Raw genomic sequence first — 144,179 nt, forward strand, 5'->3', positions numbered from 1 at the left:
CAGCGGTGTGACACCCCCAGCATGAGAGGCTCCTGCTCAGGGTGTGAGCCTGTCACAGTGCCCATAGTGACCATCACCCCACTGCCCCACTGGGAAACATCCCCCTGGGAAAGCCCGGGCAAGAGGGAAAGGGAGGGGAAAGCCAGAGCTGGTGTGAATCAGCACAGAGGGGCTCAGCAGGGATGGGCAGGGAGGGGACTGGGGGTGTGTGTGGGAGGGGTGGGGTGGGTGTCAGGGAAGGGATAGGGTGGGTGTCTGGGAGGGGATGGTGTGGGTGACAGGGAGGGGATGGTGTAGGTGTCTGGGAAGGGGTAGGGTGGGTGTCTGGGAGGGGATGGGGTGAATATCTGGAAAGTGATGGTGTGGGTGTCAGGGAGGGGATGGTGTGGGTGTCAGGGAGGGGATGGAGTGGGCATCTGGAAAGTGATGGTGTGGGTATCAGGGAAGGGTGGTGTGGGTGTCAGGAAGGGGGTGGGGTGGGTGGCTGGGAGGCTCCAGCACTGCAGGTGTGTAGGCACAAAGCTGCAGTACAGGCAGGCACAGGGCCAAAGCTGGCACACAAAGCCAGGCAGGGCAAAAGCTGGGACTTGAGCAACAGAAGTCAGTGGAGACCAAGGCTGTGGTGGCAGAGGTGGGGGGACAGGCAGGGGAACTGCAACTCAGGAAACCTAATGGTCCCAGGCTGGTTTAGAGCTTCAAGGCCCTTCTTGCATCACACCAGTTCCCCAGGGGAGATACTGGGACCGTTTAGGGATAGGACAGGTGTAACTGGGATCAAACAGTTCTTACCTGCTCCTAGAGAGATGGAGTGTCAATCCAAGTCCAAGTGAGTCCAGAGGCAATAATAATTCTGTCCTTGACAACTTTGCACCTTTGCTTCAGCTGCCCCTTTGTTAACCTAGAGGTGGAGGGAAGAAGGCAATGAGAGGGGTCTCTGTATCAGTGATGCCATTTTTCCCTGCATAAAGGCAGGAAGATGGTGAGGGTGAGGAAGGTGGGGGCATCACCCCACAGCCTGCTCCTCACCCCACCCCCTGCTCCTCAGCCCCTCTGGCTCCTGGGGGGTGAGCAGAGCAGGGCTGGAGGGGGTGCAGAAGGGAGCAGCCAGCCAGGCTGGCTCACAACCCCCAGGTGCTCTTCCCTCTTCTTCCACCCACTCCTCCCACCTTCTTCCAGCTGCTGGTGCTGCTCTTTCCTCCCACACAGCAGCTCTGAGAGGCAGGAGGAGACTCTGAGGAACAGGGGAAGAAGCACTTAGAGGCTGACAGCTGCCACTGCCTGGTTTCTTTCCAGAACCCCCTCTTCCCTCCACCTTCCTTGTCTCCCCCATTTGCTCAGAGCTGGCAGAAGTGTTCCCAGAGGTGGCCAGGCTGGGTGACCTGGAGGGACGTGGGTACCTGGGAGATAAAGCTGGATGTCACAGCCTAGAGAAGCCACTTTGCTGGATGTGAAGGCCTTTGGAGGATTAAAAGATTATTATATTATATATTATATATAAAAATAGATATAAATAAAATAAATAAAAATTTAAAAATTAAAAAATAAAAATGTGTATATAATATATAATAATATTGTTATAATATAATAACAATAATAGTAATAATAACAAAACAACAACAAAACCAATAAAATAATAATAATAATAATAATAATAATAATAATAATAATAATAATAATAATAGTGTAAAAAAAAAAGTGACCCTCACTGCCAGTCCCCCCACCACTCAGATGTGCCAGATGGGATCTGTTTTGCTGGAGACCTTGGGAGTGGTGTGCAAGTGAAGTGAAGTGAAGTGAAGTGAAGTGAAGTGAACTTCGAAGTGGGGTTGTAGGGATGAATTAATTTTTGCCTGGTCCACGGTACCCTTGCTGTACAATCTACTAACCAGCAACTTTTAAACTAATATTATGGACTCATCCACACTTCTCGTTCCCCTCTCCAACTTCCAGGTGCCACGCTGACAATGTTAGGAAGTCTTGCTCTGCCTTTTTGCTGCCTTGATGGGCTGCTTGCTGAACAGAGAAATCACAGCAACCTGAGATGCTGGGATGTGCTATCCAGACTGAAAGAACTCCAGCTGCCACTCAGGGGAAGGAAAAAAAAACAAAAAAAAGAGGAAAAAAGAAAGCAACAAACATAGAAGGCTAAGCAAGTAAATAAATAATAATAAAAAAGATGGAAAGAAAATAAAGATGGAAAGAAAATTAAAGGCCTGTCCCTGAATTTACCTACCTAAGGGACAGGTTCTACTCCTCTGCTTAGTACTAAGGTTTAAATTACAGTCTGGGTTTGTCCTGGCTTCTCTTATGAAGAGTTTCCTTAGAAACCCTCACTCAGGTTTTGTTTTGTTGTTTTTCCCTGAACTGCACTTCCCCTCCCCATTTTTTTTTATTTATTCTATTGAGTTTTTTTTTATATTGTGGGTCCTCCAGCTGCAGAAACAAAGCCTACACTAAAATATACTCCATGTTTTGTTCCACTGGTCAGTTACCTTTGACACATTTGGGTTAATAAGAAACATCCTGGGCTTCTAAAAGCACAAAACACCATTTTTGTCAGCATCAGTGCTACCCTGAAGGAATGTTGTCCTTCCCACCTCATCTCTAGAGGACTTCAGTCAGGTTGCAGCCACCTGAAGAGCTTTTAGTGATGCTCCTGCTTGCTAAGGATGAGTTCTGTGGGTGGCTGCAAGGGAGGTGTCACCACAGAAATTTAAAGGAAGGGTCATGCAAACCCTGCAGTGCTGGGGATAAGAACCCTTGCAGAGCTCTTGCAACCTGGTGTGCTGACCAAGCTGCTCCAAATAATTCAGACTGCCCTAGGATGACAGTCAGGGATTTATTATTTAGGGTTTGGGAGCTCAGTCAGTTTATCTCAGTTCACTGAGACCAGGATGCATGGGAGTCATCAACAGCTGACACTCAGTTTACAAAGGTTTTTGTTCCAGTTTTTGTTATGGCAGGCTAATAGTTAATAGAACCAATTATTTTATATTTTTTTAACATCACAATAAGTCACAGGGTTGTTTCTTGTAGTGGCACACCCGTGCATTCCTATGCTGATATAAAGATGCTGGTAGGGGAGACAATGTCACCCGGCATCAGGTCTTCCAAAAAGCACTTGTGACCCCCCTGAGCTTGCCTGGCCAGAGCTATCATCACCAGCTGAGCAGCAAAAAGGTGCCCTAGTTCTGTGATGTGGTCAGCTAGAGCAATTTTCTTATTTTTCTTATGCAAATGAGGGAGTTTCCCCCTGCAGAGTGACCTCCACACATGTTATTTGCTGGGAAAGGTGGAGCAGGTATTCAGGAGAGGAGGTTAACAAGCAGAAAGCAGGTGCTGTACAGACTCATTATAAAAATAAAAATTCAAAAAATCACTTTTCTACCTTCCCAAACAAGTCAGGCTAAAAGCTAAACCAAGCTGAGTCCTTGGTCTGGTGAAAAAAGAAGGTCCCAGATAAGGATGGAAAATGGAAAAGGTGAGGGAAGGACAATTCTTGGTGTTCTCTTCTAATTGAAGCAGTAGGAAGCATCACACAAAACTGCCAAGCTCACACCAAACTGAGACTTCCTCATCAAGTACTTCATGGCCTCAAGTTGTGCCAGGATAGATTTAGGTTGAGTATTAGGGAGAATTTCTGCACTGAAAGGGCTATCAGGCAGGGTTAAGAGGCTGCCCAGGCAGTGGTGGATTCACCATCCCTGGAGGGATTTAAGAGTCCCTTAGAGACAGAGTGCCCAGGGACATGGCTTAGTTAAGGTTTTGCCAGTGCTAGGTTATGGTTGGACTCTGGTATCTTGAAGGTCTCTTCCAATCAAGGTAATTCTGTGGGTTTGTAACTCATCTGAAATTAAACTTTGCACCAGAACTCTCAGCCACAGGTGATGATGGACACTAAAACACCTACAATGGATTTACAAAGGGATTGGGGAAAAGATGGATTACATGACCAGATTCCAAGGGAGGGATGGCTGGAGGAAGGGGTTGGTGTGGAAGGGCAGAGCAGGCTGACAATTACATAGAGAAGAAAAGGGTGGATTTAGATCAAAAAGCAGAACAGTCAAAAATTCATCTTGAAAAGTTTGCCATTGAATTGTACCAGAATGATGGCTGCTTGATTTGTCAGAGTGCTGTCTGCTCAGAGAACTGAATGGATTTTAAAATAATTTTTAAGTGGGTTTTAAAACCTTCAGTGCTGTTACTGGGGAAGGACAGGACCCAGAAGGTTTGCCTGAACAGCTCAACCTGGCCATGGGATGAGCTTCACAGACCCAGTCTGTAACCACTGAAATTCTACTGTGGGCTGATGTCTGGAGCTGGACAGACTTCAGAGGAGAGAATGGAACCTAGCACATCATGGGCACAAAAAAATGCAAACAGCAGAACTCTGCTTCACTGGTTATAACCTGGTTCTGAAGGAGTGGATGTGGAAGGAGAAGCCTGAAACTGGAGTCAAGAAAAAAAACAAACCTAAGAAAAAATCTTCAACAACAAAAAACTTTAAAAAGGAAGAAATTCTTCGGTGTGAGGGTGCTGAGCCCCTGTGCCAGGTTTCCCAGGGAAGCTGTGGCTGCCCCATCCCTGGCAGTGTCTCAGGTCAGGTTGGATGGGGCTTGGAGCAACCAGGGCTGGTGGGAGGTGTCCCTGCCCATGCAGGGGGCTGGAATTGGATGAGCTTTGAGGTCCCTTCCAACACAAACCATTCCCTGATTCTAAATCTAAACATCTGCCCTAAAACAACTCCCCTAGCTCATAAACACCACAAACTCCTGCTCACCTCTATTGGAAACTGTTCCTTTGTGGCACTGTCACTGCACCTCCTCTGGGTCTACTGAACTCAGATATTACAATTTCTGCTTTAGAACCCAGAAGCAGATCATTTGGTTTAAAAGACTAAAAACAAAAAACAAAAAAACACACCCCCAAATCAACTACTTGCAGTAGTTTGAGGGGCTGCTTTTTTTTCAAGCCTTACCAAAACACTGCTTTTCAATACTTAAAAAGGAGAAAAGCTCAGTGTGGGAACCCTTTTACTTAATTCAGACTTTCACTTACTAAATGTGATACTGATGGAATAAGGGCTTGCATCACTTTTGTGCAGATTTCCTAAAAATAATACTAGGGAAAAATTGCCTCTAAGCTCCCTTGCCTGCCATTTCCTGGGAGTCACTTGCAGGATGAACTTCTCCCTCTTCTCACAGATGACCAAACCACCAGGCTTCAGCAAGAAGACTGCAAATTGGTAGGAAAACTTCCAAAGCCTAAGTGTTTCCAGGTGCATTTGAACTGGTAAAATCCCCACTGGCAAACTTGAGTACATCCAGCAAATTAATAGAGAAAAAACCAAAAAATCAGTAAAAGCAGCCCCACAAGTGACAAATATTACTCTTTTGGGGCATTTCTCTCAAGAGAGTCTTGTTGACCCGAATGTGGCCAACTGGTCCTCAAAGAAATCAAGGCAACCTCCAGCACTCCAGAAGGATATCCCTAAGTGATGCTTGAGAGGAGAGGACCACCCTGAACCTGCCACACAACACCCAGGAGCTCTAAGAGAAGAGGAGCTGCAATTTTTCTGACTGCCAAGGGAAGTTTTAAAGCATTTGCACTCTTTCAGTGCTGATACAGAGACTGTTAAACCCTTCCTATTCCTTGCTTCACAGGTCTCCACACAATAATTCTGAAAATGAGTGTAAAATACATAAAGTCTGGCACTGTGTTCCTCATACAAAGACAGAAACAAAATTCCTGTAAGAGGGAAGTAAGGAGAGCCAGAGAGGAGGGGGAAGGATTTAAGCTCCATCAGAAAACTTTTCTAATGAGTCTTTTCCACCTGTCAAAAGAAAAAAAACAAAACAAAAAACCCCAAAAAGCAAAAATAAAAAAAAACAAACCAAAAAGACCCCCCCAAACCAAACAAAAAAACCCCAACAACAACACCCCAAACCCCAGCCACCACAGGTGATGCAAGGTGTCCCCAGGTGATGGAAATTAAAACCCCAGCTTCCACTGCACTGTCAGAGCTGTTGTCTGAAGGTGACACCGGGAGCCCAAGTGGTATTTTTGGGTTTTCTCTTTCATATGGCACCAGTGCAGCCCCGAGCAGCACAACTCTGCCACCAGCAGTGAATCAAACCCATCCCTCCATATGCAGAAATATCTGAGTCTCTTTCTGTAGCTCTTGGTCTCCAAAGCTCCTGGATGTCAGGAAGATGATGCTGTTGGGTTAACAAATGGAGACTTTTTTTGCCCCATACTTCATTCCTGGGCATACTCTGAAAACAACCGAGGGGGAAAAAAACCCAACAACTTTTTAAGACAGAATTTTGCCACTTACCTGTGATTATGGATCCTTCAATTAGTCTGATTTAGTGAAACATTTAACAGAGCCAGAGAGTAAGGACTGAGTTCCCAAGCCCCACAGTGAAATCAGATGAGTTGGGCACAGGGATCTCCAGTCAGTAGCAAGGAAGAGGCAGCTCAAGCAGGTGATTTGTCAGGTGCTACAACAGGGAGGGCAGAGCACCCTCCCAAGATAACAACTTTTCCATTTACTGAGGATGGAGTCTAGACAACTAGTTTAGCTTATTTTAAAAGAGCTTCAGTGGAAGGAAGGGCAATGCCACCCTTAAATAGCCAACTCCTCCTGCTCCTCTTCTCCATAAAATTCACTGACTCCACTGCCCAAGCTCCCTTCTGTTCCCAGGATCACCATGATTTTCCTGACACCTGGACACAGCCCAAGGAGTCACAACCATCACTCCTTGCACTGGTACAGGAGGGGTGAAGGCAAAGGAGGTGAGAGTTTTCCTTTTGCTTTCTCCAGGATTCTCTATCTATAACCAAATGGGGGATTAAGATCCGTGCTCTGGTGCTGGCCTCAGGTCAAGTTTATGGTTTGGAGCAGAGATTTTTATTGCCCTGATTCAGTTTCTTGTACTGTTTATGCAGTACAACTTGAGAAATTACCTGAGATTTCTGAAAACATGAGGGAAACATGGACTATTTTCAAATTAGTGGTTTGGCAGGTTCAGCATACAGCAGCAAATTAACAGCTGTGCATACAAATATGATGAGATTAAGGCAGTAAACATTCCCTTAAAGTAACCAGCATTCAGAAAAAGCAGACATGGTTTCAAAATCCATGTAGGAAGTCCAAGGTGCCTGGAAATGGAAGCAGAGCAAGAAGAGAAACACCAATTTCCTTGGTCTTAATACCAATTTATAGCATGGCCATGCATGCAGGACTTCAGTGCTCCTGCCTTTTGCATGTTGGTTTTGCTGCATTTCTAAATAAATATAAACCAGTGCAGCAAGGCAGGTGTAAACTGACAGGAGAAGTAATGGCAATTTTAAGTGCCTGACAGTGCTATGAACCCTTGGTGAGCCAGAAAAGACCTATTTTAATCCCATCTTTTGTCAAAACCATCTGTCCTCCACATCTTGCTGCTGCTTTAGGTTCCTGGGGACCTGCCTTACCCTTCACTTCAGCCCCAGCATCCCTCATCAGCAGTGAGACAGGAGAGATGAGCTGAGGATGTGACAAACCCTGGATGTGGCCATGAGACATTAAGAGACCAAGCAGTAAGGTGGATGGGAAGATTTTGTATATTGCATTTTAAACCCAGCACGTTAAATGGAAGATTTACTGGATGTATTTTAATGACTCCCCAGTGTTTTTCAACCCCTACCAAAGCAAAACAGACCAGTTAACAAAACTGACTAAAAGAAGCCTCTCTGTGCATTGCTTTAGTTCAAGGAAAACTCTTTTTTTCTACCTCAAAAGGAACTCCTTTCCATTTATTTCTACCTTCCTTACTGGTTTCCCAGCCCACACCTCTTTGAGAAATCTCTGGAATTCATTATCCCAGTCCATGATCCTCATGGTGACGTTCCTTCCAGACCTTCCAGAAAGGGATCTTCCTCTTGGGAGTTTATCTAGCTAGAGCTATGCCCACTTCCAGTTCATAACAGCCAGCATTCAAGTAGCCTTGGGTGACATCCTGTTGGTTCTGTTGACAAAAATTTAATACTTTCACCCATTTTTAATAAAAATCTACCCAAGAGTAGCACTTGCTCATACCTCTTTCAGGCTTCTTAGATGAATGAAAATCCCTTGGGGTAAAACAGAGGTAAAATTTGCATTAGAACTGCTCCTTTTCCATTACATATACAAATATGCAGGGATGCTGCTATGAAGTTAAAAGTTATAGTATTAAAATTAAAAAAAATCCGACTGACATCACATTTACTACCACTGCCATACTTGCTCTTTATCTGCATCACTGGAAGTAGAAAAAGAAAAAAGTACAAAAAAAAGGAAAAAAAAGGAAAAAAGAAAAAAAGAAAAAAGAGTAAGTTCATAAATGATGTTTTCTTTAAAGAGAATCACTAAGCACTCTGTTTAACACTGAAAGCTGGAGGGTAGGTTACACAGAAGACAGCTGATGTAGTTAACTTTCCCTTTTTTCCTTTCTGCCATGGAAGAGGAGTCTGGCAGAAAGCTGCAGGAAGTTTCCCATGGATAAGCAGTAAATCATTGCCTGATCAGAAGCACTGAAGACTTTCCTGCCCCTCAGCTCTTGAGGAAAAGCTGCAGCTCCCCAGGCCTGGGCTCCTGCAAATGGCGCATGACAAAGATTAGAGGAGAAGCTGTGTTTTGTTCATAAACAATTCATTTTATTTCAAATATGTGCCCTTGTTGATTCAACAATGATGTCTGGAGAATCATGTCCTCCACCAACCAAAGAGAGAACTGATTTGGGAATCTTCCACCTGGCTTATTTGCTGATGATTCCTTGGAACTGCCTCCCACCTCCTCCGCAGCTGAAAGCGTGGCTCAGAGTTGAGCATAAACTTGCACCTTATTCTGAAATGGTTAAAAATACAGTGAACAAAGAATTAGTAAATCAACCATTCAGGGAGGCAGGGGGCTAGGAATATATAGACAAGTATAGAACATCTTATTGGGATTCTCAGTGAATTTTTTTTTTCTGCAAATAAGATCAAAACCCACTTTGGCTTCAGTGTCCTGCTGTTCCCTTCTCTTTTTCTCCTCATCTGTCAACAGAAATAGACAATTCCAAAAAATGCTTGATGTTCCTAACATTTTTTTTTTTTAATAAACCTTCTAAAACCTGTCCCTCTCCTTCCAAAAAAGCAAGTAATGTGGTAAGGAGTGAACAAGAGTGGGCAAAGCATGAGTTTCACATGGATGAACTGCTGATTATCTCCCCTTACTATTTGGTACAGGTGTGTGCTTTGCATTTCCACTGACTTAGATCATAAGGCATGAAGCAAGTTAGTTTGGATGCTGATGCCAATCTCAGAAAAAGTAACAGTGCCTGGGTCATGGACTCATGGAAGTTTCTCAGTTTAATATTTACATGGCTGCTTGAAAATTATGGTCTCTGAAACGGATTTGGCAAAGACGCTCCCGTATTAGAGAAAAAAAAAACAACCAAAAAAAAACCTTGATCCAAATCCCATCTCTTTTTTTAAGTCTCGTTAAAAATGTTGATTCCTCAATTTATCTTAGCACATGTAAAAGCAAAAAAGAGAGAATAATGAATGTTTTTGTTAGGAAAGGAGGAAGATGCTGCTCCCTAAGGAGCCCGCCGCTCTTTTTTCAGCAGTAAATGACACTGAATGGTGCGGATCCGGTTCTTGGCTGGGGCAAACTCCGGCTGAAGTTTTAGTGTTGACTCATACCATTTCATTGCCTTTTCAAACTCCTCCTGTAAAAAGAAAAAAAAAATTGAGAAGAGTCAGATTCTAAAAAAAAATAATGCAGTAAACACAATTTTTGTGCCTTGCCTCTCCTAAGTAGCTGAGCAGCACGGTACACGCACGAGTAACTGAACCAATCCTTGTGGTTTAGGAGGTTTTATTTTGCCCCTTCTTTCCAAAATAACTCTGATATTCCTGGGCTAATGACCCAGTTCTGCATACTCCATGGAAAGGAGTCAACTCACTGCTAAGCATTACTGAGCAATGTTCTTGGCTTTCCCTTTTAATAGCAGGTATTGCAATCTTGTGGTAAAAGCAACATCTAAAACCAGATTTCAGTCAGAATTGACATAGATTAAAACTTTTAAATATTGGGCAATGCAAAAACATCAACTTTGCTATAAAGTCAACATTTTTAGAAACAAACTGAAATTACTTTTAAAAGATTGCCCACAGTAAAAGAAAAAAAAAAAATCAAACAGATGAAACTTTAAGAGCATAGAGTAGCTGGGTAATTTCAAGCTGGACTCCAGAATAGTAGCAAGAAGCACTCATGTAGAATTTACATCTATTTTTACACAGTTGAAAACTCATTACCTGTGCCACTCAGCTCCTTCATCAATGAGGAAAGCAAGACAACATCTGAGAATGTATCAGAAGAAATCCAAGAGGGGAAAAGATCCAAAACCATTCTGGGTTTTTCAGTCACTTTCAACAGTTTTTTTTCTCTCAAGTTCCTTTTCTCAGTAACTTTATTTGTCCATTCTAGCCATATTATAACCACTAACCAGCTCAGTGTTATAATTGTAAAGCCTTGCTTTTTAAAAAATGATTGTATTTTAATAGAGGTTTAACAAGAATTACATAGAAAATCCTGTATTATTTTGTAGGAGCACTGACACACAGCAAGGAAAACAATAACCACATTTTTGCTTTTTTTGGATGTAATAAATTACATTTGCAGTGATATGCAGTTTCCATTCTGCCTCTGATGTGGGTTTCAGCTCTTCTCAACCCTGAGAGCCATAAACCTGCTCAGCTTGCCTTGTTACCTCCATGATCTCCTCAAGGAGGAGTAAAACACTAAGGACAAATCTATGACAAGTGTTGAAAACTGCCAGGGATACCTAAGAAGGTGGAACTGAAAATACTTCAGACACAGACACGTAGATCAACTGTGTCTCATTTTAATGGTGCCTTTTTTAGTATACTGGCCCTGTTAACACACCAACCAATATAGAACTTGTCAGATAAAAGGAATTAACATTTTGTATTCAGAATAAGCACTGAAAGCTAAATTGTGAATTAAAATATAGACAGGATCAAGATGATGAAGAATGAAGGATGAAGAAATTTGAGTTCACTCTGTGAATTATTTTGGGTGTTGATAATCCCCATACTGAAATTAAAGTAGCCTTGTGTTTGTCCACCACAAACTGGGTTTTACTTACTGGCCTAACGTCAGCTCTTCAGAAGATTACATCTTCTGAAATCTATCACTTCCCAAACCACTTCCCAAATTTATCACTGATGTGTCAGTATTACAAAACAATCCTCTGCTCAGACAGCCAATCAAAATTACCAACTGTTTGCTGCTGTTTTAGCAGAGCTCTGCAGACAGCATCCTGAAGTCAGAATAAAAATGTTGGCTGTCAAATACTTCATGACTAAAATGAGCCCACCCAAGACAAGGCACAACTGGGTGACAGCAACACTCACCATTGCTACATAGACATTTGCCAGGGTGAAATGATTGACCACAAAGTGGGGGGCTATTTCCACTGCCATAGTGGCCACAATGATGGCATCATTCCAGAGTTTGGCATTGTGGAAGATGTTTGCCAGGCTTATTAGTGGTACATCCTGGAAGAGAAGAGAAAATGGTCAGAAAATGGAGGTTCCTTCCATTGAAATTGGCTCCAGATCAGCAATACAAACAGCAGACTCTCCCTTGGTTGCTGCCCACTTGGTGATCTTGAAAGTGATGAGCAGACCTACTTTACTAGAAAAGGGCTTTTGGATAGGAATGGTGAACAAAAAAACCCCCCTCACATACACACATCTGCTCCCAATAGTGTTGCACAAACAACTAAAAAAACCAACTCACTTCAGGTGTCTTAATATGCAACTTCATTTTTCAGATGCTCTTACACCAGTTTTCCTCCCAAAGATAAAGAGGCATTCTCAGAGACAAGACAAGCAGTTGGTTTGCCCACCCTCCTTCAGCTCTTGTGTAAAAGGGGGAGGAATATAAAATATAAATATAAAGAGGGAAATGATAAAAAAAAAAAAAAAAAGGGTCTAACCATTAGTGCAACTGAAGCACAGCTTTTTATCCTGCCTCCACAACAGAATTCCCTTATGACACTGGATAACAGCTATAAATAACATTTTCTCAGCCAGTCCCTAATGGTATGGTTTTTATTTCCTGGATTTCCAGACTTTGACCTTGTCTGACTGACAAAACTATTGAGCTCTGACAGCCATAACAGACTCAGGGAGCTGGGCTTCGTGCCTTCAAAGGACAAAATGCTGCTTAATGGCAAGGCTCAGGTGCCCTCCACAGGACAATAAAAATTTTGGGAGGTATTTGATCCCTGCCTCCTTGACCTCCACAAGGCAAGGAGTAGCTTTGGTGGATCTCTCTTTCAGGTTTGCAAAGCAGGTATTATGGGAAGTGGGAATCACAAAAGAAGCCCCCAGGAAAAGAAATTACTTTTTGTTTACATGAGAAAAGGCAAGAGCAAGTAGAGGGAATTCCTCAAACCAAAGAGGAGAATAAATTCAAATAGGAAATAGGTTCTGAGGAACCATTCTCAGTTACATAAAGACAGGAAAATAAGCAAGGCCTTGTTGTGTTAGAGCTTGGTGCCAACCTTGTTTTAAAAGGACAAGTGCAAAGCCCCAGAATTACAGGGGACACAGAGACATAAGATGGGATTTCTGAGTCAAGGCATTTCTACTGCTAATGGCTAAATCCCCCTAATGACACAGCCTGAAGGTGTAAACCATTTTGCCTCTGATTTTCAGAAAAGGATTTAAGATGGAAAAGACCAAGACTGAAAAAGTAGTCTACATTTTGCAATGCTGCAGAATTTGCTGCTCAGGTCCCCAAGTGAAATGTGCAGTGTTAAGGGAGCAGCCTATATTGTATTTATCAGTTTGCAAGGGGGACCTTGGGTGTAGAGGAACAGGCATTAGAATGCTCAGCAAACCAAGTGCCAAGGTGAAGGGTAGGAAGCACCTTAGTCAGCTGAAACACTGAGCAGAAGATTGTGTTTGAAGCATTGCCTCATTTCAGGTAAAGCACAGAACTGCTGCCCAAAGTCAGGCACTAGTGCCTGGCTGAGATTCACAGCCCAGACACTTTAAATTTATACATTTAAGTTCTTCATTTAGGTATCACTCCCTCCTACCCTCTTTTAAAAGCACAACCAGAAAAGAGATTTCCCAAATCTTAATATCACAAGATTTGTCCAAGGGCTGATAAAGATTCAAAGTCCTTGAACAAGATATGCAGAACAAAATCATAGAATCACAGAATTGGCTGGGTTGGAAGGGACCTCAGAGATCATCGAGTCCAACCCTTGAACCACCGTTGCGGTTGCTAGACCATGGCACTGAGTGCCACATCCAGTCTCTTTTTAAATATCTCCAGGGATGGAGAATCCACTACTTCCCTGGGCAGCCCATTCCAATGCCTGATCACCCTCCCCATAAAAAAATTCTTTCTAATGTCCAACCTAAACCTCCCCTGGCACAACTTGAGACCGTGCCCTCTTGTCTTGCTGAGAGTTGCCTGGGAAAAGAGACCAACCCCCCCCTGGCTCCAACCTCCTTTCAGGGAGTTGTAGAGAGTGATGAGGTCTCCCCTGAGCCTCCTCTTCTCCAGCCTGAACATCCCCAGCTCCCTCAGCCTCTCCTCACAGGACTTGTGCTGGATCCCTTCACAGCCTCCTTGCTCTTCTCTGGACCCGCTCCAGGACCTCAGTCTTCTTCCTAAACTGAGGGGCCCAGAACTGGACACAGGACTCAAGCTGTGGCCTCACCAGGGCTGAGTACAGGGGCAGAATCCCTTCCCTGGACCTGCTGGCCACGCTGTTCCTGATCCAGGCCAGGATGCCATTGGCCTTCTTGGCCACCTGGGCACACTGCTGGCTCATGTTCAGCTTCCTGGCAATCCAGACTCCCAGGTCCCTCTCTGTCTGGCTGCTCTCAGCCACTCTGTGCCCAGCCTGGAGCTCCCCATGGGGTTGTTGTGGCCAAAGCGCAGGACCCGGCACTTGGCCGTGTTGAACCTCATCCCGTTGGAATCAGCCCAACTCTCCAGTCTGTCCAGGTCCCTCTGCAGAGCCCTCCTGCCTTCCAGCTGATCCACACTTCCCCCCAGCTTAGTGTCGTCTGCGAATTTGCTGATGATGGACTCAATCCCCTCATCTAAATCATCAATGAAGATATTAAACAGCACTGGGCCCAACACTGATCCCTGGGGGACACCACTAGTGACCGGCCGCCATTTTGATGCAGCCCCGTTCAGCACCACTCTCTGGGCCCAGCCCTCCAGCCAGTTCCTAACCCAGCACAGGGTGCTCCTGTCCAAGCTGTGGGCTGACAGCTTTTTCAGGAGAATCCTGTGGGAGACGGTGTCAAACCTGCATTGCCCAGAGAGGAGTTAAGCCTACTGAACTGCAGGAAAAAGTCCCTGAACCTCTTTCACAGTTGTCTTTTTAATTATTTCTAAAAAAGAGACAGTCCACACCAAACACTTAGTGAATGTCTTGAGGTTTCACCACAAGTACCTAATATCTAAAACATCAGACACTTGGCACACACCATGCTGGCCTTAACTATAGCTGAGCTCCCTGGCTCCTTTGTGGCACAGTGACAAAGCTCCAAAGTGACAAACTAAGCATTGTTTGAGCAGTGTCACATCTGTACCCACCTTCATGTGATGGGGGGCATAGTGCAGTGCTTGCCTTAAGCAGTCGATGGCCTTCTTGCCTTGGCCTTTCACTCTCCAGTAAAGAGCTGCCATGCTGGAAAGGACCCAGGAAGTCTGATTCTGGGGAAAAAACCAACAAAACAAGTCATGTCAGCACCTCCTGTGAACAGTCTTCCTGTCTGTTACTCTTCCAATTGATTTGGTAAATTCAATTAGAGGGAGGTTGGCTTAAAAAATAGTATTAAACAATTTCAAAGCAGCAAGAGGTTTCCTATCTAAGAACATGCATGCAACAGACAGGTATATGAGATTGCCAAACGTAACACAAGTTCCAAATGTAGCATTGCTTTCTTGAGAAAGGAACAGCAAGTGAATAGCTTAAAAAGCAACTGCCATTTCAGCAGCCAAAACAGCTCCTAACCACTTGTCTGATGCTGAAACCCAGCACATATTACAGCCCAGGTACGTATTACCCAACAGGAAGCAAAATACTTAGCTACGTTATCAGACTGGACTGGTAGGCTCTCTGTAGCCACCAGAAAGAGAAAGGATACTCTGGGATGCAGCTCAGAGCAATAGCCTGACAAGCCCAGCTGATTAAGTTTGGTTCCTCCAGCTCGCTGTGACTCCCATGTCATGTGTTAGAAAGGAAAATTCTATGTGTTTGAATTCTGTGGACTCAGATACAAGAAGTGGCTCTTCCTGTTCCTTCCCTCATCATTTCCTACAACTGGAGGGACAGAAGAAAACACAGCTTATGCTCCTCATTCCTTAACCAGCTGTTCCAAGCCTGTAAAGTCTCTTGATTTCCCTCAGACTTGGTGTAGCAACTTCACCAAAATAGTTGAATATGTATCAATATCCTGCAATAGTGCTCACTTACAGGGCTGGGAACACTGGGAAATTTGAGAAGCTGAGGCTTTATTAGAGGGATATGCAAGACACTTGACAGAGTATGTACAGGGTACAGTTCAACAAAATACCTCTGAGGGCATTACAGATGCTGAGACAACCCCCTACTACACACACATTCCTCCTTGGCTGGGATTGCAGACAAATGGCTCAACATTGGATCAGCCACCGAGGGAGTCATGAGCAGTAAGCCAGAATTCCCACTGCTCCTATTTCCACATTACCTTCTCCAAAGCTTTGGCTATTCTAGTACCAACTTGTTCCAGTGACTGTGGTGAGTACTGGTCTTTGCCAAGGTTCTGTAACACCTGTGGGAGAGGAAGGATAAGATGCTTACATGCTAGAACCTGGTAAGAGATGTCCTTCACATGCTTGATTTTTTTTTCCCCCCCCAGCCTTTTCCAAATGCTGTAACCTGTTCCAACCTGAACACCACTCTTTGCCTTGAGTTAATACCAGTTGTATCATCACACAGGGTTATAACCCCATGGCACTGAATGCTAGGAATGACAGAAGTTGATGCGTGGAAGTCAGACAAGAGCTATAAACACAAAGATACTGACAGTGCTCTATGATTTTCCTGAGGCCAGATCATAGGTGGCTGGGAAAACATGCTGGTAAAATACAGCTTTCAGCTTGCATTGCTCTTACACTTTTACCCAGGCATTCACTACTGAAGGTGACAGAGCACTGAGCTAAAATGCACCTTGAATTGCCACGTTCTTGGCATTTTTGTGTGCCAGCTTTCAGGCCTGCCATACCTCTTTCAGCTGACTTTCTCCAGTGTAATGCAAGCTGGCCCGACCAGAGACACCCTGCAGGTGATCCAAAGTGTGCATGCTGGCTGGCAGGCTGGGGTTACAGAGGGGCTCCATGGCTGGTTCCTGCAGCTGTGTGGCAAAATCAATGTGTTCTGTAATGCTGCAAAGGTCAGAAAAGAAGCTTAATCAGGAGAAGGAAACACAAGAGAGATTATTCAGTTCTCTAGTCAGTGTGAACTGCCCAGAAGACAGCAGAACTTCACGTGAGTATCTTAAGAAGCAAAAGGAACAGCATCTTGGTGGGCACACTCATTTGTGGGCACATTTACTTGCAAGTCTGTTGATGAACACCACAGAATATTCCCAAACTTCTTTGAAATCCTGGTAGTTCTTCCCTTTCTTTAAAAGAATACTAAAATCTTTAACGTCTGCTCTCTGAAGGCCATGTAGCTGACTTGCTTTGTATGTTTAGCTAATTTCAAGTTAACACAGCAGATACTTACTCAATGTTTTTAGCAGACACAGCAAGCCATGTGCTGGCCACAGTTGTGAGCTCCACCCTGCGGAGTTTCAGGCACTCATCAGGACTTGGCCAGCCCAGGCTACGATAATCACGTTTTTTGCCTTGAGGAAAAAAAGAAAAACATTAAAAAAAAAAATTAGCAGAAACTGTCTGGAAGCAGAAAGAGATTGTATTTCAGTGCAATTATTTCCAAATTTTTTTCTACCAGTGGATTCATTCCCAACGTTATCAAAGTCATGGTTCTCCAGCCAGATTTATTTAAGAACATTTCTGAATGGGCTAGATGGAAGTTGTGGGATCCAAAGAGAACAGAACTGGATTCTAAGCAAGAGAAGTTAGGAGGTGGAGTTTCCAACCCTGCTTCATTAGACTTTTTCAGTAGCCAGACATTAAGAACTTGTTTACAGGTAATGTCTCTACTTAAATGTCCCTAAAAAAAGTTCATAAATGAGTCATCATCTGTGCTCTACAGCTACAGTAAAAACTAATAAAAGTTTATTGCTCCATTTTCTGACAATCCCAGGTGAAAACTACTGCTGTTTCTTTTCAATGAATATTGTTTAAGACAGATAGTGATTTTTACTGCTCTCTTACACTCAAGATAGCAACATTTCTGAAACTATTAAGCAATTACACTTCAGCCCTCCCATTTTGCAGAGAAGTTAACTAAGGCAGAGAAAATTGACATAACTTGCTTCACATTAACAGATCAGGGAAACAAGAACCAGGTCTTCACCTTTGAACCAAAGCCTACTGAAATATTTCCCTTACATTTATTTGCTTGATACTGAAACAAGTCCTAGGAATCCAGTTTGTGTTAACTGTCAGGAAACATTTTCCTCTTCTATCAGAAACATCCAAACTGTTTGGAGCATAAGAAAAATTATTGTAGCTGTAAATCTGCACAGAGGGATGCCAAGTTTAACAATGTGCCAGGCTATCACACCAGCTATGTAGGCAGTATTTCAGTGTTTATTTCTAGTTACCTGAAATCCTGCCCATTTGGATGCAAATCATAATTCCCATCCAAAGGCTAGTAAAATGCTTCCCAAAATTTCAAGACACATCAAGGAAAAGACAAGTGTGTGCTCATGATAGTCTGTTTTCATGTAATCCCTCCTTCCTATTTAAATATTTAATTCAGTAACCACCATTTTTCAGTTGCTAAAAAAGAAGCTGAATAGAGATTTAATGTAAATACCTTGAAAATGTGAAATCACTTTCTAGGTCACCAAATTGTCAAGGATTCAAATGTTTTGGAGAACTCATCTTTGCTTTCCTATCAGCCCTATGACATAAAAACTTTACCTCCTTTGAAATAATGGTAAGGCAAGAAGCCTGGGGGTGAATTACTCTGGTTCTCTTTGGCATCATAAGGTTCCAGGAGGTTCAAACTTCATCCCAAGCAATCACCTGGTGATGATTTCTGTCCACCTGAACACACCAGTAGAAGCAGCCTGCATCATCATCATCATCATCATCAACTGCTCTCTAATTCCTGTCCCTCAAATCCCCACCTCTCTTGGTGCTAAACCCTACTCTTTTGTAGCTTGGGTCTTCTAGAGGGCAGTTTTCTCTTATAGTATCACCAAAAGAATTACAGCCCAACAGTCATGTTTCGTTTTTAAATTTGATTTTAAAACCAAGTTTTCTGCCTTCTGTCAGTAATCAATTCCAGCTCTCATCCTGCATTTCTCCCTGAAGGGATGCCTCTCAGCTGATTAAAACTGAATGCAAAAAATAAGTTAGATCAGGAAAAAGGTAATGAAAACCTCCCTTCTCTTTTAATACTTCTCTACTTTACCTCTTTCATTCTCCAATCTTGCCACTTCATCCTCTGAAGTTCCAGGAATTATCTACGAAGTTTCTATTCAGCAGATAAACTTACGGTGCACTTCAAGAAGAAGGTGCAGATGGAAGAGCTTTCTGATTTTTTCCCAGACTGATCTAGAAGGTGTATTTCACTACCTAGTGATGCAAGCTTGTGGTGATAAATCAGTGGAATACCAAAGCTGCAAAAGAACTAAACCAGGGTAATGCAAAAGCTGCAAGAGACTTGCTTTGTCTAGAAGCAGGAGGTTACCTATTGGTCCAGGAGAAGGTATCTTTGGTCCACTGATCTCCAGGGCAGTTTGGTAAAAGTTTTCATTTTCTCCATTAGTCCCTTCTTCCCCATTTCTCCCAACTGGTTCCTGGAGATCCAAGTTTTCAGCTTTTGGTTTCTTTAAACGTTTGACCTGAAAAGTGATCTACCAAAAGAACCAAAGTTAGCAGTAAGAAAACACCACCAATGTTATCAATTTGAATACACTACTTGTTTTAGCCCTAAGATTCAATTACAAAGATGCTACAGGTGAGATCTTTCTCCCTCCCTTCCCATCTCAATCCACCACACCACACAACCAACCCACAGAACTTCAACCTCCAACAGGAGGAAACAACTGAAGTGCTAGAGAACTGAAAGGTATTTTTCATCACCTGTTTTGTTCATAAGATGATAACAGATACTTCATTCTTTTCATGCTAACCACAACTTTTCTTAGAAATCCTTCTCCTTTTTAACTGTGAGCAAAATGTTTGAAGGCACCTGGCATCATCCAGCATCTCAGCTCTTGCTGCTCATAAGCAAGATTTATGATCATGAAATTGTTTTAGGTTGGAGAAGACCTTTAAGGTCAAGTCCAAGCCTACACCTAACATTGACCATGTCCCCAAGCACCAGATCTACACATCTTAAATAACTCCAGAGATGGTGACTCTACCACTTCCTTGGACAGGGAAATTTTTTTACTGATATCCAATCTAATTCTCCCTGATACAACTTGAGGCTGTATCCCATCCAACCACTTGTTAGATGGGGAAAAGACAGGCACCCATATTACTACAACCTCCTTCCACATAGTTGTAGAGACTGCTAAGGTCTCCCCTCAGCCTCCTTTTCTCCAGACTAACTGATGTAATTTTTAGGGATGGGGAGGCCTTTAGAAGATGGATTGAGACTGTGCCCATTTCACACAAGGCATGAAGCACCTTTTAGCCCCCCAGTCAGGTTCCTACATATATATTCCAGTGTTAAATGCCCTGAACTGTCCTCATCTTTCCCTCCTCCCTAACAGTAAGTTGGTAAATGCCTGAATTAAACTGCTCCAGACTTACCCACTCAGCTTCATCATCATCATCAGCGCAGTCCCCAAAACAGGAGGTGGCCAGTCCATCCTGGGAGCCCTTCTTCAGGACCCGGATTCCCTGCAGGTCCATCCGACGTCCTTTTACCTCCAGCGCCCCTTCAAAAGCTTCCTGAGGCCAAGAGTTTTCAAACTCATCCACCAAAGCCAGCATCTCCTCAGACATCTGATCCTCTTCCACCCCCTCCACTCTTTCTGAGCCGTTGCTCTCCGCTGTGACCGCGTCTAAGAGGGAACAAACCCCATTAAAACTTCAACCATTCTCTTCTTCCACCTTCCACAAATTGGAAAAAACAAAAGGAGCTTTTTTTCTATCCTCCCCACTTGTACAAACCAACTCTCACTGACTGCACACAGGAAATGGGGAGGGGGACTGAAGAAGGAAGGTTTTTCCACTGGGAAAAAAGTGTCAAATGCTGGTTCAAAAAAATCCACACCTCTAAGCCACTTGACACAGTTTTGCCCCAAAACAGAATTCTGCCTGTTTGAGGGAGTAAGGTGGTGTCCTTTCTCTACAGATTTGCATGAAACACCAAATCAAGCACTCTGTACCACTGTTTTTCTTCCCTTCTCTCTGACACAGCTGATGCAGAATTCACTGGGGTACAACCAATGTGTTTGGAGAGTCTTGCAAGAAACTACATCTTTTAGCTTGGGAAGCATCTAAACCTTGATCTCATTTTTTGATTAATGCATTTTGACATTAAACTTGGAGAAGGAGAACAGTGAACAGAATGAAAATGGTTTTCAAGGCTTACTCTTCCCTTTACAGAGGTGGGGAAAATGTAGCTTCTTGGAGGAGGGGAGACAACACTTCTGAAAAAAAGAGAGGAAAAGATTCATTTTGCCAGTATTGGTGTTGTAAAGCTGACTTACTTTCCAGTCTCAAAAAGGAAGAATCCCTTGCTGAATTCTGAGGAAGGACTTCTGGATCTGCTGTACCTCCCTTGGAGTGTCCTTCTGCCACCTCTGTAACTGACTCATGGTGGGCATCAAAGTATTTCTCCTTGTCATGACTGCCATCTGGATCCTTCTCATGACAGTGGCCTGGAAAAGAGTTTACTGGTACACAGTGCAAGAACATTCCTCCCAAAAACAAGTGCAGAAGCTACACTGTGGAGCCTACATTCTTCTGGTTTTCTACATCTGATTTAACAGAGTAATTCCACAAGATAGCAAAGTCTTGATTCAGTGACTAAAAAGCTGACCTCCCTCTTGACAAGATGGATCACCCAAAACAGTTCTAGGAGAGGATGTTATTAGGTATACACTGTGAGCTAATAATGAAAGAAAAACCAGGCATCTTGAGGGAAGCCTGCACAGCATGTAGAAAATTACTGGATGTTGCTCACAGAGTCCACCAAATCCAAAGATCTAGGAATTACAGTGGGAAAACCCAAATGTAGAGACAGTACAAGCAGACAAAAAAGAATCTTCTGTGAAAACTATTTCTGCTGTATATAAAAGAAGTCGAATTATGTTTGAGTAAATATATAAATCATAGAATAGAATCATAGAATCAAGTCCAAGTGTCTGCTCTACAACCCCCAACCACTAAATCATCCCCTGTAGCACCTCAAATACCCATCCTTTGAACACTGCCAGGGATGATGCCTCCAGCACCTCCCTGGCCAGAAGCAATTTGTTAAGAAAACCCCAAAAAACCAGGAGCAATTTTCACAAGCTCCTCTAACATCTGCCATACAGTTATAATCTGCCTCTCCTACCCTGTTAGGCAGTCAATCTTTTCTTCTCCACCCCCAATGCTGTAAAAAAAAAAATTAATTTGTTTCACTGTAAAAAAAGAAATAATCACTTCAATATTTGGAGACTCTCATGTTTAATCTGTGAGAAATGGCATGGTCAGAACCCTAAAGCTGGAACTTGTCCTCCTGCCTGACATCAACCCAACTGATTTTGATGCAACTCAGGTGCTTCCAGGACTGTGATGACCACAATCCCCTTTGCTGAAGGTCAACTCATCATTAGCATAAAGAAAAAAAAGCAAAGAGGCTGAAACACTAAAAACTCCTTTAATTGGGAGAAAAATGCCAAAGAGAAAAAAAAGCTGAAAATAGCAAGCAGAAGAAAAAAAAGAACAGCCCAAAAACCCCCCTGACAGCACTTAAAATTCTACTTAAAGCTAACTCTGTTAATATTAGTTTACAAACACTGACAGCTAAAAGCAGCCCAGATGAGAGCACTGGCTTGCTCAGGATCCAAGAGCTGCTATATATAGAAACCTGAGTGGCCTCATTTTTTTTCAAATTGCTGCTTTTTCAGTTTTCTGACGTCCCAGGAGAGGCAAAAATGCTGGCTGAAAAAAAAAACACAGCAGAAGTTTAAGATCTGTGAGTGTACCATGGAGCTGGGGGTACTGAAACATTGCAGGGGAGAACTTTACACTTAGCTCAGGCAGATGGGGAGACCACCAGGTCCCAGTACCCGACCAGTACAGCCCCCAAACCCAGGCACATTCACTGGCTGGAAACATCAGTACTATTGTGGCACCTTAGCCATGGGAAAGGCCATGCTCAAATCTCAGCTATGGGTTATTTATTAATATTTCACATATATTCTGGTTGTCTAAGTTAGGTGTGAAGTCCTGAGAGGGTGGTATTCCAGCTACAAAATCTTGAAGTATGGAACTACTTCACATCACTTGATAATTCACATTATTTCATCATGGAAATTTAGTAAAGAAGGATCATTTCCTTGCAAATTTCTTTTCTGAGAGCAGTTGCTGCCAGTTTTCCTGGAGAGCTAAGAAAGTTCAGACGAAAGTGGATAGGAATCTGTCCCACCTTGTGTAGTATGAGACCTGCTTACTGTGTTCCCATCAGTGAAACAAAAATGCTTATTAAAGAGGTGATACAAAGTAATAATGGAGAGTAATCAAACATTGCCATTCACAATTTAGATTGTTTTGAAAATCTAAATTAACAGCCACTGCTGCTGTTTGTGTCTTATGGCACATGTGGCAGAGAGAATGAGACCTCCCTAAATATCTTCACTAATTCCAGATAACTTTGTGTCAGCACAGCACTGGGATGAAAAAAGCAAAATTACCTCCAAGTGTCCAAGCACAGAGCTTTGACTGAGTTTTTATTCTTTGCCTGCCAATGCAGAGCTTGGGAAATGTGATGTTAAGTCCACCACCTATGTTCCAACATGCTAGATTTAAGCAAATAATTGGCTCCTAAATTCTTAAAATGCTTCAAAACTAAAAGCCAAGGAGTTTCAACTTCAGGTTCTGATTTTTTCCCCACCACTTGGAATAAGCAGAGCTGGATTCTCTCTTGAATGATCACAAGAGTCAAGTGATTATTGCTACAGTCACTGACTTGCATTAGGTGATGCCAAAGGCAAGTTATCTGGAAATAAGTCTCACCCCAATGATGTGCCCCTTTATGGTTAAACAGGGTGAAGAGAAAACTGCTTAATACAGATATAAGTCAGCTTAATGACAGAGCTGTCAGGGGGCAGAACAGTCTGAAACCAAACTGCTAACAGGAGTTATTAACTCCACACTTGGTTTTTGGTGCAAAACCAGTATTCCCCACAGTGAGATTCACAGAATCAGAGAATGGTTTGGGTTGGAAGGGATCTTAAAGATCCCCTGGTTCCAACCCTCATGACAGGGGGTAAGTCTCTCCCATTTTTTTTTTTTTTTTTTAATACCAGGAATTATCACTGAGCTTACTGGAAATAGGTTTTAATACCTGCACACAGATGAAAAATCTCACCTACAGCCATTTCCTGAGCAGTGCCATCAATAAGCAGCCTTCCTTGGACTTGTGCTTGTCACTGCTCACACAGGTGAGGCAGAGGGGGTAATACTTCACACACCTTTACACATGTAAATACACAACTACTGCTGCTCCTAGATCAGGTGAAAATTTCAGAGGTGCTCACTGCTTGGGTGATGCTGTGTATTTAGAATTAGGATCAAATATTTCCATAGAAATTAACCTGAGAAGCAGCACAGCATCACCCATCCCTTTTACAGGACAAGTCTTGTTCACCATCTCACATGCAATATCATTTACCAGTGCTGACAAAAAATCTGGAATGAGCAAACTCACCCATCAGAGCCCTTTTGTACATCTCAAACTACCAGGATCACCAAAACCTAGATCAAACTTGCACTTGAAAACTTTCTTTCTGCACCATAGTGACTTCACTGCAGTGACATTAACAGAGCCAAAGCAATGTTCTAGCAAAGTGCTGCTCCAGCCCATCCTTCAGACCACACATAAAACATGAGCTTTGACTTTCACAGCAATGTTAACAGCAGTGATTAACACCCTGCACACCCAAATTACCTTGAAGTTTCAAGGTGAACTTCCTAAAGAACCTGGGAGCCATTAACAGCAACCATGTTACTGCAGTCACTTACCAACAGATACTTTGATTGCAAAACATTTGGGAGGGGAAAGAAAAATTCAGGCCAGTTATATTGAGATGAGTTTTAGATGCCACAGGATGAGCAGGAACAGAAGAGCAGCTATCTTTAGCAGCTACTGCTGCTCTGCTCACCTTAATTATGAATTAACATGTTTCTATTGAGATTCTGCTGTAAAACTCATGCATCCCTCATTTTTTTTCTGAAAAAGCACGTATTTACACTTCAAAATAAATCCTATGACTGAGCTTTGAAAGCAGAAATTATAAATCACTTATGACAGAACAGGATTGTCATCAAAAAGCTAACAGAAAGGTCAGAAGCCATACCTGAACTGCAAGCACTCTGGTCCAGATGTGACACTAAATTTGGTGCTTTCCACACACACAGGCATAAAAATAAACATAATTGAACAGTTCTCTGGTGTTAGTGAAAAATGACTAAAGTGATAAACAGAGCAGAAAAGAAAAAGGGAGAAGAAAAGTTCAAGTTCTTAGCTATAATTCTCTCTCTTTGCTATACTGCCCTGTGAATGGTTGATGGGTCTGTACTTAAAAGAAAAGATACCCAAGACCTGCTGCATCTTGCCTGTGCACTACAGGGCTCAGAAAAAGGGAGAAGAAAAGTTCAAGTTCTTAACTATAATTCTCTCTCTTTGCTATACTGACCTGTGAATGGTTGATGGATCTGTATTTAAAAGAAAAGATACCCAAGACCTGCTGCATCTTCCCTGGGCACTACAGGGCTCAGGAAAGACACAAAGCAGACAGGCAACTTGTATTTGCAGAAGCATAAAATATCTTGAAGCTTTGCTGCAAATTTTAAAAGCCAAAGATGCCATCATCCAGTGGTCAGCCTTGCTCTCTCTAAACCCTCAGTTACCACTGCTAAGCCCAACAAGACATGGAAAGGCTAAAAGTAACACCTCCAGGAATTTTAGAGTTGTAATGTATGGCATAAATCTCTAAAAAAAAAAAAAAAAAATAAATAAATCTACTATCCACATATCATCACAGACATTATTTTGGAATAATGGGTAGACTGTAATTAACCTCTCTGGTCAAGTATTTCAAGTTAGGTATCAATAACGACACTGGCAGAGAACAAGGAATGTAGGGTGAAAAATTCAGAGCTTTCAGTGTGTTTCCCCACCCCAGAAGAGAACACATCTTGGTTTTAGCTTGTTCCTTTAATACCAACCCTCCTTTGCAAAACTGGAAGTTACAGGAAAAAAAAAACCAACAAACAAAAATTTTCAAAGGGCAGGACAGGACAGGACAGGACAGGACATACACTCTAACTGAAAAACTAAGTATAGAGAACTAATAACAAAAAGCACTTTAGAAGTTAATTTTAATAAAATCCTATCCCTTTTCTAAATTTTTCCCCTAAATGAGTGGTCAGTGGCCCTTCTTCACAGGTGATGAGAGGCTTGCTCAAAACTCAGCAGGCAGAAGAGTGTGCTACGTAACAAGCTTTGATTTGGGATGCCCAGCAAACGACAGGATGATGATTTAGGGGATCAAAATTTTGACTTTAGCACACAAAATGAAGCATACAAAAGTTTTTTTGTTTTTTTTTTTAGTTATTTATTCCAAGAACAGGCTTTCAATTAAGAGGATTATATAGTAAAATAATAGTTCTCACTCGTAAGGAAAGAGCTTTAGTATCTGATTTGTAGCCACAAGATGCCTCTAAATTGGCTTAGCTATAGATTTAAAGATCATCTATTTGTCTCAATACAGCAGTTCTGATGAAATCTTTCAAAACATAAAAATGCCAGCAAAGCATAACCAGATTTCTTATTCATATTAAGTGAGAATAATACTTCACCATTGTGTAACAGACCAGTCCCTGAAGAACAGACACACACATTCTCCTTATGAAATATAAAGAAGTGATAAATAAAACATGGGGAAAAAATTAAAGAGGGAGACAAACCTAATTAGAGTATAATGCAGTTTAGTAAGGGAAAAGCATGCAAAATATCTTGAAGGATTCAGTAGGCTACTTTATAAAAGAGCAGAAAATGTCAAATCTCCTCCCTAATACCTCTTCCATGGTTAAAAACAAGGAGGGGAAAATCAAAGGCATTGACTAACTAGAGCCTTTACTCTCCTTCTTCCTCACCACCTACTAAAATAGGAGCCTGTCTTTTTTCTGACGCACATCTCGGAGCAGTAACTTGCTCTATAGGATGCCTGGGAACAGGGTCCAAATCACAGAAACATCTAAACAGCTAAATTTAAACTCTCCAAGCCTACCCCTGCATAAAAGAGATATAAAAATGTCTCTTTCAGGGCCTCTGGCCCTACACACCAAGTGGGGGGGTAAGGAACAAACTGAAGCCTGTGTCTCCAGAACAGTTTTTTTTGTTGGTTTGTTTTGGGGTAAGAGGGAAAGTAAGCAGGAGAAACCACCACCTCCCAGTTCTGAAGGCACATGCTTGTCCTCAGTGACTTCTCCCATGTGTCACATTATTTTTTACTGCCAGAAAAAAGGACAATTCCTTATTAATTTCTTCCCAATCATGTCACCTGCAGTAGATGGTGGTACAACACATGCCATTGATAGTGACAAACTAATATTTAGCTCCCTGCACATAACACAATTATGGAATCTGGTTCTGATTAAGCCCTGGAAATTCTTAAAAGATCACTAGCATAAACAAAGGCAACAGTGTCCTGCTTTGGTTTTGTTCTTTTTCTAATCTTTCCCCCATCAAAGCTCTTATGCAAATCTTTTGTTAGATCCTTTTAGTTAACTATCCCCAATATTTTATAGTTTGACACTGTAAGCCCAAGCAATGGCCTTAGTTCTGTGTCTTTTGACTACCACTGTGTCCAAGGTTTGCACCAAATGCTGAAATTCAGACAGTATTCCTCAGAGACCTGGTTTCATCCTTTTTATTTAAAAAAAATATTTCTGATAGGCTGTACTTATGTTTAATTGTGTATCTTCACACTGCTCAACAAGGGCAGATTAATAGTCAGACTTGATCCATGACAACTTAAGAGAGTTGCCTGGCATGGATACCCATGGAATCTTTCTCCCAGTTGGAGACCAAAGCAATGAGACTGTCCCACTCACATAACAAAAAACCCAGTGAACTGGTCAGGTCATGCCTCTTATTCCTCTAGGATAGCTTTTAAATGCTGAGCAGTTTGTCTGACAGGCCACATTTTACAATATTCCATGAAGAAGCAGAGTTGTTGCAGCAAAGAATAGGAAAAAAAATAATAAATCAATCCTGGTTTTGAGGGTGTGATGAGCAAGAACTGAATTACCCTTTGCTTGAGTCCAGGTAAGGAATGCCTGCAGAATGCTGAGTTTGGCAAGAATACTGTCAACAACCCTAGGTTAGGATTCAACAGAAAAACACCCTTCTCACACTCCTAGAATAGTACAAAGCTATAACAGTGCCTGCAGAAAGAAGTTTTGCAAGAAAGTCCCTTCTCCCCCAAACTGCTGCATTCCAGAAGCAACAATCTCTTCCTCTAGGGAAAATCTGAATTGTTCCAGTTGCAGTCATTAGTGGCCAGAACAGATAACGAATTTAAAGCTTTAAGGACAGTCAGAGCATAACACAAACTCACATGAACCAGGCAACCAGCCTCAAAAGAAGAAAAAAAATCCATAAAGGAGAGGTGTCCCAGATTTGGGAACCATGTTCTTTCCCTTCCAAACATGCTTTAGCCAATTAACTCAGTCTGTAGAGCTTTACCATGAAGTCTGATGCAACTTCATCTTCTTGAAAATAAAACCTGAGGATTACTATTCTTCTGGACATACAGAGTTGTTGGATCTTCAGATGCAACAACTCCAGGCAGTGGACACTTCAGGTTCAGTAAGAATTTTGAGCAGCTATGTACAACAAACTGCCAGTGGCAAAAGGAGCCTTCTAAAACGGGATGAAGACACAGACAGGAACCATTTTCTCTACATTCCTATCATTAAAAAATACCAAAACCATTGCAGAGAAAAGTCAGTACATCTGACAGCTGACTGGGGCAGGTTTTGAAAAACTGAGCTGGAAAGAGAATGTTTTCCCTTCCACTCTTAACCTCTGATGCTCCTGCTACATGAGCATGTAGTTATGCTGCAGTGAAGGATCCAAATAAAGCATCATAGAGAATCATTTGCACTATAAAGGCAGATTAAAAAAAAAAAAGGAAATGCCATATTATATTTATTTTAATACTGAACTGCTTTTCTTTTACATAGGAATAGTTTTGCATCAGTAAACTCTCACTGAACTCTCCTGCAATTCTAAATACTCTTCCACCATGCTACCCCCATTTCCTCAGTTACTCCTGCAGATCACAGAATCATAGAATTGGCTGGTTGGAAGGGACCTCAGAGATCATCGAGTCCAACTCTTGATCCACTACTGCTGCAGTTCCCAGCCCATGGCACTGAGTGCCACATCCAGTCTCTTTTTAAATATCTCCAGGGATGGAGAATCCACTTCTTCCCTGGGCAGCCCATTCCAATGCCTGATCACCCTCTCTGTAAATAAATTCTTTCTAATATCCAACCTAAACTTCCCCTGGCACAACTTGAGACCCTGCCCTCTTGTCTTGCTGAGAGTTGCCGGGGAAAAGAGCCCAACCCCCCCCTGGCTACACCCTCCTTTCAGGGAGTTGTAGAGAGTGATGAGGTCTCCCCTGAGCCTCCTCTTCTCCAGCCTCAACACCCCCAGCTCCCTCAGCCTCTCCTCATAGGATCTGTGCTCGAGTCCCTTCACCAGCCTGGTTGCCCTCCTTTGGACCTGCTCCAGCACCTCAATCTCCTTCCTGAACTGAGGGGCCCAGAACTGGACACAGGACTCAAGGTGTGGCCTCACCAGGGCTGAGTACAGGGGCAGAATCCCTTCCCTGGACCTGCTGGCCACGCTGTTCCTGATTCAGGCCAGGATGCCATTGGCCTTCTTGGCCACCTGGGCAATGACAGTGAGGCCATGACTTTCTTCTCTCCCCTCTGCTAGCTGGAAATGGACATAATGAATACAGAACACTAAATATTTCACCCACACCCATCTTAATAGAACGATGCAAAGTGAGAGTGATGACAATGAGAAGATTTTAGGTACATTGTAAATACTGTAAATAAGCAGAGGAAGTATGTAAGCTGGGCAAGACCGTGCATGATGTATAGAAATCCCCTAATGTTAGGATGAAAAGAAGCTGTAGGTTCAATTCACTCATTAGCAGGTTTAATAAATGCAAAAGTGAATGACAATAGAGCAACAGATTTGTTTGCTGGGTACAAAAACCTTTAAGATGCATAAGGGCTTCCCAGGAAATAGGAGCTTGGAAGCAATGTGCATGGGTTAATGGATATTGCTGTAGCTAAAAGTGCCATGTTTAACACAGCACCACATTCTTTTGGGTTTTAAATTTAAAAATCTCAAAATATACATCCCTGCAGTTTTGAGAAGAATAATACATGCAGCTTGGATGGGACAGACAGGTTTCTAACAGAGCTTGACATGGCACTATCAGGGTGATGCCTTTCACTTTCAGCTTTCTTCAGCCACTCTTAAGAGATGCTAGAGCAAGACTTAATGAAAAGATCTGATTTATAAGTAAGCACCAAATCAATTAGTAAAAGTATCAAAAATCCTGCATCTGCTCAACAACCTCCCAGAGCACACTCCTGAAATTCTAGGAATGTCACGATTATTGCTGCAAAGGTGAATGGTAAGAAAGAACTGCTTCTCCCCTTGCTGAGTTAGTGGTGCAGAAATGGTAGCACAAACCTCAAAGAATAACTGGGTCATACTATTCCTACAGAGCACTTTTCAGATAAAATTTCTGGAGGAACTCCCAGTCAGAGGCAGGTCTGAGATCTCCTGACACCGCCATCCCCTTGGGATCTCTGCCTCCAACAGGACAAAAAGCTGTCCTTGTCCTCTCCATCTCCCACCTGCCTGCTTTTGGCAAGATGTTTACAATTTAAGCTCCTCTTACTCTTTTAGCACTGCAGAGCACAAATATGGTGACCTAGATTCCACTTGTGCAGCACCAATACATCTTTCAGATGGGCTGACATTGCCAGGGATGCTCGGAAGGATTCAGCTTCATCTTCAGAGCCCTGGTGGAACTTGGAGGGTGAACAACAGATGTGTGAGTGTACATGTGTGCAGAGTATTTAAGTTCAAATTAGAACAATGATTTTAGAACTGCTGCTGTGTCAGACAGAACCCACTCTCTCTATGCTACTTTTGAATGACATTGCAAGTGTTTGCCATGATGTGTTTCTGAGGGCTCTGATGAGCTGTTTGCAGGCTTCATAGAATTTTGCTGCTTTAAAAACCCTGCCAGAGTTGACTACTCTGCTTATACGGATTAACTTTTCCATAAATCATTGCAGAGAGACTAAAAAATACACAGAAATGAATGGTCACAGATCCCATTCCTTTCATTAATATAACTGGACAAATAAGTGCTAACATTTGGTGTAGTCTAAACAAGGCTCAGTAGCACTCAGGGATTTTGCCTTTGCATGATAAGCAAGTCAAAGAAAAAGCTGAATTTTAAATATACAGCAGCATTCAGGCCAGAATCCCAATAAACTGATACAGATTCTGGCCTTTTGCTTCAACTAAAACAAGTTAAATTCGGAGCTAAAGGGTTAACACCCTTTGCCCCAAGAGAAAAACTTCCCTTCTTCCCTCCCCTGGAAGTGATGAGCATTCCTTGGTGAAACGAGATCCATCAGCTTGAGAGGGAGGAAACTAAAATGCTGTAACGATAAAAATCTTTAAAAGGACCTCATGTTATAGCAAAAGGAAAGAAAACACAGCAGCCCCTTGTATCGAGTCAGTCACAGCTTCTAAGGGGATAGTATTTAAAATACTACTGTAAAGAAAATGCACCTGATGCTTTTGTTTTGTGTACCTATAGGGAACTTGAAGTGATTGCAGCTGTCAAGCTTAAACTGGGATGTCAGTTTTAGTAAGTTATTTAAGCTATTCATAATCTCACTATTAAGAATTTGAAGCAGAAATTCTCCTTTCAAGCCAACTCTCTTCTTCAGGTCCATTTGCTTAATGTTTATTTATTTGGTAAGATCAGAAGTGCTGGGGACAAAGGCAAATCCATACATTTAGAAGATGAAACACCATCCCTTCTCTTTTTAAGAGGCCACAGATGAAATGAAAACTCCTCTTGATTTCATGTGGAATACATTATTTGTACCACAAGAGGGCATTACCAGTACACTTGAAGCAGCTCCTTCAGCTCCTGCTGTACACATCACTGAAGTCATTAAGGAAGTAAAAAAAAAAATACCTGAAAGCTATTTTGATGGCATACACATACATTCCTAATGTAATCACACTGCCCTTAATTCCAGAAGAGCAGCACAAAGCTTTTTGCAAAAGCACAATCCTGCCAAGTAATGGAAGTGAGACTCCAAACCAGTTGTGCTTCATGTTTTGACTACCACCAATCTCTTAGTAAAGTTTAAGAGTCTTAACTTTTAATGTTGTCTAAAGGGATATTGAAAATAAAAAACATTTCCCTCCGGTGATGTTTTCATTTAAAAATAAAGGGAAGATTAGATGGAAACATACTTTAGTAACTACTTGAGAGAGAAGGGATTACAAAATACAATCATAAATGTTTTTCAAGATTGCTCATGAGCAGCCTATTAGCTATATGCAAGTACAGACAAAATACTGGAAGTATTTAGTGGGATTCACTGAAATGAAAGAGAACAATAAAAAAGAAGGATAATAAAGCCTTCTATCTCAAATATTTTAAAATATTTTTGGGGGACAGACTAGGTTCAAAGTCATTCTTCTAATGGATTTTTTGAGGGTTATGTACAGTGACTACAGACCCCACATAAACAAAAAGGATATTGGCTGAACACTAGAAAATTACATCCAAAGTACTGAACACATTGAAAGGATATGAATTAAAGCTAATCTGCTCTTTACCAAGCTCTTCTTTTAAGAAAACACACCCACCTGTCTGTGCTATGGGAAGGGATGTACAAAGAAGCTATTGAGAAGCCTAGGAGTAGCAGCATAAACACTGAACCCAGCATTCCTCATTTAACAGCAGTAGCTACTGGTGAGCCTGTTAAAGTATTATTGACACACTCAAAGTAATTTCCAGCCCTCTATATTTTTAGGAAGTCATCCTCTCAAGCACTTCCTAAAGGACTGTAATTTTTTCATTACAAGTAGAGCCTCAACCTTGGCAAGCAGGAAGAAAAGTGCAAAGCAAAAGCAAAAGATCCTTGGAAAAAAACAACAGGAGTGCACTCATGAATTTCAGGTGCAACACCCCAGGCAAACAGACTATTTCATTTGTGGTCCATGGTTCAGGAGTTGCTTACCACTGCAAGCAGAAGAGGTGATGTTGTACAGAAAGGGATAAAACTGCAGGCAGCGAATCATCTTCAGGCTGCTTTCACATTCCAAGCATTTTGTTGTCAAATCCAGTGCATGTCTGAAGGCCTGCAGGGCTCCACTGATGTTGTTCAGAGCCAGATATGCATTTCCCAGGCTCAAAAAAGTCAGGGGCTGTTAAGAGAAAAGTGACATATACCCCAGCATAAATATCTTTGCTGTTTAAAATTGAAGACAATTAGCAAAAAAAACCCTGAAAACCCAAATTTATCTGGGAAAAAATTAGAAAACTTCTTAAATAGGGACAACTTATTCTTAGAATGGAGAACTAACAGGTTGATACACTGGTGCTAAGCAAAAGCTGTTTGTGCTGAAGATTCCACCTTTCTTTGATGAAAAACAGCTGTCAAACACACACAAGCTGGAATAAACCATTAAATACTTACTTCCAAGCCACCATAAACATCATATATTTTATTATATTTTATTATATTTTATTTATAATAGATGCTTATAATTCTCAGCAATGTGCACTTAGAAAATAATGAAGGAAATGACACTGACCACTGAGTGAATGCAAAAACCATCCCCTTACCTCCGAGGCATTGATGGCCAAAGCCTTCAGCAGGAGCTGGCTGGCATCCAAATGAAGACCATAATGAATCAAGAGGTTAGCAAGATTGACCAGAGGGATGTCCTGATACTCATGTGGAGCCAAGTTGAAGGCTTTTTGCAAACAGGTGATGGCAAAGGTGCTGTTCCCAACTGCACGCCAGTACAATCCAGCTTCATTGAGCACAAGCCACAGAGGATCTTCTGGCTAAAAGAGAGTCAGGGAAAAGGATGAAAACTCCCAAAAAAAAGAGGTGTCCAAGGAAGAGAGAACTGTCTGCTCTCTGGTAAGAAAGAAACAAACCCCACTCTGGCACACTGCCTTATCAACTAGGTACAAACCCACCTTGCTGTGGTTGCTGGCAGATCATTCCATCTGCTTCAACCAAAGTGACACCACTGGAAGTCTGAACTGGAATTTAGTAGCAGCTCACACTCTGTTCATAAGAATGCCTTATATCATGACCACAAAATCCCTTAAAACATACCAGTGCTAATGGTTAGCCTGTTACAGGAACCAACACTTGTGAGACATTTCAGAGTCCTAAAAATCACATCACTACAGATCTATGTGAAATATGACAATATGAAGACTGGGAGCTTTTAAATTGTGGTTAGATGTGCTTCTGTGTCCAGTATCCAACACCAAGATGTCCTGTACATTTAAGGTTTCAGAACAGTTTTTAATTTTATTTAGTTATCTATCTTACAAAAGTTGACAAGTGATACACATTAGATACAGTTTAAAGACTATAAAATAGGAAGCAACAAGTGAGGGCAGGTGGAAGAATAAAGGAAGTGTCAAATACACCTTGAATGTCCCTTCCTCCTCTTTCACTTGTAGCAGAAAGAATAAATACATATCCTAGAGGAGAAATAGTAAAACTTAAAATACTGACAGGTGGACAGAGCTATGCCAAACATCCACTTCCAGATGGAGTATCTCAAAATGGTTTAGAAACACATTCTAGTTTTTAATATTTTCAGCCCTCTGTGTGACCCTATTTAAAGTATATTGAAATTAATTATTGAAATTAATGTCCAATCCAACCTCCATGTCTGAAGCCCAAATGCATCCACCAGTAGGAAATGTGTGGCAAGGATTAAAGCAGCAAAACAGATAAGGATCTTCTCTGCAGTACTGTATTAATGCAGTCCAACCAGCATTGCAATTAAAAACTGTATTGAAAAAGTTAATCAGCACAATGATCTTCTTCCAGAATTTAAAAACAACCTCACACAGGAAGGCTCTGCCTAGGGTTCAAGATGAGCTGCAAAATCCAATAGGATACATTACCTCGTGTTCAGAGTACCTTACATAATCTGTAATTTTAGAGTACCTCTCATCCCTCTTTTGCAATGCACATACATAACATTACTTTCATGTTATTCATGTCAAGCTCCTCACTGAATTGTCCTTCATCCACAAGACTCAGTGATCTTTCTCTGACTAAATCCTCTGCACATTATTAGCATCTTGTCTTGCCCAGCACCAGCATATCAGCTGTGGCACCCCTGATCTGCAGAGCTGATGACTACAACAGGCACAACAATGTTCTTACATCAGTGTGGGACTCAGAAGTTCATGCTTTTACCATGAGGGCAACAGAATAATACAGTTAAAACCAAAATACCCATGCACTGCAACAGCAGCACTACACCAGACATGTACAGGACTCTTCTGAACAGCACTGTAACAGGAACAGCTCCTACTGTTCATTTCTCTTCTGGGTAAGACAGATGCACATAGTAAATGGCACTGATTTTAGACTAAAAACAATATAGACATACGCTGGCACTATTTGTACAAGAGAGTTAACTTGAGAAATATCAGCTTGACACACCAAGAGTCAACCCCTATCTCAGTGCTTCCTGTCATTTGACTTGAAGTGACTTTCCAAGGTCCCACGCATGATGGAGGTGGCATTCCACAGGGTGTTCTACAGATAAACAATCTTTGTCCCAGAAGTGCTAATTATCCTGACAGAAGATTGACAGGGAGTTGGCTTCTTCGGAGGGGAAAACAGGGCAGTGGTGGGGGAAGGAGGAGGAAGAGCAAATGGCAGGAATGGAGAGAAGGGTGAAAGATGGAGGAGTAGTTCCAAGCTGTTTCTCTCTGTTAAGGAGATGGCTGCCAGGATTAGGTAATATATTGCTGCCCCATGTCCTGCAGTCACAAGAACAAGTCACTACTTGTGTAGTGGGACCGAATAATGTGAATTTGGTCCACACTATGCTCAGTTAAAGGGATACTTCTCTGTATGTTTGTGCATGACTTACAAACATGGATTTCTAAGTCAGTTTCTCAGTTACAGACAGCAAAAAAGCTTCTTCCTTGCACATCTCTGACTGACATCTTTAGAAGTGTAGAAACAAGCTGTAGGTAAGAATTCTGAGTTTAATCTCATGCTACAATTTTGGACATACCTTTCTCATGGCATGCTCTAGGAATGCTCCTATCTTCGCCTGTGTAACAGTCTGTTTGTTGATACGAGAATGCAAAACCTGGGCAAGAAAGAAATTAATTTTTTTTTAAAGTGAAGAAATTTTATAGTACATATATACACTGGTCTCCCTTCCCCAGGTCTCTATAGCAAAGTCAAAAGAAAACCAAAAATTGTTCTAAATAGATAATTTGGACATGTAACAAATAAAGCACCCAATGTCCAGAAAGCAGTATGAAGGACTTATCTCAGCCTAAAGCTACCAGCTTGGTCAAATAAAGCAGATATTGGAACCCCCCAAAAGATTAATCATGTCAAATGACTTGTTAGTTTTAAAAGAAAGCAGTAATTTTAAATAGTAAATTAAATTTCCTACTCTGTGTCCTTTTGGTCAGTGTTTGAAAGAAGTCAGACAAGGAGCCTTATACTGAGTGACAAGTTCTCCTTTTCTCCAGCCTCATTAGAAAGCACTTGCTCCCCTTTTTTGGAAGTACTGACTGGCTTGTGACACCAAGTGATCTTTAGAGTATCAGAACCTTTCATGTCCCAAGCAAGATTCTTAAGGCAATAAAAAAAAGAACTTCAAAACTTTAAAACCTTTCACGTTCCAAGCAAGATTCTTAAGGCAATAAAGAGGAGAACTTGAAAACAGAAGAGAAACAATGAGACAGTGCCTCTTACTTGTCTTGCTTGCTCATCTGGCATTGTGAATTTCAGACCTAGATTGCTATCTAGTTCCTTGAGGAGTGTGTTTAGGGACTCATTGTTACGAGCATCAGTAATGGAAGAACAATCTGGTGCTTGGGTCTCTCCATGCCCAGCAGGATCTCTTGGGACACTCAGGATTGGATGGACTCTGGCAGTAAAGAGAAGCAAGACAAATTAATAGCATGTGCTGCAGGTTACTTGGTACAAAAGAATCAGCTGCATATCAATGGACAAGTCTATCCTGCCATCAGACACCAGCTGCAGACCAGGAGACTTAAAGAACCAGCCTCCCCCCTTGAGAAGTCATTAATAAATAAGGTCTTCACTTGCCATTTTTAAGTACAAAATATCTGTAAATAATGTACCATGCAGTCAAGACAAGACACAGGTTTTCCTTATGCTAATAAGGATTGAATGAAATTTAGGACTAAGTAAGGAAGTGAAAAAGAAAATGACATTTTTAAAACTTGTTGGATTCCAAAAACATCAAGAAATAGCCAAATTATTTGGGAAGAACATTTTAAGTTGAACACAGTTTTTTCACTTGTGTGGATGGGAACCTTTGCTTTAATACATTCTCAGTACTAAAATTCTACCAACTAAGAGAAAAAGCTTTCTTACTATCCCCATGCAATTGCATTGCTCTGTGTAAGGTAGCTACTGAAGCACAGACACATTAATTTTAGCCTGTGTAATAACAAATATTACCGATTATTCCACAATTAAGCTGGTTCTCTACTTTTGTTCCAAAACAAATGAGCCAGGGCCTTCCAGTTTTAATGTTTTTTTAATATTTGCTGGTCTTCACAATTTCCTATTAGCATAACTAAAGGTAGGAGGATGCATGCAATGTACAACAATTAATTGTAGTTCTGGAATAGGTATCTTATTCTCTCTCTTAAGGTCTTTTTTTTTTCTTTTAAGATATTCTAGAAGACATTCAGACTTGTGCTTAAATCCTCAGTCTTTTAGTAATACTGTAGATATATCATGTATTCACTTTGTACTAATAGCTGGGGAAGAATCACCATGAAATTGGACCTGACTGCTACAGTTATGGCAAAGAAAGGAAAATTCCCTCTTTCTGTGGAACAGCCAGAGAAAGAGGTTCCAACACACCTGCTGTTGACTACTGATTGCATCCATCCTCTCTAGAATTAAAAACAACCTGCTCATTAAGACCTGCAGGCAAAAATTTACAAATGGAATTTTCAAGAAATCAACACTTGCCTGAACCCTCTGTTTTCTGGAGGCAGGAAATAAGTTGGCAGATCTTCTGGATTAGGAATTTTGGGAAAAGATTTCATGCACTCTGATCGCCGAGGCCAAAGAAGATGCTGCTTGTCCTAAGAGGGAAAGGAATTACTGTTTATAATTTTCTAACATTTTAAATATTCTAATTAACAATATGATAAGAACATAAGGAATAGTCTGGAGGGAAAAAAAAAGAACAGAAAACTTGAAAACTATTCTTTTCCCATCTTTTCTGGCATCAGAGCAGTTCAGTTTTCCCTCTTTATTTAGCTGTACTACTTTCTTTGCAGATGTTTGGAGAGGTAGCTATGAACAAATCACCTCTGTGCTGTAACAGTGTTTCAAATGAAAAAATTTCATTTGAAGAAATTCAGAACATTGCATTCTTCAGTACACATCAGAACTGTAGCCCAAATGCTAAGAAATTTCAGACAAAAAGGACCAGCTTCACTCTTTTTTCACAAGTCCTCTTTGGAAGGGCAGAGCTTATCCACTTCACTCACTCTCTGGGATTCTACACTCCACACTGAAACAACAGAACGAGCCACAGGGGAGCTCAGCAAGGACTGGCTGGGGTCACTTTGGTTTCCATGAAGATCCAGATTCACAGAGGTCATACTAGAAGTTGAAGAGTCTTCACCAAACTAAAACCAACAGAGAAACCAAAAAAAAAAAAAAAAGGGAATTTAAGTCTCTTGATCCACTCACGCCATGGAGAAGTAATATTGAGGTTGTAAATAAGGCAACAATGAAAACACAAGTGGAAAAGTGGAAATCACCACAAGAATGCTAAAAGGTATGGAAGCAAACATTTTTAATAGAGCACAAACTTTACAGATCTAAGCTGCATAGCTAGAGTTCAAGTCAGAGTTACTAACACCCATGGCTTGCAAAATTATCTTGGCAATCTGAATTTATAATTGCTATCACAGGAAAAACATCCAAGAAGAAAACATAGCATAATTAATAATAATTATTCCTGTTTCTTAAACTAGCTACAGGGGAACTCCAGAACACACTCCACATTGCAAAACAGATAAAACCACAACTTTACTGGTAGTTCTAACACAGTACTGGTGCTGACTGGCTGGCTTTGGTGTTGATATACACCCTGCTTCCAAAACTTCTCAATGCTGCTGATCACAGGTTCCTGGTGCCCTGTCTCATTCAAGACATACACTCAGAAAATACTCACAAAACCAGGCTAATACTTATTTTTGGGCTCTAAAACCACTCACTAGATTCAACACTACGGAGCTGGGCTCTTCCATTTAATTGCTTATGGCAGTTTTATGCTCCTTCTGGTAGGAAAAAAGATGGAATTGGAAGGAACATGCAAAAATTGCATAGCCTGAGTCATATGGCAGTGTAATAAACAAAAGAAATCATTATCCATTTTAAGGCTGTAAGAGAAAAATGACTAATACAATATTATTTTTAAACACACTTCTAAGCTGTTATATTGGAGTATTTTTTCCACTACAGAATAATTCTTGTTCCATACACCACACAAACATTTGAAAAACAGTCTCCTCAGAAAATCTTTGCCTCTTCACAAACATCAGCTGCACAATGCCTTGTACTCTTTGAAGGAAACTAAATTAAAAAATTAAGTATGCTATGCTCCTGCTAGCATGCCTGAAACATAGCATATTTATGTAAGAAAAAGCTGTAATCTATCAAGTGAGGATTTCTTGTAGCTCCTAGAAATAAATACTCTGCTGTTCTGGGCAGGCTGAAAAAACAAAGGAGTCAATGGAGAAGAAGAAACTCATAGGAACCTAGGACTTTGGAGTAAAATCAAGATTTCCAATTCAAATTATTCTAAGAGTTTCTTTACCAAGTAAAACAAACATAATATAAACCTTCTAGTTTTCTATCACCCACTGTTTATCTCAGCTTGTGTTACTAGCAAAAAAACCTAGCAGTAAATACTTCACACTCTAGAACCACAGATTAAATGACTTCTCAATGTAATTACCAAACCTCAAACATACCCTTTTTCTCAAGCCTCAAAAACCATGGAACTATTTTGGTAGTAAGGCAAATGGGATGCAACTTAAAGACCAACCTGAACATATTCCACGTTTTCAAAAATGTCCCCACGGTGATAGCGAACAGGCTGGTCCCACTGGCAGTGCAAGCTGTGCTGCTGGTTGCCCAGTCTACAAATCTGATGGTTTCCTGCAGAGAACAACACATTTTTTTCTACTAAGTGAGTTTTTTGAGAAGATAAAGACAGCATACAGTCCACTCCTCCACCCCCAATTTATTTACTTTATCAGCATGGAGGAAACTTTGTCTTCGAAAGACCTGAAAAAAAACCCTGTTCAAGAACACATTGCAATCCCTTCTTTTAATAAGCGAAACACAACAGCCACTTAGGGCCACCTTAATATATAAAAAAGTTATGGCCTGACACTAATCTGAATATGCACAATTCTTTATTGCTATAATGAGCATGAACTCTAAATAAAGTTGTACCTAATTGAGCTTCTTTTGCCATCTGTGTCTCGTGAATGATGTTCCTCAAGATTTGTTCCTCCTGGATGAGCTTGTACTTGTCTAAAACATCTTGCTGCCTGAGGTAATGGTCATGCTGCTTCTGATATTCCTTCAATTCATTTAATGTTCGCTGAAGTGATCTTGAAAATTCAACAGTAGAATGCTTTTTAAAACATCAGCTTTTTTTACAGCGTTACACGCTTTCAACTCTGGGTTTCCTAAAAGTATTCTGACATGGAATTTTATTGCATGCTCAAAGAAAGAGAGAACGTTGAAAACCATTACTCTGTTTGAAAGATAAATGATTGCTGCAATGGAACAAGAAAAGTGAGATTGTATGAACTGCCACAAGGATGCTTCTTTAGTTACCTATGCTGGGCTTCCAATTTTTGTTCAAGTTTTTGCTGGCAGAGGACAGCGTGCTTCCGTTTCACAGCTTGCTCAAACCCTGGTTTGGCTTGTAGAGCATGGTCATAACACAGGACTGAGTGGTTGTACTCTCCAAGCATCTGAAGAAGGACAGAGAGACACAATCAGCTATAGTTCAGTAATATTTAATGAAAAATATTCAATTTTTAAAGAAGTGGTTAACTCGATTTTTAACCTGTGGTAAAAAGCAGTTTGTTGTTTCTGAAATCTAACCACTTTATCTGCTAAAGAGAAGCTGCAGGAGATTTTCCCTGGGATTTTTTTTCAAATGGAGATAAAGTCCTTTGCTGAAGGGCAGACTTTTGGATGAAAGTATCTAAGCAAAATTGTAAATATTGAGTGAAATGCACTTAGAGCACAAGATGCATTGTAAAAGAGTAAGGCATTATAACTCAAGCCAGAACAATTAAATAATACTTGTTTTTTCTCCAAGTCTTGGTAAATAAAGACAGTATTTACTGCATATATATTTCCCAAAGTGTAATAGCTGGTAAAGAAGTCACTGTAATCCAGAGCTGCATGGACCACAATAGCTGCATCTGCAGAGAAGTGAGCCCGGTGGAGAATATTTGCCAAATTTACCAGTGCAATATCCTTATTTTGCCTAAAAGAAAAAAACAAACATTAAAAGTACATCATGAGTAAGGACACACTCATTCTTCACTCACAAAATATGCTAATTTGATAGGAAAATGTCTAAATTATCTGTATGCCTAGTATAGCACGTAAAGACTGAGAAGTAGTAACAGGGATTATTCCTTAGGATGCAGTCTTAGGAACTAAAGCCTGTTTACTAATTAGGATAACTAGAAAAGCAATCTGAAAAGAAATCATTACTAACAACTCTTACCTGGAAGAAAAGTGAAGGGCACGCATGGCACATTCTACTACTTGGTATGGCTCATTCTTTATTCTCCAGTAAAAAGAAGCCATATTATAGAGTACCCAGGAAGAAGAATTCTGCAGTAAGAAGAAACACATGAACTGGACTAAGACATGAACTAAAAGGTTAATCAAGGCTTTAAATACTATGGGATGGAAAGCTGAGCACCAAACCTGCTCTAAGTTATCCCCTACCTCTGGAAAGTTGCCATTTGGCAACGGTTATGACTGTTCAGGAATAATGAACTACACATAAATGTGAAAAAGAAATAGAACTTTTGCCTTTCAGACAGGTAAAAATAAATAAATAAATAAATTTAAAAAAAATCAAAAGGAGTGACACTGGTTAGAGCATCAGCAACATAAGGAGTTGGGTACATTTCAGTACTTCTGTTTCTTCTTTGTACTTGAAGCACCAGCACTTTTGTTTAAAAGCTCTCATTACCTTGACAGAGCAACAAATGTGGCTCACCAGACCACAAATACAAGAGTCATTAAAGGTGACAGTAAATATCTTGGTTTACTGGCTTTGCCCATGTCTTCCCCTACCTCTGCCTGACTAGCAGAGAAAGTTTTTAGCCTAACAGCAACGTAAAACAAAAATTTAGGTGCAAAGCTAGTACTGGACCCAACTGGATGTGCCAGACACCTCTTCCAGCTCTCTTTTGCTGCAAACAGCAAAATGACAGCTTCTTACCTTCATGAGCCCATCATAAATACGATGCCCTATTTCCTCTATACTCCTTCCCAGCCTCCGTGACAAGTATGTGAAGATGGGATCTTCTTTAGGTAACAAGGGTGCAGAAAGATTCACTCTTTCTTGGACACCCTGTAAATAAAACCTGAATGTAGGTATTTGCTGACACTTTAAAAGCAAGAGACACACACACAAGAGCAGAACTCCCAGGAAAATTTACAACTTGGTTACTTTAGAATCATAACATCCTTTCAAATAAAAACCTTAGGGACTTGACAGGATAGTGTCACCTTTGGCAGATGAATAATATATATATATTATTACAGATAGGTGAACACTAGCAGCAGCCAAAAGCAACCCCTGCTGGTGAATGCTACAGGAGAAATACTGATCTGTGGAAGCACTGTCTCTGATGATCACTGAAGCACTTAGTCAGGTTTATCAGGTTACATGCATTCTATAAAAGTAACCCTACATCTCTTTTTTCTCTTCCTTTCCCAACAACAGATGTACTCCTTTCAAAAGTATATCCAGATCCAGGAACAGAGCTAGAAAAGTTCCAATTTTGTTTTTTTTTGTAAGAAAAACCTCATTTGTAAGTGAAAAGCTATTTTAAAGGCTTGCAGTAAATTCACTATGCACTAAAGCTGCATATCTGCATTAGGAAACTTGCTCATATAATACTGCTGGCAAAAACAATTTTTGCACCACACTTCCACTGTAACCTTTCAAAAGCAGGTGAACTTTGTACTAGTAAAGAACAATTATCTCATCCTCTGGGTTAGGGCTTGGCATTCAGACACCAAAGAGAGAGTCAAGTAGCTTAGGAGCTACCAGAAAGCCTGCAAACAATTTTCTGACCCTGAATCTCCATACAGCTTAAAGACCCTGTTCAGCACTCTCTAATTTTCAACTGAAACAATTCACAAGTTAGAAGGATTTCCAGTGAAAGCTGCCATTTACTTATGACAGGTGTTATGAAAACAAAATACTCCATTTTCCTAAAACTGTTCTCTAAAATAAGGCAGAAGATAACAAAAGAGAAACAGGATCTGTGTAACTAATGGTAATACCCTCCTGCAAGCAGGTACTTTACTTGGGACAAAACTGGGGCTTAAAAAAAGTCTGAAACAGTCTTGAAAGATTACAGTAACTTCCAATCTTGAGTGAGAACTGCCAGTAAGATTTTTGTATTTTCCTGATGGGGAAAAAGCCACCCTTGGGTTTGCTCTCTTACCCGTAAGTGCTGAAAGGCATGAATACTGTATGGAAGATCTAGGACTTTTGTACAGTCTGGCTGCTGCAGGTCTGGAGGCACTGGAGACTTGGTATCTATGTAGTCTTCAGGGCTGAGGACATAACAACAAAACACAGCAGACCCCAGATTAAAATACTACTCAAGTTCCCAAGAGACACTATTGTAGTTGACAGACAGTACCCTGATTTCAGTGCTAGCAAAATCCCATGTTTGACCACCTTGGAACATTCCTGATGTCTTCCCAGGTTTCAGTTGTATCAGGATGTCATCACTGTAGGAAAAGTAAATAAATTTCTGTCTGCTTTAGAGAAAATGTTAGCATTTGGATAGCCTCCAAAATGTATCTGCATCAGCCTGGTGTATCACTGCTCTGATTAATGATCTATCTGCCAGGCAACTGGCAATGCATGCAGATTAGAAGACCCTTCAACTGAAATAAACAAATCCCAATTATTGGTGAGAAACCCAAAGGAAGGTATCTGAGGAGAAAATTAATGTTTTCCCAATCCAAGGACTCATCTGTTAAAACCCCATAAAACCAGAAAAACACAAGTCAGCCTTGAAGATGAATTACCAGTGAAGCTGAATGTCAAACAGATTGTCCACACATCCGTTTATTTGCTAAATACAACAGTATGTGTATGACCAGAAGCTTCAAGAGCTAGGTTACCAACATAATTTCATTCAGATTTCAGTTCAGACAGCTCCCCCTACAAGAAGTAGCTCAAAACACCCAAAGCACACTCAGGTAGATTCAACCCCCTTCTACAGGGTGCATTTCAGTGTAATTCACATGTCTGGTCATTACCACTGTGCAGAATTACCATGGTAAAAGTGAGTGGGAGGCTGGGAAGAGAATGAGGAAGTTTGAGAGCAGGGATAACATGGATAGCCTGGGGGAGACAGCATTTCTCTTCTGTCCCCTTTTGCAATTAGTGCCAGAGGTTGTTTCAGTTTCCTTCCACACTAACACAAATCCACTGTTATATGAAGCACAGTCAGCCACAGCATTTTTTCTATTTTTTTAATTGCATTTAGAGGCTTTGTTGATTGTTTTTTTTTTCCATTCAGTAAAAAAATCTGACAAGATAAAGCATCTTCTTACCGGATGTCTTTGCTCTCCAAGGTGATGTATGTGCCATCATACAGATCCAAGTCCCCCAAGGGCACCTTTGCTTTAATGCAGTCTGGATCCTCTTTATTATGCCTTTGTTCCAGCCCTGTGTCTCTGTCCTCATTTTCCTCTATATGAATCTTTTGAGCAACTAACTGTTTCTGTAGGAAGAAAACAAACAAAAAGTAACAGGAAAATGTATACTGATGAAAGCAAACTCTATAGGTGCTGAACAGTCCAACTTCTTCCTTAACACAAGATCCACTTGAAGTAAAACTCCCCTCAAATTTTGTGTGTCTACATTTTTTTAAGATTTTTTTTAATCAAATGGAACATAAATACCTTCATTAGAGATAATGTGACCTGAAGAGGCCCTTATTTCCCCCACTTTTCCTAAAAAGGAGTGCTAATAGCATTCCAAAGTCATAGTAGCACATTCAGAAAAAGAAGCAATAGTTAACAGTATGGCAGCTTCTCCATATTCAGGCCCTTCTCCTCCTTTGTAAGACTTCATGGAAATAATATAATTGATAATAATACATATAATATATATTATATATAATAATTGATTGAAAACAAAATTATCTTAATGATTCAGCTAGCTAAGTACATCTGAGGTGGGCTGGCTAATGCAAGAATCAAAGCTGTATTTAATTGTAACAGCTCAACTTATGTTGATAAGGTAGCCTTAGGTGCTACCTTTCACCTTTTCAAGCTCATAGGTATTGATTACTCTGAGCAGCCAAAGAACTAACCATCTGTCCCAGCACATAGCCTGTATTTAATTCTCCCCTAGATCTGTAAATTACAAACCCATGAAATACCTTAGGGGAATTTGCTATGTGAAATGAGAAGTTTTTTGATGAAAGCCACACACATTTGATAACACACTACTATATATATACAGTAGAAGCAAGTTGTACAAGATTGTTAAATAGGTAATTTCTGCTCAAAGTCATTTGTATGCCATAAACTGCACTTTAGCCATTTCCAAACCCACACCCTGCATCCTGAAAAACTTAGAGCTGCAGTTCCATCCACGGGTAAAATGTCCATTACCCCAAAAATCTTGATGAGAAAGACTGAATGCAGTCACATAAGGAAGGGGCAGTCCTGCTTTTTTTTTTGGGTGCTCATTTAACTTCTCACTCAGCTACTTCTGCTCAGCTACTTCTGCTAACCTGACAAAAGCAATTTCACATTTAAACTCCAGTTGAAGTTATCAGTTCAAGGGTAATTAAAGCCTCTTTCATAGGGGTGTTTCCAGACCCTCTTTCAATCATAAATAGGGTTGAAGACAGACAGAGGTGGCTTGCTTTCTGATGGGTCTTAGAAAAAGTAATGGAAAAATCAGCCTGAAAAACCAAGAAAGGAGAACAGGGAAATTCATGGCCTAGAGGCTGCAATCTGTAACAAATTTAAGATGAGACCTCTGCAAATAATTCTGGAATACAGTATTCTGCTACAGAAGCCAGCACCTAAATGACTCCACATAAAAATACTAAAATTTATGTGAAACAACAGGGAAGGTTGCCGCCGGGGACAATGACACCCAGCTGAGGAAACCTGAGGCACAAAATACTTGAGACCCAAAGGATTCTTCATCCTTCCACTGAAGCACAGTTACACCAGTAATAACTTCTGTTCCCCATCTATATCTAACACTAACAAGTTCATGAAGTCTGTATTTTCAGAGATTAGTTAGTACTTAAGGTTATGCTTTACCTCCAGTTCTTTGAGGTAATTAACTGTTGTTTCTTGTCTCATTAGTATCACCAAATCGTGAGGGTTCCTCAAGTTCATTGGTGAATCCACCTGCAAGACATTTAAGAGTCCATAAGATAAGACATTCTCCTAATAAGAGCAATTTTAAAAGGTAAGAAATTATGTTCAATCAACTAACAGTTTGTCTGTTCAGAGGTTTTCTGTCCACTCAGCATTCACAATGTGTCCATATTTTATATCCGTGCTTTGAAGAACACTGTGATTTCAGAACCCAATTTATACCATGCTTTCATCTTAAACCTATTTTAGTTTATTCAGGCACACAAATAAGGATAAGAGCTAAGTACATTTCTCACAAAAAAAACCCAACAACTTACTCAGAGTGCCTACTGCTGAAAGACCTTAAATTGCAAAAAAACATTTTGTTTTACAGCTTCCAAACCCCTCAATAGGCACAAAGTACTCCAGCTTCAAGTCAACCTCAAGATGCCACCAATTTAAGACACCAGCCTAGCATGAAGATCTGATGGCTTCAGGACCAAGGGAATAAACCCAATCAAGAGGTTACTCTTACAGAAGACCCTGCTGGAACTTCCATAGCGCAGGAGTTGTTGGCAGCTGGATGAAAAATGACATTGTGGGTAGAGTCACAGCCCAGAGTGGTTACATACTGGACCTTTACTGGTCCCAGTAACCTATGGCACTTTACAGCCAAAACACTCCAGCCTTGTCCTCATGCTCAATCTGTTTCCTGACTGGATGGGGCAAAATCACTTGCAGGGGGTGGATGAGTAGATCCAAAGGCTCAGCTCCAGGCCTTCCAGCCCCATTTCCTCCACTCTGGCAGCATGATCCCAGTTAGTCCTGTAGATCAGCTCTGGTGCCCACCATCTTCTCCTCTGAACTAACCCAAAATAATAGCTGAGCAGGATGTAGTCCCCTTTTGGTTGTTTCAGCTGGAATAGCAAATGAAATCCTGGAGGATTCTAGGAGTATGAGAACAGAAGCAAGGGAATGGACGTGAGTATGTGATGAGAAGAAGAAGGGTGACAAGGACAGCAGGATTTCTAACATCATGACTGTTATGGGAGGCAATCTACACCAAGATGTTCTTGGATCTCTTCAACTTTAATTCAAGCTTTTATGATCTGCAATTAGCTGCTGCATAAAGACATAAGCAATGCCTGTGTATTTGGGCTGCTATCTCTACAGGGGCTGTGCACCCCCACAAAATCTGACAAAACTTTGTGATGTGGTAATTTAATGGAAAAGTTTGCCCTGTGTACATGCTCAGGAGAACCTCCTGAGATCCACCTCTTCATTTTTTGTTGACTTACCAAACAAACTGGGACACGTTTCTAGGACTCTTATTTCAGAGAGCTGCTTCTCAAGGAGCACAACAGCAAATTTCCTGGTCACTTTAATGTGTCCTGCCAACAGATCAAGCCTTGGGCCATGTTCTCTTGGCTGTGAGTCAGATAAGATGTAGAAATCTTATTTCTGATGGGTGAAGTCTACATTCCTTCCAAGTCTCCCTACTGAATAAGGATCCTGTCGTCTAGGATGAAAACATTTGTTCCTTTTATTCCCTCCCACCCCCCAAAACAAAAAATCAAACCACAAAACCAACCAACCAAACCCTAAGGGTAGTTTTGGCTGAATTTGGTTAAGTATTCCTGTCCAATTCAAAAGCTGAACAGGTTCTTTTAGTCCAGAGCTATTTTGGCAGATGACCCACAGAGTCCAGGCACACAACTCTTCTCCTGCCTTGGCAAATTAATTCTTTTATATCACTAGATGACTAGAAAATAGTAAGTGCTACTGACACCAGTTAACTTTTACACTAAAATTTGGAAATTATGGATTTCATTGTTGCAAATCAAGGGTGGCCAAGCATCCACACTGATCGAGAGAGCCACAGAAAATAAACCAAAAAAACCCAACCCTAAGGATGCTGTTAGTTGAACTTTTAAAGTGTACAGTATTCTGCTTCAGGTTGTATTTCCCACTTCCTCCTTATGGGTGCAACCCCACTGTGAACTGGTTGCACCTGAAATGAGTTATGCACTGAATGTTATGTTTGTTCATGCCTCATTTGCTAAGGAAACACTGTGGTATGTGCAAGCCAATGAAAGATGGCTTTGCACAGAAAACAAGGGGAAAATGTGCTGTCTTTAAAGCACTCTGTCACCTGTTCCAACATAGCACTGCTACTCAGATGACTTAAAGGCTGCTTGCACGAGAGCAAAGTCAACCAACAGCTTCACTTTCCCTGATAAACTCCATCTGGGGAGCAGAAAGTTATGCAGGAACCATCACTTAGAGAGCATTCTTCTGAAAGGAGAAGGATCTCAGCTTATTGCTCATTCAGAAGCAGAATGATACTCAGGGACAGCTTCTGGGTTTGATTTTTGGTAAATTAGTCTCCTGAGAGTTAACTCTGATGTAGTGTTTGGATATCTGGAGTGCTGTGTTACCAACCCAGTGGGCACAGATTGACAGAAAAGCCACACAGTAAGTACCAAATTCTTACCAACTATTAACTAGAAGCAGAAATAAAAATGACAACACCAACCAAAGAGCAACATCACTGAGTTAATTCATAAAGTGATGTCAGTTCACCAGGAAATCACCTCAAGTGAAGTAGCATGCATGATATTTTAAAGTTATCAAATTTTCACTTCCAGATCTGTTGGTCTTCAAACAGGACTTCCAACTTTCCCAAGTGGGGGAATCCCCCCTTCCCCTGGGAGACCATTCCAAGGTCTGACTGTCCTCATGGGGACAAATTTCCCTCTTGTGTTCCAATGGAATCTCCCCAGGAGCACCTTGTGCCCATTGCCCCTCGTCTTGTCCATGGGACTCCTTGGACACAGGGAGTCTCCAGCTGCTTTGGAGCTGCCCTGGAAGTCCTGAACATGGGCAGAAGGTCTCCCCCCTCAGCCTTCTCCTCTCCTGAACAGACCCACTCAGTGATAATCAAGACTTAATCTCACTTTAGTGCATTGCACTCTCTCCCCTGCCATCCAGAAAGCTGCAGGTATCCTCCTGCTTTCTCCCCCTTCCTCCAAGTGTTAAAAAACCACTTCACATTTGGTGCTCCTGCCCCATCTAAGCTAGGAGCTGAGGATGTTACTCTAAATTCAAACTGCATTACAAATTCTAGCTTTGCTTTTATGCAATACAGGACCATAGGCTGTTAATACTAAAGAGGCTCCATACCTTAATGCAAATCTGTTGTGCCTCATCACCTAATCAGAAGAGCAAAAACCAGACAAATATTGGGATTTAGCTCATGTGAAAAATGTAAGCAGCTCCCAACAAGACTCTGCTGGTTCATTTACTCTTCCTCTTAAATGCTGAAGCTGTGACACTCCAAGACGAAGTGCCTGAAATGCAAGAATCTGACTTTAGTTCAAACACAGTAAAAAGGCAAAGCCAGTGCTGGGAAGCTTTTGTTGAAACTCTGATGGCAGAAAGCCTGCCAGGAAATCACTTTTAGAATAAGTGCTCCCTGTTCAACTTTGCCCAAAGGTGAAAGTTTCTTTATAAAGCACAGTTCAAATTTATTCACTGTCACAAAGTACACCAAGAACCTCGTTCAGCAAGAAACACACAGAATTTGTATATATATGTATATATATATATAAAGACAGAGTAGAATCAAACCCTGAAGTTTCTATTATTTTCAGCTACCTGCATATATCAAAGTCTCTAAATAATTAGACTTGCAAGCTTTAACAAACTTTCTGGTATATTTTCCCCCCGTGATCCTGTTATATTGCACCAGGAAGTAAATTTGTAAGTCAATGAATGCCCCAGTCAACTATTTTTAGATATGGCTTTTTTTAAAGTAATGCAGAAATCCCTCTGTCAGCTGAGGCACAGGAACACCAAAATCAGAACAGCTGTTAGTGCCTCTTCATGTCCTAAAAGCTTTCTGCAGAAGGCAGATTATGGCAGAAAGAAGCTGAAAAAGATACTGCATCCAACACTGGCATACAGCAAATTGGGCTCCTTGTATTTATTTTATGGATAGTGGATTTTTTTGGCACTCTACTTGTGTAATGAAGGGAATTCCTTTCAGTCTCAAATGGGAACAAAGACTCTAAAAAATTATGGTTTTTTTGTATATTCTTGTCATGTTGATATACCCTACACTACCTCCAACATTATGCTACCAAGGCATTTCTGAAAAAGGCACCTAAAAATCATCTGGATAGGTTTCAATGCAAGACACAAAACTGGAAAATACATGCTTTGGTTTAATGATGAGCTGGGAGTGTCAGAAGATTGCTCTTTCCAGGAAAGTTCACAGAGAAAAACGAGAGTGAGTTTTTGTAGTAAGGATTGAGGCATGTGAGCTCCGCAGGACTGAGCTGCAGAACCTGGTACCAGCATTTGATGTTGGGCTGTTATTAGGGGCAGGTGCACTGCAAAAAACCCACAAAGTTTGGAACACTTTAAGTGCTTCAAATGTTAAACCTAAAAAGGTTTCAGGTCTGCTCAAGAGAGATCTCTTCCTGAGATCACACTAGCTATGGATATTATAGGTAACAGATGTAAATATCCCAAAGGAAACCCAGAACACCACTTGGCTGCACTGTGTTGTTGGCCATACTAAAAGGTAAAAAACCCAGCTTCCAACAGGTACATTCTAGCTAAGATTTATTTTCTACAGTAGCAAAATACACTCAACTGAATCAAATTGAGAGATGGTGAGTTCACTCATACACACGTGCAATGAACAAGTCTTTGCTTCCAGAAAAGCAGACTGATGCCTGCTGCACACCCTAAAGATATTAAAACTACTTAAGGGGAACACTAATTGGACCCACAAGACAGAAAAAAGAAAAAAAAAAAAAAGGTTAAGCATAGGTACTAATCTCTTGATCAAACTGAAGAGCATACAACCCATTTGGTTTTTTTCCTTTTAAGTTTAGTTACTCAGAACTGATTTCTTCAGCATTTATAGTATTCCACACAAATGCAGTCCTTGGAGTCCCTCCCAGCTTTGCTCAGCTTCAGAATAGAATCAGCTGGGTTGGAAAGGACCTTTGAGATCATCCACCACCTCCAGCAAGGCATCTTTAGAAAGATGCTACAGCAGCTCTGGTAGGACAGCTTTCTGAGAGATGCCAGCAGCTGGTCCCCACCAGTACAACCATGGCTACTGAAATGGTTTCCTGCACTGCATTTAATCTGTCAATTGTTTGTCCTCTCTTCATGCCAAGTTTTCTCTTGAAGAGCAGTAATACTTCTGTAGACTGGCTTCTTTCCACACTGGCTAAAATCAGTTATATATTAGCCTGAACTTTATACTGCAGGTTATGAAATGAGAAGGCTTACAAACATCTGCACTGAGCAGACACAATCTCATTAAAAAGAGATGATTCTTCAGTCCCTGGCTTTGTAGGAACACAGAGTTGAAGGTGGACTCAGACCAAGAGCAAAATATGAACTGATCTAGAGAATGATGTATTTGAACTGAAAACAGGAGCAGATCCAGCTGGATGGCTTTTCTCATGATGGCTTTCAGAGACAACGAAATGTTCCATGCACTGCTGGGAATTAATTTGTTTCATCATTCAGAAATGCTCACTAGAAACTGGAGCAGCAGGGCTTACTTAATCAGCACTCCCATGTACTAGATGGGATCTTGCTGATATACGGAAAATTGTTTGTTTTGCCTTAATTTTGCCACCCCTGCCAGGTTGTTGCACCACTAAGAACTCCAGCTCAAGCCTCCATCAGGATGCTGATAGCCATCTTGTGCCACAGGAAAAGCAATCTCACTAGAATGCAGTCTCATATTAAAGGTTTAACATCCTTGCTGCAATAAAAAGAGGAATAGCCAGCAGAGATTTTAGAGCTATAATTTAAAGTACTCCCCTCAAACAGATTCTGGCTCTTACATTTGGTGTATGGGCCCAGATCTGTAACTTCTGCTTTCTGCTGGGCACTTTGAAGACAAGGGTCACAGCATCATATTAAAAGCTGCAGGGAAGTCACTTGTCACTGGTCATTATTACCTGGACACCCACAGCTAGTGGCTCACTTAGCAGGGTCAATACCTAGGTTTTATTGCCAGTTCAGTTTTCCCCACATCTTAATCTCTTATATGGCCTTCATTCAGATAAACTGAAGCAGTCCAAGTGAAGATTAAATCTGTCCCTCTGTAGAAAGCTGACAGCCTCTAAAATGTGTTTCAGCCTGAGAATGCTGATATTTCCAAAAATTAAATAATATTCATTATTATTACTAATGAACCCTTAGCCCACCACTCTCAGCCAACAGACAGTATGAGCCACTTCCAGCTACAGAGTGCTGGGTTGGAAGGGTTGTGAGCAGCAGTGCAAAGTCCAAGAGTGGCTGCTGGTCACTACCAGTGGTCCCTGGGGATCAATACCAGACTGAACACTATTTAATGACTTTACTAATGGAAAGAAAGACCCTCATTAAGCTTGATGTCCTCTGCAAAACTGGGGCAGCAGTGGCCATGATGGAGATGTTGATGGCCATGATGGAGTTGATGGCCACGATGGAGCAGTTAGACACAGCTGGAGAAAGGCTGAAAAGGTTCTGGTGAGGTTAAAAATGGCCAAGTGCAAACCCAGGACCTGGGATGCAACAGCCCTGTGCAGCTGGAAAGGCTGGCATTGAACAGAAAACAGCTTTGGAGAAAGGGATGCTTGGTGGGAAAGGAGCTGGTGATGAGCCAGGAGCCCTTGCAGCTGAGGGGAACAACTGCATCCGGGGCCAGCAGAGCAAGGGGAGTGATTTTCCCAATCTACCCATGAGAATGTACCTGCTTCAGCTCCCTGGCCCTCGTTTCCAGGCCAGCCAAGCCCATTTGGGGTGGTGAGGGGCCTGGAGTACAAATCCCACAGAGCAGGTGAGGGAAGCAGGCTGGCTCAGCTGCACTGGGAGATTGCTGCTGGTTTGTGTCCTACAGACAGGGTACAGAGAAGGCTCAAAGTGTGGCAGTGAGAGGGATTGTACATCTGTTGCTATATGGGAAATTCTGGTTCGAAAACATTAAAAAAACCAACCCAAACCATATTCACACTACAGGCAGTCGACCACTGGACCAAGTGCTGAGCAAGGCTGTCAAATCCCCACCTCTGGACACCAAATTGAGTGCCCAGATGTAGCTGGCCCTGCTTTGAGCTGCAGAGCAGGTGATGCTGTTCTGTGACCCAGTTTAGGTTACTGCAGCTGAAGCTTCTCCCAAATGAGAGCTCTGACTTACACAGCTGCCTTCTAGCAGGGAAAGTGCCTGAGAATTCCAAGCAAGCAGCAAGAACTGGAACAACAGACAGAGACATGGATGTTCAAAGGAGGAGTCCAGAGCATGGAAAAACCAGGTGTGACTGTTTTTGTACAAAACAAGGAGCAGAATAATTGGAACTAGTAGAGAAAATGATGCTAGGCAATGTTCTGGGTACACTGAGAAGCTGAAACACCACACTGCAGAACACAAGAAGCTGCACAGCCAAGGGCTTGTATGAGATAAAGACAGACAAAAGCCCCACTGAAAAGGCAAAGAGTAAAAACAGCTGGAGAGAAGGATGGGATGGCTGAGTGTATTGGGGAAAATACAAGTTCTCACGATAAATACTGACTTAGCAAAGAATATTATAAAAAATTAAATCAAAAGGATGGTCTGCAGGGAATTTTTTGACTTTTTAGTAAGTACTTGGATCTTGGTATTAGAAGAAGAATAGCTCAGATCTTTTGGAAAACTGCAGGTGTACTAATAAATGGGTAAATCAGTCATTAAGTATCCCTGTTGCCAATGAATCACAGAATATTTCAAGTTGGAAGGGACCCATAATGACCATCAAGTCTAACTCCCTGCAGGACTAGGTAAAACTAAACCATATGTCCAAGAGTGTGGTCTACAGGCTCCTTGAATTCTTGCCAAGCTTGGTGACATCACCACTTTCCCGGGTAGACTGCTCCTGTGACCAACCACAGGAAATCAAGAAAATGCCCCCTCTCTCATTCCCCAAAATACAAATAAATGGAAAAAAACCCCCAGAATTCAAATATGCTCTGCAGGGATGGCAACAGCAATAACCACAAATATAAATATCATTTCAACAAAACCCAGGGAGATGGCAGCACCAGATGCTGAAATACACCTTATTACAAAAGCCTCACTGGACAATTAGCAACACTACATCCCAGCTACCAAAAAAACCCAGCCCCTCATCTTCCAGGTAACACCATATCGATAACCTGAGTCCCCTCATTGGAAATAGATGGATTAATTTTGACCATACAGATAAGAGAAGTTTTTCTATAGATTTCAGACCTCGAGAACTTTATACATAGAGCAGGAGAATGTCCTTGCTTAGACAGCACTGGTAGCAGAACAGCTTTCTGCACAGCAATGGCACAGTGGAAGGTTCAACCTGTACCATCTGTTACTGACACCACAAAAAGCCATTTCTTAAAACCAGGGCACAGATTACCTCATCAGATTTGCAAGTCATTTTAGCTAATTAGATTTTTTTTTCCAAATCACACCATAATCAGAATCAAAATCAAATTTGATCAGACACTATTAATACACACATACAGATGCTTCCAGATGCTACTCTCATCACTTCCCCACTCCATAAAGTGGGCAAAGGAGGGGCGATAGCACTGGAGGTGTTGTCATTCATTAATTTAGGATTAATTAGGGCCAGAGTGCCTGGATCTATGAAGTGCCTGAGAACCACACAGACATCCGACCTGGCACAGACAGGAGACCCGACCAAAAATTCTCAAAAAAATGGTGTTAACAGACACTCATCTCTCCAAACTTCGGTGTTTTTTTTTTTTTTTTTTTGGTTTTTTTTTAATAGGGGGAAAGGCCACTGCTTGTTCCAGCAACCAACTCTTCCCACTCCAGACGGAAACCGATCTGGAATTCTGCTGAAGAGCAACGCAGATCTGACATTCGGAAGCGGATTTTCCCCCCTTGCAACAAAGGAGGAGCAAAGCAAGTCAGAAAAAGCCCAAAACACAAAATCCACACCGAACCTTTCGGCTGCTCCCTGAGCTTCAGGCACAGCCCAGCATGAAAACAAAGACATTTTTTACTAAATCCACAAGAAAAAAAAAAATCGCCGCAGATAAAGGGCACCTAAGTGCTTCTGCACCAAGTTTCTCTTTCCTACATCCAGAGGGAAGGGAAAGCAGCGGGGGCGTTGGGAATATGGAAATCGCAAACTCATCCCTAGTGCTGCCGGGGCCGCCCGGAACCCCCCGGGGAGGTCACAGCCTTGCGGGTCCCAAAACGGGACCACCGGTACCGGGCCTGAACAGCTCAAGGGGTTCCCGGAGGGGCTGCAGGTACGCCCGGCCCGCGGCCGCTCCGGTCCCAAACAATCAATCCCCGGTCCGAATCAATCAATCCCTCGGTTCGAATCAAGCACTCCCCCGGTTCGAATCGATCCATTCCCCGGTTCGCTTCCCCGCCGCCTCCCCTCGGGGCTCCGGAGCCTTCAAGCCACGGTTAACGAGCGATGCCCGCGGAGGGCGGGAGAGCTCGGTACCGCTGCTTTCGGACACCCAGGCACCGGCACCGGACCGGACCGACCACTCCCTCTGCCTCTCAGCCCTGCGCACAGCCCTGGCTGCAGGTGATAGCCGCACACGGGCTGCCCGTGCCGCCGCAGAGGGCCCCGGCCCCGGGATCTTCCCGGTACCCCCCGTCCTCACCTGCTGCTGGATCTTCCCATCCTCCGTGACCACCCAGTGGGTGGTGGCCGCTGCGAGCCGCGTCCCCGAGGCCAGAAGGGAGCAGAGACCCAGGGCCCACCCGGAGAAGACCCACGCCCGCCCCAGCCCACCCCGCCCGGACCCTCCTGCTGCCGCCGCCATCTTCCCCAATCCCATCCTGCCCGCACCACCCGGAACCGGAATGGGCACCGACGACATTTTGAGAGAGGGAGGGCACGGACCGAGCCGACCCGGGACCGTCCCTCTTGGTGCGGAGCGGTACCGCCTCCCCGCCCTGCCTAAAAACAAGTAGCCCAGGGTCGGTGGCTACCCCGGTGGCTATCGGGAGAGCACCTGCCCGAGCCAGGGAAAGGTAGGGAAAAGGAGGGCGGGTGGCGGCAGCGCCGTTCGCTTCAGGAGCCGCGGCACCGGAGAGGGCTCCGTGGGGCAGCCGGGGCAGCCCAGGCCCGGTACCGGCGGGTATCCGAACCTGTTTGAAGCTGGGGCAGCCCAGGCCCGGTACCGGGGGGGTTATCCGAACCTGCTCGAAGGGCAGAGCCGCCGTGCGGAGCTCCGGATGGCAGCAAGCAGGTGGTGGGGCTGCGCTGAAGGCTGTAATTCAAAATAAAATCGGGTCTCTGATGTCTGGAGAGCCAGAGGTGCTGATCAAACCGAACCCGACCTGCAGCTGGACCCACTTAACCCTTTCTGAAATTTGCCCGCTGAAGAGAGCTCGGGAAAAAACACATCACTCCGTTTTCCTCACACAGATTAAAAAAAAAAAAAAATATATATATATATATATATGTAAACTTTCTTCTCTTATTCCCGTGAGTGGCAAATACCAACCCAGCAGCCTCTCCCCCAGTCCTCTAAAAGCTGCCAAATTCACATTTTCGAGCAATTTACCAAGGTGCAAATGGTCCTTAGGGTGATAGCTGGCTTCTCAGCCCCTGTTAAACAGTAATGTTTGTAGTAATTCAATGCCATTAAGTAGAAACCAGGAAAAAATAACTTGTAAATGGTGTCAGAGTGGTTGAACTAATGCTGGGCTGCAGTTTCTCTTAGGGTAAAGAACATATTTCCACAATAATTAAAGTTCATCAGGGAGATCATGGATTCCATCATAAAACCCCAATGTACCCCAAAAACCAGGCTGTACTCCAAACCACTCTTCCTGCATCAGCAGACACTAATAAATTTTATTGTACTGTCAATATTGAGGATGAATAAGACAAATGAGCTTTTCAGATGCTGACTCCCAAATAAGATGCATGACATGCAGCTTGTGCTGAAAACTTAAAATTTCTACCCAACATTTTGCATTTAAAAGCTGTATTGCTTTAAAAGTTTGAAACACCAATGCAGTCTTGCTAAGATACATCCCTTAGTGTCAAACAGTTAAATACAGCTATAGCAGTTCAAAGAATTAAGTCACTAAAACAAAAAGGTACCACAGGACCTTTCTACTGACACAAAATATTGCAAAGTAACTGTGAAACAATGAGCCAAACAAAATTTCAAAATGAATTTATTCCAAGAGCATAAGGGAACATTTACAGATCAACAAGATGGTGAACAGGTGTCTCCACAACAACTCACTGCATTAAAATTAATTAGGAAACTGGGGAAAAAGATAATCCAGCTCCTTCTGAGCCCACAAGGACTTTGCACATCACCTTGGAAAAACAGGAGCCCTGTAAAACTCACTCAAAAATCACTGAGAAAATAAGCTGCTAATACTTAGTTATTAGTCTAAGTACAAGCTATGTTTAATCTTTGAGATTATGTTTTTAAAATCTCCTAAAACCAAACATTATAGCTGCAAGTGCAAAGTGTCTTTTTTTTATTTTTTTCACCCCAATGGAAGCTCGTTACCCATCTAGTGCTGATTTTCAGTGACATTTTGCTCTCACCAATTTTGTTTTGAACCTGTTTGCCAAGTTTGTTGGTTTTAGTAACAAATCTGAGTTCAGCAGGTGGCATGTGATCAGAAATACAAAGTCAGCTCACACGTTGTGGAATGTCCAAAGTTTGCTGCCTCCTGCTCCATAGTTAAGCAAAGAGAAACTTCTAATTTTGGACAGTTTGAGTATACTGGCCTTGCAGTAAGAAATAACCAAGAGTGTTAATGAAGACAACTGAGCCAGATACACAAGCAAACACAAATGGAACTGGGTGGGGAAACATCACTTTCAGGCATGTGTCTGTGGAGAGTGAATGGCTGGACATAAAAAAAAAAAAAAAAAAAAAGAGTAAGAAATTATCTTCATTCTCCTAAAGCCTAAGCTATTTTACATCAACACTGCCTGGAACATTTATTAAAATTCATTTCCTTTGTCCTAACTTCTTTTTACTATCTGCTAATTCCTTTACAATGTTGAATGGCCCGAGGAGTAAAAATTTTGAGTGGTGAGAGTAAAAAAAAAGAAAAAAAAAGAAAATGAAGCATTGTGCTCTTACATTGTATTTTCTGGGTGTAAACCAGTAAATAAGAATACCAAGTTAGTTGCTATGAAAAAAAATAGCATGGAATTGTTACCTCTTCCACCTGAATTTAGCTGGAATTTTTCAACGTTACCTAAAATACAATTTTATTTATATACTTTTAAATGCAACTGTATTGGTAAAAAACACACCCCCCCCAAAAAAAAAAGAAAAAAACCAAACCAAACCAACGAACCCTCAAGTGCCAACTAATCCAGAAATCTGCAAAACACAGGGAAGAGGCAGGTACTGCTATGGTCCAGCTCCAGCCTATGAAGCCTAATCACTGCATCAGTCTTTACCCATTCCTGGAATAATTCCAGACATTTATTGTTTTTCCTGTTCATTTACTGAAATTCCACAGCATAACTATATGCACATATTCATATTTAACATTAAAAACTAATTTGCAAAACATCACTTCTGCAATACAATTTACAGAGAAGAGAAAGATGTGCAAACCAAGAAACACCACATTCTCCACATACCTAAGCAAAAGGACTGCTTCATGCTACAAGCAAAAACAAAAAAAACCCAAAAAACCAAACCAACTCCATCCATGTTGCATACTTAAAAAAAAAAAATCCAGTATTTATCTCATTCAAATAAATTTTACAAAGTAAATCAAAGCAAATTGAACAATGGTACTCTTCTCCACATATTGCAAACCATGGTTACAGATGAGGAAAGGATTATTTCAGCTGCTATGCTTATCTGACAGATAATCTGTTGTCATGCCTTTCCTGCCAGGTACTTCATACATAAACTCAATTATATAGTTTCAGTTATGCGGTAGCTGAACTTTAGGTTAATTTACAAACTGTCAAGGTGTAGCTTCTGATAAAATATCTACGCTCTTTTCAAATCCTGAATAAATCCTGAAGACACTTCAAAAATAAGAACCCCAAACTGCTGACAGCAAGCATCCAAAAATACAGCTGTGGTTTCACTAGGGACAGGTCGGAGTCCGTTAGAAAAGTAGATCATACATACAAAGGTAGAAAGAACATTGAAGTCAGTCTGAGTGGAAGGCAGTCCTTGAAGGACACACTACTCCAAGGATACTTGCTGAGTAGCACTGTCCCTGTGGCCCCTGGGGGCTGGAAGCTTTAGCACTCTGCTCAGTAAATTCTTCCTCGGCTACGATTGCCGCGGCCTCCCCAGCCTCTTCCTCGGCCCCCCCGGAAGCCACCTCTTTGCTCTGAAATCAAACGCAAAACTCCTTCACAGTGTTGTATGCAGACAATAAAATCAAATAAACTGCAGACACTGAGGGCTGGCTTAGAAATTTGCTGAGGCTTAAACCTGCTTATGTACCATCAGGTCTCTGACTTACTCTTCGTTGGACAGCAGAGCTGGCTAATTGCACCAGGTCAGCCTCCCAAAACTCAAACCTCAGACTTCCTGCACACACCAATGCTATGAGGCACAACTGTCCCAGAATTTTACAACTATATTTGGGGCAATCCATCATCACATGAAGTTCTTTTCAGACCAGTTTTCATCATCAGGCTTCCTAGCTCACCCTGCTGTCCAATAACCCCAGTGACAAGGTACCTGTCTGACTTCCTCTGAGTGATTTTATCCACTGATGGAAAAGCACAATTTTCTCAGTCTGTCCTTTTCCATCCTTAATGTCCAGCTACCACCAGCATACTCAAGTTTTTTTGTTGGGCTGGTATCTTGACTACATCTGATTAAAAACTCTCACACACAGATACCACCCAAGCTATCTGGATGCTGTAGAAAATTTCTCCTCTCTGTTAAGAGCAACTGATCACAGCAAAAAAAGAAGAAACACCACAAAATAGTTTCTTTGGATTGGTCTGAATATATATCAAATTCTCATTCCCCTTCTATGCTTCTTCTTCACAGTCTTACAGTACAGTTCCAATTAAATTGTGTGCTTGAAGAGTACCAAAACCAAAAGCTGGGCAGTCCACCAGTAGTGAGCAACAGAACATTTTTGGTTGAAAACTTTCTAAATTTTGGAACCATAGGACTACAAGCCTATGTTAAAAGACACAGGCGTATCACCTGAAGTCTGCAGTAAGAATTTGACAGATTTTATCTTTTCTCCCCCCTGCAGCCTATTTGCTTGTGGGACAGTGTGAAAAGCAGAAGCCTTGACCCTGTCTAGGCACTGCTCAGCAGTTAGAAACTGCTCTGCCCAATGGAAAATTTGGGGTGCAACTGCTGTGTGTCACAAAAGAGAACATGAGAGTTCAACTACTATTTATTAAAACAATACTAAAACCACCTTGCAAAGGACATAGCTTCTAGGCTGGGAACATTCAACCACTGTAATAGATCAGGAGCTAGAAAGACACCACGACAGAAAAACTTTGGTGGCAGTTCAATTTCATCTTCTGAGAATGTAACTTGGCTCAATTTGTTTGTTCCCTCCCAACCCAAAGCACAACTGCCACTAGGTAACAGTTTTTCCAAGCTGTCCAACTTACCATAAGAAAAGCTACCCAGGTTACTGCTGTACTTCCCACTGGGAGGGTTATAGATTTGCCTGGCATCCCTTTTTGGTCCTGCTGAAGCTTTCTTTGGGGGTGAACTTGAGGTTGTATCTTCACTTGCTCTTTTTTGACTGGCAGAAGAAAACAAAACCAGATCATTACACCCCTGTGGTGACAACTACAGAAATAGCACTTTAGCCTCCAAGATTTACCACTGGAAGCCAGCAGCAGATGATGAAGATGCCCTGAATAATATTTCAGAAAAGTAAGCTGTTCTCCTCTTGATTCAGTCTATTGCATCCCTAAAGCAAACTAAGATTATCATCCCACAGTCTTAATTCCTTCCAGGGATGGATGTTATTTTTGATTGTGATGCTTTTAGCTCATATGCAGTGAGCATTTCTTTATTTTGTAAACAGCAAAAAATTAACACCACCATTTTCTTTTTTTTTAAATGAAAAAACCCTCTTACCTTGGATCTGCCTTCTGTACTGGTTTCCAGGACAGTGTAACTGTACTTTTATAAGAAGGAGGAATGTGGAAGAGATCCTGTGGAAGCAAAAATCAGTTTATTCTACAGCTAAATTAACGCTGACTGCACTTCACAATTTTAGCTTCCTACTGAGGCTCCAGAATGAGAGTTGCTTTCCAACAATTTAAAATCCTTTTCAAAGTCCCATGACAGAGGGAGAAGACAGCTGTAGCCAACAGCCTTACCTGGCTGCCTTAGCCCACACACTTTATTAGAGAATTAAATGAGACTTATATTAACAGAATAATGTCTTATACTAACCAAATGTGCTTTCTGCCCCTCCCTGTGCACATCAAGAATTGTATCATGAACTACAATGGCTCCTGCAGGGAGACCTTTGATAGCTTTCTGATGGTAAAAGAAAACCTCCTCAGAAGAAATCAGAAGAGTTTCAAGGGTTTTGGAAAGAAGGATCTTCCTGCAGATGTCTCCTAGATTCTGGAGAAAAAGGTTCTATACAGCAGCTTGCTTTGCCTCCTCTACATCTCCTTGCCTCTCTACAAACTATTCCTTGCTACTGCAGGAATGGAAATGACAAACAAGGTCTGCTGCTCCTGTGGGCAACCAGGTGCTACATAAAAGGGGCAGCAATGCCCTATCTCAGCAGCAGCAAAAACTGAGCAGCTTGCATGAATGGCAGACTGATGGCTCTTCAGAAACAGTAAAGTGGAGAGCTACCCTGAGCTGGCTAACTGACTAGCTTAAGAACACTTAATGATTAATACAACTTTGTTCACACCTATTCCTTTTTTTTTAATTTTTTCTGCATAGATAACTGTGTGAATTTACTCCTTTATAATGTGAGGACTTACCTTGATTAAAACATTTATGTTATTGGTTATTTTCAAGGCAACCACTTTAATCTTGTTCTGTAAAAAAAAAAAAAGAAACACCACTGAACACTCTTCTAGTAGCCTTAAATCATGTCAACTGCATTTGATGAAGTTGTAACATTAAACTGACTGCTCTTCCTGGTAAACTGTTGTAGCAGTAGTGAAAAGTGAGTGCTCTTCTGAGGTTTTATTAGAACTATTTTTAGGTTCCTTGCAGCTTTACACTAAACTAGTTGCTCTTGATGTCCCAGTGTACTTCCCACTACACTTTTACCCCTGGGTATATGAAAATCTCCCCTTCAAAACAAACCACAGAGCACAGTTGAGCCAAACATCTGTGGAAGCAGACAGCAGCTAACAGTAGAAACTAGAAGATCATCTTAGCTTGCAAAATGCAGTGCCAGGCAATATGCAGCTGTTAGCAGCATTATTTAATCTTTTCAATAAGATGTCAGCAGCATTATTTAATCTATTTGCATGCTTACAACAGACTGCAGCCCATTAATATGTGCCAGTGATTATTTCAGCAGGTCCAATTAGAAAAATCAGAATCCCCCAGCAGTACTTTACCTCCTCTGTTTTCAAGGCTTCCCCTGTTTTTCCTTGAAGTGCCAGACGGAGCTGTCGGATGTACACCTGCAGCCCACGAGCAAAATACTGTAGCCTAAAAAAATTAACACCAACCTGTTAATAAGTTTTGCTCCCATAAAAGTACAAGCAAACAGAAGCTCTTATCTCCTTTTTTTCCCCTTTAGGAGAAATGCTCAAAATAAGGTTTTTATCCATCTGACTGGTGCTCCTCTAGCATCCAAGCAATAAAAGACAAAAAAAAAAAGTTCTGTTAGAAAGTGTGATTTTTTTGAACACTTGCCACTAAATAATTACCTGATCTTAAAGTCTTTCAACTTCTCTGCATTCAGCTTGGCTGTGAGGAAGTCTGGAAGTTTACGACCTAGCTGATGGAAGCTGTACAATAAACACTCCACGTAACTGAACTGCAACTTGGGCTCTTCATTGCCAGCATTCTCCCCATTCTCTGCCTCCTCTGGAGGAAGGGGCATATACTCCTAATGAAAAGAAAAACAAACACCTGAGACACATCTCCCCAGCTGGATCCTTCTTTTGCAGTGTTTGAACTGGAGGGTTTCTTTGTGTGTTTCAGAGGTATCCCCCACCGTCATCCCATGATGAATGGTTGCACCAAGTCCTGGTGCAGGTGGTTTGCCTACACTTGAGTGATCTGACACCCTCAGAGGAAGTGTTCTGGTAGCAAAGTTTCAGACAAAGCAGCTATGGACTGCACCAATGCTTCTGAAACAGCTCTCAGTTTGCTCAAAACTCTCAGTGCAGATGCAGCCTGTAATAAGATCAACAGGAGTCTCTCATCTCTGTAAAACTGAAATAGAACAAAACCCCCACGAGTTGATTGGATTAAAAGCATTCTGCAGGTAACAGCTCTATCTGTCTACAAAGGCTTTGATATGCAACATCACAGACAGAGTTATCTTGGAAACAGCCACTTTAGGAAAAAGATAACAAAAAATAACTCGTTGTGATTAAAACTTTTCAATTTTTTTTGAAGTGTTTTACATGAGTAAAAATTGAATGTCTTACCAGCAATTTATCAAACAGCTTCTTCAAATTTGATTCAAGCTTTTCCATATCACCACAAAATGAACTCATTTCAGCAAGAAGCTTCAAAACCTACACATAAAGACAGCCATGTTTTTGTGTGCTCACTGAAAAGGAAAGACTTGATTTTCAGCCTAAAAGTGATGATCACATCATTATGGTTGGCAAAGTAGAGGCCAGCTATTACAGTTAAACCTCTCCCAAACACCAGGAAAGAACACGTGAAGGAACAGGTCCAGTCTGGTTTCCATGTCCTCAAAAGTTTGTGTCTCTAATCCCATCCAATAGTCAACAGGTAAACAAAACTTCACCTTCCACCTTCACAGCAGAGCTCTCCTTCAAAATGAGATTCTCAGAAATCTAAGATACAGCAGTGTTTAAAGTAAGCAAAATTACAGGCACCAAGCCATTCCCTTAGAAGGCTAAGTTAGCACAAGCCAACAGTCATTTCAGGAAATGTGTGCTTAAAAAAAAATTAACAGTAATATGAAGATGGTTACACTCATCCACTTAATTCTAGCACTGCTTCAAAGACTCAGGAGAAAGGAGACATGCTTCAGGAGGCAATGCTCAGTCATGCATGAGCACAGCAGAAGAGTTTTTATTTCCTAGTTTACCTAGCTTTCCTTCAAGTCAAGGGAAAACACTGAAAAAAAGAAGTCTGCAACTCTTAAAACAACTCTCTTTGCCTAAGATTGTTAATTTTTACAATTTTAAAGACATTTTAGCCTTGGCTTACCTCTAACTGGATATCAAGACCCTCCACTGGAGTAGTCAAAGAACTGAGGTTCGGCAGGACATGCTCACAGAAGTAAGTAACAAATTTTGTGGAATGAACATTTTTCTGCAAAAAACACCACACATTATTCAGGCTGCTCTTCAAGTTTGAGGGAGTTAAATGTGTTTTCCCACATCACTCTCCCACCCTTATACATGCCTATCATGCAACTGTATCTAAAAGCTTTATTTAATTTCCCTCTCACACAAAGACCCTTCCAGAGGCTTTCTGCAACAGGGGCTGAAAAGATTGTTTATAGCCCAAGAAGAGGCCTTGAAGTGCTGCAATTGTTTGGCACCAGACCTGAAATAATCAAACGTGTCCATGGCTGAACCTCATGTGAGAAGATTGCCACAATTCACTTAGGTACCATCTTAAGTTTCAAAGAAAATGTTGAAGAGCTGAGAATGAACACAAAAGCTCCTTGCATGTGATGGATTTAAGAATGTTTTTGAACATTTTAATACAGCAGGAGCTGAAGGCAGGGAAGGACTGATTTGCTCTCATCCTAACATCATAATTGAGAACCCCAACGAGAGGATTGGAGCCATTAACTCTCCACAATACTCTGCAAAATAAATACTTACAGAGAAGAGAGGCACTGCCTGCCGAGTACACTGGAGAAGTCTGTCCACACAATCTGGGTCAGCTGGATTGAAGGTTTGTTCCAGGTCAGCTTGTTCAGCCACCAGCTCCACCAGTTGCTGCCTCCCACTTACTGTCTGTAAGCTTTTTAATCCTGACAATATTTTCATGAAGAGAACAAATTCCTCACCCGTCACATCTTCCAGCACCTTAGCAGAAAAAATCAGAAAAGGAATTTCAGTGGTGGTAGCTTGCAAAGCTCTAAGTTAAAAGAAAAAAAAAGTATGCAAATACTTAGCATTTCAGTTTAGCTTCTAGATATTTAAAAACACAAGTTTAGAAGAAGACATGGAAGCATGCAGTGTAGCTGTATGCACCTCCAAATTAAAGTAACTTACTTTGGATCAGCAGGAGACTGCATCTGTGCAATGCTTAACTCCACATGTGCCTTAAATAAGCAATGTTTGTGACAAGGGATGGTTTAATAATGCTTGTACAGAAATAAGACACTCACCTTCTTTGATTCAGTCAGTATGAACTCCTCTACTTCCTTTGTCATCACTTCCTCCGGCAGGGTTTTCAGTTTTGTAGAGAGGAACTTGATGGCTCTCTCTCTCACAATGTCCTCTCCCTGAAGGATTTGACTGAATAAGCCTCCCAGAGTCCCTGAGGGGAGGACAAATCAAGTGATGCAAACTGGTTTAGAGGAGCTGAAGCTTCTCTGCAGAACAAAAATGTTTCCTCCTCAAAGACCCCACAACACATTTTAAAATAACTGCTATGCTGACTTAAGAAACCCCACAATCTTCCTGACATAGAAATCCACACTTTCACTGGTCTGTGTTATTCAGATCCACAGCTCCTGAGAAGTTCAGTATTGTTTGTAAAACTAAGCAAGAAGGGTGTGTCTCTGACATTTGCACTGTACTATAAAGATACACAATTAAATTCTGTTCTCATCCTACTAGAGTCTGGGAAACATTAATCAAAGACATTTTTCTAGAAAAACATGTCCTTTACCTTTAGCATCCATCTTGAATATACTGAGCAAAGCATTGTTCACCAAGTTGAATTCCGCAGAATCATCTGAAAAGAAAAAAAAAAAACCAAATAAAACCATGATATGCATTATCCTTGAAATGCAAGCATAAGAGTAGAAAAACAAAGAATCCTGGTATCACACAATAAGTATTCTATATTGAGCATTTCATTATAAAGAAACATAACTGGTATTTTCAATGACTACTAGACTGAAGAAATAGCAAGCCACAATTATGAAAGCTTGAAGCAAAACAAAAAATCTATTTGCCACTTCAACCTCCCTGCCAAAACTTAAACACTACAAATCTGATAGGACTGAAAAACTGAAGTTATTATTCAGTACATTTAGTAATTTTAAGGAACAGCTGAATAAAAGAGCTGACCTTTACTAAATTAAGATAGAATAAAGGGTGATTTCTTTTTCAACCCTTTAAAAAGTCATCCACAGTATTGCTAGGTGTGAGGGAGAAACAATTTCCATTCTAAAACTAAAAATGGAGAAATGTAGCAGTCTCAAAAAATAGTCTCTTCTGAGAAGCCTAGAGACTTAAATCATGCATTTTAATACAAATTGGAACTTCTAATATTTAGCACTCTATAACTTACTGAGATTAAACACATATTGTGTTTAAATTGAATACTGTTTTAATCCTTAATTTAAAACTTTGTACCAAAATGGATTACATGCAATAAAATGCCTTCATGATTTTTAGAGTTCCTGAGTATCTGGACTAGAAATCCAATAACTCTCAGAAGGCAATTTACTGCAGTCCATCACTAGAGGGGTTTTTGCTTTGGTGTGGGGTTTTTTTCCCCCCTTTTTTCTACAGAGAGTTTCAGAGAACTTGAACTAAAACCCAACTGTTTTATTTGAAAGAAAGATTTTCAGTTTACTTTAGGAGAATCACCACCCTTTCAGCAGAAGTAGCAACACAACTGGACAGCAAGTATAAAGGGAGGAAAGCAGGACATGAATGGCACTGGGACAGACTGCTTTGTAACTAATTAAGAATCAACAGAAGACATTTTACAGAACTAGATGATACATTTTTAGATGTGCCACAAGGAGATTTGTCTCCTACCTGACTGTAGAAGCTGGGTAAGTATATCTGCTACCCGGGGAAGGTTATCTCCTGTGGCAAACTGAGGCAATTCCTTGATTGCTTGTCTCCGGATCTGTAAAAGTGTCAGTACAATGGGTATTAAAAAAAAGGTTAAAAAAATAGAAGTAATTGCTAAAAAACCCCCTGTCAAATCATATACCAATATTTGGCAGAAAAATCAGCTAAATTTGACAAAATGTCTACATGTTCTTTTAATGTAAGTATCATGTTCCAAAAGCAATGTTGAAGTTTTAGGTTTTCATGGCAATCCAAACTTTGTCTTTGCTATGAAACCATTATGGAGTTTTAGTAAGTCTGACAGCTGTGCAGATGGCAGATCTGTCCTCTAGGTTTTGTTCCCAGCCTTAACAAAACCTTAAATCATCTGCCCAAACCACTCAAGATCTGATAACCAAAGATGCTCCAAAGTTACATCTTCTTGCAGCAACACAGAAGCACCATGAAGCACCTTCTGCAAGAAGAGAAGTCAGAACCACATCCCCACAGTTCTCAGGTGAAAACAAAATTTTCTTGCCCTCCCAGCAGGATTTGTTAGAATAAATTACTGTATTTTTTTTTAAAGGACAAAATGTAACAGATAACACAAATAAATTGAATCTTAGTTTTCTTTCACAGAGCTATTACTTGGCTCAATGATGAGAGTGAAAAAGACAAATGGAAAGAGATCTATCTTCCCACAGCCACACACAACAGATTCTTCTGTTGTTGGAATACAACTAAGTTTTCCAAGACCAAACCTCCCCTCCTGAAAGACACAGCCTATTAAAAAAAAAAAAAAAAAAAAGAGAGAGAGAGAGAAAAAGAACAAAAGATAAATTCAAGGCATCAGCTTGCTGCTGGGTTCTTATTCTTACAGAAACATCTTCATCCTCACAGAGGTCCAGCTGGGCATTGATAGCTGAGTCAGCCAGCTCAGGAAAATGCTTGAAGAACTTAGGGATAAACTGGGCTGCAAGCCTCTTCTCCTTGGCACCTCCTTTCACACCATCCAAGATAGCCTGGTATGCATCCTTGTGCTGAAAGAGGAAGAACAGGACACATGAAGCAAAAATCTTGGAGCATTCACAAGACAAGGGAAGGATTTTGTCTCTCCCACTCACTTCAGCTACTTAAGGGAACTAAATTTATTTCTTTGTATGAAGGCTGTATAATATCTTTCTTAGACAGTGCCAGTTGATTAAAATTTGCCACAAATGACTGGTTTTTACTGCTATTCTGGTTTGTTTGTCTGTGCAAGTGCTGAAGACTCAAACTGCCAGCCCTAAGGCTAACAGGTCCTGCACACCACAGAGATCTTGGGGATCTATTCCCAGAGACCAGATGAAACCCAACCCAATCCTCCAGTGGCAATACAGGAATAAATACAGGAATAAATACAGAATATTCAAGCAACAGAATGGAATATTCTCAAGCTGCTCCAACTACAATTCTAGTTGATTTTGTGTCTGTGACTTGAGAATAAATGGAAGTCTCTGTTGTGCTTAGCTGTGTATTTGCAAAAGACAAGTCAGCATTACCAGGATGAGCCAAAATCACCATCTTCTATCATTTATCTCCCTCCTGCTTGTGCAAAGAATGCTTTAGACAACTTCCCCTACTCTGAACAGCAGAGGACTCTGCTTCACTTAAATTTCCCACAGCCACACAGATCATCACCCCTACCTGAAGAAAAAGCCCACCCCCAGCTGCAGTAATTCCCTCTCAAGCAAGCTGTATTTTAACATCCAGCACCAATGCTCCTTAAACCACCCCTACACCCTATTGATAAACCTCTGTGTTGCCAGGTTCTGACCCAAACTGAGACACTGATCTGGAAGGAAAACAACCAAAAGAAAACCCAGTTGCTTTCCAGCTGCCCCACATCCCCACCCAGCTTGCTCTGTAGCTGCCAGCACACTGCACTCCCCAGCAAAGGCAGGAATGAGCCAGCACAAACACAAACCAACAATGAAACACTCAGTGTTCCACTCACAGCTTCTCAGGCTGCACATTAAGAACAATTTTTTTTTTTTTTTTTTTTTGTGGAACAAAATGACTTAAAACTTAATCCATAATGAAAAAGCCTTCATGCAGCAATGAAAGAGCAGCCTGTGTGCCAGGAATTTGTACTACCTGACACCAACTACTGCTGCCACTGAGGCAAAATGCACTTCAGGCAGGAATTTTTATTTTTTTACCCTGGCAGCACTGACTGCTCAAGAAGCAAGCAGCCTACAGCAGCAGCAGCACCATCCTCAGTTTGCTCATTTCCTCTCCATCTACACCTAAGCTGGTGAAAGTGTCCATTTTTATTGTGTCAATTGACCAATCATCCCTTAACTTCTCTGGATATGTTCTTCCAGCCATACCTTACAATGTCCTGTGACAATTTTCACCACGTGTTAAGGAGAAGTCTGCCTTCCTCTTTATTTTAAACCTGCTTCCTCATATTTGTTTTTTTTAAATTCTCACCTTCATCCCACTCATGAGGTTCACTCATCATAGCTGAGCACTTCCTCAACTGGAACACTCTTTGACAAGCTGAATATTTCTGGACTTTTAAACTGCTCTTCTTTATCTCATGCTTCTGCTTGTCACCCTTTTTTTCCCCCACCCCCTCATGTTCAGTTTCTTTTTTTTTGGAGAGAGGGTGACTATGACTTTCTGGAGGGAGAGATCAGGTCCCTGAGGTTGTTAGGGGATTGAAAAGTAACCTGTGGGATAAAAACTGTTGGATCAGGAACAATCAGTCACAGGTTCTCAGAAGGCAAAAACTGGAGACATGACATAAGATGATGAGATGACAAGGTCAAAGGAGGTAACTCCATCCCAAAGGTTCATGAAGTCATGCAGGAACTTTCCACACAAAGTTTATGTGCCAGAAATCTCAGACTGGTTTGGGTTGGAAGGGACCTTAAAGCTCCCCCAGTTCCAACCCCTGCATGGAACCCCAGTTCCAACCCCTTTTAAATGTCAGGAAAAAACCAAAAAAACCCCAACAAAACAATCAGTAAAATTCACTGAACCACAGCCAAACAGGATACCCTGATTACACAGACACCAAGCCCACAAGACAAAGGTGGCAGAGCACACCAGAAATCATCATTCTCTCCTTCCCCTTGGAGGTTCCTGCACATCTCCCACTGCTCCCTGCCACACGCTCCATTTCTTAGCCAAGCTGGAGTTTTTTCAGCCTCAGATGGCCACTCCTGCCAGAGCTGCCCACACCAGTCAAGCTGCTGAGGGACGCAGGTTTGGTAAAGCAGCAACAGCATCTGTTTTATTCTGCAGCTCTCCCCACAGTTCTCAACATTTTAGTTGCCTTTTTTGATGATGTTTTCATTGGGACTGTCTGCAGTGATGCTTTCTCTCACGAGGGCATAATTATCAAGCAAAAGTGACAAGACTTGAATTAGAAAGAAAAAATTTCTTTAAAAACCCCCACATTTTAACAACCAGCATATTATTTGCTCTTTTAAAGAACTTTCCTAATGAGCTGGCACAGTAGCATCTAGTTTAAAACCCACTGCTAGGCAGGGATGCCCAAAGCTGCTTTTCTACTTCTGTGTATTATAACCTGAAAAAAACCCCCAAAGTATCTTGGAACGAGATGATCTTAAAGGTCCCTTCCAACCCTGACAATTCTAACATTCTGTTTAGATGATCTGCTGATTTTTTAGAGTAGCCAGTCAGTAACATGAGAGCCTAATGCTAGCTTCAATAGGCCATAATATTTTGTATTGGGAATATACTAAGTCATCCTCTTTTAATAATTCAGTTACAGTACAAACATGGCACATCCTGCCAGGATTTTACAAGTAAAAACCTCTTTCAACCTTCCATTCTTGCCTAAAGGAAACAAACAAACAAACAAGTTGTGCCAGGGGAAGTTTAGGTTAGATATTAGAAAGAATTTCTTTACGGAGAGGGTGATCAGACATTGGAATGGGCTGCCCAGGGAAGTAGTGGATTCTCCGTGTCTGGAGATATTTCAAAAGAGACTGGATGTGGCACTCAGTGCCATGGGCTGGGAACCGCAATGGTGGTTCAAGGGTTGGACTTGATGATCTCTGAGGTCCCTTCCAACCCAGCCAATTCTATGATTCTAAGTCACCACCAACAAAAGGCTTCAGGCATCTCTCAAATCACAACAGACTTTCCCTTCCTCCAACAACCTCTTCAGCACAGAGGCTCTCGAAGCCCATGACTATCAGGCTCTTCCTTAAGGCCTGGCCAAACTCCCAGCCCCCATGCAAAACGCAACCCGACTCTACCTAACAAGGAGTTAATATCCACGACGCCACATTTACAAGATTTGCAGAGAGATCGAGAGGAGGATGGAAAAGCGACCAAAGTTCCGACCGCCTCTGCAGAGCTGTACCCAGCCAACCACCCCCTGCGCCCCGTTTACCAAGGGGACCTAAGCCGAGACCAGCCTGGGGTGTCCTGTGAGGCGAGCATCCCGTTCCGTTCTCCCCCCGCCCCTCCCCGCGGCACCGGCGGCGCCGCCGCGCTACTCGAGCCCGAGGCCTAGCGAGGCCTTGCAGGCCGCAACCACGCCGCACCTGGCCCGCCGTCTCGGTGGCGTCCGCCAGGATCCCATAGTTGCGGTAGAGCTCCTCCACGGTGGGCATGGTGCGGCGGGAAAGGGGCAGGAACCGCCGCTAAACCGAGGCCGCCGCTGACGCCGCCGCCGCCACCGCCGGTGCCGAGGCCGCCGCTCGCCGCCCAGGCCGCCGCCGTCAGCACCACTGATGCAGGGGGCTAGAGCGGCCGCGGAGCGGTGTCGGAGCAGCGCCCCCATGCGGCTGGCGGTGCCGGTGGTGGTGCGGGAGGGGCTGAGGCGGGAAGGAGCGCGGCTCCCTCAGCTCCGGTGCGGGACACCGGGGGGGCTGCGGGGGATACCGGGAGGCTCAGAGCGTGCCCCGGGGAGTGGGCTGCTGCTGAGAACACAGCACCTGGGGGAAAATGTTTCCCAGTCAGACCCCGCAGGCTCCACAGACCCCACAGCCCTGACCCCGCGGACCCTGCAGAACCCACAGACCCCAGAGCCACAGACCCCATAGATCCCACAGACTCCACAGCCCTGACCCCGCAGACCCCCTAGACCCCAAAGCCCGGGTCCCTGCAGACCCCCCCAGCCCAGACCCCGCACACCCCGCAGCGCAGCCCCGCACTCCGGGTTCCTGCAGGGAGCGCTGTGTCTCCGCAGCTGCACCGCCCGCACCGCCCCGTCCAGCTCCGCCCACCCCTGGCGGTACCGCGGAGGCGGAGCGGGGCAGCACCGAGCCGGTGTCACCGGGATCCCAGCAGTACCGAGGATGGGGTGTTACTGCTGCTCTGTAACAACGGTACCGCGAGATGAGCCGAGGGACGGCCCCAAAATCAGACGGAAAATGAGATTAAAGAAATAAAGTGGCACTTCCCTCCCTCCCCCCCCGCCCCCCTTTTTTTTTGTTGCGTGCGTGTTTTGTTTTGTAGTTTTTTTTCTGTTTTTGTTTTGCTTATTGGTTTGTTTTTTTTTTTGTTTGTTTTGTTTTTTTGTTTTTGCTTTTTTTTTGGTTTTTTTTCGGTTTTTTGGTTTTGTTTATTGTTTTGTTCTTTGGGGTGAGGGTGGTGGAGTCCCCATCCCTGGAGAATTGAAAAGGCATTTGGAGCTGGTCCTTAAGGCCATGGGTTAGGAGTTGGCTGTGGTGTTGGTGCAAGGTTGGGCTGAATGAGCTTGGAGGTCTCTTCCAAGCTCACCATTCTGTGCTGAACCCCTGTGCCAGGTTTCCCAGGGAAGCTGTGGCTGCCCCATCCCTGGCAGTGTCTCAGGTCAGGTTGGATGGGGCTTGGAGCAACCTGGGCTGGTGGGAGGTGTCCCTGCCCATGGAAAGGGGTTGGGACTGGGGGAGCTTTAAGGTCCCTTCCAACCCAAACCATTCCCTGATTCTATGATGCTAAAAATGTCAGAGGTTGCCCAGGGAGGTGTTTGAGGCCTCTTCCCTGGGGATGTTCAAGGTGAGGTTTGAGGAAGCTCTGAGCACCCTGAGGGTGTCCCTGTCAAGTGGAAGATCTCCAGTGGTCCCTCCCAACCCAACCCTATCCCACCCAACCCACCTCACCCAACCTCACCCAACCCAACCCCACCCAAACCCCACCCCACTGTGGTTTTATGACTCTCAACCTCAGTATGAAATCACTAAACCAGGGTCACAGGGCACCTTTGAGTCCATGTCCCAGGCAGCTCTCCCTTTGGAGGAGTTGTGCACTGCTGTCTCCCTGTACCCATGGATTTTTTCCCACCTTGTTCTCACAAGCATTACACAAAACTCAGTGTTTTTAACAGCAGTAGTTTAGCTCCATGTCCTTTCCACTTGCTGTGGGGCAGCAACTTCTCCCCTTTTGATGCTGGGATGCTTTCAGATGTTACCCTGGAACTCCACAGAATTCAACACCTCCATCCTAGCATGCATGGTATCAAGTGAAAGATTTAATCCCACATACAGGATAAGCAGTCTCTCCAGAGTTACAAGGAGGGTACCAAGAACATCACAGGGGGGGGAACAAATCAGCAGTTTTGTAAAATAGCAGTTTGAGAGTCCCTGGCATTATCAGCCAGGGCTGTTTCTAGACCATCTGCATCCATCATTAGTGACTCTGCCATTGTGCTCACCCAGGCATCACACCCCCAGGACACGGTGCCCATTTCTACTAACAGCTTCTGACACCTTTTGTAGGAGAAAGAGAGAACAGACTCCCAGCATCTCTCTCTCTCTCTCTCTCTCTTTTTTTCTTTCCATACTCCCTTCCATGTGTACACAAAGCCCTCAGCAAGCTCTGAACATCAGCCAACCTTGTAACATCTGCTGATGCTACCTTTTCCGTGCCACTGCCCACCTCCAGCACAAAGGTCCCATCTGCCTGCACACTGCTCAGCTGAGGCAAACAGGGAGAGCTGGAAGCAAGCAGGGATAGCTGGAGGCAAACAGGGGTAGTTGGAGGCAAACAGGGATGGCTGGAGGCAAACAGGGATAGTTGGAGACAAACAGGGATAGTTGGAGGCAAACAGGGATGGCTGGAAGCAAACAGGGATAGCTGGAGGCAAACAGGGATAGTTGGAGGCAAACAGGAATAGTTGGAGGCAAACAGGAATAGTTGGAGGCAAACAGGGATGGCTACTTGCTGGCAGAAATTCTGGATCTGGGGCAGGGAGCAGTGACATTGAGCTGTACCTCACACAAACATCCAAAAATTCAGAATGTGTTACCCAGACACTCAGCAGATGCTGAAGGTTGTCCAGGGAGGTGGTGGAGTCTCCTCTGGAGACATTCAGACCCCACCTGGATGTGTTCTGTGGGACTGCTGGAGGTGACCCTGCTCTGGTTGGGTCACCATGAGCTTTTGCGGTTCCTTCCAACCCTTCACTTTCTGTGATACCTCTGGAGAACATTTGACAAAGCCATCTGAAAAAAACCCCAACAAAACCAAACAAAAACCTCAGCTCTTTACAATCCCTCTCTTTTTTTTGTCACTGCCTAGCTCCTTCTCCATAGCCAGTGTCATTTTCACAGTCTTATCAGACAGCATAGATGAAAACAGTGCTCTGTGCCATTGCAAATGCCACTGCAAACACACAGAAGCTGTGGAGAAGTTTTCCCAGCTTGCTGCCATATGGCTGTAGCACTGCCAAGCTGCCAGGGTGCTGGGGAGCAGCTCTCACATGGCTCTGGGAGCGGTGGCAACAGCTGTGTCACCAGCAGCAGCCTCAGGAGCCCTGGAAGGCAGAAGATGTCAGACTGCTCTGCATGGAAGCTGGGTCAGCATCCAGGGCTGAAATACTGGCTCTGAATTTATCAAGCAAGAAGTGGGGAAATGCACAGACTCACAGGAAGGGGAAGGGACCTGGAAAGCTCCTGGGGTCCAACGCCCCTGCCAGAGCACCAGCAGTCCTCCAGCCTCCAGCACCTCCCAGCAGTCCCACAGAACACATCCAGGTGGGGTCTGAATGTCTCCAGAGAAGGAGACTCCACCACCTCCCTGGGCAGCCTGGGCCAGGGCTACCTCACCCTCACACTGAAAAAATTCTTCCTAAGATTTATATGGAACCTCCCATGCTCCAGTTTATACCCATTGCCCCTTGTCCTGTCACTGGGCATCCCTGAGAATCACAGAATGTTTTAGGCTGGGAGAGATCTCCAAGATCATCCAGTCCAACCTTTGACCAACACCATAAGGTAATTACTAAACCAAAAGTTGGCTCCATCCTCCTGGCTCTCTCCTTTCCATATTTATCCCCATTGCTGAGCTCACCCCTCAGTCTCCTCTTCTCCAAGCTCCAAGCTCCCTCAGCCTTTCCTCCCCAGGAGCTGTTCCACTCCTCCATCACCTTGGTGCCTCTGTGCTGGGCTCTCTCCAGCAGTTCCCTGTCCTGCTGGAACTGAGGGGCCCACAGCTGGACACAAGATTCCAGATGTGGCCTCCCCAGGACAGAGCAGAGGGGCAGGAGAACCTCTCCTGACCTCCTGACCACCCCCTCCTGATGCCCCCCAGCTGCCATGGGGCTTCTTGGCCACCAGGACACAATGTTGGCTCATGGTCACCCTCCCATCCACCAGCACCCCCAGGGCCCTTTCTGTTGGGCTGCTCTCCCACAGCTCAGTCCTGCCCTGTCCTGCTCCCTGGGGTTTTTCTTTCCCAGAACTCCAGGTACTTCAGAAAAATCCCATCAGTGGGGATGGAATACCTGGGATACTTGGAATATATGTTCCAAGTAGCATTTAGTAATTAGAGATCCCTGCTGCCTGGAGGGAGCAGTGTGAGCTGCAGCAGGCTGTGTAATCATGGTGCCTGCAGCACTTACTGTGCCCCAAATTAAAGTTTGAAATAGGATCTCTGAGTGGCTGATTCCTTTCTGATGAGGTTTGAACCAAACGGGATGCCTCTAACACTCTGAGCCACTCTCATGGGAAAAATAATCCTAAGTAGATTCAGGAAAAATTTGATAGTCATTTCTGTCTCCAATTACCCTAAAAAAAGGAGGAAAATGGTTTTTCTTTTCTCCTGTTTCTTGAACTTGAGAAATTAGACTGCCAAAGAGTTTTTTTTTTTTTTTCTGGCATAGCTTTAAGGCTTTTGTTGTCATGGGGATACCAATTAACAGGAGAGTTGGTATATTCTTAACCTAGCTGTGCCAGCTCAACTTTTGCATGTAGACTGTGTCTGACACTAATCTGAAAACAATTAGAAATGGAAGCTAGGCTTTCTGTTTAATAGATTGCCTTCTGAAGGCTGCACTGTACTCCTGAATGTTTTTCTCCTTAAACCCACTCTGCATTAAGGAAATGAATCTACAGGCATGTATGACCTACATCCAGCTGGAAGATGTAGCAAACCACACAGTTTTTGTTAGTACACAAAGGTGTAAGCAACCTGAACTTTACTGAGGGGAAATTAGGATTGCTGAAGGGTTGGTAAAAACCATGGAGAGTGTCCTGGTTTGGGCCAGGATAAAGGTGATTTTCTGTCTTGTACTTTTGCTTTTAGCTCAGTCTCTTGGAAGTAGCTGCACTTGCTGAAATTAACAGCAAGTTTCTCAGTCAGTGTGTGCTTCTAGGATTGATAACACTCGATGTTTATAGTTACTGCTAGAGACTGGTGTGCAGAGCCAAGGGCACTGCTCAGCTCTGAGGAACATTTTACCCTCCAGAAGGAAGAAAGAGCTCCCACCTGCAGCCTCCTTTGGGGAGGAACGGACAAGAGAGATGCCAGAATTGACCAAACAGAGTATTCCATCCCATACACCTCATACTCAGGATAAATTTGAGGGATCACAAGGCCCAAGCCAGATTTCCTGCTTCCAGCTTCCAGCTGCCTGCCCTTCCTGCCCTTCCTGCTTCCCTTCTTTCACCCAACATCCTGGAAGGATTCCATCCATTCCTCTGCCTGTGCTCCTGATCCGTGCCAGCCCATATCTGTGTGTTCCTGCCTCCTGATCCCAACTGCTCCTGACTCCAGGATTCCAGCCTGGACTTTCCCAGGGCTGCCCTGCAGCCTCGGTGGTGACGTGAGAGTTATTGGGGGAAAAGGGGAGAGGAATGTGGTTTCCATTTTCCTGTATATTTGTATATATTTAGTAATTTTTCCTATTTATCATTACTGTTTCATTAAAGCTGTGTAGTTTAGTTTCCAACCCATCAGTCTCTCTCCCTTATTCTCTTTCCTTTATCAGGGAGGAGAGAGATATCAATAGAGAGTGTCTGGTACTCGGTTTAATCGCCAGGCCAGTGTTAAACCGTGACAGAGAGGAAGAGGAATTAGGGCATTTCCCCAGATATTTTGCAGTGGGACTCTGCAGCTGTCTCCTCTACCTCAAGAAGCTGCTCCTTGGAGCACATGAATATTCTGTGCTGAGCAGAAACCCTTGCTGGCTGCCAGCAAAATGTTGACACTGCCCTTTGCTGGCTCCCCCAGGGAGTTCATGCAAATCACTTTGAAATACAACAAACCATAGGATCCCTAAATGCTCCTCCACAAGACCAAATTAGAAAAAGGCTCCACGTTGAAAACATAATTTTCAATTAGTGTCTATTCATCGGGAATGGGAGGGGGGTGGGGGAGAGCTGGCATGGGAGATAAGTTGGGTTTGTTAACATGCTCTGGAAATGCTTGCTGGCCAGCATGCCTTTTTTCCCTTGCAAATGCTCACCTTGTTGTAATTTGCTGACATTTCCCCAGCTGCAAGGTGCTCTGCTCTTGTGCTTTGGGTGGAAATGAACCCTACCCAGCAGGAGGTAGACTTGAGGCAGCCCTCACCAGCCTGCACTGATGTGTCAGGGACACAGCTGAGCATCACTGCTGCAAGCAAGGGGGGGAAGAAACAAATCAGTTCTCTCCTCTGAGCATCCCTGGTAGGAGCAAGAACTCAACAGGGTGGCTGATGGCTGACTGGCCAGAGATCAGGATGACATCTCCTTCCTTCCAGAACAGCAGTGTTCAAGTGATGTTGGAGCTGGTTTTCCCATGGATAACCATCAGGAAAGGCACTGGGGATCCCTCACTACATTACTCCTTTTTGTCACTATGCCTCTCCCCAGGCAGCAGCAGAAGAGCAAGTTAGTTGCTGGTACAGCTGTAACTACAGGAGGAGAGGCATGAAGTGCACCAGAACCAGCACCCCTCACTTTTACCCTTTATTCTTTTATTCTCCCTGCTCTCCAACAGGCGGCAGCACTGAGCATCTTTCCCAGTTTTTCCCAGGTGTATTAATGTACCTGGTCCTTTCCTCAGTTTTATGACTAAAGGTGAATGTACCTGGTCCTTCCCTCTGTGTGTTGGTTTGTGTCCTTGCATCACTCTGGCTTGGATCTCCTTCAGAAGCCCTCCTTGCCTTCTCTAATTTTCTCTTTTCCTTCTCACTTTTGTTTCTTGTACGGGAGGAGAGGCATGAAGTGCATCAGAACCTCGCTTTTACCCTTTATTCTTTTGTTCTCCCTTCTCTCCAACAGGCGGCAGCACTGAGCATCTCTCCCGGTTTTATGCATAAAGGTGAATTAATGTACCTGATGCTTTCCCCAGCTTTATGAATAAAGGTGAATATACCTGGTCCTTTCCCCAGTTTTATGAATAAAGGTGAATTAATATACCTGGTCCTTTCCCCATTTTTATGAATAAAAGTGAATTAATGCACCTGGTCCTTTCTCCAGTTCTATGACTAAAGGTGAATGTACCTGGTGTTTCCCTCTGTGTGTTTGTGTCCTTGCATTACTCTGGCTTGGATCTCCTTCAGAAGCCCTCCTTGCCTTCTCTAATTTTCTCTTTCCCTTCTCTCCTGTTTTGTTTCTTGTTAGGAATTATCACTTCCAAGTCTTCAGTCTCAGGAAACAGCAGCTTTGCCATCTCTTGCCACCAGCACCCCCAGGGCCCATTCCCCTGGGCTGCTCTCCCACAGCTCAGTCCCCCCCTGTCCTGCTCCCTGGGGTTTTTCTTTCCCATATTTCAGACTCTCCACTTGGTGTCATTCATTCCCTTTCTCCCTGCCCAACTCTCCAGCCTGTCCAGGTCCCTCTGGATGGCAGCACAGCCTCCTGGGCTGTCAGACACTGCTCCCAAACTCCCTGACAGTCCCCTCCATGCCCTCATCCAGGCCACCAGTAAATATATTGAGTAGGACTGGTCCCAGTACTGACCCTTGAAGTTGCAACACTCGGGTTAGAACAATGTTATGGGCATTGTGTTATCTCATTGACAAGCACATTTGTCTGTTTCCAAAGGTGTGAACCAGTGCTTGGTAAGGATATCTGAGAGTGAGCAAAGTCTGTGGAGTGCCTGAAGTTTTCCCCTTACCCACTCCCTCCTCTTCCCCCTCTGAATCTGTGACAACAGGGAGCCCCTGGGACACCTCCTCAGCTTTCACCCTGTGCTGCCCCAAGCACCTATTTCCCAGTCCAGACTGAACAAACCTGATGGGAAGATCCTCTGCAGCTGTGGATCTCTTTCTTTTTGTTCACTGAGACACTGAGAATTCCCTCCTGGAGGGGCCAAGCAGGGAGCAGCCCTTGTCAGCTTAGGAAACACTTCTGCTTCTGCCACGGGGTCAAGTATCTTGATTATTTACTGCTTATAGTCTGCCTTATAGTACAATCTGGGGTATGAAGAGCTCTGAAACGATTCATCTATTAAGATACAGACAGAAATATCAGCCACTGGCAAGGAAACAGCAAAAGATCAAATTTTAAGCAGACCCTTTCCTCATTAGACTTACTGACCCCAGCAAGCCAGTCCAGCTCATCCCTTTCTCTTGCCATTGACTTCTGCCCTCCCAGCAGGCAACTCAAGCAGCAATGGGTTATTTATGTGCAAGCTGCAAAGCAGCAAGGCAAAATTAAATGTCTGAATCCCAAACTGAACAAAGACTTCCAAGTTTCTGGGGAACACCCATGGTTTTCTCAGAAGTCTCCATGTCACAGACAACTGGATGCCTCCATCATAGAATCATGGAATAGTTTGGGTTGGAAGGGGACTTTAAAGGTCATCTACTCCACATCCCCAGCAGTGAGCAGGGGCATCTTCAGCATCCTCAGGTTGCTCAGAGCCCCATCCAATCTGACCTTGAGTGTTGCCAAGGATGGGGCTTCTATCACATCTCCAGGTAAAACAGGAATTCAGCTTCTCTGTCCTGGCTTTGTTCAGCCTTTCCCGGTTCCAACAGGCAACCTAGCCAAATGTCATCTGGAATATTCCTCAAGTGAATATATATGAATTCCCTTGAATATATAAAGGGAATTTTCAACTGTTCTTGATTGAGGAATCAAATCTCAGTTCTCATGGTATCTTTATAGGGGAAAGAGGCTTGTCAATCATTTGCATCAGCTATTCACAAAACCCTTTCCCACCTGGATGCCAGAAATGTTTGGAGTCAGAGGTGAACGAAACTGCACTTTTTAGTTCATCCTTATTAAAATCCTGTATAACTTCGATTGCATTTTTAATTGTGAAGAGGCTGTGGCTTTTCTCTGTGCTCTTCTGAGCAGCTGCAGTGCTGTCCTGGGTTCTCTGCACTTCATTGGCAAGCCAAAGGATTTATGAAAGGGATTTTATGATATTGTTCTCTGTGAAAGCAGAGGGCTGGGCTCAATGACCTATGCAGGCCCTGCCAACCCTGTGTCCTTATTTCCCTGTGATTCCTGGGGAGTATGTAAACTATATTAAGACTGCTGGCAGGAAAGCCAGAGTGCTAACATTTTTTATTACTGCCTCATCCATTTTGAGCTGGCATATCCACGTCACAGTGCTTGATTTGCTGTTGTCTTGCTGCTTAGGCTGTAATTTACACTGACCCATAAAGAGTGTCAGAACTCATCTGAATCAGAATGGAAAAGCTTGAAGTTCATTTTGCACAGATGTAAAATGATCACTTAGGCAGGGGAGCATCTATCTCCCTTGTATATTTTGATACCCCAAAGCTCTAAGGATGTTTTGGGGCTGTTGGTCAGTGAAATGTGCTCTTTCCAAGACTGAACCCCTGTTCAAAGAGAGGATTGGGAGGTACCAGGCAAGAGGATTAGGAATCCATCAGAAATCAGAACATCAGAAATAAGCACATTGATTCTGAGAGCAAACGAGCTGATGAAATCTGGGTTTGTGTGGTTGGATTTTATAGTGTCTGGTACTGTATGGACAGCAGGTGAGGTGTTTCAGACAGCTCTCATCCTGAGGACCATCTAATGCTGAGTGAGGATGACTATATATCAAAATCTTCATCTTCCCAGGTAGGGAAAACACCAGGTAAGAGCAAAATTTACATGCCAGCATTGCCAGTGGGGCACACCAACTATGAGAAAACAGCTGTAGCCTTTCTTCACACCTCTCCATTCCTATGGCCTGGTACAGGGCACGACCACTTGATCCAGGGAGAGACGTGCAGCATCTGGGGCACAAACCACAGCCAGTTCTGCAGCTGCTTGGCTGGGAGAGCTCATAGTTCAGAGACAGCACTGTGCAGACTTTCTATGAGCTGCTGACTGCTTTTACTACTAGTGCTTTTTCCCTCTCACCCTGGAACTCATCACAGAATAAGCTTTTTTTTTGTTTTTTTTTTTTTGTTATGCTGACGATGTACTAAAGCACTCCTGACCCACTCAAACATGTGAAACCTCAGCGTGGCTCCAAATCACTCTTCAGCTCTTTCATTATACTGAGGTCCCAAAGTGGGCATTTTGTTGGCCTCTGTGGAGTAGGGAAAATTAGATTGCTTTACACTGCACAGCTATTTTATGATAATAAATGCATTGAAGATTGAGCTCTTTAATTAATATCTGGAAGAGAAAGGGAAGGATCTACTACTGAAGCCCTTGGGCCATTTCAAGGAGACGGTGAGAGAACGAGCTGGAGAAAAATAAAGCCAGCAGCTTCCTGAAAGGCTTCCTCATTAATACTCATTTTATTTCCAAGCACCCTGGGAAGCAGGATGCTTTTTTTGGTGGAGGACACATCCAAGGACCATCACACGAACTAAAAATGATGGTGTCATTTGGGTCAGCATTATCTTTTGTTTTTCCTGAGTCACTTTCTTGGGAGGTTCCCAGAGTGAGGAACAGGAACAGCTTGGCCTCCTGCCCTCTGTAAATCTCTGTATAAATGCTGTGTCTTCTTTTTTTTTTTTCACGTGGCAAGGTGACAGAGCAAGGTGACAAGGAAGTCAACAGGCTCTGAAAATGATGTGCCACCAGCCCCTCTGCTCCCATCTGTGGTGTGACTGCAGCTTGCCAGTTCTTGGCATTTGCAAATTGAGAAGAGCAGAAAGGTGGAGTGGCAGCTTCCAGAGTTTCCAACAGAAATTGGGGGCTGTTACTCTGCTCACACACACAGAACCTTCCTCCCAGCACAAGTGGTGGCCTCTTACAGACGGAACACACAAAGCTCAGACAGACAGAAATCTGGGGAAATGAAATATGCCCCAATGAAAACTTTGGCAGACAATGTTTCCTCGTAAGCATTGGGCTGGATCTCAAATAAAAGCCTAGAGGGAGAAAGGACACAGCTTGTCTTTGGTACAGCACAGCCAGTCAAATCAGGAACACATGAATGGCAGGTTCTACACAAATTCTTCATTCTTTTTTGCAGCTGTTGTTCATTCAGCCTCCTAACTTGCCAGCATAAATACTCAAGATTCAAGAGGCCCTTTTGATACCTTTTCCCCTCTGCTTTTGCTGTGTCCACTCACAGCTTGATGTAAGATATAATGGGAGGTGCAGGGGGGCACCTGAGCTAACTCACTCTGGGCTCAGATGAAGAATGCTCCCTGACTGTCAGAGGAGATATTTTGATGTCACCAGTGTGGAGGCTCTTGTTGACCTCCCTCTGACTCTGTCGCTGCTCAGTTTGAATGAATTCAGCTATTAATGATTCACTGGACTGGAAAAATCATAGAATTTTCAGGGTTGGAAGGGACCTTTGAGCTCATCCATGGGCATCCCTGCATCCATGGGCAGGGACCCCTCCCACCAGCTCAGATTGCTCAGAGCCCCATCCTGAGGCCTTAAAACCTTCCAGGGATGGATGGGGCTCCCACCACCTCTCTGGGCACCCTGTGCCAGGGTCTCACCTGTCCACACCAGTACAAGGGATATTTCATTTCCCCTCAGGCACAGTGGTTTCAGCTCCAGTGACTGCTGGATGCTACTGTGAAAAGTGGTGGTGGGGATGAGGTTCTTACAAACTTTTCATTCTTGTATATATTTATTTTTAACTTAGAAGAGCTGCAGTGCTTCTGGGTTTGGTGGCAGCCGGGTGGGCATCAGTGAGGGGGAAGGCACAAAAGAGGACAGGGATGTGCAGACAGTATTCAGTCACTGTTATTCCTATCCATGGACTCTGGAAGAGCTTTTTCAGCTAGGCTACATTTAAGGTAGAACCAACCAAGAATGTTCATACTACCAGGCTGGGTGCAATTTAAAAGGGCTGCAGTCCAGATCCAAAAAATTCAGATGAGATGTTTCAAGGAATTTGCTTGGGAAAGGAGGCTTGCAGCTCCATCAGGGACAGTGCAGTTAAATGACACAAAAGCTCCCACTGATCTTTTTTCCAAAGAGGCCTGGGAAGAGGCAGGATGCTCAGAACTGACATGAAATAGCACCTTTTGGTAAGGCTGAATGACCCTGATGAATTTCTGCAGTGGTGACCTGAAGGGCCAGGACCACCTCCTCTTTTGGCATCCTACTACAGAGCTGTGCTATGAGCAGCTCCCAAGAACCAGGCAAATGCAAATGAAGCCAGGATATGAATTTATGGAACAAATAGCAAGTTTGTCTCTCGTTCTCTTTGCTTTGATCTCTGCTACCAATTAAAAGATAAAAAACTTTCACAGCACATACAAGTCCAATTAGGTCTTGTACTGAAATCCTCAAGTGCAGCTGAGGTGGAACTTGCAATAATGAGTTTTGATACATAAATAAAATTTCCAGCTGTAATTTGTTCTTTCAAGCTCATGTTCCTCTTTCAGTGAGGTGTGAGAAGCAGCTTCTAACATTTCTTTCCATTTGGTTCTTACAGTCTCTCTATAATGCAATAAAAAGAGAATCAATGACAAATTTAATAAAGGAGCATTCTAATGACAGTGCTATGAACTGGAATTCTAAGTTTAGGAACAGGTGAAAATCAATCATAGCCCCTTAGTTTCACACTTTCATCCATGCAGAGGAGGGCAAAGAAACTGCAGATCAAGGCACTGAGGCATGACAAGGATTTTGGAAGTGAACAGGCAGAGCCATGGCTGGCCAAGATGCTGTGCTTGGAGTTATAATGAGTGTTGATCATATGAGCAGCTAATGATGATGATGATGATGACATGCAGCTAATAGTTTCACAGACTGCAGTAAGGAGTCTCCACTTGGTGGGGTTATTTATATAAAAACCCAAATGTCTGTTCTACAGATTTTTTTTTTTTTGTGGAAAAAATTCCACTCTCTGTGGGAAAGATGTACTGAAGTTATGCAGCTGGAGCTCAAGCCATACATATTAGGCAGAACTTTTCCACTTGCTACTTCACTCCATTCCTGTAAGACTTATTCCCATTTAAGCAAAGTCTGGGAGTTTGGATTGCCAGGAAGCTGAACATGAGCCAGCAGTGTGCCCAGGTGGCCAAGAAGGCCAATGGCATCCTGGCCTGGATCAGGAACAGCGTGGCCAGCAGGTCCAGGGAAGGGATTCTGCCCCTGTACTCAGCCCTGGTGAGGCCACACCTCGAGTCCTCTGTCCAGGTCTGGGCCCCTCAGTTTAGGAAGGAGATTGAGGTGCTGGAGCAGGTCCAAAGGAGGGCAACCAGGCTGCTGAAGGGACTCGAGCACAGACCCTGTGAGGAGATGCTGAGGGAGCTGGGGGTGTTCAGGCTGAAGAAGAGGAGGCTCAGGGGAGACCTCATCACTCTCTACAACTCCCTGAAAGGAGGTTGGAGCCAGGGGGGGGTTGGGCTCTTTTCCCAGGCAACTCTCAGCAAGACAAGAGGGCATGGTCTCAAGTTGTGCCAGGGGAGGTTTAGGTTGGATATTAGAAAGAATTTCTTTACCGAGAGGGTGATCAGGCATTGGAATGGGCTGCCCAGGGAAGTAGTGGATTCTCTGTCCCTGGAGATATTTCAAAAGAGACTGGATGTGGCACTCAGTGCCATGGTCTAGCAACCGCAACGGTGGTTCAAGGGTTGGACTCGATGATCTCTGAGGTCCCTTCCAACCCAGCCAATTCTATGATTCTATGATTCTATGATTCCTGCTTTGGTAGCAGTTCTGGGACTTGGGGCATTTCTCTCTCCTGCTTTCCAGCCTTCAACAGTCACAATTTATGGTTCAGAACACTGCAGCCCACTGCCATGGATATTTCAAACAAAGCAATGCTGAGAAGCAGGCCAATGGGACAGCAGAAAGTAAGCCAGAGAGAGACAGTGACCATGAACAAAACAGCAGTGAGTCACTCAGCTTTTAACCCTTCCAAGAGAATGCGGAAAATTCCATCATGCAGCCTGGAGCTGGTGAGTAAGCAGGTCGTGTGTGTGAATTTCATGACACTCACAAAATTCTCATTTAAAATTCTCATTTAAGTGCCTAAATTCTCATTTAAGAAGTGCTCAGTTTTCTGAAAGTAACTAACTCAGTAACTGGGTTGAATTCAGTTGTGCAGATGCTGCCAGGTCTGAAAAAGAAAGCTCTGAACCTTCTGGAAAAGCTCTTCTGGAAAGCTCAGAGCCCACACTGCGCCATGTCCACCTCCAAAGACTCCTCTCTGGACTCCAGCCTTATCACTGCACTTTCCATGCTGCCTTCTGGCTTTGTCCTGCCTGACACTCTGGGCAAGACATCTTGGCCCTGTCAAAATAATTGAATGCTACATCCTTGCTGCATGTCTCAGGCCTTATCTGTGCTTCCAGAAAGGGAAACTCAGCTAAGGTGTGGGCATGGACATTTCAGACCTGAGTCAGTACAGACACCAGAAGAGGGAAAGCCCAGGCTTATCACAGCCACACAGCCTCTGGCCACAAGAAAACCTTCTGAGAAGTGGGCTGGAAACCTGGAAGGGGTGGGAGCTGGGGGAAATGATTCCATGAGGTACAATAGATTGTATCCCATAATGTATAATATACTATATGTAATGCATTCCATGATGTATATTGTATAATACATATTATATTATATTATATTATATTATATTATATTATATTATATACAGTGCATGATATCCTCTGCTTATTAAAACATCCTCCAGGCCCCAATACTCCAGAAGCCCATACAACAGCCTGCTCTCCTGATTTCTTCTCTCACTATGCTTGAAGTTACCATGGGAGAGCCACCCCCCCTCCAACCCAGAGATAAAGTTTGTTCCCATGGGAATGCTGTCAAGCATCCCAAACTGTGGGTCCAGCTCGATGTATGTATGCCCCCTGCTCTAGCAAACTTGCTAAAAATTGCCCAGCCTTAAATCTCTCTGCCCACATTGATTGCCATCAATTCTCAGGGCCCTCAGAGGAGGTGCAAGGCTTAATTTCTAGTCTGAGATGTTTAAGTTCAAGTGCTGCCACTGGGGCTCAGGGCACACCAAGTTATTTGTAACCAAGGGGAAGCAAGAGAGGATAACTCAGCTTTAGGTGGTCAGAGACAGCTTTGCAGGAGCATTTCTGAGATGAACAGAACATGACAGCTCACTGCAGCAACACCTGTAGTCCGGGAGCCAGACTGATGCTTTAACACAGCCCTGAATCCCCAATTTACAACAAAAAGCACATCCCTGAAATGCACTGGGTTTGAGTGATACACTGGTTATTCACCCCTGCCAAGGTCCAGCTGGAGCCAAGCCCAGTGAGGATGTTGTTTCCCTGCTTTACAGATAATTGTCAGTCCTCAGGATACAGCTCGCAGCAACAGGGTGACATGAGGCTGCTCTTCCCCACAGCCAGCAGACAACAGGCATTTTTCATCCCAGGACTGGTTAGGCAGTGAAGGTATCAGCCAGTCAGTGAGATGCTTCTTTGTGTAATTTGCAATCAATTAGTGAAAGCAAAAAAACCCAACAATATTTGCTTATGATGACTCTCAGCCATCCTGACCGTAATAAAAGGCCATTGATAAAATGAATCAATCAAAATCTCATTTCCTAGAGGGCAAAAGAAATATCCAAGTACCAAAGATACTGAATCTCAAAAAAGTCACGTGCTAAAGATATGTTACAGGCTACCATTTGTTGGACGAGCAGGTTTTGCTACTTAAGAACTGAAGGGAATCTGAATATTCACTGTGTGTCAACCTCAGTGAAGCATTTTCGTTCAGAAAAAGGTGAAATATCCTTTTCAAAACCACTGTAAGCAGCAAAGGTCTCTTTAGCAGCAGAATAACCCAAAGTGTTTGGTCTTAGGGCTTGTTAGAAGCCCTGATAATAGCAAAGCAGGATGTGTGCCAAGCCCAGCACTCAGCTCCAGCCTGGCAGCATCCACTTGGCCCATGGTGCAGCCCCAGGAGTCTGCAAGGACCTGGGGGTGGATTCTGACCCCAGATCTGCCAAACCAAAGCCTGGAAGAGGAGGCAACCAACAGTGGGCATTTCCAGTCTCCTCAAGGGAAAAAAGGCCACTGGATGGTAATATCCCAGAGGAGAAATATTTTTCATTTTTTTTTTGTTTTTTTGTTCCCTCCCCAGCCAGGCTCTTGGAGAATGATCAGATGGGGGACAGAAGGCACCTGGGTGCCTCCTGGGTGTCCCCGTGTGAGGAGGGCACCCAGTCCCAAGCAGCAGTGCCAGAATTCCTAGCTCATGCTCCATTTCCCCATCTCCTTGGCAGGGTGGTGTGGACACAGAGCTGGAGAGGAGGTGGCTCTCACATTTCCAGCCAGCAGCTCTGCTGCCTCATCCCCTTGGGCAGATGATGGCAGAATGAAGGCAGGGCTGGAGGTGCTCACAGACACACAAAAGAAAACTTCTCCACTTCTCCCTTCTCCCTCTTCCCAGAGGTTTCCTGAAGCCCTTCTGATGTGTTTTTCACTGGAAGGGCTGATCCATCAATCACAGACAAGAGCTTGCCACGTTCTGCACTGCCTACCACCTGCTTATGAGGCAAAAATAGAAAGTACCAAAGAAGCATATGAATTGAATTGTATTGAAAATTTACTCAGTCAATCTTTCGGGACCAATTCCTGTCTCTCAGAACTGATTTCTCTGCACTATTTGTCTTGGTAATATAGCCAGAAGTGCTTCCTTCCTCCTGGGAATTGCAGTGCTCTTGTTGTAACCTCTCCAGCTCAGCAGCTGAGAACTCAGGGGCTGTGTTACACAGGGGCAAAACTCTCAGCCATTAAAACCTTTCTGCCCCCCATCCCAGAGATCATCTCCCACTTTAAGGAACCCTCTGTTCTTAGCAGGAAAGAGAGCTGTTTGGGCTGTTAAAATATTCCTTCAGAGATGCTCAGCCCCCGGAATGCCAGCAGTGATGTGCTCTGCTGTCCAGCAGTGGGAAGGGATCAGATCGTGACAGGCTATGAAGGAGCAGCCTTTGCACAGCCTTTGATGCCCACAGCCAGCTGAGTGTTGCTGCTGCTCTGCTCCTGCAGAAAAAGATGATTTCCTTGGAGCTACCCAAGTTCTTGGCCACAATAACCCTGTGCAGCCCAAGACTGGGGGGAAAGTGGCCCCAGAGGGAGCTGGGAGCACTGGTGGAGACCTGGACACAGAGCCAGCTGTGTGCCCAGGTGGCCTGGAGGAGCCGAATCCCTCCTGGCTCCTCTGGGGAATGGTGTGGCCAGCAGGAGCAGGGATGCAATTCTCCCCCTTTTTCCTCTGCATTGCTGCATCCTCCCCTCCAGCCCCGTGTCCAGCTCTGCTCCTCACCTCAAGAAGGACATGGAGGGGCTGGAGCAGGTCCAGAGGAGAGCAAGGAGGCTGTGAAGGGAGCAGGGGGAAAGAAAGGGATGGGGAGAGGCTGAGGGAGCTGGGGATGTGGAGAGGAGGCTCAGGGGGGAGCTTCTCACTCTCTACAGGTTCTGAAGGGAGGTTGGGGTAAGGCAAGGAGTGAGAGGAGGAGAGGCCATGGGCTAAGGCTGCCCCAGGGGAGGTTTAGGTTGGACATCAGGAAGCACTTCCTCAGGGAGAGGGGGATCAGGCACTGGGATGCAGTGCCCAGGGCAGTGCTGGAGTCCCCATCCCTGGAGGGGTTTAAGGAAAGGCTGAGGTGGCACTGAGTGCCACGGGATGGTGATCATCCCAGAGGGATTTTCCAGCCTCAATGACTCTGTGATTCTGTGGTCTGTAAGCTAAGTAGCTCTGAAATTGCAAATTTTTGGTTGCTGTTAGTGAAGGAGCAGGAGCAGGAAGGGAATTTCTGGCTTGCTGTCCCATTTCAGTGTGGTGCCTCAGCCAGGCTGAGCTCTGTGCACTCAGAGAGCCCAACATCTGACATTACACTCCTACATCTAAGCAGGATGGGTCCCTTTCATCTTGAGGCCACTCTCCTGGGCTGTTGTCAGTGCCTCTCATAGCAACTGCTTTGCCAGTTTGAGTGCAGAAGGGAGGCTGGATGGGATTCCAGCTCTCAGGAATCTTCCTGTATAAGAAGAATAGCTTTTTAAAAATTTTTTAAAATTTTTTTCCTGTTGAATATAGCCCCAGTGTGGTAAAGAGATTGGGTGGAGAAAGGAGAAAGGAGAAAGGGGCAAGAACGAGGCAGTCAGATCTAAGGAGCCAAACTCAGTCAGAGCAAGTAACATTCAGGTCAGATCAAAGGCCAAGAAATATGGTCTGAGCAGAGGATGCAGGAGTTTGAGACCCTGATGAGAATAAAGCAGTAAGAGCAGGAGGTCCTGGTGTGCAGGGCACACCTCTCACTTAGCTCTCAGCAGCATCTCTGCCAAGCCACATCTTCTAACATGTTTGTATTGATCTCTGAAGCACAAGCAAACCCTAACGACAAGAAACCCTCCTTCCTCTCTAAATATTCCCCCCAGAGGGTCTCTTCCCAAACATCCTTGCTGTCATCCCTTCCCTTTTCCTGGTGCTGCTTTCCATCCTCTCTCTAGAAGACTGATTTATCTGTAGTGTGCCTGGGAAATCTCCCAATGTCCACTCCACACCAGCCTCTAGTCCCAGCAATTTCTCACCTGCTGTTACTGTGATCTATGGGAACAATATATATTGATTAGTGGCTGGACATGAAACTGTGCAGGGCTGAAGGATGCCTCTTTTATTGAGCACCAATTCCCTGCTTGCTCCATTTTTCTGTTATGAGCTCCAGAAGCAAAGATTAATGAGAGTGGTTCCACTTGCTCACACAGCTGATGTCTCAGGCCTCCATCCCACCTGGGGCTCCCTTCTGGACAATAACAACAGACCATTACTGAGCTAAGCAAAAAAAATAAAATACCCACCATAAAAAAAAAAAAAAAAAAAAAAAAAAAAAAAAAAAATCTAAGTTTTTAGCTTCCAAGTTGGCAAAAAAAAAAAATAATTTCTTCTGGAGCAGCAAACGTGATGAAGGAGGGGAAATGAGAAGCACTGTGGGCAGCAAAAGGATTTTTCCTGTTGTAGTTACAGGGATGCAGAATGCAAAATGCAGACACTGCTGGCACCAGATGCAGCTCTTGGGTGTGATGGACACACAGATCCCTCCATATATGTTGGATACATTGGATATCCACAGCTGCACGATGGATGTGAATGGGATGCAGGAATGACGGGGTCAGCCAAAATATCTGTGCAGATACAGAGGAAGAAGCTGGAAGAATGTAAGAATCAAGAAGAATAAGGGGAAAGAAAGCATATGGAGCTATTTGGAGCACCTATAGCATGGGGTTTTGAGACAGAGAAGAAAGAGGATATGCACAACAGGCCAGCACACCTGGAGCAGGGATTAACCCCAGTCTGTGAAAGAGAAATAACCTGAAAGCAAGCCTGGCATTTTCTGCTCTGCACCCTAAGACTTGGCTGAAGATATTTATAGATATATATGGGCCAAAGAAAGGACACCAAGGATTGCTTTGCTCCTTCTTTGGCACCAAGAGAAAGAGGAAAGCAATAATAATGAAGATGGGGAGATTGTGCTGCTGCTGCTTGTGCTACAGCTATCCTTGGGCCAGAGGACTTGAGGTTCCAGGATTTTTTCTTTGTTATCTTTTGCCATCACAAAACCAATTTACTGGAATGAAGTGGTCAGGAATAACAGTTAATTAGAAGGACCACTTGAAATACTCCTAAAAGTGCATTCCAAGAGTTCATTGCTTTCTGTTTCTCCAAAAGCTCCACAGTCAGGTTTGTTGCATTTTTAATCTAACCTTTCTTGTTTTCTTAATGTAAAATTTCACACTTAACTTTCATTTACAACCAGAAAAATAAGAAACAGGCTTCATGCAGCCATCGAGTCTTCCAAGTCTATTTTCTTGCCTCATTCCACACAAAAATTACCAGCTGAGCCTTGAGTTACATTGCAAACTATTAAATCAGTGAGTGTTACAGCTTATAGCTGTCTTTAACTTGCAGAGGTGGGGGAGTTTGGAGGGTGTTATTTGCCTGCCATTTCTTTGAATAAGGAACAAAAAAGGAAAGAGAATACTGCACCCTCCACCCCTGCCATCACCACTTTGTCTCTTTCCATCTGTCGTCCGTGTAGGCTCTGAGTGATGAAATTGATAAGCACTTTCAGGCACACTGAGGGAGTACTGCTGAACCAGGAGTTTCACAGTCTGGGCTTAGCAATGATTTTATCTGGTTTTTAAGCCTCACGTTAGTTAAAGGACTGTTACAGGTCCTTGATAAAAAGCCAGCTGCTACTTTCAGAGAAGCTGTAAGCATCAGTGCAGGGGGCCTGGGGCTTAGATCCCACTTTCTGTTTGGTGGCTCTGCAGAGGAACGATGGAGAAAATGTTCTACATCAGCAGTGCCTTCATTTGTCTCCTTTTTCCTTTTTTTGGGCTGGGGAAAGCTGCTAAACCTCACCAAAGATAGGAGGAGACTTAGCTGGTGTGGCACAGAGAGGCTTCCTCTGCCAGGAGGAGCTTTGGGCTCAGTGAGATCCTGAGCATCCTGGCACTGAATCAGGGGCTTCTCCTGCTGCCCTGCAGGCAGGATTCTCCAGTGCTGGTCCAAAATCAGAGGGTGTTATTCCTAACACTGGTCACTTGATAAGTGCTGCCGCTGCCCAGACTGCTTGGGAGACAAATGAAGATGGAATCTTCTGCCTGGGAACTTGGCTTTTTGTGTACCAAAGAAAACCCTGAGTTTTGTGCTTACTCAGTCCCATTGCTTTGGGTCTTCTTGCAGCTCTGTGGCTTCTCTGTACACCCTGATGCATCAAAGGGATTGCCTTGTAGAAGCCAAATAATACATCCTCAAAGGCTGACACTTTGAGACATCAGATGAAGGGTTTCAAGGAGAGAAGATGGTGACAAGTTGCATAAATTCTCCATGTACTCTGCTGAGAAAGAGTTTGAGAGCAATTTCAGGCAAAGGACTCCTGCCTCTGAAGTTGGGACACTGTGAAATAAAGCTTTGTTGATCCTTTCTGAGCTGTCCTGCTGGATCTGGTCTGAGTCTTCCTATAGCTCCTGATGGAACAGGGACTCAGCCTCCACTGCAAGTCTTTGCCCACCCCTTTCTTTCTGCAAACAACACACAAATATCAGAGTGGTTTTACTGACCTCAATAAATGCTCAGTTGCAGGCAGGCAAGGATGGTCCCAGATCCTGCCAACTGGAGGCCACTAAATGTGATGCCACAGCCTCTGTCCCTGGGAGGATTTAAAGTCTAAAGGTAGGCTACAGGCCAGGGACTGGGGCTGGGGGCAAAGGATGAGTGACCGCTTCCCTCCATCCCATGTCTGAGAAGGGCTGAGCAGCACCCAGCTCCCAGCCACTCAGGGAAGTGATGATGAGAAAAAAAAACCCACAAGGTGAGAGGGAGAAGATGCAGAAATTCTGTGCTGCTTCCCAGTCTGTCTGAGCTTTTCTAGCTGTATAGGTGAGAAGAAAAACATGCTCTACCCCAAAGGATTTTAGGAGCAGGCCCAATTTTTTGCACATGGGAATGTTCTGGCTTCTTCCTTTGGAGTCCTGAGGGGCAAATTTATCTCTAACATAAGTCAATGGGTTTTCACAAGAGCTGAATAAACTGCACTCTCTTTTGGAAGAGGAAGAAGAATATTTTCAGCAGCTAGGAGGGGAAAGGAAACAAACCAAAAAAGTCATATGCTAGCTCTGAAATCAAGCAAGCAGCTGGTAAACTGCTCCCAAGTGGGTTTCCCCAGCAGCTTTCTACCCACAGGATGCTCCAGGTATGCAGCTCCCAGAAATCCTCTCCATGATGATGTGGGGATACCCAGAACTGGCATAGACATTTGAGATGAAGAAATTGTGGCTGATGCTGACTAAAGCTGGATTCTGCAGCAAACCCTGAGACAGACATTCTGATGCCAATGGGATAGTACTGGATTTGTTCCTGAGCACTGAGAAAGTCTCTGGCCCTCAGTCCTCCCTCCTTTATGTTCAGAGGAACCTTCTACTCAGTGTATGCATTTGTTTGCATTTCCCTTTTCATCTTTTTTTTTTTTTCAGCATGTAAATCCCAGCCTTGAAGTAGAACTTGGGAGCAGTAGTGAGGAAGCAGATGGATCCAAAAGAGATACAGAACTCACAGGCTGATTTTGTCTCTACAGATCTCAGCTCACAAATGCTCCCAAACTCGGTGAACATCCTTTCCAAGTTTATTTCAAAGACTTCCAGCTCCCTGCAGAAACCTGTCTCTGGCCATGGTTTTCTTCTTATGTTGTCTTCCCTGCTGTCCTTTGAAATCTTTTGCTCTTTCAGAGGAGCTTTTCTCAGACTCAGACACTGGCTTTGCATTTTTTAACAGTGACTGGACAAAGCAGAAACAATTGGCACTTCTTTCAGCATGGGAGTGAAACTTCAGCTTTCCAAGTAACTGTACTTTGCCCACCAGGCTGTGGGTTTGACAGTCCTGAGGAGAGGAGTTTCCTGGGGAGCTGAGTTCTGTGTTAAAAGCAGGGATTCTTCAGAACTCTGGAAAGAAAGCTTTCCCAGAGAGGCTTTTTCTTGGTCCATCTTCTCTTTCAGGGAACTCCAGCTATTTTATATTTTATCATTTCTCAATTTTTAAAATTTTTTTCCCTTTGTTATTAGAGAAGAGCTACTTTTGGGGAAAGCATCTCCCTCTGCTTTAATGTCCCTGATCACAGCACCCTGATGACACCCTGCTTGGTGTATGCACATTTCAGATTGTTTTCAAACACTTCCAGTATTCTCAGAAACTTCCTCTTCTTTTCCTTTATATTTTATTTCCACTGTTTCTTCACCATCCCAAGATGCCAGGTTTGAACCTCCTTTGTATCATCCCTTTCTGTAACAGTACCCTAACCCCCTCCCTGTTGTCTGTCCCATGTTCAGCTTGGTTTTATTTTGTCCCTGCCTCTAGATTTTGAACCTCAGCATCTCTGGCACTATTGAAGTGGCCTTAATAAAACCATTTGCATATGGAAATGTGCTAAATGATTTAACATATAGCACTGTGCAGCTGCAGCAGTTCCTCCTTTCCCCTAGACAGAGTCTCCAGCCAAAAAAATAAACCCAGATCCTGGGGAATGTGAGTGGTTGGAATTTTATGAGTGTTTTCCTCCTGGGGGATGTTGTTGGGACTTTGGGATCTCTCTGGATTTTAATTAACACAGTTGTCCTACATTCTCTTCTGTGAGAAAGGCCAAATACAGCAATTTTAATGAGATCCCATTGAGAGATTTTTGAGAGGTTTTTACCAGGTAAGCAATAGCACCCAAAGACCAGATTCAATGAATTAAGCCAAGGCAATCATAAGAAAATGTCTGGCTGCTGGAGCTGGGTTTGTGTAACAGGGAGCACAGCTACAGCTGATAGAGAAACTCTGCTAGAACCTAAAACCTAGAACATGGTTTTTTTGTCTGGATTGAGAGGGATTCTGACTGGAATAGGGAACAGCAACAAGATCAGGAGCTGCCTCTACATGGAAAGGGGAGAGAGCTTTCAAAGAGGAGACCAAGAAGATAGGAGGTTATAGAACCAGGATGGTGATAAATTTTCAACAAACTTGCACCAAGCTCTGGAGATGAGGAGTGAAGCTGATATACAGAAGGGAAGTTAAATGAAAAGCACAATCAACTATTTCATAGAACTTGTTTTGTAAACGTCTCTGGAAACAATGTGGAAAAAGGGTTTTAAATCCAGAACTAATGAAACTTTCTCAAGGAGTGGAGAAGAGTGTTTAGGCAAAGGAAGAGAGGAACTGGGACACTGGAATGGGAGTTGGGACTGAATATTTGGCATATGGATCATTTGCATTCAGAAGTCTTTGTTGAGGACAGAGGTGGCTTTGTTGCAGTGCTAATGGATGGAGGCTTCTTCTGTGGTTTGCTTGGGAAGAGAAGCTCTGGATTTAAACCAAATGTCTGTCTTTGAATGCTTTGGTTACCAGAGGGATTAACCTGGTTGTCCAGCAGGAGAGGTGACCTAAAGACAGACTGCAGTTTGTGGTGGCAAGTTCAAAATTGGCATGCACAAATATATATAAAAAAATATAATAATTTAGGATTATTACCAAGCAGCTGCTTGCTCATGTGCCCAATTGTTTGACTTACTGAGTCCTTGTAGTCTAACAATAAAGCACAGGAATCAGAAGTAGGAGATGGAAGGATCCTGGTAGCAAAATAATAAACTATCCAATTCAATCACTTGGGTCTACGTGAAGAATCAAGATCATAATCAATTCATAAATTTGTTGGATCTCTTTCAAAAACTGTCCTATTTTAACATAAAATTTTATGTACCAAGCACATGATGGATGTTGAGTTCAGCTTTGCTTTACTTTTTATTGCTGTAATAATATATGAAAAAAAACCCCAAAGCACCCATGAATTACTCTAGTTCAGCAAAAATCTCAGGTGTACCAGTCTAAACAAATAACTTCATCTTAAACAGAAGAGATTTGACAGAGTTGGTGGCTGGAAAACAAGGTTTAACATTTTCCACTGCTGACAAGCGACAGGTATAAAATTTCTGTTACTCCTTTCAGTTTTGGGCAACATTACTGCCTCTGGGGTGTCTCAGTTCAGTTTAAACATTGAAAGTAATGGTTGCAAAAGGCAAAGTGTCCAGGGAGTGAAGATGAGGGTCTGTTTTCCCAGATACCAACCAAAGAACACAGAGGTCCCCATCAGCATCCTCTTCCCTTCCCCTTTACCTCTTTGCCTAATGGTAAGCCAGGGCTTCAGGATTTTACAAAAATTAAAAGTTTGAGCACAATGTTTCTGAAGCAAATTGAGGTTGACTGAAAGCTTCACTGTGCCAACAATTCAAGCCTGTAACATAGGAGCTGGTTTCTTATGAAGCTTTTTCCACAAATGACACGTAGCATTTGAAAGGTCAAAATCTTCAGGACTTAAATGGTTTTTGCTCATTCCTTGAGTTGCTTCTGAAGGGGCAGATTTTATTATTTTTCCCTTTCTGACCTCCATTCCTTCGTGTGCCTCTACGATTCCTACAGCTGCTGTGATCTGATTTACCAACTTCCTCTGCCTGGGCTGCTTCCATCTTGAGAGTATTTAGTTTGGGGCTGGTGTGTTGCCTAAACTCTTCCCTGCTCTTTGATGATATTAACAAATCGAGTGCCTCGCCAGATTGACTTTTGCCCTTATTTATTTCAGAGGCCCTTGCTGTTTGAAATCTCCAAACCCATCACAAGTGCCAGTGTAAATCAAGCTGACAGCCAATTACAGAGATGGACTGGGCTCTGTATCTGAACCAGCCCAGCTCTGAGAGCCCAGCCCTTGCCAGGATACTCACAGACCTGAAAATGCTCTTTGTCTGCAGGACACAGGGGTGCCCACTGTATGGGGGCAGCTGCTGCTGGGCTCTGCTCTCAAAAAATCATCAGAACTGCAGGAGAACTCAGAGGAGCTGAGCCAAAAGGAAAGGAAGAAAAAGCATTATCTGCCTTCATAACAGGGGGGGAGGGATGACATTTTTCTTGAAGCTTTATTGTGTCTTGATGCATTAACACTTTCTCTGCCAGCTGGCAGCCAGGTTCTGCTGTACCAACACAGAATTCAGGGCAAATCTTCCCAGCAGAAAGGGGTTGGAGTACAGAGGAAGCCTGCAGTCCAGGCAGAAATGCACAAAAATGCATCTTGCACCACTTTTAGTGGAAAAACACTGCAGAGAGACAGTCTGTGATCTGAGTGTCTGTGTCTGAGTAAACTCCAGCTAGGATGTGGCACAGTTTAATCCCTCTCCATTTGGCAAATCATCTGCTATTCCGCCTGCTGCTGCATATTCCATAATAAAGCAGAAGAAACTCTCTTCAAGTCTACAAAAAGTGTGAGCTCTGGCTTCATAGTGACCATGTTTCCCATGCATCAGGAATGAAGGCAGCTCTGATTTAACATTCTGGTAGAGTCATCAGAAAGCTGCAGAGCTGTGGTAATTGCTGCAGCAAGCAGCCCATGGGATTTTCTACAGGCTTTCCTCAGGAGAGCTGCTCCACTGGGGTGCTGCCTCTAACTTCATCTCACCTTGTCCTGCAAAAACTCTGACAAAAGCAAGAAAAAGAGCTACTTCTGGGAGGATGCAGTCCAGGGATGATGGAACATATGAAATGTGTCTCTCTGTCTGTTTATGAAGTCAGTAAACATGCTAAATATGATTTGAACAATAATGATTATAATAATTATAAAATTATCATAATGTGATAATTACAATCTATATGTTTTTATACATAAAAGAATTATACCAAAATACAAAGAGAGACTGAATTTGTGAGCTGATGGAAGAAGCAGAGGATTTGCTTTGTACAAATGTGACTGCTGAAGCAGCTGAGGAATACCTTCTGGCTTTGAGAATGAAGACATACCCTGTGATTCAGGAACCTGGGCTAGAAATAAAGACAGAAGTCACAGCTTCCAAGCCATCCTCTTTTCCTGGCTTGTGGGAATTTTAGCAGCACAAGGCAAAGCAGAGGAAGTGATGTGGTGAAGAGTACAGCAGGTCTGGGGAGGAACAGGTCTGCCCTCATCAACAGCCTCTCTCTGCCTCAAGTTAGGAAAGGAAGGTTGTGAAATGGCCAAGTTACAACTCCTGGTTATTGATTAGCATTATGCCATGCTGTTCAATTGATCAGTTTCAGTGTTATGTTACTTGGCAGCTGACTTAAGAGAGCTCAGTTATACTTCTCTCACTCTGTTTCATCTCTTCTGCTTCCCCTTTCATATTCCAGTTTTCTCCTAAACCCATCACTTTCACAGAGTCATAAAATCCCAGGATGCAAGGTTGGGAGGGACCTCCAGGATGCCCTGGTCCAACCCTTCTCATCTTATTGTTTCTAGGAGATGTCCCAGCACCCCCTGGAGCTGAGACTTCCAACTTTCCCAAGTGGGGGAATCCCCCCCTTCCCCTGGGAGACCATTCCAAGGTCTGACTGTCCTCATGGGGAAAAATTTCCCTCTTGTGTTCCAATGGAATCTCCCCACTACTCCTTGTCCATTAAGCCCCACCTTACTTCTCTCCTTTTGTTAGAAGACCTCCTTTGCTGGCCAGAAAAATGTGAGATTTCATGGGGTAAGCAGTTCCTTTCCTACATGAATCTTGTTCTGTGTGGCAGCCAAATCCACTCTGTCTTAATTAATTCTTTAAGAGAAACTTGTAGAATGTCTTCTGTTGCTTGTTTGTTGTTAGGAGACCTGATTCTTGAACTGTGCCAGTGTGACACAGAGACAGCAAAAGGAATGGGCCAAGAATTGCCCATGTGCAATGAGTTCTCATTTGTTCCTGCATCCTTCAAGTGGTTCTGCCAGCGAGCATCAGGTTGGGAAACAGGCACAATTTTTGAAGAGGGTGAGTACAGAAGGAGCTGTGGAAATATTTCTTGTGCTGTTTGGCATCCCAGCAAGCAAGCAAGCCAATAAACTAGAATGAGATCAGATAATAAAAGGATGATGAAAATGAATTATTTATGAAGTAAGTATCTACAGAGGCATTCTGAAATCCTTCTGCAGGGGTAGGTCATTGAAGCTAAAAATAAGCAATGTAAGAAACACACAAAGAAAGCCTTTGTGTGAAGCTTAGGGTATTTGGACCTCTTGCCTTGGAGTTTTTCCCTTCTGTACGGGGGATTTTAGGTAAAACTCATTAATTCCACTTCTTCCTTATTTGAGTATTTTATGGCTCCGCTTTCACCTTAACGTTTGAGTTTTTTCTTCCTTTCTTCGGTCATTTGTATAAACCCACAGGAATGGTGCTCTGTAGCAGTTAACATCCATTGGTCCCAGAGTCACAGAACATTAGGTTGGGAGGGACCTAAAGGTCCTCTGGCATTTTTTTCTGGTGCTTTCCTATACCCACCTTTCCATTCATATATGACTCTTAATACTTCCAGTATTAACCTTTCTGTTACAGATTTCTCAGATGAATGGTAAAACCAGGCACTGTAACACCACCCAGTACCAGAGTATGAAATTTTTTCTTTTGCAGAAAGCCAACCCAAGCTTTTTGTACCACTCCAGTCCCAGCTGACACAGCTGAAGAATTAGCTGGGACTGAGCAGAGAGAACTGAAATTCCTGCCCTGCCTTGGCTGTCAGATCTCAGCTACACCCAGAGTCACTGGGAGCATAGCTAAGAGCTGGGGAAGAGAGGAGCAAGAGGGATGCAAGGATGGTCCCCCAGCTCCTTAGCTCTTTGAGTGCTCCTTTTGAAGTACTGCTGGTTTTATTATTCTGTTTTCTCCAACTGCATCACTGCTTTTCATAAAGATCACTTAATATCATGCTGAAGAGGAGCAGTGATATGTTTGCACATTTGCTCTAAGGTTTCAGTTAGTTTATAACATGGACCATCTGACATGGATGCTGGGGGATTACCTTATGTGCTTTTGATTTATAGACCTCTAAAGACTGGGTTAGTTATGCTCCCTCAAACACAAGGCAACATTTACAAGTGCCTGGAGCTTCAAATGGGCTGATGCATAACAGCACCCTATGCTGGCATTTAATTTTGTAGCAGTCCAAATTGCCTACACACCTAGAGGGTTTACAGAACTTTTTAAAGGAATAGTGGAGTTACAAGTCCAGATTTCTTCCCACTTGTGTGTAATTTTCTTTATATCCCAGGATCTTTTCCACATCAGTTGCAGTAATTAAGGCAAACCCAGCATTCTTTCATAAATCATGGCATTTCTGAGCAATGTTCAGAAGAGACCCCAAATTCAAAATAAATTTTATTTCCTTCCTTCTGTTTATGTGCAGCACCTTGTGTCATGACAGAAGCACCTCTGATGGGTTAAACACTGGTGCTGCCCATGATGCTGGGGTGGAAAATCCTGCAGTGAGGAGAAGATGGGCACAGAATTCTGTTGCCATCACTCTAGGGGTATCCATCTTTCGGAGAAAAGATGAGATGAAGGCCTTCTTCCATAACCTTCTGATCTTTATCTGTTCTTGGTGAGCTCAGAGCAACCTTCCAATATCTGAAGGGGCTACAAGAAAGCTGGGGGAGGGCTTTGGACATGGGGGGTAGGGAGAGGAGAAGGGGAAATGGTTTCCAAGTGGGAGAGGGGAGATGGAGGTTGGAGATGAGGAAGAAATTGTTTGGGGTGAGGGTGGTGGAGTCCCCATCCCTGGAGGCATTGAAAAGGCATTTGGAGCTGGTCCTTAAGGCCATGGGTTAGGAGTTGGCTGTGGTGTTGGTGCAAGGTTGGGCTGGAGGAGCTTGGAGGTCTCTTCCAAGCTCAGCATTCTGTGCTGAGCCCCTGTGCCAGGTTTGCCAGGGAAGCTGTGGCTGCCCCATCCCTGGCAGTGTCTCAGGTCAGGTTGGATGGGGCTTGGAGCAACCTGGGCTGGTGGGAGGTGTCCCTGCCCATGGAAAGGGGTTGGCACTGAGGGAGCTTTAAGGGCCCTTCCAACCCAAACCATTCCATGATTCTATGATCATTCTATGATTGAACAGATATTCCCAAACTGCTGCCACTATTTCGAAGTGTGCATTTTTTCTTCCCACACCCAGCAAGCAATGGCTTGTGACTCCTGATAATGTACTTACTATTCCCACAGTCTTTCAAGAATATTGGACTCAGGACCTGGTAAGAATTCTTTGCAAATCTACTTTTAAACATTATATTGATTTCAAATCCCTTAATCTTTACCAATCTCATATAAATTTGCCATGAGTTTAAAGGGTCATTTGCTTTTAGAAACAGATCACTGCTGAGAATGAACAACTTTACATTTAATCAGCTCAAGACCTCTGCACCATTCTCATACTCTTTGTAGGACTTAAGTAATGCAAAGACATTGAGCTCAGCTTCTGAACCAGAAGAATCCCACTTTAAACAATTACACAAAAGTTCTGAACTGTGTATCCTGCAATCTCTTCCACTCATTGTCACCTAGGAAACCACAAAGGCACCTTTCCATCACTCTTGGCTTTATCTAAAACACCAAAATGAATGTCTGGAGAAGGAAGGGGAAAAAAAGGGAAACCAAAAATTGTATTCCAACTGAAAACTGATAAAGTTATTCTCTTTCTGTATAATTATTCAATTTCAGAGGAATGGGAGGAGCAGAAATTTCTCTTGTCTTCAGCTTTCATGCTTAACAGAAAGCAAGGCCTTAATTTCTTTATACTTTGCACAGATCCATTTCAGCAGAAAGAACTGAGATATGCTATGCTTTGATATTAAGCATCCCTTGAAAGACTTGGCTGCTCTAAAGAACAAGAAGTTAATGATATTTTGTCTCACAGCAGGGCGACTTTTTAATGTATATTTTAGATAATACAGCAGTTCAGTGATAATACTGTAGATTATTGCTTTTTCTTCCTGAGGCTTTATATTAAATGGATAAACGTTTCTGGGCAAGCAAAGCCTTTTTCAGTTTCCAAGATTTTTCTCTTTGTCCTTTATTGAATTTCTATTAGAAGGATTTTTGATTGTTTTTCATTCTTGGCTTTTGTTGGGGATGATTTTTCTTTGTGGAGATTGCAAGTATAAAGCCTCTGGGTCCCATGCTGGAAAATGAAGTAAGAGAGAGACCTTGAGCTCTGCCCAGGAAGCTCTGGGAGCATGAACTCACTCTCCTCCTCACCTGAACTGCAACACCTCAACTTTATCACCTCCATCCAACAACTTTGTAAGCCTGGACACAGTAGTTTTTTGTCCAAAGTAGTTTTCCACCATTACTTAACATGCAGTTTCTTCCCTGTGGACATGGAAGGCCATGTGCCAAAGGATGTAGACACAGCATTCCTGGGTTGAACCCAGTTCACCTTTTCCTTAACACTGCTTTTAAATTCAGGCACTGACACTGCTGGGGCAGTGGTTGTACTGGGTATGAACTGGAGAGTTTGAATGGGAAGTGATGGGAGGGCTTCATCTGGAGAGGAAAAAAGAGAGATGCACTAAAAGCAGTTTGTGCTTCCTGAGCTCACACAGGACAGAAGCTGGGACTCATTTCCCATGCTTACAAAGGCTTCTCATTGAGATCCTAAGCACAGAAGGGTGATGTACAATGCATTAGAACACAGGACCAAGGTTTCTGTAAGACCACTAGGTAGGCTGGGGCATGTAGGCTGGGCTGGGAGATGCTGGAAGCATCAGCATCAGCTGAGCAAAGAAATCTGGATGAATTTTGGCTCCTCTTCTCTGGAGCCATGCTGCACTGCACTGCACTGCCTGGGGAGCTCTGTGCATCTGATATATTAGTCAGCATTCAGTATTCTGTGTCTAGACCTCAGCCATTTCAGTTTTGAGATAAGATCAGATATGACAGGATGTGGAGGGGGGATGTTCTGAGATAATTTTACTGATATTAAAATTTCTATAACAATGTTCATAGGTATTTCGTTTCTAGAATTCTTTTATGTGTCAGAAATTCTCTAACATATTAAACAACAAATGTTGCTTCACATAAGCACAGAATTTAACATCAGCTCTAATGGATACAATGCAGTCAGGATGACAAGCTGCTGTATAAATGAATAAACCATTTCACCCTGGGCTCAGACACTGCTCAGGAAACTCCTGCTTATTCTCTCTGAAGTGTTGCACTGGTTGTCTGCCTCATGGCCATGGCAGAGGAGTTAGGTGCTACCTGGTAGCATCTAGTATAGATGTACAGAGACCAAAGATCCTGATGAGCAGGAGACTTCTGAGATGGGGACCCTGCTATGTCCCTTTGGGTCCTGCACACAATCTGCCACAGCACCCACCCTAGTGCAGAAACAAGGATGCTCTTGCTGTTCACATACCTGCCATCCTGCTTCATAAAAGACCACAGAAATTATCCTCTGCTTTTAAAGGAGACACACTGACAGTCTGCATTAAAAACACCAAAAATGTAGAATACACACTGACAGTCTGCACTAAAAAAAAACCAAAAATTTACCCATTTGAGCAGACAACAGCAAATGCCTGGCACAGAGCCACCCAGCTCCAGGTCTAAAGATACTGCAGCTGTAACAGAGGGCTGACAATATATGAGGTATATTAACTGAGCAATCCCTGAAATGTATGCTTAAATGAAGAGATAGCCTTTCTCAGGTAGCCCCTCTTAATCCATGTTACTTTGCATCATGCTGTTTTGCACTGGGCTTTTCTGGGTGAGAAAACTGAGCAGAATTAAGGTCACACTGGGTTCAGGTCACTCTGGCCTGAGGATTACTGCTTTGTACAAGTACTGCAATGTTTCTTACCTCCAAAGAGAAGGTCTGGAGGTGTCTTCCTGTCCCTGCAGACTCAGGGTGATCACAGCAACAGTGTTCTCCACCATCTGCTCTTCTTCCTCTCCCACTGCCTGCACGCACCACCAGATCACCTGGGGCTGAAGGAGGTGCCTGGCTGAAGGAGGGGACTGGGATCAGGAAAAGCAGGTGGTTAATACACACCTGTGGGATTTCTCCCACCAGAATTGGGGCAGGGCTAGGAAACCTGCAGGGAAACCCCCAGCCTCTTTCACCCAGCTGAAGGGAAAAAAAAAAAAAAAATTAAAAGGAAACAGGCAAATGCAAAGCTACTCAAAAATCCTGAATATACAGTACTAAAGAACATAAGGTTTACTAAGCATGGTGTTTCCATTCCTGAGGATGGTCTGATGTTACAGTTACATGAGGATGTGAGGTTTTTGGCAGCAAGTTGTCTCATGGCTTGCTGAGTCCATGTTTTATATTATGTTTTGGCTCAGTAGAGGAATGTTTTGCCATTTGCTATTCAGGCCACTCTTACCTGGGCCACTGACACCATGTGCTGTTCTCCCTAGTTTGGAAGGGATTCTTCTTTCTGCTTCTACACTCTTCTTTAGCTTTTAGGATAATGTGTCTGCACAGGTGACTGCTGGGATCCCTGGAATGTTGCTGGTACAAGTTCAGGTTCCTCTGCTCTTCTCTTTCCAGCTGTCTTCACCTCTTGCCTTGGTGCAAGGGTTACTGAGTGTCTTCCAGCTGTTTTCTTCTACAAGGGCTTGTAGTGACAGGATGAGGGGCAATGGATTGAAATTAGAGGAGATTTAGATTGGATGTGAGGAGAAAATTCTTTCCCCTGAGGGTGGAGGATCAATGGCATGGGTTGCCCAGGGAGGTGGCTGAGGCCTCATACCTGGAGATGTTCAAGGTGAGGCTTGAGGAGGCTCTGAGCACCCTGATCTGGGTGAGGGTGTCCCTGATACTGCAGGGGTTGGACTGGATGAGCTTGAGAGATCCCTTCCAACCCAAATTATTCTATGATTCTTACCCACTTTGGGCCACTGTAGCTCAAATGTGGCATTTCCAGTTCTTCCAAAGTGTCTGTAGTGATGTCCTACATAGGAGGCTGCATGGTCAGACTGAGGAGGATTCAGATAATTCACATCCAGTTGTGATGCTTGGGAGGAACCAAAGCAGAGAAGCACAGCAGTGTGTGCAGTGTCCTGTCAGATGAAGCCTGCATGCTTCCTAGGGCATACAAAAACCCACCAGTTGTGCTGAAGTGGTGGATCCCTTGCTTCCTGCAGCTCAATATTCACATTCTGCAGCTCTATGAGACCTGTACATGATTTCTCTGCTTCAGGAATCACAGTCACCCTGCCCAGCTGTGCCCTTTTGCCTTTCCAAGACCCCCTTGGCAGCAGGCAGGTAGCATAGGGAAACTCAGAGCTCCAGGAACACAGTCCCTGCTGGTCTGGATGGACATCTGAACCCCCTAGACATCTGAACCCCCTTAGACACCTGAACCCCCCAGACATCTGCTGATTTCAGAGCTTCTGCTGCTCCAAGGGCAGGCAGGGGGGCTTGGCTGGATGGGGAGGGAGAGCTGTCCTTGGAGTCTATGCAAGAACTTGAATTTACAGCCAGTAAGTGGAGCTAAAGCTCCATCAGAGGTTGTTTGTTTTTTTTTTTTTTTAGAAAACATATGGTTAAAAATTGCTGACTTTTTTTTTTTCCCCCTCCCAATTTCCATGTATTTATTTAGTCCTTTTGTTGCACATAAACAGTCTTGTTGCTGGGAGCTCGTGGGGTGAGCTCTTAACTTTTCTATTTCATTCCTTGAGTCACAGACAGAACACAGGATCTTTGCCATACTGCCTGTGCAGTTAGCACTTTTCCCTGGTATTTTTGGGTTGCAATAGTTATTCTCCTTGCTAATTTCACAGATGAATTTCTCCTTTTAGTTAACCACAAAATAATTGCATTTGGAGGTATGTGACCAGTTATATTTGCAAAGGGGGGTTTCATATTCTTATTGATTTAATTAAATAAATTCCACTAGTGGGAACATTGTGTCCAAACGTTTGGGGAAAGCTTTCCTTTTGCTGCCTTTTTACTCAGTATTGCAATTCATACACAACATCTCATGTCTACATCCAGAGCTTTGCCTTGCATCCCTTTAGTCTCTACTTTCTCCCTTAACTGGAAGAATTTTGCAATTGCCTTTACTGGTCCCCTTTTTAGCCTGGGTTGGGTCACCTTTAGTTTTATCAGTTTGTAGCCTGTTTATAAATATTAGCTCTTCATCTGAAGGATTGAAGCAGGGAAGTTCTCAGACATGTGTCTACCTTTAAGCACTTGAGCTGTGCAATAAATTTAATGGGACTACTTAGAATACCAACTTCAGCGATGTGATTGGTGCTTCCTTGGACCAAGATCATTAATACTTCACCTTAGGTGGCTAAAACCCCAGATCAACAGTGGATAAGGAGAGGCTCAGGTAATCCTTTGACAGTTTTCATTTTTTTTTTTTCCAAAAGCCATTAGCAATAATACAACCACGAGTCCATAAAATGGATATTACTGAGCTAAAAGTAGCACCTCCTCTATTGATTTTGACAAACTCTTATTTCACTGCTGCCATGGTTGCCCATTTAACTGGAGCTGTTGGCCTGAAGGCTGGGCAAATGAAGATCACACAACAGCTGAGATCCAGCATGTGCTTTTGGAGCAGTTTGTGCCTGGCACTGGCAGACCCCCAGCCCACTGAATCTGCCCTTTAATTTATTAAATCTGTAAAATGAACAGCTGCTATTCTGCAAAGGTGCAGTATGATTCATTAAGCACATTTTGCTGACACGGGATGGGAAGGAGAGGTCTGTGGAGTGTTAAAGAAGAGAATTTCTGGCAGGTTATGCTTTTTTTTTTAAAGTGCCTAAACCACCAGTTCTTGCAGATATTCTGGATCTTTCCCTTCCTGGTGCCTTTCCATCCATAGTTGGGGAGATATCCCAAAAACCAGAAAAACAGTTGCTTGCATCCCTAAAATCCCTGTGATATGAGCAAACATCCTGGCATTAGGGTAACACTGGAGAAAGCAGCAGAGCTGCTTGAGATGTGGGAGGATGGAGAGGAAGAATCAACACTGCAGGCTAAGGTTCTGCCAAAGACATTTTTACACTGGGATCTTTTTCTGCCCAACATTAAATCAAATCAGAACATGCCCATCCCTGCTGTCTGCTCCATCCACAGCTGTGCCTGTGGCAGCAGAGCTCTTCCTTCAGCCAGGCAAAGCATGCCTGGGAGCATCTATCCCTTTGCCATATGCTGGAGGAGGCCCCACAGTGATGGATGGATGGATGAGCTTGGTGGAGATGGCAGCAGTGCCAGGAACACCTTGCTGGAGTCAACAGCAGAACTGAAATAGTTTCAGAAGGCTCTTGTTTGATGAGTCTACCTCAAAAAAAGAGCCTTGCAGGGTAATCAAGTCAAATTATGGGTTGTTCTGAAGAAATTAAAATGATACTATTCAGAATGTTAGGGTTTGAAAGCTTTGGAGTCTGATGAGAAAGATCATTTTGTTTTGAGAGTTAGAGCCCTTTCTTTCTCATCTATTTCTGGAGACCAGGATAACCAAATTGATTTAGGGGCTGGATTTCATGAAAAGATGTAATTATATTAGGTATGAAACTCTTTAAATGTTTATTTCATTCTCCCCACAGAGGTTTAAACTCACGTCTATGCTTTTAATGTCTCCCACCTTCCTCATATGCTTAATTTTCCCCTAGAAATTTCTAACACAAGCACTGGTTATGAGTGATTTCTTCAAAAAATGTTTTGCCTTGTTCAGTACCCTCCTTAAGCTCTCAAACAACCCCTTTTACCCGAGAATAGTTTTATCTCTCAGAGAACAACTGTGCTTTTAACGTTTTCCCAGTGAGAAAAGATGATTGGGGCATCATCTGAGCCTCACTCCCATCCTAAAGTTGTGTGCACTAAGAGCACTTGAAACTCTCTGCCAGCTCTGGATTGGCATTTCTTTTGCCTCTAATGGTTGTTTGGGCAGACATCAAAACCACTTCTTAATCTCCTGCTAGCACACCATGAGCCCTTGTCTCTTTTCAGACCATTTCACCTCAATCCCAGCAAAGAGCTGACGGCTACAAAGCAAAGAGAGCTGCAGCATGTACTTGGAACAAGGCAGCATCTGTACAGAGTGGCAGGCACAATGTCACTCCCTTCAGTGACTTGAGCTGACTCTGCCAAGGGATGCCACTGCCAGCCAAAGGTATTTGCTATGTTACAAGCAAAGGTTCTGCTTTTTCAGGCACTGGGGCACACCCCAGATCATTTCCTCTCATCCTGATGTTGGTCCTCAGTAGCTTAGGGCTGGGGAACTGCTCTCATCTGGTGAGGAAATGGCACACAGGGGCTGAGTTAGGAAGCTGCCAGGTTCTGGCAGAGCCAAGGCTGAAAAGCTGTCCATAGAATCAGGGAATGGTTTGGGTTGGAAGGGACCTTAAAGCTCCCCCAGTGCCAACCTCTTTCCATGGGCAGGGACACCTCCCACCAGCCCAGGTTGCTCCAAGCCCCATCCAACCTGACCTGAGACACTGCCAGGGATGGGGCAGCCACAGCTTCCCTGGCAAACCTGGCACAGGGGCTCAGCACAGAATGCTGAGCTTGGAAGAGACCTCCAAGCTCCTCCAGCCCAACCTTGCACCAACACCACAGCCAACTCCTAACCCATGGCCTTAAGGACCAGCTCCAAATGCCTTTTCAATGCCTCCAGGGATGGGGACTCCACCACCCTCACCCCAAAGAATTTCTTCCTCATCTCCAACCTCCATCTCCTCTCTCCCACTTGGAAACCATTTCCCTTTCTCCTTTCCCTACCCCCCCGTGTCAAGCCCTCCCCCAGCTTTCTTGTAGCCCCTTCAGATATTGGAAGGTTGCTCTGAGCTCACCTGGGAGCCTCCTCTTCTCCAAGCTGAACATTCCCCATCCCTCAGCCTGGCTTCCTAACATGAAAGGTTTTGAGGATAAGGTCTGGGGCATGAGGATTGCTGTGTCTCAACACTTAGGTCCACACCACTTGGATGGAGAGAAGATGCTCATTATAGATGCTGATTTTACAAAAATAGTTTCTCCTTAATATTTCAGTGTGCTGTCACAAAACTCCTTGCATGGCCAGGCAAAGTACTACCTGAAAGTTATTGAAAAGTTCTATGAATTTTTTCCTCTCTGGGTAAATTTCCCTGCACTCAGTTGCCCCAGGGAGTGCAAGAGGCATAATTATTCCCTTCTATTTCTGTGACTGGGAATTGCAGATCCCTAATTCTCCAGGGTCTTTGGCTGCTCTACAAACTCACTGACATGCCCAAGAGAAGGTACAAAAGAAAACACAGGGGATGGAGGGCAGGAGGAACAGGAGATGGTGGAGATGTCAGACAATGTGCAGTCAATCAGAGAAGGAGGGTAAGGAGGAAAAGTCAGTTCTTACCAATGGACTCTGCCTTATATGTCACAGAAGTAGATGTTATGCTTGCTTCTCCATTTCTTCATCTATTGTGGAAAAAATATCTTTGTAGGAGATTTCTATTAGGAAGTTGGCAAGTCACTGAAACCATTTTTTTCAAACTCAGCATGAGTGTGTTTCTCATTTTCTGGGTGCCTGGCTTCTAGCTTGTTTTGGCCTCAATCCACTGAGCATGCTGAGGATAGAGACTGAGACTAAGGACTTAATTCCCCATCCTCTGGGAAGCTCGTGTACAGAGCTGAGCTCTGTTACGTGCATTTGCCATAACCCCTGTGGCTCAGCTAATGTACTGTAGCTTTCTTCACTTGCTGGATTGTTCATCTGGAGCACTGGAAGGGTTTGCCTCCAGAGGCTGAGGAACTCTCTTTAGCTGTGCACAGCACTGACCAAATGGCCTTGCTGATCAGTAGCCCAAGGTGCTTGCACCGTAACTGCAGGCTCCAGGAGCAGCATGCTCTGCCACTTGGCCTCACTTGCTTGGATTTGACTTCAAGAACCTGGTTTTCATCCCTGAGCTTTGGCTGAATAAGGCACAGAGAGCCAGAGCTGCTCCTCTGATTATTGCTGACAGTGACTGATCTTCCCGTGCAGCCCAAACTCTCCTTGAAGCTCTTGAGCAAATGAAGAAACATGCTGGATCCTTCCAAAAAAGCACTGCAGTGCTCATCAGAGGTATTCCCAGCCTTTCCTTAGCTTTGGAGAGAAGAGGAAAACACCTGAGGGCTCATTGCAGTGTGAGAGAGGGGGGAGGAAGGAATTATTGTGGTTCAAGCAATGGAGGTGGCTTCTCCTTGGGACTGGAGGGGAAGCTTTCAGCCTGCTGCTGCTATCCAGCCAGAGGTGTTTGTCTTGATTTGACTCCAAGACACAAAATAGATGGACCCCACTCTGAGCTGGCTTTTCCCAGGCTGAGTTTGATGTCACCTCTAATTGTTCAGCCTCAGATTATATTGACAGGACAGGGACTCCACACAATTGCTTGCTGTTAGTGCTGAGTAAACACCTATAAATATTTACTGAGTATTTCAGCACCTTACAGTGGTTGCTCATTTAAGTGGCATTAAGTGTGAACTAAACATAGATGTCTCTGAATGATATGAAATATTTGCCTCAGGCATGATTAAACTGTTCTGGCCAGTTTTTCAGCCACCTAGTCAAATACACTCCTTTAGCAGGAAGTCCAGCACCTCCAGCTTCCCCAGTTAGTTAATATTCCTGTGCTTAATTCCTCTGCACCCCCAGGACTGAGCAGCTTTGTGCAGCACAGTGAATCTGCCTTCTATAATCTTTGATACTGCCAGTGATAAGCTGGAGTTTATTTGCGTGGTCTTTCACTTGATATTCTGTTCACAACCAGCAGCTGGGTTTTTTCTTTTCTGTGTGTCAAATTATTGCTCCAGGCTGTTCAGAGGCCAATATTTCAACATCATAAATGCTGATCCCAGTCTAGGCTTTCCCTTATGAGCAGCTAAAGCATCTCTTTTGCTGTTAGGGAAATATAATCTGAGCTATTGGTTTTGATCATGATATTAGCAGAGGCAGCTGCTACACAGAGAGCTCCCATGTTAACTAACTGGGAAGTTCAAGTCAACAACAAGTTTGCTTAAACTGGGAAGAGGAGTCAAGATGCGGAATTCTTTTGATTTATTTTTTTTCCCTTTGAATTACTGTGGAACTTAAGAAGCAATGAAAGGAGAGGGGTTTTTTCTAAGGGGTGGGAGCAATCCATGCTCTGCTACAGTAAGAGATCCCATTTGAGCTCCATGGTGATGTTCTTGTAGCACCAAGCTTTTTCTTGGCTGTGGCATGGAAATCAGGCTGGAGATGGCTCTGCTGCTTGATACCCTGCATCTGGATTTGGCCACAGATGTATCTGAGGCCCCAAAGGATGCCAAATCCTCTCAGTGCCCACATGGCAGCTCTGGGAGGCATTAGGTACCTCTCATGCAGGCTGTGGAGGATAACTTAACACGTTGGTCATTTCTTTTGAGACCTCCTGAGGAAGGATACAGGAATATATGTCCTACCCTAATCCATACTGGTTGGCACCTGGTCCAGAGCTGCATCATGCAGGTGCTCGTGGCTCTGCCTGATTTCCCTGTCCCTGCTCTCAAGAATCTCCATGTAGGTTCACAGACAAGTGTGGGAGGTACCAGTGAGCCAATTGCTGTCAAAAAAGTGGGAGCCTGAAGGTTCCTCACATTGGGGAAGCAAAATGGCACTAAATATTTAATGGCAAAAAGTTAAATATTATCATAAAAATAATTTAATCGAAGTGGCTTTCAGCAAATCCTTATCCATAGTTGATGACTGAAATGGGTGGCTGGTTTCTCATGTTTGCATGCAATTAATTTTAATGGGTGCAGCACATGACTTCCAACCCTCTGTCCCTCAGAGACCCCAGCCCTACCAAGAAAAGTAAATAGCAGGACATGAAATGTCAGTGACACAGAGGGTGATGAGGTGCTCTGTGTCCAGATCTAGAAATGACAAGTTAATAAGCTATTGATAGTTCCTGAAGTGTAACAAAAGTCATTATTCTATGTGTCTACCCTTAAATGAGGAGTGGCAGAAAGTCCTTCAGGTAAAAACATCTAAAAATACAAATATACATTAGGGACATACAAAACTTGCATTTTTCATGTCTTTGTCAGGTGTGATCCAAAGCCCATTTTAAAAAGTGGGAGTCTTCCCACTGATTTTACAGGGTTTATAAGAGGTCTTCAGTTAACTCTGTATATTTATCAGGGCTGTAAGAAACAGCTTGGGTTAGCTGAGGCCAAAGGAAAGTTCTCCAAATTCATTCATGCTCACTGAGATCTCCTGGGAAGGAAAAAGCTGGAAGAGGAAGCAGGCTGTGTCTTGTGAATTAATGCCTTTCTTTAGATTTGGAGTTTTCTGGATATTCACAAATGTCCTTGCATGAAGAAAAAGCTGTGTGAGGTGTCTGATGACCTTTGAAATAGTAGCTGAGAATTCCCAAGCTAACTAAATGTGTCTCAGGCCATCAAACTGGACAGAGAAAAAGTCTGGAAGAAATTTCTGAAATGGGAGGGAAAAAAAATTGGTGGTTCAAACCACATTCTAACACTGAGGCTGACTCCATTGTGGCCTTCTGGGGATGAAAGTCTCCAGCTTTAATTAGCATCAAGCCTAACTCTCTTCTGTTTCAACCCTGAATATTAATTAGTGATGCCCTTGGGGTAATCAGCCCTTGTGGATCTCTGAGAAAAATGAACTGATTAGTAGATTGACCTTGACAGTTCCCAGGGAAGAAGGAAATACAGACTGTTCAACTATGCTGCACTGTAAACTTAATTTAGCATAACCTAGTCAACTGGGTAGCCCAAAGGAAGAATGAGGAGAACTTAATGAGGAGATTACTCACAAAGGGTGCCATTCATTTTTCCAATGAAAAATGGTAATTTTAAATTTTTTTTTTTTGGCATTCACACCATAAATGGAAGTTTAAGGGGTGAGTACCTGAAATTGTTTGGTACTTATGTATTATCCATTTTATTTAACCAACACTCATCATCTCTTATCCGCACTTGTAATATCTTGCACTTAACTTGCACTTAGAATACCTGGAAATACTTTCAGAGGGATCCAACTCTAATTGTATGAACCCCACAGAATGTTCCCTGAAATATGTCTCAATCACCTCAAGTTTCCTTTTTGCTGCTTCCCAACAGGCAGCTGATGTTTTCAGGAAACAGAAGGGTTTGGAACAAAAGGAGAGAGAGCTAGTGCATTATAGTGAAGTTTAACACCTGATACGGAATCAGGAAATTCTGTCCCTAGCTCCCTCACACTTCGTGACTTTGCTGTGGATTTCTTGTTGGGTTCTGCTTCTGCCTTTGTCCTTAATTGTGCAATCCTGAACAAATGAAACCCATCTGCTTGCCTTCCCTGAGTATTCACAGGGGTATAAATCTCTACTGTCTGAGGTGCCTTCTGATCTGTTGATCTGAGATGCTCAGGATGCAAAGAGAAACTGCAAAGAAAATTCTATCCCTTCGTAACTTTTTGTATTAAACTTTGCTGCTTCTCTTTCCTACAGACTCATTTTTTTTTTTTTTTTATCCTTGAATGAGTGTGTTATTCCATTTCCTACTTTCTTATCCTCCAAGTACATCTTACACCATGGAGCAGCTCCTCTCATACCTCCTGAAGCTCCTGCTCTGAATTCCACTGCATAAGGACATGACCTGAAGTTGCCATTCAAATATGCTTTTCAGTTTTGATTTCCCCAAAGTGATCAGAAGATGTGAAAGAGTCATTATTACAGAGCTGTAGGTTTGTATTTCAAAGCACAGCTGAAGCTAGATAAGCTGCAAAAAGTACTTTAGGCAATGAAAGAACCTCAGCCTTACCCTGAAAAATAGAAAAGATAAGTAATGATGTGCTCTGGGCACACAGTCAGGTGGTCTGGAGTTTTTGGTTTATTGTTATTGTGGGGTAAAAATCAGATAACATCAGGATGTGCATTCCCTAAGAGAAATTTCTAAGAGGACATATATGGATTCTGAAGGGTAGATAAGAAAATTCTAAACTCTGTAAAACTCATTGATGTCACCTTACCTCCAAGAACAGGCCAAACAAAAGCATCTATATATAGCACTTGGAGAAAATCTGATACTAATTGAAGGTGCCATCTTTTCTGATACCCCTGAAGACTCAGATTCTCAGCTTATCAGTGGAGCTTGAAGCAGTCAGAGGAAAGAGTGATCCTACCACAGCCAGGATTCTTAAATTCATCTAAATGGAGACCTGTGTTGCCATAACTGAGCTGGTTTTGGTACCTAAGGTAGGAGTTTTTAAAGCCAGCTCAGGTTTTCTTATGCCACACTGAATTCTACAGGCTCCAAGTAGCACTGCCATGTAATTAGAACTAGATTCAGCAGATCAAAATGTATTTAACATTCTGGGATGGGGATCTGAGTCCTCTGTAGCAGGGAATGTCTGCCAATTTTAAAATTAATGTTGGTCCATTTCATTGCACAGGATTAGCAAGTTAGAAATAATCTAAATAAACTGGTTGAGAGACTGTAAATAATATTATAGACTGCATTTGAGATTTGTTTTGCTTTTCTTTGCCTCTCAGTGTTACACATCTTCCTGCCTGCAAGTGGTTTTGGAAAGAAGTTGCATTTTTTTTGTGTATGTGACATAAATACAGGGATTCCAAAAGCAGTGGAAAGCCTCAGAGAAGTGCTGAAGGACTATTGGCATAGAAACAAACACAACACTTCCAGGCAGAGATGTCCAGACTGCTCAAGTTGGCTGCACTCAGGGGGGGAAAGTGGTGCCTGGGGCACTGGAGGCTGCTGTGAAGAGCTGAGGAGAACAGTGGGGTGGCTGTGGACTGAAAAACCAAATTGTGGAGCAGCTCAGCTCTGCTTGGTGATTGCCTTCCATGTGCCTGAGAAAAATTTAAGGAAGAAATGCCTTGGGATTGTAGAAAAATGAGAGATTTAATTCTAGCTAATGTTACTGTTTGCTTATTTCAACCAGCATTTTATTTTATGGTTTATTAGCTCAGAAATAAATCTGTGTTTTGCTAAGGATCTGAATCAAGCAAGGTGGAAGCCCCAGTGATTTTCTCATACAGTGCTGGTTCCTTTAATTCCTCCATGGCAAAAGCTCAGTTATATTATGGCAGTTGCTACTGCAAAATTTACTCTGCTTAGCTGTAGCTAAAGTAAACCCATCTGTTACAAGGATGCTGACAAGCATTTACATTTCTAAAGCATTCACAAAATTTGGACTTTTGTCTAAGAAGCAATGGAGATCAGAGAGCCCACAAGATTCTCCTGGACTCAGGGGGTTGCAGCAGCTTCCCAGGGGCAGGGGGAATGGGGGGGTTGCTCAGCACCATCCTGCAGTCAGTCTGTTACAGTGAAGTGGGAGACTGGAAGTTCTTCCACAGGTTCCATGGGTGACCTGTGGGTCAGCACCTCCTCCTGGGCACTTAGGGCAGGATTATCATTTCAGACCAGCTGGTTCCATGATCTGGAACTCTCATAAAATATACAATGACTTTTAGGGCAGAGGACTTCTTTGAACTTCCACCTGGACTGATCTTCCTAAAATGTTCTCTTTGTCTAAAGCTTTGACCCTTCCAATCTCAACTTCCTTCAGGTTTTGTTTTTCATTTTTCCTTGGGGAGGGGACGTAGGAGATAAAAAGAAAACACTTTACCTGGACCAGCAATGTTGTCAGGCTGCTAATATCTGATCTCCAGGTTTCAAGGCAGTGCTGGTACTCCCTTTAAGACAAATGATTTAAGGAAAATACCAAGCCATCATTGTCAAACTGTGAAATTAAGGAGCCCTAAAACGCTGCAGGAATCCTCAGCTTTAAAGCACCATCCAGGCCAACACAGCAGGCAGGCTGGCTGGCTGCTTCTGCCCTCCCTCCTGACAGGTTAACAATTAGTTAATTGGTGCTGCTAATTACCATGTTCATTAGGCAATCCCAGGTGGCAGGTTTACCCTCCCTAGCCATGTAAGTGAAACATTATGAGGAGGATTTCATGCACAAGTGGAGGCAGCGGCAGCTTCTGCCTCTCCTGCACACAGATACAGCATGGAAGCATCAGTGATACTCAGCCTCCCATGCCATGTACTTCAGCTCCATGTGGGATTCCTTCCTGGCCTGATTTCAAAGAGAAGAACTGTGTTGTTCTGTGACAGAAATGCTACTCTAGTTTGGTTATTAACTTCTACATGCTTTGCCCAGTAGAATAAAGATGTGAAGTTTCGTGAGGATGACACCATTAATAATGCATGGGACTTGGAAAGAAACAGTGATTTACATTGCCCAAGTACTGTACAAACATTAATTCATAATAATTTGCATCACTATAACCTCAGAAATAAACCCCAGGGAGGATGCACTTTGTAATCAGTCCTTTCCATGTTGCTTTCTGGGTGGCTGCAACTCCTGCTTCAAAGCAAATCCCCTGGGTTACAGGTTGTTGCAGGGATGCTTCTGCTCCTCAAGACACCAATTCCCATTTCTGGAGCTCTGGGATTCTAGTGCACTCTTTTCTCATTTTCTCCCCAAGAAAGCCAGCTACATAAAGCTTTTACTCCACTATTCTGCTTTGTTCCTCTCTACCTAATTGATTCGATATCTATGTTCATATTTCATATGTAAATCACCAGCTTTTTTTAAAGCTTTTATCTCTTCATCTCCTTTGTTCTCCTCTCTTCAGCTTTGACTTCAAGGCATTGTATGACACTGTTTAAAAGCCCTGGCTTTAGCATGCAGTGGATTTTGTATTTCTGACTGAGTTATTTAGGAGTGAAAGGAATAAGGTGTCCTCGCCCCAGTTTCCCAGTCCTGGGTATGGGACACTGTACAGACAGAGTAGCACTATCCAGAGCTCATCCACCTCTTCTCTGGAGCTCCATAAATCTTTGCTTGACTTGCCTCTGTCCCTGTTAGTCTGATTTATTGAATTCTCTGGGTGTTCTCAGTCAGTGAACCTTTTGTGAGACATTAAGAGTGACGCCATATGGAATTTGTGATGATGATTCCAATAAAAACATGGCAATGCACTACCTGGCCCAGTCTGCAGGGGACAGACACTGCTTTTCATTTCCTTTCTGTTGCAGAGGAAAAGACCACACGTGTCTCTCAGGCACTCTGGGCACCATTCCCTCTCTCAGAAGCCCAGGTTACTCATCTTGATGAAATATTGATGCCCCAAAGGTGAACGCCGTGCAGCCAAATTGCAGAAACAAATGTTAGCAAAGTCTCTCAGATGTTAACAAAGTCTCTGAGATGATGCCTAGAAGCAACTGTACACAGAACTATTCCAGTTAGAAGCCCTCATAGGAATTCTGTGGCAAGGGTGTCACAGGAAAGCTGATACAGATAATTTTGGAAGGGTTACCAAAATGTAATCCTACCTAAAATTAGGAGAGTGATCAAAACCCTGAAGCCTCTTTTCTCTTTGATTCCTTACAGCACACTCCCACAATGTTTTTGCTCTTTTTCAGGCTTTTTTTCAAGCCCCTGACAAAATCCTATCAGGAATGGATGATCTCTCCTGGCAGCTAATTTTAATTTATTCTTCATAAGGCATTGACTTCAGTTATTTTGGTGCTTCAGTGTCCTTGAGCAGTTACAGGGAGCTATCTGCAGAGGCAGCTGGAATCAATCACTGTGCAGTACATACGAGTGGCCTTGCTGTGTGGCTCAGCTAGAAAGCACTGAACACTTTGAATTCAAAAGTTCTTTGAATTCAACTGGGGAATGGACCTGGTCTGTGCTGGGCTCTGAACCACATGGGACACAAACATTCACAGCTTCTTCACCTGCAGAAGTGCCAGGTCCTGCCTTTGGGTCACAACAACCTCAGCAGCACTGCAGGTTTGGGGAGGAGGGGCTGGAAAGGTACCAGCTGGAAAAGGACCTGGGGGTGCTGGGTGATCCCCAGCTGAATCTGAGCCAGCAGTGTGCCCAGGTGGCCAAGAGGGCCACCAGCATCCTGGCTTGTGTCAGGAGTGGTGTGGCCAGCAGGAGATGGGCAGTGATGCTGTCCCTGTGCTCAGGGTTCAGTTCTGGGCCCCTCACTACAAGAAGGACATTGAGGAGCTGGGAGAGTCCAGAGAAGGGGAACCAAGGTGGGGAAGGGTCTGGAGAACAAGTCCTGTGAGGAGAGAATGAGGGAAGTGGGAATGTTGAGTTTGGAGAAGAGGAGGCTGAGGGGAGAGCTCGTTGCCCTCTCCAGCTCCCTGCAAGGAGGTTGTAGGGAGGGGGGTGTTGGGCTCTTCACTCCAGTGACCAGTGGTAGGACCAGACCTATCTACACCAGGAGAGGTTTAGAGTAGTCCTGAGGAAGAAATTCTTTACTGAGAAGCACTGGAATGGGCTGCCCAGGGAGGTGTTGGAGTCACCATCCCTGAAGGGAATGTTGAGCTTGGAGAAGGACAATGTCTGGCCAGGACATCCTGGCTTCATGAAAAGAGTAATTTTTGCACAGTTTCAAGTCCTTTTACCCCACAGCAATTTTCCTTAGTATTTCAGATGAACTTTTCTTTCTTTCTTAGCAGGTTTTTATTCTGGTGCCACTACTGAGATATGGCTGATATGGAGCTGGTTTTGAGTCACATCCTCAGCTCCTCTTGGTATGATCTCTATGGTAACTGACACATGTTTGGTAGAAGAAAAAAATGCTCAGAACAAAAGGTTAATTGCTGTAGCATTTATACTTGTTTTGCACAACTCCAGTGTTGAAAACTGAGTATCCAATTAGAACGAGAGTATTAACAGGTTCAGCACATTTTTGTTGCTTGGATGTCTGAAGAACTACTTGAAATATTTTAGAAATAGCAAATTTTTTTTTTTTTTTTTTTTTTCAATCTGCCCCATAGGAAATCCTGGCCAACTGCTTGTCTGTTTGTTTGTTTGTTTTTTTAAGCAGGAAGAAAAGTACTTTCCACTGCAGAGGGAAACCATTTTCTTCTTATATAACAGACATACCTGCCATTCTTCCCTGTTCCAGGACAGGAATAATTTTGTGTGTTTAGTGTCCTAGCAGCCCATCTAGAAAAAAACACAAGCAAAAAGTAACTAACTAAACAAATCAACAGACAAATTTCCTCTCACTTCACCCATGACAAGTTAACATTCTGTACAAGGCTGTGGAAAATCTGCTGCTGCTCACCCTGTACCCTCTGCACCTGAGATCTGATTATTTGCAACATCTTCAAATAAAGGAGTTCAGGACTTTAAAAATGTGCTGTCAAAGTGTCTGATTTCACTTGCAGGGGATTCTCCAGATTCATTTAAGAAAGAAATTCATTTGATGTAAGAAATGAGATACATGTTGGCCACTTTTCTGTCCTTAGAATCCTATTTGCTGGCTCTATGGAAATGCTTTAAAAGAACACTGGATGTTAGCTGTGTAAGTGAAAAAATTGTTTTGAACTTCACTTCTGAAGATAAAGTATCTTCAGAATACAGAATATAATAGAATTGAGAATATATAGAATATAGAATATGATATTGAGCTAACTGGTGATTAAAGTCAATTTAAAGATGTTCCTGGCTAATTTGGATTACCATTTGAACTTCTCAGGCATGGACATTCAGCTTGTACTGCTCAGGGAAACAAATTCTTTCTTTCCAATATGGGCATCTTCCTTATTAGTTTATTTAAGGCTGCTTAGAAAATCTTTTTTTTTTTTTTTTTCATTTATACTCACAATGTGACTGTCTTTAGGCACACATTTGATATCCTTCTAAACAAGCATGGACATTTCTAGTAACTTTTTTCTTTACTTGATTTATTCTGTAGGAAGAAACGTCTCCACGTGATCTTTTGGAATTAAAATTCTTCCACCAACTCTTAAGCAACTCCAGGGATTTCTCACTTCTCATGGATCTCAGCAGGGCGAGCTCATCTCTGTTCAAACAAAATTAGAGATGTAAATACTTTATTAACCTTTATAAGAATAATTATGTTCTTAACACAATCAGCCATGTTTTGGGGATCCTGTTGCAGAGACTTCTGGCGTCTGCTGCAGACTTGCTCCTTTGCTTCACACTCCCAAACAGAACAGAAAAATTGCATTTTTTGAGTGCCCTGGGTGAAAACTGATGACCTGTGGGTTCACAGTGTAACATCTGGTATTTCTACCTCTGATTCACTTAGGTTTTGGGAACTGCAACTCAGAACTGGAATTCTGCTTAAACTGAACGAAGAAAAAGTTGGTAGGACTGCTTAGGACTTCTTACACTGTTCTACACAGGAAAGTATTTGCCACTTGTCTATAAATCAGTAAAACAAGAAGTCTGGTGCATCAGGTGCTTACAAAATATCTCCTTTCAGCATACATTAGTGAAAAAATGTCATAAAATGTCTTGGGAGTTGTATATTTATTGTTATTTTTCTATTTCCAAATTACATCTGCTCCTCTGACAAATACAAAAAATGCTTAACTTTAAAAATAACTCCTGGATCTGACAGGCTGGTGCTTGCCTGCATGTTACCAATCAGACAAACTCTACTGTTTTAGCACAGCAGGATTATTGATCATCTGTGTGCTAACTTCCTCACCATTTTTTTTAGTCCTGCATGAATAAAGTGCAGCAAAGAGTCTCAGCCTGCAAAATTTGCAAAACTACCCATATCAGTGTCAGAAGTGCAGAAATGCAGAACTCTAATGCTGCTTGGCCTGATTTCCATACCAACGAATATTCATCACAGTGTTTGCAGAACCCTGGCAAACGTTTTGATTACTGGAATTTAAGTCTAAAAAATGCAATGGGGATTAAGTTCTAGGAACACTGCTAAATGCTTTCTGCCTCAGTTTGCTGGTATCCAGATGTTTAGATGTCTCTGGTTAAATGGAGCTGTACAGGAGGGCTGGCTGGGATTTTTAGAAACAGCACAACCTTATCAATATGATTTTCACAGACACATGAAATGGATATATAAACATGCAACCAGAAGTTATTATGTAGGTATTGAGTACTGAGTGACTAGGAAAAGGCACTGCATCCCAAATGGTAATAAAAAGCTTGATCACAGGTACCAGCTGGGTAAATAACATCATAGGAGATGCTCAGCTGACTGATGCCACTGCTACTGGAGCTGTATAGTTTCATAAATACTGAACACGATGCCTTTTTGTCTTTAACTGGGTTAAAGAAATCTACTTTAGTAAGAAGACTTAAATCCATTTTTTACTGTCCCTCCAGGACCTATTTCAAACCTGTTTAGGTTCAAGTCAGAGTAAGGAGTTAGGTTACTCTGCTAAGAGGCAACAGTCAAAACTCTTGTTGAAGAAGTTGGAAATAGAATAGCCAAACTTTTGAATAAAAATTAAACTGCCTGATCAAATTCTTGTCCTTAATCCAGGATGCCACTTCCTACCTTAAGCACTCACATCATTTGTATATAGCATTGAATAGTTCCAGAACCTGCTAACAAAGGTAAATTTGGGAAACATGTAAAAGAAAGCTCCTATTTCAATTTGTTGATCCCCTGCAATTTGCAGTGGAAAAAATATCGCTGTAATCATGAAGGAATTGAAGATTGGGGCTTGCACCGATGGGGGCACTCTCTGCTGGGTTAGGAACTGGCTGGAGGGCCGGGCCCAGAGAGTGGTGCTGAACGGGGCTGCATCAAAATGGCAGCCGGTCACTAGTGGTGTCCCCCAGGGATCAGTGTTGGGCCCAGTGCTGTTCAATATCTTCACTGATGATTTAGATGAGGGGATTGAGTCCATTATCAGCAAGTTTGCAGGTGACACTAAGCTGGGGGGGAGTGTGGATCAGCTGGAAGGCAGGAGGGCTCTGCAGAGGGACCTGGACAGACTGGAGAGTTGGGATGATTCCAACGGGATGAGGTTCAACACGGCCAAGTGCCGGGTCCTGCACTTTGGCCACAACAACCCCATGGGGAGCTCCAGGCTGGGCACAGAGTGGCAGAAAGGGACCTGGGAGTCTGGATTGCCAGGAAGCTGAACATGAGCCAGCAGTGTGCCCAGGTGGCCAAGAAGGCCAATGGCATCCTGGCCTGGATCAGGAACAGCGTGGCCAGCAGGTCCAGGGAAGGGATTCTGCCCCTGTACTCAGCCCTGGTGAGGCCACAGCTTGAGTCCTGTGTCCAGTTCTGAGCCCCTCAGTTTAGGAAGGATATCGAGGTCCTAGAGCAGGTCCAAAGGAGGGCAACCAGGCTGATGAAGGGACTCGAGCACAGACCCTATGAGGAGAGGCTGAGGGAGCTGGGAGTGTTCAGGCTGGAGAAGAGGAGGCTCAGGGGAGACCTCATCACTCTCTACAACTCCCTGAAAGGAGGTTGGAGCCAGGGGGGGGGTTGGTCTCTTTTCCCAGGCAACTCTCAGCAAGACAAGAGGGCACGGTCTCAAGTTGTGCCAGGGGAGGTTTAGGTTGGATATTAGAAAGAATTTCTTTCTGGAGAGGGTGATCAGGCATTGGAATGGGCTGCCCAGGGAAGTAGTGGATTCTCCATCCCTGGAGATATTTAAAAAGAGACTGGATGTGGCACGCAGTGCCATGGGCTGGGAACTGCAACGGTAGTGGATCAAGGGTTGGACTCGATGATCTCTGAGGTCCCTTCCAACCCAGCCAATTCTATGATTCTATGATTCTGAGGTTCATCAGTTTGCTGGGTAAGCAGCAGCAGGGATGCACAGTTTGCTGTCTGCCAAGAGGCACATGAAGGACAGGACTCAGGACACTAATGGTCACTTTCTCCCTTCTTTCACAGTAAAACCTCAGACCTCAAGAGAAAAACTTGTGCCTAGACTACAGCTGCTGGTGAGGGATGAAGGACTTCTTGGAATAGTTTTCATCTTCACTGTTCCCTGGCATAATATGACTTACTCTGTTTAATTTTGGTGCTGGGTAGCCCCAAAACACTCCTTTGTTTGACAGGGGCTGGCACTGTGCTTGCTGCCCTGGGACTTCTTTTCAGAGGAATGGAAAATGGAGTGGGACAGGGATGGGTGATTTACTTCTCACATGGTGCAGTCGACTCCTCACATAAATACAAGCACATAAGCATTTATCTGGCAATAAAACACTTTCTGCTGCAAGTGTGCAGCTTGGCAGGGGCAGCTCTGGGTTTTGTAATTTATTAAGGGTTGCTGTTCATGTGGACATCTTAAAATACTGGTCTGTTCATCACTGTGAAGGATTTAGTGAGATTTTCATGTGAAAATCATATCCATTCACCAATATTTAGAGCTGCCTTGACTATTAGGTCAAATACAAAATTATTCTTTCTCCAGAGAACTAAGTGTGGAAAGCAGAGATCCAATGACATCCCACTCCTGCAGAGCTGGGCACAGGTGTAAATAAGGCCATAAACTAAGGAGATTATCACTATGGACTCTGCTTGCCTGGAGAAAGGTAGGAAGATGTAGGCCAAACCCATAGTTGTAGGTCCCAAACCCAATAGTGACAGGAATAAATAGGAGTTTTTTTAATAATAGTCAAGATACTGCTGCTAATAGTGATAATAATGATGATGACTATAATAATAATTATAATAATGATGATAATAGTAATGATGATGCTAATTTGGCTTGCTGATTTGCATGTAATGTATCAAATGTTTTCTGCTAAGGATGCTGCCCAGATCAGGAAAGCTCAAGGAATGAAGTCCATTAGTTACAATTTGAACAGGCTCTGATTGGCAGAATGGGAAATATAGGAATTAGAAAAGTAAGAGGCTAGCTTTGGGTTTTTTGGTGGTTTTTTTTTTTTTTTTAATAGCAGATAAACATGCTTTTTCTTTGTGGATTGGCTTGTGTTGCTTTTTTTTTTGGTGTTTTTTTTCCTCAGCTGTTCTTTTCGAGGAGGTGTTGTCTTACTGGACATAATTGAGCTGCTGAGCTGCTCAGGTTGCTCATAACAAGCATCCCTTAGGGGATCACTGTAGAGAACTCACAATTCCCATTGCCTACCTGGTCAGCTGACTTATTCAATATGGTTTCTATTTTTCTATTACCTGTCCAGAACAATCAATTTTTATGCATCTGCAGCTTTGCCAAAAGTTTCATTCATGGAAAAATATTTGGAAAAATATCAAGTCCTAGCAAACCAACAAAATTCTGCTCTTTGAATCTTCACAGAAGAAAGTCTGAAGAGCAGAGCAGCTCACGTCCTCACAGCTCACTTGTAGGATTTAACACGGGGTGAGAGGGCTGTGCCAGAAAGAGGACAGCAAAGTTTGGATGGTTTGTAAGGGGCCCACAGGAGATGCAGGTACCAGGAGAATGATCTGTGTACAGCAGATATTTGAGCAAATAGTCTGTCATGTCCCTGGATTCCTGCTGCTTCTGCCACTCCTCTCTTTTATCTTTATCTTAATGCCTGCATTGGCATTTCAGAATAAGTTGCTGTATGGTTGCCATTTCCAGAGAGAGGATCTTGTTGGAATACACTGAAGAGCCTTCCCAACCTTTTTTTCTTATGTTTCCCTGCAAGGGAGACAACCTGATGAAAGACAGATGAGTATTGGCAGCAGTATTTAAATATCCACTGCAGAGAGTGGCAGCATTTGTGTAGCTTTCATTACCTCTGCACTAAATGTGCAGTGCTTGGCACTTTCTGGCCATAAAGTTAGTTCTGGGCTTACTGAAACAGATGGATAGATGAGCTTCCAGCTGCAGAGGACTCATCTGGGGGAAAACATCAAAGGGACTCAAATTCATATACAGATGAAGAACGACTTCAGTAGATTTCTAATCAGAGAATCCTTTGGATTGCAAGGTAGATCTCATGGGTCTGTTCCCACACACAAGAAATAGTAATTTGAAGCTTAAATATTATCGTTCTATATAGATACTTTCCCGAAGAATCTTCATCAGGATTCTCATAAAAAAGGCAAATAGTGGTGCTACCTGGTTTTTCAAAAGATTCTGCACTGAAAGAGGTTGAACTATTGAACTGAAATGGACCTTATCTTGTCCACTCAGCCTCCTGTTCATCATGTTTTCCTAATAACACTCATCTCTAATTTAAATAAGGGACTACAGAGCTGAGACAGCATCATGCTGCTGCTCTCAGATGGGACAGTAACCTCTATAGGGTCCACCTGCTCAGGTAAACCTGTGTCTGGCAAAACCTGTCACTCAGTGCTTCAAAAGAAAGGGATGTTCATACACCCACTAAGCCAGAACAAGGCATCTGTGGGTTTCTTTTCTGACCCTTGTATTTCCCTAGCTCCAACTTTTGTGTTAATGGCAGGGTCTCAGCTTTGTCTCATTGTGCAGCAACAGGATGCAGTGCAATAATGTTCACATTTTGGGATGTGTTTGTTGATGGCAGTGTGGCATCAGGGTACAAAGACATAAATAAGGCTGGTTTGTTACCCTGACATGAAGGTCTTAGAAAGGAAGAGGACATTTTGTCAGTCAAGGTGGACAAGACCAGAGGAACAATGAGGTCTCCACTGCCTGGTTTATGCTGTGCTTCTCTTTTTTTGATCTTCCTATAAACTACCCCTGCCTTTGGTCGTGAGAGTTACTTGGATCAGGGTCCTGCTGGACTCCCTCTTCATTGGAAAGAAACTCTTTGATGCAGTCCCACTTCACTCTCCTGAAAAATTCATGGGGGGACTCCCCTGGTTCTCTTAGTGGGTGCCTTGCTCCACTATGAGGCTGTCAATCTGCTAATAAACTCCGAATTAAACAAATAAATGATAAAGTTTCAAGTTTCACGGGTCAGTACTGTCAGACAGATAGGTACAACGGGGATGCACTCATCTGCTGACTCAGACATACTTGGTCCCATCAACATAAATACAAATACCTCTTTTTTGTTTTGAGTTTTTCCCCAAACCCCAGACGTGTACAAATGACATTGGGAACATGTAAGTCTGGCCTGGGGTGACAGACCAGAGCATCTGTATGACTGACACTGCTAAAGAATGTAGCTTGGTTTTAAAAATGAGTGTCCTGGGTGAGTTCAGGGGTTTTTCAGGAGCAAGGGATCCACAGGAATGTCTCCTGGGAGAAGCTGCTGGGAGCTCCCTTGGTTCCAATCCCTGCCCCAAGGCCCAGCAGCTCTGGGAAGGTGATGTGCCTCTGCCAGGAACAGAAATCCAGGTCTAGAAATCCATGTTAGCACAGTTGAGGATATGTATGAATTTGAGCAGGGTTATCCAGTTCTCCCTAATAAATGAGAGCAGGATGCTGAAGAGTGAGTTTCATTACAGCCATCTGAAGGAAATGGGAAGCTACAGGGGCATTCTCAATTTTAGTAGCAGCTCAGCTTAACCACTCATTAATAACTACAATTTGTGCTCATAACTCACTGCTCCATTGCTACAGAACATTTAGCAGCCTCAGTGTTATCATAATAAATTATAGATAATAAAATAAATAATAAATAGACTACATGTCCTATCACAACCACAGAAATCAGCCAAGTGAAGTGGCTGCTGTTTCCAGGTGAAGAGAACACTAAGAAGGGTACAGCCAAACCACCAGCATGATGAACAGATGAAAAACTTCTAATAACTGGTTATAACTAATACCTAATAACAGCTCAGCAACACAGGGAAGCTGTTAAATGCTTGGTGGATTATGTTTAAGACTTGTCCATAGCTGTAAAATCATTTCCTGGAGAAAAAAAAATTATAATTACAATAATAATGATAATGACAATATCCACTGTTATATAATCCATAAAAAACAGGACACTTTACATTAAAAAAATAAATTTAAAAAAAAAAAGATAGTTTGATAGCTGTTATTTTGTACTTTGGAATAACCATCCAATGCACCTGCTGAGACAGGCTTTTTTCTTGAAAGTAAAAAAACTGAATTCAAGATGCAAATATTTCATCCTTAACTAGAAATAAATGATAGCACTGCTGTGGTGTAGGGAGAGATCAGAAAATAGGAAACATGGGAAACATAAAAACCAGTTGACAAAGCAGAATTTTCACTCAGAATATGATTTTTAAGTGAGGCTGTTAATCACCAACTAATTTTATTCATTTTCCATCCACTTTGCTCATCCTTTGCCAAAGAGTAGAAACAGTGATGTGAAATCACAGGAAGAAAGAGTGGTTTTGTGACTTTGCCAAATCCAGGATTTTCAAGATAGCCAACAAGGGGAGTTTAATTTCACTACAAGGCCAAAGTAGTAAAAATTCTAGAAAACAAATTGCCCATTTTCTTACACTTTACACCTCTAGCTGGGGAAACCCTTGTTTTGCTGGGCTGCATCAGCTGTTTCTTAGCTTTCAAGTCTCTTCAAAAGGCACCAAACATCACTGAACTTTCTCTAGACCTGAGATATACACCCAAACTGAATCTCCTTTCTATCCTAAGTAACCACCAGGTAAAAAACCCAATTCAGCCATAATCCTAATCAATAAACAAATAATCAACTCCTAGAAATAAATGTTCTATGCACAAAGCCCTGGCTGGAAATGGGAACTGGAATGAATGCCTTAGCAAACCTTGAGTTACCACTGGGTAAACAGCTACCAACATGCTTTAAAATCTGCCAAAAAGGTCACAAAAGTTTGGCAGTGCACATCCATGTGAGCACTTCCCAAGGATTCTAAGAAAGTCTGGAAAACATGTGACCTGTAAAGAAAACCTGGCACTGCCCATCATTAGCAAAGAGTTCCTAAACCTGTTTTCCTTCAAGGAAGGAGAAAGGCAGCTTTCTCTTTGTCTCATTTTTGTCAGCTGCAGTGCGGGTAAATCACAGAGCTTCACACATGATTGCCATGGAAACCTACAGCTGATGCTCTGCCACCTCTCCCTCAACGTGCTGCACTGTTTGCAGTATCAGTGTTCAGTTCAGGAAGTTGCAGAAAAGTGATCAGAGAAATACCTCCAGATCAGTCCCAAAACAAAATCCTGTTCATGTTGTGAAAAATCCTGTCCCTTTTCAAGTGGATCGGATTCCGGTCTTCCCCACACCCACACAAAATGCCGGCTGTGTTTCTGAGCCACATCCATCACCAAAGCTTTAATTTAACCCTGACAATTTGTTTGCACATAGAATCATAGAATCATAGAATTGGCTGGGTTGGAAGGGACCTCAGAGATCATCGAGTCCAACTCTTGAACCATCGTTGCGGTTGCTAGACCATGGCACTGAGTGCCACATCCAGTCTCTTTAAATATCTCCAGAGATGGAGAATCCACTACTTCCCTGGGCAGCCCATTCCAATGCCTGATCACCCTCTCCGTAAAGAAATTCTTTCTAATATCCAACCTAAACCTCCCCTGGCACAACTTGAGACCGTGCCCTCTTGTCTTGTTGAAAGTTGTCTGGGAAAAGAGCCCAACCCCCCCCTGGCTCCAACCTCCTTTCAGGGAGTTGTAGAGAGTGATGAGGTCTCCCCTGAGCCTCCTCTTCTTCAGCCTGAACACCCCCAGCTCCCTCAGCCTCTCCTCATAGGGTCTGTGCTTGAGTCCCTTCACCAGCCTGGTTGCCCTCCTTTGGACCTGCTCCAGCACCTCGATATCCTTCCTGAACTGGGGGGCCCAGAACTGGACACACTACTCGAGGTGTTGCCTCACCAGAGCCTCACATCTTCCAGGATGTTTCAAGAGGTGGGAGAAGTTATTGCATGCAGATTCTGTCTAACCTGTTGCCATTTCCTACAGACAAATCTATTCCTGCCATCACTTTTAGTTACTGTCTGCAGCCCTGTGGACTCTGTGGCAGCCCTGGAGGGACCAGCTGGGACATAAATGGGGGGCTGCTACACCCACGTTTCTATCAGACAATATCCACACACTTGTGCTGTACCAATTAGCAACCTGCTGTGGCTACAAATTTGCTTCCAGACTGCTAAAACTTTACTGGGACCAGTATAGAATTCTATTAATATCAATTAATAACAGGAATTCCGTTGTCTCACATCACTCAAGCTGCATCTGATTCTTTTTTCTGAATAACCTCTTGTTCTAGCCCAGGTTGGGCTAATTCCTTCAGTCCTGTGGCTGGATGGCAGGGAGGTGCTGGAGAGGCTCAGGATGGAGGTGTCTGGGATGTGACCCTTTCACCTTTCCCTGCAGCAGCTCTGTTGCTGTGATGGAAACCACTGGAGGTTGAAATGTGGCTGTTTCATAGATTTTGCTTCATAGTGACCCCATTCCAGTTATTCCTCTTTATGTCTTTAATTATGTTTTGTGCTGTTTTGGGTTTGTTGGGGGTTTTTTGTTTGTTTTTTTTTTTTTTTCCCTTGGGCTCTGGGATCCCACAAACAGAAAATGCTAAGAAAAAGCAGCAAAGGCATCATCTGCCCTTCACTTTGTAATTACAGATTACTGTAGAATAATACACTAAAAAAAGACTCCAAAACCCAAACACAACCCTCCCCTAACCTTAACCCAAACACAGCTCTCCCCCAACCTTACCTTCCTTCAGAGCTTGGCTGGCCAGACCACCTGAATTCAATTTTATTCATAAACCTGTGCAGGTCATTAACTTCCAGCTATCTCAGGGAGAGTAAATGCAATAGTGCCATCTCCTCTGCCTGATGATATGCTTAAAGTACCTTTCACGACTGAGCTTTCAGCCAAATATCCAAAATGAGTTAGTTTCTTCATATATTATACATAGGATTTTCAACATATTGAAAAAAAAAAACCCCACAAAACACTTTAAAATGCAAGGACTGAGCAGCACTTTGGTGTCCTCAGAGCATCCCATGGATTTCACCCGCAGAGAAGATCACTGCTCTGTAATCACAGAATCCTGGAATCATTGAGGCTGGAAAAGAGCCTTAAGATCATCACAGAACACACATTCTGCTAAATGACTGTGAAGAATTAGCAGGCTTTCAAATTGGTTGAAACTGCCTTTTTATCATCATGGAAACAGAGTGTTTGGGGATAGAGAAGCTAACAATGGCCTTTTTTAGGCACACAAACAACAACTGGATGATCCTTATGAAGCCCAGGTGGAAACTTCCATGGGACGTGCAGTGCTTCAGGGGAACAAAAGCCTGGTTTGAGTATCTTTTAGTACCCTCTGCTTCAGGTAGATTTCAGTGTCTATTTAGAGATCTAAAATGTCACCCAAGAGTCCCTTTTATACGGTAATTTTTTTGCTGCATACCCTAAAATCTGCAATACAGCTAAGAGAGATTATGGGCCTGAGATTTTTTTGCAGTGGGGTTAGGAAATGTAGACTGAAAGCTGCTCTGTTAGCCCTGTCCTCTCTCTGAGCCCTCAGGCACTGAGAAGTTACAGAGATACCTCTAAAAGCTCAAGCAGGATTTATTTCCAAGATAAAATAGCATGACTGCAGGAACCAACTTCTGCTGAGTCCTTGTCTCATTAGGTGAGATACACCTCTGTGTCTTTTTTAAGTGATGTGGATTTGTGTACATACTTGATATAAAAATTTCTATAAAAATGCATACGTGCTAAGTATACCTATGAACCTTCACAGAGCTGCTGTGCAGATCTCAGCAAAAATCTGTATTTTTCTGTAATATATATATATACATATAAATCTCTGAAGGCAATTTCAGGTTGCTTACTCTTGATGGGTTCTAAGGAGGAACAGAAAATGTCACCCACACCCATCAGTTTTTAGTCCTTCTTAGTTCTTATTGGCAGGAAAAGATTGCAAAATCTGATGTTACAAGTGCAGGGCTACCAAAACCAGAGCATCACAGAGAGAGGCCTCTTATGCAAACAGGAGTGAGCTGCCCAGGGCAGGAGCAGACTGAGAAAAAAACCATTTTGTTATTTTTAAGAATGTTATTCTGAAGATGAAAAATGTGGCTAGCAAGGGCAACAATTTCCATGATTAAAATATGGCTTAAAGAGAACAAATGGCTCATAAAGCCATTGAAAAGATTTCTTCAAGCATCTGACTGTGGCCTGCTTTATACTTGTGTATATTTATGAATTTTGGATGAAAGGACTTTAAAATCATCCATGTTCTGTTCCTGCATCCACAGAAGTCAATAATAAATTTCCATTAGCTTCAGCTGCATAGAAACACACTCTTGACTGCTTAAAACTTGTAATTTCCCATCAAAATACACCAAGTCCTCATCACTAGTGCTGCTTTTCACAGCGGGACCTGTTGGAACAGCAAAATGTCAAGCATAGGAGAGAGGTGTAAAGAAAGCCAAGGATTTTTGGGTGTTTCTCCCAGCTCTAAGCATGGGCTGCACATCCCCCCAAGGGGGTTTTGTAGACTCTAAGTGTCTCACACCCAGGGCTGCTTAGCCTGAGTTTGCCATATATTCCAGGTAACACCTGGACTCTTGGAACACATGGATTTGGGCTGTGTGAAACAGTTACATTTATTTACCCAACAAGCAGATTTCCTAGAAAACATATTAGACATGGCTTTCACTCCTAATCAACAACATGCCAGCATCTCAAGCAGACCCCTGCTCACCTCTTGCCTTTCTACTTGAAGGAATTTGCCAATCACTATGAAGATTTCCTAATGAATTTAGCTTGAAAAATCAGCTCCTGTGCTGCAGGTGGCCATCCCCTGGTTGCTTTCTGTGCTTCCCACCAGGAATGTTGGCAATATGATTATTTATCTGCTAAGGCAGTAAAAATTTCTCAAACTTCTCATATATTCTGATGGGATTTGAAGAGAGAAGAATTTAGAGTTATAGAGCTATAAACCCCTCTTCCTTCCTTATTTGATAAACATACCTTAAACTGGTGTTATGTATTCTTGTTTAGAGATCTCAAACATCAGCTCCCTGTTATACCCATCTAAGCACATTTTATTTTTGGCCTACATAAATAGAACCTCATTGTAGAGACAGATGCCTTATTCAGAAAATTGATTTATTTTAGGGACTAAAACCAATGGAATATTACAACTAAAAACAATGGAATATTATCACCTATGCTTAACACAGGAGAATCTGTACAGGCATGAAGTGACAATGTAATGAACAGGAAAAAATGTGAACAAAGTTTCAACTGGAATAAGCTCTAAAGTAGACACCAGGGAATTCACTACTCAGCCAAGGTTTTTCTTCCCTTTGCTTAACTTTTCCCACATGGATTCCCTTCAATAAGAACTCCAGTTTTCCCCTCTCAAGTGTTGCTAGTAGTGTTTCTTTAAGCTGTCTCACTAATTATTTTCATGAAACCTGGCAAAAACTAAACCTGTGGGAATTCTCACTGAAACAGAAGAGGAGGCAAAAAAAAAAAAACCAAAACAAACCATAAAGGAGGCAAAAAAAAAAAAAAAAAAAAAAGCACAGTGTCCTTAGAAAGCAATCTGAAAAGAAATAAAAATGATACACACAATTCCATCCTTTTTCCTTGCATTTCCTATCCCTGGTTTGTGGCTATGTGGAACCAGTCAGTTAAATTTCTGTAAGTATATCCCACATAGGATTCTAATCCAAGAAAATTCCAGGCTTTGGGAGGAATGCCACTGTGCACCCAAACCACAGATTTCAGAAGCTGGCAGGAAGATGCAGTTGTTGTGGTGTAGGGGAAACATCACCCTACAGGGAGCTAATTCATAATTACCTGCAACAGACTCCTCAGCATCCACATGAATATACAAAGGGTGGGGGAAAGGGCATAAAAAAAAGTGCTAGGAACACAAAAGCCTCCTCACTAAGGAGTTATGGGGCCTATTCAACACTTACAGAAAAGGAATGAAAAATTATAAATTATAAAAAAAATGAAAGCAGATGACAGTCAGCTAATCCTCCCAGTTTTTTTCTTATGAAGAAAACCAAATGGAAACTCATTAAAATGATTATGCAAATAGATGGGAAGAAATGCTGTTTTAAGGTGAGTAATGATTGTTGGTACCATTAGTCATGATGGAGATGAAGCTTAAGGGAGGATTCAGAAATGGATTAGACTTTTATGTGAATAATAAACACACAATCTAAAGTTAGAGTAGCCAGGGCTTATTAGGCTCCTGCAATTCTGTGTCACTCATCTGCCACATATGCTAAAATTAAACTTAAGTCTATATCATACTGTATACTGTAACAACCAACACTCAAGTGTCACTCAGAATCCTTCACTTAATGGATCCTAGAAGGCCTAAAAAGAATGACAAATGATATACCTAAAAAAAAAAAAATAAAATAAACTCTTAAGGCAATGGGAAGATTTGGAACCACCAGATTGCACCAGGATCGAAGCCGAGGAAACTCTGCACTTGCTTCATGCCCATGAACTTAATGTCAAAGTTTTATGTCCTGAATAAATTAAAGTTTGAAGAGACTAAAGAAAGCCACACTACATCCAGCCACACAGCTCCTTCTCAGGAGAGAGAATACCTTCCTGGAGAAGCAATTTGCTGGGTAATTATCAGAGTATTTTGCTATAAAATGGAAAGTTTCTGCTGGAAGTCATTACCTCCTGGGGGCACATTTTGCCTTGGCTCCCCCCTGGAATGGTGGCACCTCCTGAAGACCATCCCAGGGCTGACAAATTCTCTCCCCAGAATTCACATCTGCAGTGCAGGAGATTTGCTCTACTTGCACATCTCTTCAGCAAGATATTGAGCCTGAAAAATAGATCCTGGAAATTATCTGTGAAGGATAAGAATGTAGGAGGAGTGTGCTACTTGGCAGTGGCATGAGCTAGAACTGGTCTAATTTTTTTGCAGAAAAAAAAAATAAAAAAGAAAGAGGGGAGAGGAAGGTAAAAGGGACTGGGCAGCTGGTCCCTACTTAACTTTTGGACCAGTTATAATTTTGCCTGGTATTACCACAATTATCTGCAGGCTTTGGCACAGGCAAAGGCCTGGGGTTTCTTTCCTGGCTCAGGAGTAGCTTCCATTTATAACCAGAGATGCCAAACTAGATGAACCCCACGGCTCATTTGTAATTGCAGCTCCTGTGTGCCAATAATACTTGAGAAGCTTCTAAGTTTGGCAGCTGAATTAATTTTTCCCCCTAACCAAAGCCACCTGGGGGGAAGGAACCAAGCTGGCACATTTCTACATGCACCTCTCCACCTTGGCCAGCACCAGGGCTGAGTTCTCTCTTATTGCCTTGAAAAGGTAATGATGTAATTATAGGCAATTTCACCCCACATGTAAGTACTGTGGCTAGGAATCAATTAAAATGCTAAATTAGAGACAACAGAATGTTTACTTGGAATAATTCCTCAATTTACTAAATAGTATGACTAATGAAAGAAAGTGCTTCTACCACCTTTCCTGATGGTTTAAAACTTATTGACCACAACCAGACAAGTGTTAAGCTGTCTGGTTGAGAAACCTTGAGCAATGGGCTGGAAAAGCAAGGTCTTTTAGAAGAAATATCCCTGGTTTTAAGATTTAGTTTCAACGTCTTCTTCCTCCCCCTCCTCCGCCCTCTCTGCCCCTCATCAAGTAATTAAAGTTCTTGACTTGTTTCAGAATGGCTCAGATTAAATTTCATTTGGTTAAGCACCTCAATTTTTCAGCTAGGAAAAAAAAAAAAGACCATTAGAAATCTGCATTATCCATTACAGCCTCCTTCATGATCTGAAATTTATATGGGAAATGCTAATTGGACGTTCATCATCATAAAGATAATGATTTCTGTAGTCTTTGCAGTGATAATTAAGATGAAAGATGAAAATGATGCAAAGAGAACATTATATTCTTTATTTGCTGTGAATGGAGGATGGAAAATCCTTGTCTGCAGGGCAGGGTGCCAGGCAGTGCCAGGGGGGGACAGGGGCAAGAAATTGTTTTGTCTCAGACAGCTGAATCTTCTGAGGACAGAGCTGGCCCTGGGGATTTTTCCCCAGTGCTCAGCTGGAGGTTGAGATTTGGAGAGCCCTCCCACTACTGCTGGGAGCTGCCCTGAAGACAGATGTGGTTAATGAGATTTGGGTCATTACACTTCAGGAGCTTCCCCTCTGTTGCTTTCCAAACCAGGTGCAGTCCCAGTTCCCTAAGGGACAGAGGAGATTCCCATGGGCTGGAGTTTGTGTTCAGTGACTGAGCAGGATAAATCCTTCCCATATCCAGGTTCTTCTGCTTTTGAGTGACACCAACCCCAAGCTTGGTGAAATAGGAAGCAGCAGAAAGAATAATATTTGAGGAACTGGGACCAGTTGTTCACTCCTAGTTTTGCAGAGTGAGGTCCACAGCCACTGAGCCTTTCCAGTTCTTCATAAAATCTCCATGCACATAGAGAGGAATTGCAAGGGAGCAGTTCTGTGTGCAGAGAAAGGGACCACTGAATTTAGCTAAAAGCACATTTTACACTGGCAGACACATTTATATGAAAAAGCCAGGACCTGTTACCTTCCTGAATGGAAAAATCTCTTAGAAGAGGCAATTAAATTAGTGCTCCAGCTTGTTTTAGCAGTCACAGTATTTAAGCCATTTCAGTAGCATCCTACAGGTTTATGAGACCTTAATCTGGTTCCCAAAAGGAAGAGGACAAGTAAGACAGTGAAATGAGAGCATTACTGTGTAAATAATTGGCTTCTTGGTTTGCTTGCTGAGCTGGGGGAAAAACAAGGCAGGCAGTGAGAAAAGTAAAAAAAAAAAAAGTTAGAAAAGGGAAAAGTAAGAAAACCAATTCACTTGTTGACCCAACCAGATCAACGCAGAATGAGTTGATGATAATAACACAGAATGAGGAGAAGATAATTTCTTAATTTTTTTTCCTTCTTTTGGAGCTATTCCCCACTTTAGAAAAGATTTGGGTAGGCACAAGGGGAGTGGCCAGATCTCTGCCAAAGAACATTCAGTTATTTAAAGCCCAATAGAAACACTTCAAACAGTCAAATCCTTCTGATTTCTGATCAGTGGGTCAGAACAAATACACTCCATCCAAGACAAGATTGAAGACACTACCAACTTCTGGGATTTGCAAAGCTGACACTAAAATGGTTTCCTTGTTTGGAGGATAAACTCTGTGTGGGGCTTTATTTAGTGAAGCTGTTTTTTTTGCTGAAAAGCATTTCCAGCCCATTCCATGTACATAGGAGTAAATAATGGAATAGAAAACTGCAGGTAATTAATTTTGTGCCTGAATTCAAGCATTTCCTAGATTACAGTCCTGTGTTTGGAGGGGACTGGAAATTGAGGTCACAAGAGGTGCATTTTTCAGCAAGTCCTTAGGTGCTTTGAATGTTTTACTTCAGATCTCTCATCTGGAAGGACAGATTTGGCCATAATAAAATGCCTGCCTTAGACCTTTGAAATGAGGTTCAAAAGTTCCCATGAATTCCTGCATCAGCCTGAACTTCCTTCTTCAGCTGCTCAAAGTTAAATTGCCTTGCACTTTAGTTTGTTACTCAGTCTCTACTAGGACTCTATTATGAACATTGAAAATGTTCTGCAAAATTTCCTGCTTTTCTCCTGCTCAAACTCTGCATCTGTCCTTGGGCTCCCAGGGCAGAGTACCCAAGTGGAAGGCAGAAGTTTCAGACATTTTCCAAACCCTTTCTTCCAGAAGGTTTCTTGACTCACTGTGCTAGGTTTAACTGAATAAAATTACTGAGATGGGCTACAGGTGTGAACTCAGATCTAAATCCTGCTTTTTGTGGTTCTTGAACCACAGAATTGATTAATTGTTTCTCTGGTTTATAGGAGGAGTGGTAAAAATCTACAGGTTCTACAGATGTCCAGACCATCCTGCATTTAATCAGGGCATTCTAGTTTTTCACATAGGGTTAGGATTGTTCATTCTGTTGAAAACAGGGTATCATAGAATTATAGAATTGGCTGGGTTGGAAGGGACCTCAGAGATCATCAAGTCCAACCCTTGATCCACTACCGTTGCAGTTCCCAGCCCATAGCACTGAGTGCTACATCCAGTCTCTTTTGAAATATCTCCAGGGACAGAGAATCCACTACTTCCCTGGGCAGCCCATTCCAATGTCTGATCACCGTCTCCGTAAAGAAATTCTTTCTAATATCCAACCTAAACTTCCCCTGGCACAACTTGAGACTGTGCCCTCTTGTCTTGTTGAAAGTCATTTGGCAAAAGAGACCAACCCCCCCCTGGCTCCAACCTCCTTTCAGGGAGTTGTAGAGAGTGATGAGGTCTCCCCTGAGCCTCCTCTTCTTCAGCCTGAACACCCCCAGCTCTCTCAGCCTCTCCTCATAGGATCTGTGCTCAAGTCCCTTCACCAGCCTGGTTGCCCTCCTTTGGACCTGCTCCAGGACCTTGATATCCTTCCTGAACTGGGGGGCCCAGAACTGGACACAGGACTCAAGCTGTGGCCTCACCAGGGCTGAGTACAGGGGCAGAATCCCTTCCCTGGACCTGCTGGCCACACTGTTCCTGATCCAGGCCAGGATGCCATTGGCCTTCTTGGCTACCTGGGCACACTGCTGGCTCATGAGAGCTTCCTGGCAATCCAAACTCCAAGGTCCCTTTCTGCCACTCTGTGCCCAGCCTGGAGCTCCCCATGGGGTTGTTGTGGCCAAAGTGCAGGACCCGGCACTTGGCCGTGTTGAACCTCATCCCATTGGAATCAGCCCAACTCTCCAGTCTGTCCAGGTCCCTCTGCAGAGCCCTCCTGCCTTCCAGCTGATCCACACTCCCCCCCAGCTTAGTGTCATCTGCAAACTTGCTGATGATGGACTCAATCCCCTCATCTAAATCATCAATGAAGATATTTAACAGAACTGGGCCCAACACTGATCCCTGGGGGACACCACTAGTGACCGGCCGCCATTTTGATGCAGCCCCATTCAGCACCACTCTCTGGGCCCGGCCCTCCAGCCAGTTCCTAACCCAGCACAGGGTTCCCCTGTCCAAGCTGTGGGCTGACAGCTTTTTCAGGAGGATGCTCTGGGAGACGGTGTCAAAGGCTTTGCTGAAGTCCAGGTAGACAAAACAGGTTTTGAGTTAATTTAAAGATGGAAATGATGAACAGGTTATGAAAAGGAAAAAAAAAATTGTAAGGAAAAGGAAATATTCTGCGTAATGTTCTTCTCTAGGGGTGGCTCCTCTCTCTCCCATGCCACTTTCCTGTATAGCTCTAGCACTCAAACTGGGAGGATTTATCCAAAGCAGAGCCCAGCTCATGGGTACTGCTTACAGTCTGCTCTGGGAAACTCAGTTCCTCCCCTTCATATTGGATCTCTCCTGTCCTTTTCCTTTTCCTCTCCTCCACACAGCAATTCAGATGCTCTCTGCAAAGGGACAGTCCTTTCCAAGGGAGTATCTTTGGAACCCAGACATTAAAAGAATGGAAAATGTGCCAAGAAAATTCCATTGTCATATGTTTGATTTGTCAGTGCAGTAGAGAATCTGGAAAAAACTCAGTTTCAAAGCCTGGGGCTGTGTGAGCTCAGACTTTGATTTCCTCACTTCCACCAGATTGAGTAATCTTAGATTTGGTCTGGAATGGAAAAAATGTGAATTTCATGATGAGGCAGACTCTGGAGGGTCTCTTCTTAGACCAGTAGCTAGCTATCCACCTACCCACATCACACACACCCCAATTAGCTGCTTTTAGGCTGCATAAGTGCAATTTTGGGATTATGCAATGGTCACTTCCCATTGATGAACTAATTTTCTGCTATTATGTGGCTGTGTAAATTGATCTTGAAGTAACCAACAAATCTAAGAGCATTTATTTGGGACACAAGAATGTGAGCAGTCTGGTTTCAGATAACAACAAGTAATTTATCCTGCTAAGTGTCTCCTTAAAGGTAATCTATAATGTCACCTGGATGAAGAATTACATCATTTCGTAAGGATCCTTTGAGCTGCTATGATTAATTGGAGCTGCTTTTTTTTTTTGGGTGAGATGGCACAGCAAGTGTTTGAATGGTGCTTACAAAAGGTTTGTTCTCAGTCTACACTTGACATACACCACACAGCTTCATCATATTCAGTGTTGCTTTTTTTTTTTAAATTATTTCCCTAGAACAACAATGAACAAAAGAGAACTGATTGAATTAGCATGGTGTGTGAGCAGAAACGAGCAGGGATCTTTGATCTCACTGTGCTGGCTGTACAAAAATGAGAAATCTTGTGCATTAAGGTGGTGTCTCCTAACAACCATTTCACAGAAAGATGTACGCAGGGGCTGAATTTCAGGTATTTGCTTCATAGTCAGGGGTTACCAGCAGCCTTAAGGAGAAAGGCAGAAAACAAAGTGACAGTGCTTCCTCATAGCTGCCTGCAAAATAGATGGCAAGATAGCAAGGGGGCAATTTTAAGAAGAGATTGAATGATACTGTGGAATAAGATATAAGAACCTTAACATGTGTCAGGATTTTCTCACAATGGTTACTGTAAGACCAGCAATTCCTTTGGGGAAGCTCACAGCCTCAGAAGCATTTGTAACAGCATCAGTAATATTTTTTTCTTCAGCAGCACTGTCTTGCAGCATCCATTCTCGTGAGATAAGCAGGTTCTGGCAGTCAGTGTTTGACTGAGCAAACCCAGAAAAATCTGTTGGAAATCTGCAGGTGGCATTTTCTTCTGCCACAGAACCAGCTGTGTATGGAAAAAAAAAAACAAAACCAAAAACCAAAAGACATTTGTAGCTCAGCAAGGTACCTGAGTACAGACACTGTGCTCAGTTTTACCATGCAAAAATGCCACTTCAGGTGAGTCTGTTCACTTTGCTTTGGTGTTTTTAGGGTTCCTCTTTGCTTCCCTTTGTAGGAGGCTTTCCAGCTTTTCCTAAGGGCACCCTCCATGTGCAAACAAGCTTCTGCATCACTGTGTGCTGTGTGAGCTGCTGAACACACTGCCACCTTTGCCCAGCTTTGAAAGAACTGCTCCAGTTTGGGTGGTGGGCAAAGGAAAACCTCCAACTAACAGCAAAGGGGACAAAGTTTTTGTATTGTTGTGATACTTCTGATTAAAGCACATTTGTGTCCTGTGGTTACAGGCACTGTAGTACATCCCTGCATACACAGATGCCAACACCAGATTATTCCCATCTAATTATAAGAAGCTTTGGGTACCAGTTTGGTTCATGGAGAACCTGCTGTCAATCTTTGATTCATAAAGAAATGGCTGAGCTATCTCCTGGGGGTGAATAATAATAAAAAAAATATCACGTTTAGGGGGACCAGTGCTCCATGGAACTAAGACATTATCTTGGAAGAGGCTGAATAGATGAGTTGAAGACTGGGAAATGGAAACCCAGGTGGCAAAAACTCCTGGTGTGTGGAGACTCCATTCTGCTACCCCCCAGCTGCAGTTCTGGGGCTCAGACTCTGGGAAATCCAGATTGTTTGCTCATAAGAAGGAAGTTTTGTTTCCCATTCCCCTCGCAGTGACATTTGAGATCAGCACTCTCATCTAATTAGCTAATTGCTTTTTTCATAATAATAATAATAAAACATGCATTGGCTAAAGACTGGCTTACTGGCAAGGAAAGGCAGGAAGAATGTATTTGTTATTAAAACTTCATATGAAAGCATTGCCAAGAAGATGTATAGTCTTATAATGCATTTATATATTTATTTATAATGTATATAGAAGCTTATTTATAATGTATTTATATGCTTATTTCCAAGCTAAAATATTGAAAAAACCTTGTGCATGGATGTGGACTGGAAAGGAGTTACTGAAGATCTTTTCTTTTTGAAAAGCTTTACATTACAGACAGGTGTTTTTCTCCTTTTCTGTTTCCTTACATTGATAATCCCAAACTCCAAAGGTGCTTCCTTCTCTTCCCAAACAAAAAGTCTGAGCATTCTTTATAACAAACCCACATCCCTCAGTAGGACTTTCACTCCCAGTGCTGTAATTTCTGTTCAGCTTTACAGAGCCCCCACAGGGACCCTGTGCTGGAAACCAGGGAGACGCTGGCTTTGATGTCTCCAAAGTGCTCTGGCCCATCCATCACTGGGAAGAAAATTCCCCTGATAATTGGGCTGCCCCTTGGCCTGGGTGACCCAGAAAACAGGACTGAGGAAACCCCAGCTGCCCTCATCTCTCCATGTCTACAAGGGTGATGTCTTCTGGGGTCCCAAAGAAACAAAATTAGTCCTCAGGATCATGGGAGTGGCTGCAAATTATTTACACTGGGAATTCTCCTCCTTTTTAGGTGGCATCTTCTGTTTCACTGAGCAGACAGAATTCACCATGGCTCAGAAACCCAAGATATGCTCTGTACCCCTCCTGAAGTCAATGAAACTACCTGCCAGGTAGGATATTTGTTAGACTTTGAGTGTCTGAAGCTGGCACTTTTAAGTAAATGATATTTCTGTGGCTAAGGAAATATATTCAGAATACATCCTTTACATAACAAGATAACTTCCAAGCTCAGCTTTGATAGAATATATCATACTATTCAGCTTTCAGACTCATCCTAGCATTCCCTTTAGATCTGCAAATTGCTTATATGGCCTCCATTGCCATAGCAGCTCAGTGCTGTAAGATATAATACGCATAATTTTAATGACTGTCTTCTTGGCTGGAGAATTCATGGGAATTCCAGATAAAGTGAGATTAATAGTTCTCAAAGGCTGAATGGCTCAAGTGACTCCCAGCTGGATACAGAGCTGTCTGCTGCTTCTCATACACCCAGGGTTTCCCAAATTCTTCCTTTGACAAGCAAGGAACAGGATTAGCTGCTCTGAAGCCAAGAGGGATGAAAAGTCAAAAAAAGTTACTGGGAGCTGGAATGGAGGAGCTGTGCTTCAGCAAAAGAGGCCATGGGGAGTTTCAGAATAAAACCCAGTGTTATGGTGTGTGTGGCAGAATCATTTGGTGAGCTGGGCTGCAGCAGTGAGGAGCTGAATAAATCCCTGAGGGATGTGCATGGGGGATGCAGCTGGAATGGATGCAAGGGGCCCTGCAGATCAATCTGAGGTCTGGCAGCAGAGTTCTGGGGTGTGTGTTAATATAAAACCTTCCCAATGTGCCCCTGGCTCACTGCCAGCTAGATTAAACCTTTGACTTTCTGCTCACAATATACACTCAAGATAAAATTTATGAACACATTGCTGGGAAAAGAGTCCTTGATCCCCACACAAGCTGTACATTTAATATCTTGGTTTCTCTCAGTACTTAATCCCTTCTCACCTCCCCCCACTCTTTGTCTGCAGAGCCTTGTCAGCAGCTGAAAGAATACTATTTCTAATGGTTTAAATTATGCAGAGCATTTCCATCTTGGAGGTTTTGGTTTTTCTAATGTTTCTTTGGGTATTTTTTGGTTTTTTTTTTAATTAGTTTTTGCTTTGGTTTGGGTTTTTTGTTGTGTTTGTGAGAGATGTATGTTATAAAATACAAAGGGGTTTTGCATGAATTGAGAAAGGATGAAATGTTTGCTGACAAAACTGTATTCTGAAATTGGAAATTGTAAGAGTTAATATAACATTTATACTCACCTGTTTCTGATGGCTGTTTGTGTATTCAATTCCATATATACATCTATATATATATTTACCTCTATGTATCCATCATGCTTGTTATCATGCAAATTGTGACACTGCCAGCTTCAAAACCTAGAAAACATACCTGTCTTCCACTAAAATTTTACTGCAGATCCCAGTAAGTGCAAACCCACACAATGGAATCACTTCTTTCACCTGGACTTGAAAAAAAGCCCCAGAGAGAACTTTATGAACTTCAGCTCTGCCTTCAGTTTCACCATGAATTTATAAACAATATGTAGAAGCAATCAGCCCTATTTTCTCAAAAACCAAAACCAAAACACCCACTGAGCTCCAAGTGGTGTAGCCCTGGGGGATGGGGGGATTCACAAAAGATGCAAAGGGGAAAATCAGCATTACAGCATTACAGGTGGCTACTCCCAACTTTGCTCTACATGCAGATGGAATGGAGCCGAATTCAGAAGTATTTTCCTTTTCCTGTTGCCCACTGACCATAACAGGAACCTGAGCTTGCTGGTAACCACAGCTTCCTGATGAAAATCTGCATAGAGTCATGAAAACCAAGAGACAATATTCTTTTAAGCTGGTTAAAAGTTTGCCCAACCAACCAGCAGACCTTTGGGTGAACTTGGTGTCCCACAGTTGTCATGAAGATTCTCTACAGGCATCAGATCCTTTTCCCATAGATAAGAAGATGGGACTAGAACCTAAAATACCTATTTTAAAATACTCCTGCAGTTCTAGGTGAGGCAGGCTGTACAAATAGCAAGGCTTGCTCTGCTTCCATTCTATAAGTAGTAGTCTGTCTGTCAGCACTTATTCTACATGAATTTTATATAAACTTTAAAAAAAATTTTGAAAGTATTTATTATTCAATTATAAACTTGTATGTTTTCCACTCTGTGAGAATGACTTCCAAACACCAGGTCACAACATGAGAGCATGCTGGAGCTGAAGACGTAAGTGCACTGCAGAGAAGACAAAGTTTCTCATTTATATCCTTTCTTTTGTCACATAAAATGGTGAATGATTAATCTTTTTGATATTGCTTTCTCAGGAATGGTGTGGCCAGCAGGAGCAGGGATGCAATTCTCCCCCTTTTTCTTCTGCACCACTGCATCCTCCCCTCCAGCCTCATGTCCAACTCTGCTCCTCACCTCAAGAAGAACATGGAGGGGCTGGAGCAGGTCCAGAGGAGAGCAAGGAGGCTGTGAAGGGAGCAGGGGGAAAGAAAGGGATGGGGAGAGGCTGAGGGAGCTGGGGGATAGGGAGAGGAGGCTCAGGGGCACATGGAAATGATTCTTCATGTCACATAGATGTAAGCTCTGGAACTCTTTCCTTAGAGTACTGCAGATACTAAAACTTTACACAGATGTGAGAAACAACCTTCCCTATTGTATCTTTATCCCCTCTGTGACTTCAGACATCATATAAAAGACTGGGCAGTGAGCTGCTAGCTCCCAGTTATCCAGCTGGAGAGATTCCTCTGGAGCAGCAAGGACTCAGTAGTAAAAAACCCCATAAACCCTCCCAGGTCTGTAAGGCAACA

The 144,179-nt window shown here is 43.1% G+C and overlaps 2 protein-coding genes across 3 annotated transcripts; both read right to left on the reverse strand.

The window, feature by feature from the left end:
- Positions 1–8,666: 8,666 nt before the first annotated feature.
- On the reverse strand, positions 8,667–56,386 carry TTC17 (tetratricopeptide repeat domain 17). The gene is made up of 25 exons (XM_030452324.1): positions 56,168–56,386; positions 46,451–46,540; positions 44,717–44,886; positions 43,591–43,702; positions 42,354–42,485; positions 41,625–41,734; positions 41,234–41,378; positions 40,715–40,854; positions 40,325–40,485; positions 39,912–40,024; positions 38,344–38,484; positions 37,817–37,932; positions 36,560–36,734; positions 35,862–35,939; positions 33,418–33,642; positions 32,810–32,996; positions 20,929–21,099; positions 20,024–20,277; positions 18,951–19,116; positions 16,848–16,968; positions 16,345–16,504; positions 15,808–15,891; positions 14,672–14,791; positions 11,449–11,592; positions 8,667–9,737 (listed from the first exon to the last, which is right to left on the reverse strand). The coding sequence occupies exons 1-25, from the start codon at positions 56,384–56,386 to the stop codon at positions 9,606–9,608; spliced, it is 3,666 nt and encodes a 1,221-aa protein (XP_030308184.1). The 3' UTR covers positions 8,667–9,605.
- A 1,295-nt stretch (positions 56,387–57,681) lies between these two features.
- Positions 57,682–72,403, reverse strand: API5 (apoptosis inhibitor 5). Of its 2 annotated transcripts, none has more exons than XM_030451856.1 (14): positions 72,192–72,403; positions 68,502–68,663; positions 67,606–67,699; positions 66,503–66,568; positions 65,997–66,148; positions 65,485–65,691; positions 64,859–64,963; positions 64,102–64,191; positions 63,373–63,554; positions 63,058–63,151; positions 62,467–62,523; positions 61,595–61,671; positions 61,117–61,253; positions 57,682–58,391 (listed from the first exon to the last, which is right to left on the reverse strand). In XM_030451856.1, exons 1-14 carry the CDS (start codon positions 72,258–72,260, stop codon positions 58,363–58,365), a joined length of 1,521 nt encoding a protein of 506 aa, XP_030307716.1. In that variant the 5' UTR covers positions 72,261–72,403; the 3' UTR covers positions 57,682–58,362. The 2 variants fall into 2 exon arrangements, with proteins under 2 accessions (XP_030307716.1, XP_030307715.1); XM_030451855.1 differs by having other exon boundaries at positions 57,682–59,855.
- Between the last annotated feature and the right edge of the window lie 71,776 nt (positions 72,404–144,179).

This window comes from Calypte anna, chromosome 5A (genome assembly GCF_003957555.1).
Source record: "Calypte anna isolate BGI_N300 chromosome 5A, bCalAnn1_v1.p, whole genome shotgun sequence".
Taxonomy (NCBI): Eukaryota; Metazoa; Chordata; class Aves; order Apodiformes; family Trochilidae; genus Calypte; species Calypte anna.

Coding starts and splice junctions, on each gene's coding strand:
- TTC17 (XM_030452324.1), bottom strand. CDS start 56,386: ATGTCGTCGGTGCCCATTCCGGTTCCGGGTGGTGCGGGCAGGATGGGA. Junction 16,969..18,950: donor ACCTTCTCCTGGACCAATAG/GTAACCTCCTGC, acceptor TTTTTCCTCAAG/GCAAAAAACGTGATTATCGT. Junction 9,738..11,448: donor CAAATGTCTATGTAGCAATG/GTGAGTGTTGCT, acceptor TTCTTTTTACAG/GAGGAGTTTGAAAAGGCAAT.
- API5 (XM_030451855.1), bottom strand. CDS start 72,260: ATGCCCACCGTGGAGGAGCTCTACCGCAACTATGGGATCCTGGCGGAC. Junction 63,152..63,372: donor TTGAAAGACTTTAAGATCAG/GTAATTATTTAG, acceptor TAATTTTTTTAG/GCTACAGTATTTTGCTCGTG. Junction 59,856..61,116: donor CCTGGGTAGCTTTTCTTATG/GTAAGTTGGACA, acceptor GTTTGATTTCAG/AGCAAAGAGGTGGCTTCCGG.